This window comes from Pinus tabuliformis, chromosome 4_2, assembly GCF_031772625.1.
Source record: "Pinus tabuliformis cultivar Carrire ecotype Pingquan chromosome 4_2, CPIR1, whole genome shotgun sequence".
In the NCBI taxonomy this organism is placed as follows: Eukaryota; Viridiplantae; Streptophyta; class Pinopsida; order Pinales; family Pinaceae; genus Pinus; species Pinus tabuliformis.
The window spans coordinates 602,421,155-602,565,333 of record NC_142304.1 but is presented as its reverse complement, the minus strand read 5'-3'; the positions used below and the strand labels follow the sequence as shown (position 1 = coordinate 602,565,333).

Here is a 144,179-nt window from a genome sequence, read left to right as displayed (position 1 = left end):
GAGAGACACAGATATACGTGGTTCACCCAGTTTGGGCTACGTCCACCCCGAACAACCAGTCCTTCCTTTCTATTATCCATCAAAATGAAGAGACACAACCTACAGCAGATCCGCTGTAATATCCTTTGTTTTCTCTCACAATCTCACCTCTATGTTTCTTGCTCGGAGAATACACATCTATTACATAACCTCAATACAATACCCTCATACAAAGAGAGGGGTTGCCTTCTAAGGCAAAAAACCCTAAACTAAAGATAAATTCTACCGTCAGATCATCTGCCTAATGAATGGCCCAGATTGACTAGAAATTACTATACTTTTACAAGGCAATTTTACATCAATTTTTAGCTTCAGGGGCGTTGCCCCCGAAACCCCCGCCAGGGGACCGCTGGTCCCCGGACCCCCCAGCCGGGGGGGATTAGCCCCCTCGCATGGAGGGGTGTACAATCTTCCTTGGGTATACATCCGGCTAAAACAAAAACCTCTAAATAATCATGCTCCACACCCAACAATTATCTAGTGTGTGTGATATAACAATTTGAAATCTATGAAATGATTGTTGAAAATGAAAATCTATGGTTTTGCAGTTAAATCCTAGTAGTAACATTGTCTAGTATGAATTATAACAATCTGAGATCAATGTATTTAAGATTGTTGAGATTGTGAAAAATGGATTCTAGGGTTTTGGAGATGAACCTTACTCAAAGTAAAATCTCTGAAATATGATGATTTGAGATTTATGTAAGATTTTTGAAATTGTGAAAAATGAATTCTAGGGTTTTTGAGTTGAACCTTAGTCAAAGTAGAAATATATTATGAATGTTGACAATACGGTAATTTGAGATTTGTGAAAGGATTGTTGAAATTTGATTTTTGGATGGATTTGATAATTGATCAGAAATCTAGGGTTTGCAACTAACCCTAATGGAAGTTGGTCAAGTTAATGACTAAGTTGTGATTGACTTTGATTTTTGTATGAAATCTAGGATTTGTATGAATCCCTAGTGAGAAGTCTAACATATGAATTTTGAAAGGTTGTTAGATGCCTTGAAAATCTATATTTGTGGGAACTATTTCTAGGGTTTGCTATATGTTGAAGTAAGGTATGTCATACCATTGGTAGGAACATTTAAACCCTATATGGAATGAAAATTATTATGAAGTAATATAGGGTTTATGATAAAGTCCCTAGTAAGATGTTGAAGAGTATATGTCCCTTGTTTGTAATTAAGTTTGGGTATCTAATATGTATAAAGATGAAATTCTTTCGTAATTATGATATGGATAACATCCTGCTTCTGTAGATTTGGTTGTAATTATTATTTAAGTTGTGAGGTACTACAATATTCAATATGGTGAAGATTCTCTTTGATGTGATAAGCATGATGGGGATGATGATAACTCTGATATGGTTGGAAGCCATGAAATATTATCCAATGACAAAAAGAAGAAGTTGATCTCCCTAATAAATCATGAAGAGAAGAGAACTTCCTAAGATTAAGAGGGAGTCTGGATAAAGAGATGATTTTTGGTTGACAAGGAGGGCATAGCTTGATGTTAAATTAAGAACAAATTTAGGAGGATATGTTGTTGCATGGGAAGTAGGAAAGAAAACATATGATTAAGGAATATTTTGTTAAATATTTGGTTGATAATCCTACTATGGAAAGTTAAGAAGCAGCATCAAGTTGTCTGAAAGATCCCGAAGGTTTGTATTTGATTATGTACATGTGAAAGTATATTATTGATTGGGGTTATGTTTGTACAGATAAATATATCGAAGGTTTTGATAGCATGTTGGTAACCAATCAGGTTGATTGGGAGAGATTGGTCATTCTTGATCTTCTGGATCAATGGGTATTGAGGCTTTGTAAGTGAATCATTTTCTGGGAAGACATATGACTGACACTTTGTGTTGATGTCTGAGTCCTCGAAGTTGGAAATATGGTGTTGGTTATTGAGCTTTGTTTTGGACACACGCCTGTATTTTTGGGTTGATGGTTAGCAAGTAAGCTTGAGGGTACCTAAAGGGGCTAAAAGCTTGATTCCATCTTAGTCCCGCTTGGATAGATTTTCTTGGTCAGGAATCTAGTCCATGACATTGTGATGCCTAAATTGTTGAGTGACTATTTGGATAGATTTCCTTGGTCAAGGATCTAGCCCATGGAATTGTGGTGCCTAAAGTTATTCATGGTTCATATAGTTTGATGTCTTCCATTGTATTTGTACATTATGAATACCTCCCTAGTTAAGAGGAAGTGTTGGAAAATGTAACTATGTTCGGTATTCATTAATGTACTTGAGTCATCATGTACTGTACTTTTCAAAAGAATAAAGAAAAAAAATATTATTATTATTGTGACTTATTAAAGCATGGGTTTCATGCTTTGGTCACCATATTTTAGGTCAGAGTCCCGATTGATTATTTCTAGCATTTATTCTGAGTCTATAGAGTTATTGTACATTTAAAGAGACCCTTCTTAGTCTTTTGAATCATGTAAAGAGATTAATTATTGATTCAAATATTAATTTTGTAACCTCCACACCATGTCATCTTAAGGACCCTATTCAACCCCACATGAATCCTATAAAAGGAAGCTCATCGAATTCATTTGCAGCGTCATTATCTCACACAAGTTCAAATTCTCTTGTAGCTGGGAAAAAGTTTGAAATTCTCTTGTAGCTAGAAAGAAGTGTGAAGTTTCCTTATAGATGGGAAAAGGTGTGAAGTTTGTTTCCAGGGAGCCGAAGTGAATGTGAGTTTGGGGAAGTCTAAGGAGAAAGGAAAAAACAAAATTTTGGTGCCTCTCTCTCTCTATTTCGGGTCCTGGATTGGGAGATCGAAGTCTTCCAAGTTTTCACAGTTGTCAGAAGCTGTCAGTTGTCATAATCTGCTACCTATTCGAAGTTTTTGGAAGGGGTTGAAGATCTGGGAGGCTGACTTGGTGTGGAGGGAAAGTTTGGTCTTGGTCTAGGGTGAAGAATCACAAAGAATACTATCGAAAGGAATAATTATCTTAACTGGTTTTTCCCCTCGGGGGGGTTTTTCCCGAGCATGTGCCTACATCTGGTGTCTATTGTTTTATGTGTTGTTGTTTTTGGTAATTGCTTAATGAACTAAATAAAGAAGATATAAAGAATCATAATAATAAGAAACATCGCAAGTAATTATCAAGAACAAGAAAATCTTTCTGCCTTTCTGATTTTCTAACAGGGGGGGTCCCTAATTGTTCATGCACTAGGATTACCCTTTAGATCTGCATAATGGCTTAAAATATTACCAAAATGTAGGCATGATAAAACCTATAAAGTGTTGTACAAAGTGTAGAAATTCCTTGTAGATTCAAATTGCTTATGTGATTTGCTAAAACAAAATACTTGAATCTACTCTTCTCATCAATAGAAACAATTAATCAATCGAGAAATCACGAAGCATACAAGATCAATCAACACATTACACAATGATTTCCTAGGGAAAGCCATAGCTAAAAACCCCTACTATCTATATATTTCATTAGTCATAAAATATGAGAAGATTAAAATGCTTTGCTCAAGCCCGAGCAACCTTTGCACTATCTCTATCTGTCTCATGACTTCCTAGACAATCCTAGGCCAATACTTAACCAATTTTATGTTTTCTCAAGTCCCTATTTCCTTAGGAATTAGCCCCTATTAATTAGTGAAATTCCTCAATTGGAATTTCACAATCATCATAGGCCTTCCTTTGACTACATGCACCACATGTACAATTTGGATGATTATACAACTGATAGTACAATTCCCTTGAACTCCAATCTCAACTGGGTAACTCTCAAATCTGACATGCATGAGTTATTTATGATTGAATCATCAGTTAATTGGTTGAACACATGAAGCAACACCCCATTGTTAGACCTCATGCTAGTTCCTCTATCAACCTTAACTAGTTTAACTGACTTTAACTCAGTTAGACTAAATTAATTCATTACAACTCAAAAGAAACTCAACCAGGGCTCTTACAAAGTAGGAGACACCCTATATGACTCAAGTTAGACCCTCAACTTGAATTAACTGAGCTAACTAAGCAAAATTAATTTAGTTAACTCATACAAGTTATCTTGTGATGTGGAATTACAATTTTTCTCCTAATTTGATTCAAGGGAAAATTAAATCAGGATTTTTCTTCTTGCATTTTCAACGCTCCCTCTCAACAAGAAATGGATTATCAGATACTCCAATCCTGCCTCTATGGAACTCGAATTTTCCACTTGATAGTGCCTTAACCAGGATGTCTTCATCATGTTCCTCTGTTGGAATGTACTCCAACAACATGATTCTCCTCTGCACACAATCTCATAGATGGTGATATCGAATGTCAATATGCTTGGATAGATCATGAAAAACTGGATTCTCAGAGAGTTTGACACAACTTTGATTGTCACTATAAATCATTGTAGGATCCATCTACTGACCAAATAACCCAACAAGGATCTTCCTCATCCAGATAGCCTCACAAGTTGCTTGACTATCATCCATGTACTTTGCTTCTATTGAACTGAGTGCAACTGATCTCTACTTCTTGTTGTACCAAGAAATTGTTGTTGACCCAATACTGAAGATTCCCCCTGATGTCCTCTTCTTGACTAATGGACTCCCCCGTCCAATCTACATTTGTGAAGCCTTGCAACTTCACTCCCTCTGTCCGTCTGTACCAAAGACCAAACTAAGTGGTGCCTCTGAGGTATCTCAACACATGTTTAGCTACCTTACAATAGAGTTTGGTTGGCTTAACCATTGCTTGACTAAGCTGGTTAACTACAAAACACATGTTTAGTCATGTTTTCACCAAATACATAAGTGAACCCACAAGTTTCCTATAAATGGTAGCCTCTACCACTTCACCTAAAGTAGCATCTTCCTTCCTCCAATTCCCTACTAGAGGAGTCTCCATGGGTTTTCTACTCTCCATGTGGAACTTCTTCAGTATCTCGTTGGCATACTTTCCCTCAAAGACAAGCAGTTCCCCATCTCCTTGTAATACTTCCATACCAAGTAAATAATGCATGAGGCCCAGTTCCTTCATCTCGAATTCTCTTGTAAGATTTTACCAGCTTCTCATCACCTGTTAGAATTAAATCATCGACATATAATACTATAATCAATAATTTACCTTCAACCACAATATGGTAAAAGTTTGTATATGCTTCACTTTTGGTGAAACCCAACCTGGTGAAATAGTTGTCAATCTTGGTGTACCAAGCACATGGTTCTTGTTTCAATCCATACAGTGCTCGCTTGAGTATGCACACATGTGACTCTCTATTGAAGGTCTCAAATCCCTTTGGCTGCTCAATGTACACCTCTTCCTCAATCACTCCATTGAGGCATGTTGTCTTCACATCCATCTGATGTATATTGCATCCCATTTGCATTGAAAGTGCTAGAATAGATCTTATTGAAGAGTACCTTGCTACTTTAGCAAAGGTCTCCTCGTAATCAATTCCCTTCCCCTGAGAGAACCCCTTGGCTACAAATCTGGCCTTATGATTATCGACACTCCCATCTGTTGTTTGCTTCACCTTGTAGATCCACCTGGAACCTACCACTGACTTGTCCTCTGGACTTGGGAAAAATTCCCAAGCATTGTTCCTAATAATAGAGTCATACTCCTCTACCATGGAATCAACCCATACTAATTTTTGCACTTCTTCCTCGAATAAGGATGGCTAAGTCTCTACACTCTCACTCATCAGAGCCATGTATCGATCTGGTGGCTTCCTCTGCCTGCACTATGATGTGGGTACTCCCACATTCTCTCTAGCATCATGCATCAATCTGTCAACTTCTTTGGTGCACTTTATTCCATTTATGGGTGTCTCTGCATGAGTGGGTGCTTCCACTCTCTACTCCTCTCATGTGGCTTCTCCACATCATCCTGAGGTTCTTCCTTTGGAGCTAAAATCTCCTCATTTGCATGTAACTGAAGCTCCCTCTTAAGGGAACATCTTATGGCCTTCTCTTCATATAACTTCACATATCTATGAACAATTGTCATCATGTGATATGGAAGGTACACCCGATAGTTGTGAGGTGTATCAATGTACCCCACAAATATGCCCAACTCAACAGTCGACTATAGCTTTTTCCTTGCATCCTTGGTAACATGACAGTAAACTAATGAACCAAAGATCCTGAAGTGTGACACATTTGATTTCTTTCCTGAAAAAAAATTGTTCTTGTGTACTCATCCCGAGAATCCAATGAGGACTCTTAATCTGCACATATACAGTTGTGTTGCATGCTTCATCCCACAAGTACAACGGTAGGCCCTGATCATGTAACACCCCATAGCCAACCCATTTTGTTGTGGGTTATGGGGTGTTATTAACTCCCGTCGAATGCCTTATGATGCACAAAAGTTCTTGAATTCATTTGACACATATTCTCCACCGTTATTGCTCCTGAGAGCCTTCACTTTCCTACCAGTGTATTTCTCAACAAGTGCTTTAAATTCACAAAATTTAGAGAATGTCTGATCTTTCTTCTGCATGAATAAAATCCAACACTTACGTGAGAAATCATCTACAAATATCACATAATCACTGTGCTTGGTCGTGTTGGTTGTTGAGAATGGTCCACACACATCTAAATGAACTTTCAAAGATCACTTACACTCGAATGTCCTTATCATGAAAGGTGGCTTTGGTGTACTTCTCCAATGTACACCCTTTGCATGTATATCACTTCTCTAGTTCACCCTTGAGAAGTCTTGTTCGAATGTCCTTATCATGAAATGTGGCTTTGGTGTACTTCTCCAATGTACACCCTTTGCATGTATCTCGCTTCTCTAGTTCACCCTTGAGAAGTCTTGTATAAATCTGGTGCATGATCTTCAAGGCTCCATGGTGCAAATGTCCAAATCTCTTATGCCATAATTCACCAATGTCTCAGATCTACACCTTCTATGCTTTTGTGCTCAATGTTGCACAATATTCTACATCTAATTTGTAGAGGTTCTTGAACCGAACCCCGATCCGCTTTACTTGTCCTGTGGCTATGTGACTAAGGAAATCCTTCCCTTTTCTAAATATCACATCATAGCCACGGTCCTCCAACATAGAAACTAAAACTAAATTCTTCTTCAAATTCTTCTTCAACCCTGAAACATACATGACATCTTTTAATGTGATAGGAGAACGAGACTCCCTCTAAAAAGTAACAGTACCGATAATGGTTGTGCTATAATTTCCATCATCTCCCATCTCGATGTGCATCTATAGGTCCTTCTCCTCCAAGTCACTAAAAATTTATTTGTTGCCTGTCATATGAAATGAGGCTCCATTATCCAAATACCACACACTACCCATCATCGATGTCACCATTCATGCAATGAGGGTGAAATCCAACTCAAATTGTGAAGCAATAGCTTCACATGCTGCTCCTTCTTATGGATTCTTATTGGCCTTCTTGTGCAGACACTTTGTGGCATAGTGTCCCAGCTCATGATAGTGAAAACATTTAATCTTCGAAAAGTCCTTCTTTCTGCCCTGACTGGAATCCCCTTTGGATTGGGATTTCTTCCCTTTCCTTTTATTTACCTTTCCATCCAAGGCATAGTTATCCTCATTATCACGCTTAGATGAGGTTCCATCTCTAGTGCTTCGCCTTATCTCTTCTTGCACCAAGTCGAACCACAAACACTCCCACTTTGTTAGATGCTCCCTCCCATTTACAGAATCCTGGTAGTTGTGCCAGCTCTTGGGAAGGCCTAAAATTGCTAGGCTGGACAGATCATCTTCAGTAACTGTAATACCAATTCTCCCAAGATCATCCCATCATTTCGTGAACCTGCTCAAGTATTTTGGTATTATGTCGTCCTTCTCCATCTTGATCTTCTGAAGCTTGTCCTTCAGTGCCAGCTTCATGTGTATCCTTCTCGTGGATATTCGAGACAATATGATATCGAACTCTTTCTAGTATGATCCTCCACGCCTTTTCCACACATTTCGTCCACTCTTCTAGATCTTGAGCATCGATTGTTGGAGGTTTAGGAATATCATTGTCTATGAATTCCTTCAGTCTGTTGTATTCCAACACTAACTCCATCCTGTCCTTCCAAGTAATATAATTCGAACTACCCTCAAGGGCATATTCATGTCTCAATCCATAGAATGACATCCTGCTAGATCTAAAGAATGATCTTGCAAATTCGATTTCAATGCAATTTCAGCTCTGATACCATGTAGAAATTCCTTGTAGATTCAAACTACTTATGTGATTTGCTAAAAAAAAAAAAAAATACTTGAATCTACTCTACTCATCGGTGGAAACAATTAATCAATCGAGAAATCATGAAGCATATAAGAGAAAGAATTCAATCAACACATTACACAATGATTTCCTGGGGAAAGCCACAGCTAAAAACCCCTATTATCTATTAATTTCATTAGTTAGAAAAAATAAGAAGATAACAATGTTTTTCTCAAGCTTAAGCAACCTCTGCACTATCTCTATCTGTCTCACAGCTTCCTAGACAAGCCTAGGCTAATACTTAACCAATTTTCTACTTGCCCAAGTCCCTATTTCCTTGTGTTGTTTCCTTGGGAATTAGCCCCTATTAATTAGGGAAATTCCTCAATTGGAATTGTGTAATCATCATAGCCCTTCCTCTAACTGCATGCACCACCTGTACAATTTGGATGATTATACAACTAATAGTACACTGCCCTTGAACTCCAATCTCAACTGGGTAACTCTCAGATCTGACATGCATGAGTTATTTATGATTGAATCATCAGTTAACTGGTTGAACACATGAAGCAACACCCTACTGTTAGACCTCCTACTAGTTCCTCCATCAATTGGAACTAGTTTAACTGACTTTAACTTAGTTGGACTGAATTAATTAATTACAACTCAAAATAAACTCGACCAGGGCTCCTATAAAGTAGGAGACACTCTACATGACTCAAGTTAGACCCTCAACTCAAATTAACCAAGCCAACTAAGTCAAATTAACTTATTTAACTCATACAAGTTATCTTGTGAAGTGGTATTGCAATTTTTCTCCTAGTTTAATTCAATGGAAAATTAAATCGGGATTTTCTTGTTGCATTTTCAACACAAAGAACCACAAAGCACCAGTTTCAACATTTGCAGAAAAAGTCATTGTCAAACTTTATTTTGCATTAGCCAATAGGTTGAAAACACCATAGACACAAATACAAGATTGGTCCAATGATATCCCTTGCACAATTAGTATAGAAGATAAAATAGAAGAAGAATTATGCAAGAGAAATTTCGTTGCTCTAAATAAATTCCAAGTCCTAACCCATAGCACCTTCCTCTTAGCAACTCTCTAATGCACACTATCCATGCATAGAGTCTCCCTTAGCTCATGTGCATTGATGAGTTGAATGTGGTGAAGTGGTCATGCCTTGGCCTCAAGTGGAGACACTTGTTATTCAACTAATGACAAAGTATAGTGAAGTATACATGCATTCTACTCCAATTGTAGTCTTATCCCCATACACCTTGATGAACTTGATGATAAGCTAAGGTGAACTGAAGCATGTTCTTTAGTCCTCTATATATGCACTTAGTTGATCGGAAGACAAAGAGTAGTGACGTAGATATGTGCTCTAGTGTTAGTATAGTCTTTTTACCTATACACCATTTTCAGGTGGACTCTTTCCCCCATGCACGCAATGGAGGAGTGGACTGGAGATGGCCACACACTTTAGTCCATTGCAAACACCCTTAATTCACCGATGATGAACTAGGGTGAAGTGTCCCCACTCTTATCCACTGGATAAGGCACCTTAGTTTTCTCTTTACTACTCTCAAGTGGCTTTGTAGTTAACTCAAGCATGCACCTAGTTAACTCAAAGAAACTTCCTGACATGTCTCCTTAATACATGTCTTAGACAACTAAAGAAGTTACTTAGTCAACTAAAAACTAATCCTCAATTAACTCCTCCATGCACCACCTCACTTTCAAACCAATGAATTCATCCTAGTTGTCTCCAATTTAAGCCATGCACGTGCCTAGTTGACTCAAGAGTACACCCATTCAATGTCTCTCCAATACCATGCATGTGCACTACTCTTATTGTCACATGTCACACCCAGAAGTTGCCACATGTCATCACTAGAAGTGGCCATGTCACTCTACATGGTTGATTGCTAAAAGTAGAAAATGATTACATGTCAATGAAATCAGGGTCATCAAACTTGATTTTCTGGGAGGAATCTAAGTATGTAGTAAAAATTAACATGTGAGCCTTTGAACTAGAACTATTAAAAATAAAAAGTGCCATGCATGTCATTTAGAAAAATCTCGTTGGAACCACGAACTCGCAAGGACTATAACTATGTGATCACTACTACCATGCGGACCTTCGAACTTTGCCTTCTAAAATGTAGGAGAACTGATAAAAATAACAATCCTATCCAAAATTGATGAAAGACTTGTGCAATGTCTCTAACTTTGAACTAGAATCATATCACTAAACAATCCTACATCTAAACTTTTTCGGAACCACATTTGGATTGTGCAACGTTGTCTCTAGAAATAACTACAAACACTAGTTTGATGATGTATGTTGGCCTTTAACCCTCCAGTTAGCAAAGGAGAAAACCTAGGGGTTAACAATGGGGAAACCAACTTTATATGGTTTGGAGATTAAGTGTACTTTGGTATTTGGGAAAGCTATGTAATTCAATCCTAATATTACTAGGAACAAGAATGACTTAACAATTGGGCAATGGATATCTTTGTTGATAATAAGTTAATTAAGTTTGAGGCTCAAATTATGTTGAGACATTTTGATAATGGATCAATTCCAAATGTCAAAGACCACTACCATGATGTCACAGGAGTTTAGGATAATCCTTCTCACCTTGAGAAAAGTTATCCCAAATCATAACCTTCCAAACATACAAATATGTCCAAGATTTCAAATAAGTTGAAAGTCAAAAGAAAAGAAAATGAAGAATGAAAAATGTGAGAACTTGCACATTTCAAATGATATGAACCCAAGGTTCAACGAAAAGGTTGGCTAAGAAATTTTTTTAACTTAAAAACATGTATTTTTCAATGTACTATCTAAAGTATACTAATGATGTTGTCACATAATGCACACCTTTGGGTTACGTGGAAGAAATCTTTAATCCACCAAATGTGGCCTTGGGGGAAGTCTTGAATCGAGTTATTGTCACTCAATCTTGACTCCATCCAAGCTAACTCCTGGTAAAGCCAATAGGGGTAGTCCCTAAAAACAATTGACGTTAATTAAGTTATTGTAAAACAAGAAATTAAAGGAGTTAATTAGATTACACAAGAGTACATTAAACCAAAAACATACAATCTATATGAATGACAAGCATATAATCAAAACACATAAATTAAATAACAAGATAGACTAGTGCCAAAAGCAAATACTTGTTGCTCAAAAATAAATGTGTCGAATGAAATTGCAGCCCAATGTTGTATGTTGTAGAAATGTTTTGGAGAGTGCTCTTGGTAAATCTTATTAAATTGATTTCAGTTGGATTTATTAGTTAAGTGAGTGTGAAATGGAGAGGTATGACCTGTGTGATCGCAAGAAAATAAATCTGATCTTATGTGTGTTTCCTCTCTCACATTTATCCTTAGAATTGGGGTTCAGAAGGTTGCAAGGAGATCCAATGGGAGGAAGCTTTATGGACTCAACCATGGTTTTGGGCATGATGGTTTTTTCCCGTGGCATTTTGTAGATCTGGTTAAGGGAACTACAGTTATGTTATAACCTAGTTAATGGATTTGGGTTTATGAATTCGTCGACATGTGTATATGTATTGTAATATCGAATCAATTTGGTTTTCCCAATTTAGGTTCTAGGAGAAAATCTCTATGTATATTTTATGTTCTCGTCATTGTTTATTTTTTTGTTTTAAGAATTCGTTTGTAGGTAATTTATGTACAAAGTTAAAATCTACAGCTTCAATGAGTACTCCCCTAATTTCACAAGTCAACAATTTATTTTCCCCCAAACTTACAATAAATGGTTTTAGAGGTTTTCCCTAGTTGAACTATGCCACCAACGATGTCCTCACTAAATCATGCACAAGAGTCAAGCTTCACTTGCAATGGTCGAGAGCATATCAGGATTTGGAGGGGGATTTGGAGGGGGAATATGTGTTACTTTTGAAAAAAATGAAATCTAATCTAAAACATAAAGAAATTTTGACGCTTTAGTTCATTCCTTTTATTTTTAGTTATTCAATTTAATTTATTCTTTTTTTTGTATTTATATTCATCCATTTAACTTTGGTAATTTATAATATATTCTATGAATTCTTATTAATTAAGCTATGTAATAAAAATAATATTTCAACGTTATTCATAACATTTTTAATACTATACCTCGTATATTTGATCATAAAAGAAGAATCCAAGACCTCTTATTATGGATTGGGTAAAAAAATTATCATAATTCCAAGATTATATATATATCTGCATACATACATATATATATATATATATATATATATATATATATATAATTAGTTATTTATTTATATTTTTAATTTAAAAAGAAAATTTTTTTTTTCTTAACTTTTGGTCCAATCAAAAGTAACTTACATTTTAGCAATTGGAATGATCTGTCTCTCCTTCCAGTTTCTCTATTTAACCTATTGCCATGACCAGATTCTTCATCTTGTCTTGACAATGAACCACACTGGTTGGTTCGAAACGTGTCGACAAATGAATTTTGATGTGATTATCTCCAAAAAAATAAATAAATAAAAATAAAAATCTAAGAAATTTAATCTACTTAAATGAAATTAAAGTAATCTATTTGTTTTGCGGTGCAAGGTTAATTTTAATCCATTTAAAATCACAACATGAAAATAACAGAAAGACACAAAATTCCGCACCCGTCCCCCCCGGCGCCGGGTAGGGAGGAATGGGATGCCTAGGAGACTCCCTTAGTTCCATGAAGATCGCAATACTTATATGGTGATGGGTATCCCTTGTGAAAAAAGTGAGTAGTTTTTAATCAAATTTTACAGAGGTGATAGTTATTGGTTTCTTCAGCTGCTTGAATGGCCCAATTTTACGAAACTCGGGCATCAACTCCCCTTCTATTTTGTGGACCTGCAAAAAATCAGCAAGTAAAAATAGTGAATGATGCCTAAAAATGCTTTTGGAACATCCATAATTGTTAGTAGAAAAAATATGAAAAAAATCTAAATAAAAATTTTTAGAAAAAGATGTAAATTTCTACTCTAAAACCACTAAGAAATCCAAGGTGAATCAATCTCTCTTAGCTGATTTTTTACTGTTGTTAGTACAGCAGCTAATTTAGCCTTCAAAATGCTAGATTTGACAATAATAATTCATAAAATATAACCAAGAATTTTATGGAATGAGAATAAGAAGAGAAGAAAGAAGCTAATTTAGCCTTCCAAATGCTAGAGTTGACAATAATAATTCATAAAATATAACTAAGAATTTTATGGAATGAGAATAAGAAGAGAAGAAAGAGATATTGGAGGAATCTATTAGCAAATAGAGTCTAGACTTGGTGCTTGGTGGGAATGTAGTTTCATAAGAGTGTTGAAGGTGGATACTTCATCTAAGTAAACTTTGAAACGGGAATTGATACTGTTACCCGTTTTGTAGAGATAGCAAAAAAGTGACCCGATTTTGAAAATGGGTGATGCAAAGCACACATTTTTTTAGAGCATAGTTTTTGGCACTTTAATTTTCTTTATGTACATTGCGTTTTAGAATGGTAGTGATTTTCATGCTGATTTAAAAAATTGGTTATTATGCATCATACATATTTTTTAAAAGACCTATTTTTTGACTTTAAATTGTCTAATGTATGAAATGTAAATAATTATTTCGTAAATTTAATAATTTGGAAGTGGTTTTCTTCTTCATATTTTCTAATTTTTATTTTTATTTTTATTTTTTTTGTAGTGGGATTTTTATTGATTTGCATATTTAAAGAAAAAAGTCGATATTTTGCATTTTCGATATTCTACATATTTATACATCATTAATTAAATTTTCAATCCACATGAAATAATTGTCTCAAAAAAAAAACCATAAAAGAAATTTGAAAAAATAATATATATATATATATATATATATATATAAAAGTAAGTAAATATTGAGAAATTAAAATATAAAATAAAAAGTTAGCAAAAATTAAGAAAAAAAATAAATGAAATTAAATTAAAATTAAAAACAAACTAGTTTAAAATATTAAAAAAAAAAAAAAATAAGTAAAATTAATATTTAAAAAAAAAAAAAATTATCTCAAAAACCATAAAAGAATTTAGAAAAACAAAAAAAAAACAAAATTAATATATATATATATATATATGTAAGTTAAAAAAAAATAATAATAATAATAATAATTAGCTAAAAGGGGCCAAAAAAAAAAAAAAAATTTAAAAATTGGTTTAAAAAAAAATGCAATTATTTTTTATTAAACATACATATTTTATTTAAAAATAAATAAATAACTAAATAATTTTTTTTTCTTTAAACAATCTTTTTTTTTTATTAAAAAAAGTTTCATTTTTTTTTAACAATTTTTATTATTATTTTTTTAATTTAAAAATACAAATTATTAAACCTACATTTTATATTTAAAAATAAATAAATAAATTTACATATTTTTATTTAAAGAATCTTTTTTTATTAAAAAAAATTATTATAATTTTTTTGTAAACAATTTATTTATTTATTTAAAAATACAAATCATAAAAAATATTTTAATTTTCTTAAAACAAATTTAATTTTTTAATTTTAAATTTTAAAAATTATTAACAAAAAAATTGGTGTCCCTCTGCCCAAATTAAACAATTTTAATTTTTAATTATAAATATGTTTATTAAAAATGTTTTTATTAAATATTTATTAATAATTTAAAAAAAAAATTATTAAACAATTTTTTTATTAGACGAAAACTTTTTTTTAATTTGAAAAAAAAAATATATATATATATATATATTAAACAGGTCTAGTAAAAGTTATTAAATTTTAATAAAAATTAAATTTTAAACCATTTTAATAAAAATTAAATTATTAAAAAAATTTATTAAACCATTAAAAAAAAAAATTGTTTTTATTAAAAAAAAAAAGAAGTTTGGCCCCCGGCCGCGCCACCACCGGGCGTCGGGCGGGCCGTGGGGCGATTCTCGAAATTGCCCCACGGCCCTCCCGCCACCCAGTGGTGGCGGGGCCAAGGGCCGAGGGTTTGCACGCAGCCCTCGGCCCCTGGCCATGCCACTACCGGGCGGCGGGAGGGCGGTGGGGCGATTCCGGGAATCGCCCCATGGCCCTCCCGCCGCCCGGTGGTGGCGCAGCTGAGGGCCAGATTTTATTTATTTATTTATTTATTTTTATTAAAAAAGAAAGTTAATTTTTATTAAAATTGTTTAATGAATTTTTTTTTTTAAATCGTAAAAAAATCGTTTAAAAAAAAATAATAATAATTATATTTAAATTTTTTTTTTTTTAGTGAATAATGAAAATTTAATTAAAAAAAAATTATTTGTTTTTTTTAAATCAAAAACACAAATTTTTTTGTAAGTTTAATATGTTTTTAAATTTTTAATTTTTTTAATTGGAAAAGACGTATATTTTTAAAATTTTGATATTTTTTTTTTAATTTAAGCTTATTTTTTTCTTTTTAGTTTTTTTTAAATGTTTTTAATATTAATTTTACTAGTTTTTAATTTATTTATTTTTTGTTAATTTTCTATTTTTGTTTAATCTAGTTTGTTTTTATTTTTATTATTTTATTTTTTTTGCTAGTTTTTGTTAATGATTTTTTAATCTTTCTATTTTTACTTACTTAATTTTATATATATATAAAAAAAAAAATTATTTTATTTTTATTTTTTCCAAATTCTTTCATGGTTTATGAAACAATTTTTTTTTTACCATTTTTTATTTATTTTTTGTCATATATATGTATATGTATATGTATATGTATAAATATAGATATACATATACATATACATTTATTTTTTAAGTAATCATCATTTTAATCTTAATTTCACTAGTTTTTAATTTATTTTTTTTGTTAATTTTCCACTTTTTTTTTTAAATCTAGTTTGTTTTTAATTTTCAAAAAAAATTTAGTTTTTTGTTAATGTTTTTTTAATTTTTCTATTTTTACCTACTTAATTTTATAGTTTTTTTTAATGTGTGTTTTTTTTCTTTTCCCAAATTTTTTTATGGTTTACATATTTTTTTTTCCATTTTTTTAAAATATGTATTTTTTAATATTTATTTATAATTTATAATTTTTTTCTAGTTTTTTTATTCTTATTTTTATAGGTTTTTTTTTTTTAACATTTTTATGATTGATTTTTATTTTTGATGTTTGATTTTTTTTGTTTTTTATTTTTATTTTATGTTTTGTTTTTAGTATATATATATATATATATATATATATAGATATATATTCATTGTTTTAATTTTATTCTATTTTTTTTTAAATTTTAATGTTTTTCGAGGTCATGATAAAATATTTTACGCTATTATTTCGAAATGTTGAAATTCTACCCTGTAAAAAAAAAAAAAAAAAAAAAAAAGTGTTATTCGTTTTTAGCACTGTTTTTTATGTTTTTTCGGGGTTTTTTGGCCAGAGTTCCCGTTTTGAGTTTATAGTTCCCGTTTCAAAGTTTACATAGATCTTCAACCAAAGAGATTCCAAGTCTTCAAACTTAAGGCACCTACAACTTCTTAAGATCTTGCAAAGAGATTAGTTAAGATAGGTGAAGTGACACAGGAGGTTGATCAAACTAAAGTGGTAGTCTTACTTTTTAGATCGCATTCAGTCTAGTAGTGCTTATCACATATCGCATGCGAGAGGAGTCTTAGGAATGCGATGAAAAGTCACATGTTTGTGCGATCTGTGATATTTCGAAGGATTTCTACAAAGGGAACTTCAGCCATAGGAACGAGATCGTTGCACTATGATCAACGGCGGATAGCGAGATCGGGCAAGCTACTTGCGCAATGTTTAACCGCCCTTACGGAGCCAATAAGGAATATAATTCCTTGATCTATAAAATTTCTAGTCCGGTTTTGGAATTAAAGTTTGAGCACTTGATGACCCGATATCCGTTGGATAACAGAGGCCATCAATATTACGGCTTGCGGGTCTTCAACTAGCACACAGGTTAAAAACAGGCCTAACCCCCGCAGTTGACTAAGACCTAAAAGTTTGACATTGAGATCGACGGCTAGGAGTGAGTACAGGACTTCAGCGACAATCAAGAAAAGTCGTACTCTCCTACCCCTGCAGGTGCTGATTACCATCGATCTAACAGATCTATTGATCTGACGATCCAGATCTATTCCTCTGCCATTAATACTACCACAATTAACACATAAACACTGAGATTTACAATTAAAGTGTGAAAATAGAGAAAATACCCGATTAAGTTTCAGAACGCAGATTCACAAAGGTAAACGAGAGTCTTCATCAGGATTAACACACAGTTGCACACTAAATCAATTTCTTCAATATAATAATAGTTGCAGAGTTTGGCCCTCTCGGCTCAATTACAGTAATTGATCTGACCTCTGTCTCAATCTCAAAACCCTATCTATCACTCAACTCTCGCCTCTCACTCAATTCTCAATCATCTTAGCTAATCCCTTTCCATTACATTTTCTTCTCTTTTATGAGTCAAATCCTATTCTAACTGTACTAACAACTCGATCTCTATTTTAATCAATCTAACAATCAAATCTCTCTTTTTAAGCTCTATTACACACCTATGCTAACAACTTATCCCTTAGTCTAAAATAAGACAATTTTCTAATTATTACAATAATGAAGTAAAGATCATTTTCGAGAGATCCAACCCTCTCTACCAAAACTGACTTTTGACCACTCAGGTCAATGAAATTCAACTCATTTAGCCACAACATGTGAACAAACCATCACATTGCTGGCTAAGTCCAGATGCTCCTGCATCAGACTCCCGGGGAAGAAAAGAATCATCCCTCAGACTTTCAGGGTTTACTCCATACTTCTGCAACTCTGTTGTTGTCAACCAACTAGCATCCTCCACTGGTTGTCCTTTCCATTTGACTAGATATTGAAAATAAACTTGTCCTCTAGTTCTTTTGGATACTCTTTTCTCCAAAATAGCTTCCACCTCTTTCTTAACTGTCTTTGGCATTTTTTCTTCCCAGTTCAAAGTTTGAACTTCATCTTCTGTAGTTTCCTCCTGTAGCTCTGTCTCTGTCTCTTTGTATGGATACAAATCTGCAACATTGAAGATAGGTGATATTCCAATCCCTTCTGGCAATTCAATTTCATAAGCATTAGTTGAAAACTTTCTTACAATTCTACATGGTCCTATCTTTTTCATTTTTAGTTTATTGTAAGTCTTAGCAAGAAATCTTTATTTTCTCAAATACACCATCACTAAATCTCCCACTTGGAATTCTTTCTCTCTTCTTTTCATATCTACTCTTTGTTTGTATTTTCCACTGCTTTCCTGCAATCTGCCTTTGACATCTTCTTGTAGTCTCTACATCTGCTCTACAAACTCTTCAGCTTTTGCACTTCTTGTCTCCTGTTTACCCAAATTTTTGAGCTCATACACACCCCTTGGATTCATCCCAAAAACAATCTGAAATGGACTCATTCCAGTACTTCGGTTTGGAGTGTCATTATAAGAACTCAGCCTGAGCTAGTGCTAAATCCCACTGCTTAGGATTTTGATACACTAAACTTCTCAAGATGTTTCCCAAGCTTTTGTTTACCACTTCGTTCTATCCATATGTTTGAGGATGGTATGCTAAACTGAAATTGAGGTTAGCACCTAGTTTCTTCCAAAGAGTTCTCCATAAATTCCCTACAAACTTTGTATCTCTATCAGACACAATACTTACAGGCAATCCATGTAATCTTACAATTTCTGAATAAAAAAAAAAAAAAAGAAGAAGAAGAAGAAGAAGAAAAGAAAATAAAAGAAAAGAAAAAAGAAGAAGAAGAAAGAAATAAAAAGAAAAAGAAGAAGAAGAAAGAAAGAAAGAAAAAAAGAGATTAGCAATATGTGTTGCATCACTAGTCTTCTTACATGCAATGAAATGTGCCATCTTGGAAAATCTATCTATCACAACATAAATGGAATCATTCCCCCTTTGAGTTTTAGGTAACCCCAAAACAAAATCCATGCTAACTGCATCCCATGGTCGGTCTGGTATTAACAATGGCTGGTAAAATCCTGTATTCTAGCTTCTCCCTTTAGCATGCTGACATATCCTGCACTTCTCAACAAATCTCTTAACATTAGTCTACATCTTTAGCCAATAGTAAAAAGTATTTACCTGAGCAAAGGTTTTGTCTTGTCCAAAGTGACCAGATAATCCTCCATTGTGTTTCTCCTTTATTATGTTTTCCCTCATAGAACATTTGGAAATGCACAACTTGTTGCCTTTAAACAATAAACCTCCTTGGATAAGATAATCTAACCACTGACTTCTGTTATGAACTATTGGATTTTGTACTGTTGTATAAATATCTTTGAAATCTACATCATCTTTATACATTTCAACCATTTCTTCAAATCCTACAACACCAACTTTTAATTCTTGCACAATGAAATTTACCCTGCTTAAAGCATCAGCAACTTTGTTCAACTTACCACTTGTGTGTTTTATCACAAAAGTAAAGCTCTTCAAAAACACTACCCACTTGGCATGCTTCTCTTTCAATTTTGGTTGGTTGTTTATGAACTGTAATGCATGATTGTCATAATACAATATAAACTCCTTTGGTAGCAAATAATGTCTCAATTTTTTTAAGGCTTGTACATTAGCATAAAATTCTTTATCATAAGAACAATACTTCTTCTTAGCTTCATTTAATTTCTCACTGAAGTATGCTATTGGTCTCTGTTCCTGAGTCAAAACTGCTCCAATTGCAACTCCACTAGCATCTGTTTCAACTTCGAATACTTTTTCAAAATCAGGTAAAGCTAAAATTGGTTTCTCTGTGATTTTCCTCTTCGGTAACTTAAAATTCATGTCTGTTGCTTCTGTCTGCTTGAATGGTTGATTAGTCTCCTTGATTGTTTCAAGAATTGGTGCACAAATCTGACTAAAACCTCTGATAAATTTCCTATAAAAACTTGCAAGACCATGAAAACTTCTTACCTCAAATATATTCTTTGGGATAGGCCAGTTCCAAATTGCTTGGACTTTCTCTGGATCCATTTTCAACCCTTCTTTAGAAACTACAAATCCCAAGTAAAATAATTCTTCTTTCATGAAACTACATTTCTTCAGATTTATCAGTAATTTCTCTTTCTGCAGAGTTCTTAAAACCAATTTAATATGCTCTAGATGTTCTTCTTTACTTCTACTAAAAACTAGAATATCATCAAGATAAACAATAACAAACTTGCCTACATATTCCTTCAAGACTTCATTCATCAATCTCATGAACGTGCTAGGTGCATTAGTGAGTCCAAAAGGCATCACTAACCACTCATACAACCCACTGTTTGTTTTAAATGCAGTCTTCCATTCATCTCCTTCTCTAATTCTTATTTGATAATCTCCACTCTTCAGATCTATTTTAGTAAAATACTTTGACCCACTCAAACAATCCATCAAATCATCCATGCGTGGTAAAGGAAACCTATACCTGATAGTGATCTTGTTTATGGCTTTGGAATCTGTACACATACACCATTCACCTCCTTTATTTGGACTGAGTAATGTTGATACAACACATGGACTAAGACTCTCTCTGATTAGTCCCTTATCCATTAGTTCTTGCACTTGTTTTCCAACTTCTGCATTCTCTTGAGGAGTTAATCTGTATGCTGCTTTGTTTGGCAAACTTGCTCCTGGTATTAGATCAATATGATGACTAATACTCTTGATTGGTGGAAATGCGTTTGGCAACTCATCCACAATAATATCAGCAAAATCATTTAACAGATTTTTTATTTCTTCAGGTAAATCATCTAAGTTTGTGGAAGTCAAAATTACCTTAGGTCTCCCTATAACAGCAAAATGCATTTCTTCACCTTTTCCAACCTCTTGCAACAACTCCTTTCCACTCATCAGCATAACATTGTTTCCAAGTGCTCCTTTGTCAGCTTCATCCTTCAATGGCAGCAGTGTATGTTTATTTCCATCCTTCTCCAGAGTATAAGTATTTTTCCTCCCATCATGAATAGCTTTCCAATCAAACTGCCAAGGTCTTCCCAGCAATACATGGCATACATCCATTGGCATTACATCACACAATATCACATCTTTATAAGTACCAATCTGTATCTCTACCTTGCATTGTTATGTCGCAATAATCTGATATCCTTTCTGTAACCATGAAACTTTGTAAGGAGTAGGGTGTATTGTCTTCACTAATCCTAGCTTGTCCACCATCTCTATAGAAACAAGGTTATTAGTGCTTCCACTATCAATTATCACTTTACAACATTTACCTTTGGATTTTCATGTAGTTCTGAATAAACTCTTCCTCTGAGCTAGTTCTTCAGTCTCTTTCTCTGCCTTAAGCAATGCCCTTTTCAACAACAGGGATTCTCCTACTTCAGGGGATTCTTCCTTTTCTATAATTTGAGGTGTTTCTTGCTTTGCCTCAGCCACATTCACATTCCTCTAACTTGTTGTTCTATTATGAGGATAGTCCCACGATCCATGTCCCCATTCTCCACATGTGTAACATCGAATATCTCTTCCTCGACCTCTTGCTCTGGGTGCAAATATTCCTCTATTAAAATCTTCCCTTTGTGGTGGTCTGCTACTTGAGCTTCCTGCTTCATTCTGATGTTGATGAAACCTTGGTCTGGTAGTTCCCCTACCTCTTACTGAACTTTTCCCTCTATTCCTCTGATTTTGTTTTCTCAACATCTTCTCTTCTGCCTTCAAACCTACTTGATAGGCATCTTCAATGATCTTCAAACTCAGCAAGTTGATCTCATCATGTATGTCATATCGTAAGTCATTGATATATCTGGCTACCTTCTCCATGTCATCCTCTACATGTCCTGCTCTAATACTCAATCTATAAAACTCTTCTGTATATTCTTTAACAGACATTCCTTTTTGCCCTAAATTTTGTAACTGTTTGAAAAGATTTAACTGATAATCTTTTGGCATAAACTTAGCTTTCATTTTACTCACCTTTGTCCCATTGCTTTATCTTGGACTTTCATTTTCTTGTTCTGGATGTTTGTAGTTCATCCCACCAAATAGTTGCATGACCCTTCAATCTTGTAACTGCAAATTTCACCTTCTTTTTGTCATCAACCTCCTCATAGTCAAAATATTTGTTCAATGCACTGATCCAATCCATTAGCTCTTCTGCATTGAGACTCCCTTCATACGCAAGAATTTCCACCTACTTTAGCCAACATCTTGATAACTTTAGTAGTTTTATTTTCCTCCTCTTCTTCTTCCTTAGAAGATTCTTCTGCAGCACTGGCAACTCCTTCATCAGGTGTTCTCCTCTGATCAATCTCCATTGTGTCCATCCTTGTTCGCAGACTCCAGATCTCCTCCAGCAGAACTACATTTGCTTCAAGTCTTCCTCGACCTATGTCAGCTCCCCTCCTCGGAGGCATGTTTACTGCAATCAACTCAATCTTTGTGCTCTAATACAAAAATGACGCAAGAGGTTGATCAAACTAAGGTGGTAGTCTTACTTTTTAGATCGCATTCAGTCCAGTAGTGCTTATCGCGTATCGCATGCAAGAGGAGGAGTCTTAGGAATGTGATGAAAAGTCACATGTTTGTGCGATCTGCGATATTGCGAAGGATTTCCACAAAGGGAACTTCGGCCATAGGAACGAGATCGTTAAACTATGATCAACGGCGGATAGCGATATCGGGCAAGCTACTTGCGCAATGTTTAACCGCCCTTATGGAGCCAATAAGGAATATAATTCCTTGATCTATAAAAGTTCTAGTCCGGTTTTGGAATTAAAGTTTGAGCACTTGATGACCCGATATCCATTGGATAACAGAGGCCATCAATATTATTGCGGGTCTTCAACTAGCACACGGGTTAAAAACAGGCCTAACCCCCGCAGTTGACTAGGACCTAAAAGTTTGACATTGAGATCGACGGCTAGGAGTTAGTGTGAGACTTCAGCCACGATCAAGAAAAATCGTACTCTCCTACCCCCACAGGTGTTGATTACCATCAATCTAACAGCTCTATCAATCTGACGATCTAGATCTATTCCTCCACCATTAATACTAAATGACGGCAATTAACACATAAACACTGAGATTTACAATTAAAGTGTGAAAACAGAGGAAAATACCTGATTAAGTTTCCGAACGCAGATTCACAGAGGTAAACGAGAGTCTTCACCAGGATTAACACACAGTTGCACATTGAATCAATTTCCTCAATATAATAGTAGTTACAGAGTCTTGGCCCTCTTAGCTCAATTACAATAATTGATCTAACCTCTGTCTCAATCTCAAAACCCTATCTATCACTCAACTCTCGCCTCTCACTCAATTCTGAATCATCTCAGCTAATCCCTTTCCAGTACATTTTCTTCTCTTTTATGATTCAAATCATATTTTAACTGTACTAACAAATCGATCTCTATTTTAATCAATCTAATAATCAAATCTCTCTTTTTAAGCTCTATTACACACCTATGCTAACAACTTATCCCTTAGTCTAAAATAAGACAATTTTCTAATTATTACAATAATGAAGTAAAGATCATTTTCGATAGATCCAACCCTCTCTACCAAAACTGACTTTTGACCACTCAGGTCAATGAAATTCAACTCATTTAGCCACAACATCTGAACAAACCATCACATTGCTGGCTAAATCCAGATGCTCCTGCATCATGGAGTCTTGCATATGGAAATTGAATAAACATATCAATAAAACTAGAAGCATGTGTGAATTTCAAATCCAAAATAAAAAACAATCAACAAGGCAAACAAACAATCGAGTTTGTTTTGTCTTCTCCTATGGATAGAAATGCCCCTATCAAGGCCTATAATAACACAATTCAAATCGATGCAATTAAAAAAATACAATGTTACCTCATATAAAATCCAAGCAACCGCACAAATCTATACACCATGTGGCCTCCAAAGCTTTTTTTATTCAAAATAATATAGAGCAATTACAATAGCAGCAGAGCTTCCCCAATCTCTTCCACACTCCTAGACTCTAACAATGGAGGAGGATGTTCAATTTATAGAAAATGAGGGAGGAGATACCAAAGAGGAATTCATGGATGCCAAGGCAATTGAGAATCCCAAGAGAAATGACAATCCCAAGGCAGCAAGTTCGAGTCTCAAGAGGCATGCATAGGCTCAAGGAGGGCATGCGTAGCCTCCATGTGGATGTGTGTAGGCTCAAGGAGAAGCGAAGAGGGATTGAGTAGGCATGAAGGGGAAGTGAACTACCACTCACTCTAGCTAACTCCCCACACACTCACTTAACTTGTCTTCTCAATTTATGAACCCAACTCGGCCTCAAATCAGCATTTATGACATCACTTAACTCGACCTTTTAGAGAGATTAACTCGACCTACAAGACATAAGTTGACTCGGCCTCTAGCTTGGCCTTTTAACTTAGCCTCATTCATGAATTAACTTAGCCTCCAACTCAACGTAACTCAGTTTAACTAGAGACAAGAAAATCATGTTCCCGATGTGTTTTTGTTATTTAATACCTTAATTTTTTTGTCTTTTTCTCACTTATTTGGGTATATTGATTTTCATGAGGAAAAAACAATATTTTCCACCCAAAAATGGGTACTATTGTAATGTTGGTACCTTAAAGATGAAATTGAGTACCTAGATGCCATATGAAACTTCCTAGTACCACTTTTTTATTTGTTACATAAAGTTTAATTAAAAAATTCCTATCTGAATTAAGGCTTATGTGATCCATAAATTAAATAAAAAACTTTAAGTTAAAATCACATCATAAGAGTTATGTCAACGCGTTTCTAACCATCCAATGTGATTCATTGTCAGGGCATAGCTCTTATGATGTGATTTTCACCGAAAGTTTTTTATATAAAAATTCCTATTTTGCAGGAAAAAAAATAAATAAATAAATAAAAATTAATTAATTAATTAATTAATTATTAGAAAATCCTATGTAACGACTAAAATTCATATACGCAGCGGAAATATTAAAATACTTCATGGACAAATACATCCATTGTAAGACAGTAAATGTAAATTGTATATTATATAAAGAATTGATGTAGGATGAGTACAAATGAGAATGAAGGTCTTGTATATATAACTAGGTAAGTACCCTTTCACAAATAGACATGCCTTTTCATTATTAACTAACTAACCATTAGTTAATTTACTTTTATTTATTATTATATTTATATTATTGTGATTATTATTTATTATCTATTTTTATTTATTTTAACATCATTTGTGTTCATAACATTGCCTTCTCCTTCAAAAAGCTTTGTCCTCAAAGCTCACTAATGAAGAATCAAATCTCTTATGTCGTTAGGAATATCTTCTTATATCTGAGCTTTTATCTTTGTTGATACAAGACGATATGATGTTCTGAGCGATAAACAGAATTGTCGTATTGAAAATGGATCGGACCGTCCTAGATTAATCTTCTAGGGAATCTTTTGATCCATGGAGATGTGTGGTGAATAGTTATCGTATGACCAGATTGAGCTCATTTCAATATTCTTCGGAACATAAGTTTTTTTATGTTCTGCGTGATATAGATTTGTAGATTGATTAAGGTGTCTACTCTTGTGATTCGGTTGTAGATAAGGAATTTTTCTTGTTTGAACTTCCTTAAACGTTTTTATGGCAGTTCCTAATTTCCATCAGGAATTGTTGTTGTTGACTTAACTACTAAATCCTCATTTTTTGTCTCCTCTATTTGAATGACAACCTCTGAGTATGTTTTTACTTTAATAGGGTTTAGATTTGCCTAAACTACGAGATTAGTGGTATTGATGTTTATTTCTTCAGTTTGGACTGTTACATCTAAAGATTCTGATGCTTCCTTTGCGACAAGTTCTTTGAACCTATTTTTCAATGATTTATTTTCGTCCTTAAGTTTTTTACTCTGTTTGAGCATATTTGATTATGATTTTTGAGACGTAAGCATTCCTCATTCTCTGAGTCAACTTTATTTTGGCCTTCACGCTTCTCGTCTTTTAAACATTTTATTTCTTTTACTAATGTTTGGTTAAGGTTATTTAAATGTAAAATTTTCTTCTACTTGATCTAATAAATGCTCCTTGAGTTCCTTCTTTGATTCTTGAGTTTTCTTGACTTGTTCGAGTAGTTTTTCTAGGTGAACTCTGAGGCACGAAATTTCTTTCTCTTTGCTGCAAATGACTTCTTCAAACTCTTTTTGCTTCTTTGATATCGTTTTTTTGTTATCTTGAAACATCAAGTCTGAGATATCCTTAAGGTCTTCTAATGAAGATTTTATTGATTTTGATTTACTTGTTATGTCTCAAAACATGACCATCTTCCCTTTATAAGGAAATGTCAAAACTTGTTTTTTTATGTTTAACATGAATGTACCCAAATCCTTAAACCAGGGTTGACCAAGTATGTTGTCAGTGATTTTATCCATATTACAACATGAAATTGAGATATGTAGTCATAATGACCTATTGTCACTTGTAGATCACTAATTTTATACTCGTTTTGGTCAAAAATATTTTTCTTTACACCAATTCTTAGCTCTGGAATTAATAGTTGATTTGCCAAGTTGATGTTGATATAATTTTTATCATTGCTTAGGTTGATGGCAACATTAACTTCTCTTCCTTGGATACTTCCTTTTAATGTAATTACTCTGTGATCTGTAACTGAAAGACCATTATAAGAAAACCTTTCTTCCTTTGTCATTTTAGAATTGAGCTCCATCATTTTTTTCAATGATTGATCCTATTTGTTTTGTCGAGATGACTTATGGTATTATATTTAAAGTTCCTTTGGACTTTGTAGTTCAAACCTCCTTTAAACGTGTCTTTTCAATATATATATATATAATTCTTGAAATCTCCTTTAATCCAAATTCCTATTATCCTTAATATTTCAAAACTCCCTTGTATTCTTTTTATATAATTCTACTTACGTTTTTTTTTCTTTTGTATTTTAAAAAGAATAATTAAATATTATTTCAATTGGCTTCTTTTAAATATCTTATTGTCCTTTGTATTTATTTTTTAAGTTTTTTTTTTCCTTTTGTACTTTAAAAAGAATATTTACATATAGTTTCAATTGGCTTCTTTTAAATATCTTATTGTTCCTTGTATTTATTTTTTAAATTTCATATAACTTGTTAAACTCTAATTCAACTTCACTTTAACATAAACTCTTAATTGATATTTTCTCCTTATGTAACCTTTTGTAATAATACATGCTTTGTACTTATATATTTTTTCAATAATTTTATGTACTTATATATATTTTTAATAATTTTATGACTTGAACTTTTCTTTAAATACCCTTTTATAATATAATACTTTTATTTACATATCTTTTATTTATATATTTTCTTTTTCTTTTTGAAAAGTTACAACCCTAGTGAAATGTCGCTATTCACCTTTGGCGTATAATATAAAATATATGTTCACTTATGTACTTTTGACTTGGTTAATGTTCCCTATGTAAAAAGTAAAACTTACCATTCACATAAAGAGATTTTGTATTCATTTTTATTTTCGTTTACTTTTAAAATGCCACGGGCAATTACCATTGGTTTCTAAAACCACGGGCTTGTAAACCACTCAATGAAGAATCAAAATAATATTATCTACTCTTCACGTAAAAAGTATAATTTACCATTCACATACAGAGATTTTGTATTCCTTTTGTTTTTCTTTTACTTTTAAAATACCATGGGTTTCTAAAACCACGGGCTTCTCCACGTAAAAAGTAAAGCTTACATAAAGAGATTTTGTATTCGTTTTGTTTTTGTTTTACTTTTAAAATACCATGAACAATTACCATGGGTTTCTATAACCACGGGCTTGTAAACCACTTAATGAAGAATTAAGATAATATTATCTATTCTTCCTTCTCTTACTTATCGACTCTTACTTCTCTTACGTATAGTTTTAAATATATTTGGAAAGATTACCTCTTATCTTTATTATGCACATCTACTCTTCCTTCTCTTACTTCTCTTACGTATAGTTTTAAATATATTTGGAAAGATTACCTTTTATTTTTATTATGCACTTTTTATCAATAATGTATAACATTTTTTTATATATAAGAATGTTCTCCTTCAATATAGTTTTAAATATATTTGGAAAGATTACCTTTTATCTTTATTAAGCACTTTTCATCTATAATGTATAACATTTTATATATATATATATATATATGAATGTTCTCCTTCAAAATTTACATCGGACTATATTTATTTATTTATTTTTAAATATTTTTTTTAATCTTTATATGTGCTTTTTTTCTTTTTTTTCTTTTTTCTTTTTTGAATTTGATTTTTTTTAACTTTTTTTGTACTTTTTATTTTCTCTCCACATATATATATATATATATATATATATAGTAAAAAAAATTGAATGGCCAAATGCTTGATAGTGAAACGAAGAAACTCCAAATTCTTGTAGCCAAACGCTTCAACAACAACAATGTTGATGAATTTGGCAGTCAAAGACCTGGATCAAATAACACAACTCTGTGCAGCGGTTGAGCGACCAAAGGATCCTGTAAATAATAAAATACTTCGTAGACAAATACATCCATTGTAGGACAGTTAATGTAAATTGTATATTATATAAAGAATTGATGTAGGATGAGTACAAATGAGAATGAGAGTCCTATATATATATAGCGAGGTAAATACACTTTCACAAATAGGGATATATGTAAAACATGCATTTTCATTATTAACTAACTAACCATTAGTTAATTTTATTTTATTTATTATTATGATTATTACTTATTATCTATTTTTATTTATTTTTACATAATTTATGTTAATAACATCCTACAAAAATTTAATGCAATTCCACAAGACTCAAGATAATGCCTAGCACGGTAATATTGATTGACCCTAGACAAGGTCTACTTATTAAGATGCATTCCAACTTTGGAGGATGTGAGTGAAAAAACTCAGTTAATTATTTATCACTAAAAAGCAAAAATATTTTTTTTGTTTTTCAAGTTGTCTGCGATCCTCTAGGATTGACCTGTGGCTTGAGGAGTTGTGATCTCAAGGCATCTAATCTGTCAAAGGCACCTAGGGATCGCACTTGGCCTGGGCCACACCAGCGCTAAGTTGGCTAGATTTTTTAGCATGTCTCCTCCCCCTAGCACGGGGCACAACCACCCCCCATGAGTTTTGATCCTAGGTCGTCTTGCTAACGAGGTCCATCCTTAACCGGTTATGCTAGTGGGAATTGACTCAAACGCAAAAATAATTAATTACCCAAAAAAAAAACAAACTTTGGAGCAACTTCCTTAATAACCAAGACCCAAAAGGCTAAGTCTTTTACACAAGTTCATCCTGCGAGTAACATTTATTAAATTCCCCTATGGGTATGGAATTTGCATAGAGAAAGAAGAGAGAAGAAAGAGAAGAATTGCCCTGCATGACTTATGAACTTGAAAATTTGATTAGTATCTTGTCCAATTTTGATGTTTCACTTCCCGTATTTGCTAGGTACAATCTGGTAGGTAACACTATATATTACAAGAATAATTGGCATTCCCCAAAATTTCCAAGTAATGAAAAATTATATGTTGGTGTAATTTGTATACATATATGATTGTTGGTTCACACCATGGATAGCAAATAGTACTCCATTATATACAGTACTTTCGGCACAAGTAAACCCAAGCACATCTACAATCAAAAATCTACGCCCTATACAGAGATTTAATCCACCTCTTATCACTGATATATGTGCATCACTTCTCAAATAAAGAGAATATATTGACTAATGGAAGTATATCTTTGGTTATTATGTTGTTTGTCCTTGTATTAAGAATAAATACATTGATTAATGAAAGGGAACCACCATTTGCAAAAGCAATTTTGATTTCAATTATTTTCCCACTTTTATTAACCCAATGGATTAAGGCTTTCACCGTATCCTTGATTCGACCAAATTCGACCACCTAGTTTCAGGTCACCCAAAATAGGAAGTCATGCTAAAGCCACTATTGAAAAATATTTTTTCCGTGGCATTAAAGACACCAAGGTATTCACTAGTACTAATATACGAAGACCATAAGACACCGTAAAATCATCAATTCTTCTTCAAAAATGGTGTAGAAAAAGTTTTGCTTACTACATATTAAACTAAACCCGCATATTTTTATTAATATTGAATCACACTTTAAGCAAGAACATTTATAAGAGAATATAAATCAAATTTGTGGATTTCCATATTGTTTCAAGGTTTCCCACAATAAAAGATGGTGCCTAGTTTCACCCCCTAGGAATCTGTGCTTAAAACACTGAACATTGAGGGGTCAAAGGGCATCCCAAATCGTGAAGATAAATGTTGCTAAGTCAATTACTTTCTCATTTCAATACCCTTTTCAAAATCATTAATTAGAACTTTCTCAAAAGTAGTTTTACTTATTTCTCGATATTGTATTGACATTTTTTAAATGTAGTTTTACTTAGTGTTCCATATTGCAGTAACATCTCCTATTTTTCTTTAAATTAATCATTCATTTATTTGAGGGCAAAACTTTCATATGCGGATAAAGAAAGCCTCTTGTTTAGCAATGTGTATTAAGTCAAAGCTTAAGTAAAAAGCAATAAAATATGCTACATTAGACATTCTTAAAACAAGGTCTGGAATTCCATCAAGCTAAAGAAAACACAAATCTCTAGTGTTACTATATGTTAGAATGGTCTTTTTAAGATAAAAACAAGTCAAAATAGAAAGACCATAATATCCCTTAACAACTAACCAACTCCAAAAATGTAATGTCCCTATAACAAGGTCTGGACTTCTATCAAGCTAAAGAAAACACAAATCTCTAGTGTTACTATATGTTAGAATGGTCTTTTTAAGATAAAAACAAGTCAAAATAGAAAGATCATAATATCCTTTAACAACTAACCAACTCCAAAAATGTTATGTCCATACGTCCCCCACCACACACCACCTAGGTACAAAGTGTAAAAATGGACTACACTAATTCCAAATACTGATACCCTTCAGTGTAACTATTTCCATCAACATATAACAAAGAAAGATGCCACCACGCCCATCTAATTTAGTCAATATTGTTTTGAAACTAAATGACTTGGTACTGCGATTTATTTGAGAAGAGAATGTCTTTCTCAAAAAGAATTCTTAACCTCTCTGCCCATCTAATTTAGTCTATACTGTAATGAGACTAAATGACTTGGTACAGCTATTTATTTGAGAAGAGAATGTCCTCCTCAAAAAAAAAGTTCTTAACCTCTCTATTGGTAATGGCGCTTCCTCGTCCTTTGCTCCAATAATTGGGCATCTCCTCATTTTATAATTGAATGTGAGTTTGATCTATTTTGTAAGTATAAATTAATATGATATTATAACTCATATCCTCAACTAAATATGAAAAATAGTCACAATCTACTATTACAAGTCATTTTTATTTTTATATGCTTGAAATATTAACAATTTGAATCCTCATACAAGATATATAGCTCATCAATGAGTATTTTTATATGCTTATATGCTTGAAATATTAACAATTTGAATCCTCATACAAGATATAGCTCATCAATGAGTAGAAAATCTCAATCAAGCCCAACTATCACAGCAGTATGCTTGTGAAAAAAAAAATTATAAATGCATAGTAACTTCCAAAACCTAACATAAAGACCCAACATAAAAATCACTCCAAACTCAACAGTAATTTATGATTTATCTGACCAGACACACTTCCATACTTCATAGGCACGAACAAACTTCAAATGGTATCATGACCATAATAGCAATAGAAGTTCTGCCACCAAGATTATTAAATGCCTCTTTTGGAGAAAGTTTTAAATGAAGATTAATTTCATTTCATATAAAATAGGATCTCCGAAACATGAAATTATATTGAATGGGCTTGGCGGTTAAGAGCGTGTTTCATCCTTGCATCTTATAGGTTCAAATCCACTACACTAAATAGTCACATCACTAAGCGGAAGGAATCCATCCAACAATGGAATCCCATCCCATTCATCAATTTGACATCCATCTAAACTGTGACGTTAAATTAAATTCCCATCAAAGAAATAGATTGGTAACACGTACCTGATTAGAAGCAGTAACATGAGTCTGCAACTTTTTAACTGGTACTCTAATAAATGGACCAATCATAAATTCCTCAGCTAGGCATATAATTGTTATTGCAGTGCACCAGAAATGCTTGTATGTTACGTGGCAAGAGTAGGGACTAATAAGAACCAAGTACTTCCATAAATAGACAACTGAACTGAATGACAGCTGCATAATTTTCATTTTATCTCGATAAATATTTCTATCAGAATTTCCTCAGCTAGGCATATAATTGTTATTGTAGTGCACCAGAAATGCTTGTATGTTACGTGGCAAGAGTAGGGACTATAATAAGAAACAAGTACTTCCATAAATAGACATCTGAACTGAATGACAGCTGCATGATTTTCATTTTATCTCGATAAATATTTCTATCAGACTGAACTTTTTTTATCTTCAAAATCCGTTTCGGATAGATCAATCATCAATTTAACAGCTTGAACAACTAATGTTTGTTTGATCAAAAATTGTATCTAAATGTTTCCCAGCATGGTTATTTTCTAGAATATTAATCAAAGAAGCATCCAGCACTCTACTTCGATCACAAGACTATTGCACTTGCCTGAAGATTGTTGGAAATGTAACTAGTTTCACTCTTCATAATTGTTGTTGTACTCATTCCAATATGTATCTTATGTAACAAACAAGAGAAGAAAATAAAAAGTTATCATTATAAAGCATGGGTTTCATCTGCTCATTATTGATGGTCTTTTAGCTAAAAGCATGCTCTTCATGCTTCTAAGGTTTGTCAGATCATAGGATTTATTTTCATGAGTCAAAGGAGTCAATGTCTTTGTTTATAAGACCCTTCTGGGCGAAATGTAGTTGGAAAAAGAATTATTTTTTAGTCTAGAAAGCCCTAGAAACTCCAAAAGTACAAGTCGGCCTTGGCAGCTTCAAGTCGGCCTGAAGAAGGGCATTCAACCCCTTAGAAAGGCTATATAAAGGAGCAATTCGACCTCATTTGGTATTCACTCACCAACAAGTTTGATCTAAAGAAGGAAGTTTGATCTATAGTTGGGAAGCAAGAGAAAAGGATAGTGAAAGTCTAAAGGAAGAGAGGACGGACAAAAATCTTGTTTTGGGGCTCTCTCTTTCTCACACATGCAAAGGTCTAGAGTTATTGTAGCTACAAAGGAGACCGAAATTGCAGATCCGAGTTGTAGTAGGACAAAGTGCAATCTCTTGTTGTTGGAAGGAAGAATACTCTGTCTTGACCTCGTTGACCTTAGAAAGAGTTGTCTTGCTCAAGGAAGGCCTCAAGAGGAAGCTGGAATAGGGTTTTTGCAGCAGCTACAAGGCCGGAGTTGCAAGTTGAAGTTGCAGTTTGTCGTTGGATGGTACAAGATCAAGGAAAGACTTGTTGGAAGGGCTGACTTGGTACTTGGAGGAGGCCTTGGTCTAGGGTTTGGGTCTTGGTTGTCTCATTTGAAGCAGATTCTATAAGAGGAGTTTTCCAGGTTTTCCCCTTGGAGGGGTTTTTCCCTCGCTGAGAGCCTAATTTTAGTGCCCTCTCTTGTTATTGTTTTTGTTCATGATATTTGTTTGATGAAAATATCTAAATGAAAAACACAAGCAGACTAACTAAGTTCAAAAGCAAATATTAAGGGGAAAATTGATATAATAAGCCACCACTTTGAATTTTCCAACAAAGATGATGCCAAGTGTTATTGATAAAATTCTAGCCATGGCCAGTCCTTGAGAATAGCATTTTGTATAATCCATGTGCACTTGAATTAATATTTGCGAAGCACAACCATTTCAAGGGAAGTACCTCACTGATATGAAAGAACATAACATTTTTTGTGCACCAAGTTCCGGATCGATACTCTCACAATTTCACTCGCTTTGAAGAACAAACAATAACGTCTCTCATGTTCGATTTAAAAGAATAATAAACCCGTTTAATCGGTGATATGAAACAGCATCCTCTTCTCAAATGTAGCGAGAGGAAAATACAGGTTCTTACCTTGGGAAATGCTATGGGTTGTCTATCTTTACTGATTGGTTAGACAGATTTTTATCTTTTTATCTACAGCTAGTAAGGCTGGGGGCTCAAATCAAAGACAACCCCCTTGCATATTAGGGGATGTTTATCACACAATATGTAAATCCGATCTTTGCATCATTTTGGAAAATATGTAAATTTTTAAACCATGAACTGACAGCAACATGCAAGGATAAATGATGAACTCCGTTATCAGTGCATTTAAACATACATCTCATAAAACAAGTCAATCCTTTCACTTGTCTTGAGTAGATTTTCCACATTCATCGCCAAGAGCAAGAATGCAGATAGCAAGAGGTGCATATCTGTGCAGATCTTACAAGATAAAGACATGGCTAAAACTAAACAAAGCCACGTAATGACTTCTGAAACATGGAAATAAAGAGGACCTTTCGGAAGGCCTGTCATTTTGAAACTCCTTAAAGAAACGGTTTCTTCTCCAATAAAAAACTGTCCCATCAGTTGGATCATGTGTTATATTCAAAAGGTTGTGGTGGTTGAGGTTCTCCATCCTCAACAGATACAGCCGATGCAGGTGCTTGGGGGATTGATGAATTTCCAGATGATGCTAATGATGAAGGTGCATCAGTCAAAACAAACACTTCTGGTTCTGATGGCTTGGTGTCCCTTAGCAAAACAAACCCCGAAGGCATTAATTTAGTGGGCACATATCTACTCTCTTCAAAAAACTTAATATACTTTTCCTGCGCTGGAACAACTCGAGCAGGATTTGAGAGAATTTCACAAGATGGCTCAGCTTCAGCTTTCTTTTCAGATGCATTATCCACCTGCAAAAATGAAATTAACCTGAATAAGAATTAAGGCAGAGCTTATGTAGACAGACAAATACAGAAGAAGCCCAAGATCAAAAAGTTAAGCAGCAAAAAGCATTAAATAAGTGTTAAATTGACCCTGATTTTCTCATTACAACCATGACCATAAACAACAGTGGTGTGATACACTACATCCTAGATTTCAACTACAATATCCCCTACAGAACCTTTGTACCCATTTTCACTGGACAAAAAATTCATTACATATAATTAGGTGGCAATAAGACACAGATATCATAGATATGAAATGGGAAATAACCAACAAGTGGTGACAAGACCAAAATAGCTATGATATGAAATTTGACAAATAACCTTCTAAGTTCTAACTATAATAACAGTTCACTGAATGGAAAGAGATGTTGACTTCTGGACTGCCATTTAATAAATACCCATTTACGTTAAGAACTTGTAGAAGTATGGAATCAAGTTGCAGGTGGCAATTACCTGCATTGCTTCCCCCTCCTTATCACTAGATTTTGGGCCTTTCATGGGTCCTGCTTCACCAGAAATGTTTCCCTCATCCATAGCAGTTTTCTGATCTGTTTCTTTCTTTGCTCTAGCTTTAGCCTTTGCTGATGTAGACAAAACAACAGTTGGTAATTTTACTGCAGAAGTTGTTGTTGGAGGTGTTGTAGGACGAGGGTACTCAAATAATGAGGGCTTGGCATGTGAAAGAAACTCAAATTTTGGGACCTTCAGTTCATAATTGAGCCCAATCAAAGCAGTAGGTGCAAAAGAGAGGCTCAGAAAATATACAAGTGGATACCAATACCAAAATTGACTAAATACTGCCATACCAACAACAACAGTAATTCTGTCATGCTTAGTCCTGGATGACAACTTAATTGAGACATTCCGACCACCTGCATCTAAAATACCAGAAGCTAAAATTGCACCCATCTTGCTCATGGTGTCTTCATGCTTGTCAAGAATGATCTTCTCAAGTTGACGCCTGAAGTAAGAAATAAAAACAATGTCAGGCTGATAAAAAGATCTGTTGCAGCAAAACCAGGAGTTTGAATGCAATATAATAGCACCATCAGTCTCTATAGGATATAATTCTACCTTGAAATGCCAAAATTTAGAAGTTATTATTTCAACTGGAAACTTTGCATTAAAAATTGACAATATAAGTGCAACTACAATGGCAACAATGAACATTTGTTTTCTAAATAAAAGCTTACAGCATTGTATAATAGCATACCTGAAGCTACCTACACGAGGTTCACGTGCCTCATTTGTTTGCACAAGAACCATAGCCATGGCTATAAGAGCACCTTGACGAACAAAATCTACCACATCTGATGTTAACGGTTCCAGCAGTGAAATGGCCTCACTTAATGCTGTGCCTGCACAAGAGATACCCACTGCCAAGGCTGCTCCATATCTGACATGTGGATTATATGACTCGGACAACAAAGAAACTATTCGTGGGGTCTGTAAAATTTGCAAAGTTTGATTTAGCACCAGTGTAAAGAATCAAGACAGAATATACTGACCCTTTGATATTATTCTTGAAATATTGAGCCAAATTCAAGATGTAGCACAAAAGTTATAACAAATCAAGTCTAAATTGATCAAATAATAAAAACATGGTACACTGTAGGATAGCGTATAAACCTGCTCAGGTTCAGAGTATAAAACAAATCCAAGTGCCAGCACCGCAGTTCTTCTCACATCATCACTAACATCGGAAACAGCAAAGTGCAACAGATGACGAATGGCTTTGTTATTGGATGTGCCTCTGTATGCGAGGGCCAGAGCATACATCCCACCATAGCATAGAATTGGATCCTGATCACGAGTCATTTGCTCTATAAGTGTATCAGCCTCTTCTTCTCTTCCATAGACAGTTAGTGCGATTCCAAGAGCCAGACCTCTGTACAAAATTATTTACAAATAGACATTAAAATCTGGGGGAAAGTTTAGACTCGAGTAGAATTAGTGAAGGAAAAACAAATCTTCAAATGGTATTTTCACATGAAATACTTCTGAAAAGTTCAAACATAAGTAACCGACAACACCTGATAATCTTTTCATGTTGGGTATCATGTGCATATGCAAGCATCTCACTGGCCTTTTCACTTGCAGTTCCAACCATAAGCAATCCCATACTTATGCCTGCAGCCTCTCCAGCAACTGCACTATCTAAGTAAAGAACATTCTTGACATCCTCATAAATCTCTTCATCAGCAGTTCCCAAAGCAGCCAAACCCAGTCCCAAACATGCACCATGTTGAATTATCTTTTGCAATCACCACAAATTTGTAATAAGTGCTTTGAAAACAAATATTTGATTTGAAAAACACATTTTTCATTAACAGTTCTATACATCAAATGATACCAATAGCTGAAAGTTAGGTGGACACTCACTTCAACATTTGTACTGCGCAAGCTTTCACGAAGAAACTCCTTAATGCCTTCTCCATGGTTTGCATGGATAAGCCCTAAAGCATACAAGGCTCCACCTTCTGAATATGGGCTTCCACCCCCAGATGAACCATTCTGAGGAAGATAAGGAGCCATCAAAGATCGACCTTGTTGAAGGTGACCCCTGTGAATAACACCTAGACCAGCAGTAGCACTGAACTTTGCCCAATTTGTGGCTCTGCTAAGCCATTCCTGGTAAGAGAATGTGCTAAAAGTTAGAATTCTAGCTGATTAAAATAATATCCCAAAAAATGCAATAAGTAGGTGAGCCAAACAGCCTGAAAAAGAAAGGCATATGACCAGATTTTCTCTCAGGAATGTGTCTACAGTGGTTCCAGCATGCATGAGTGCATTTGCATATATGGTAGCACTGTGGCAGACACTGTTCCGCATCTCAACAGATTGCTTTATTGTCTTCAGTATCAGAAGATCTGCCCTGCAACATTAAAAATACTGTTATAAGTCATAATCACTCCGACTGTCAGGTTACTAATTCTGATGGTGTTCAAAGTAGTTGGACAGATCTAAAAATTCATATATAAATGTCGCAATGTTATGTTTGGAATGAAAAGAACATGAGATATTGTTGACTGAATGATCCGATGAATAAATATATAATCTTAGACATTGAAACTAAGCCACAGGATACTCTCCTTGTAGGCCACATGTGCTATGTCCACATGTCCAACACTTGGACACCCAGCACTGCTCACTTAATCATCAGACAATGAGACATTAATGGGATATGTGTCTTGTGCATGTTAAACAATCATGTCACATGTATCGTGACATTGGCCAATGGCCAAATCCTGTGTTATGACTTGCATATCAGACACTCATGGGACACACGTATCGTGCATATTTGACAATCAGGTTACATGTGTCCCCATGTTGGCCAGTGGCTAAGTCCTGTGTTGGCACAGGCCAATTATGTTCAACATACCAATAATTAAATCTTAATGAGCCAGTCCTAGAACTGAACACTTTGGATGATGGTGATCCTCTTCAAGGGTCATCTACCACACCAACAGATGCAGCACTTGCACTGCATACCTAGGAGGGAGGAGAACAACCACAGTTTTAGCAGTAGTGATATTGATGATTTTGATTAGAAGATCGAAGTGGACAAGCTATGAGATTCTTCTACCCTATTTCGTATTTGCAAACAGCTAGACCAATATTCTTGCCCGACAACTCTTTTCTGAGTGATTGCTTTTCTCTCTTGCTTGGACTTTGTCTTCACCTGGGCTCTGAAACCATGTTAAATTTAGTTAACAATGGTATGTTTTATGCTTAGCACAATTACTTCAATGTTTCTTAAGTAGCCCAATAGCAATTTCCAATTTAGATTTTGAGTCGTAATCACATTAACCATTAATCACATTGAAAGTAAAGTAGATAGAACATAAAACAATATGCAAAAGACAAGCCCAGACAAGACGACACTAGATTTGGCAGATGCCAAGGAAAAACCCCAAGATGGGGAAAACCCTTTGATCAATTCTTCATATGATTATTATCAAAATGGTGCGAAAAGAGAGAGAGTACAAAAGTCAAATTGACTTGCCCAATTCAAAGTCAAAACAACCCTGTCAATTTCTGCAGTCAAACTTCAGCCCTAACCAAAAAGTCAACGTTGGTCAAAGCAGCAATAGAATGTTCTCAAAACAGTTCGGTCTTCCCCAGTGAAACTCGGCCTAATCAGGTGGTCAAAGTTAGCCCAAAACAGTGACAAAGTCAACAGTCAAACTTGATCAAACTGTTGTCCTGAAATCTGCAGTCAACCTACAATTTGGTTTGCGGTCAAAGTGCTCAGAAAACCTTGGTTTCTGTGCCAAAAGTTGTGTCCTGCTGAGACAAATATCCCCAAAAGATCGAAGTCAAATGATGCCCAAAAGGTGTTGGTCAACGTTGGTCAAACTGCAGTCAACTCTGTAATTTCGGCCCTGTAATTCAGCTTCTGAAATTCATCCTTCTTGATCCACACGTGTGAGAGAGAAGAATGCCCAATGTAGTACGAACCAATGAGACAAAGAGAATGTGTGAGTGAAGAAGATGCCAAATGAGGTGAAATGTCACTTGTATTTATACAAGTAGTTGAGGGTGAAGTGACACATCCATTGGGCTTTCTGAGCCTACATGATGATGTGGCTGACCTTGACAATTTGCACATGTGTGGGCATAAATTCAAAATCACACTTTTGCTTGTCCAAATGAGATGATCTTTATATCAATTTTGGTCCTCTCAAAAAGAGGAATTTAATGCAATCATCATCTCCATCAAATGAGTTGTCCTAAGGTGGAATTTGGCCCTAGTTGCCAATTTTAACAAAGATCCAATGCTATGGTTGTCAAGAATATGGGCACTACAAGAGAGATTGTCCAAAATTCAAGGACAACAAAAAGAAAGGAGAAGTGGGAGGTGAAGGACCTCCACCATGGCAATCAAGATGAGAAACATTATGATGAGATACATCTTAGTAGGAGATGGCATCATACTAGAAGCATATCGTTGAAGCAAGAGCTCATGATATCATTAGAAAAGCTTGAAAGAATAGCGAAAATAGAAGTCTACATGGATGTAACAAACATCATATAAAGGAAGTAGCTCTTTGTAACTTAGCACAACATTGTGTAAAGCCATATGGCTTAGAAAGTTTCTTGTGAATCTATTCAAAAGAAGGATGGAAGCGACTAACATTTTGTGTGATAATCAAAGTTGCATCAAGCTCTCTGAGAATCCAATTTTTCATGATTAGTCCAAGCACATTGACATCAGGTGTCACTTTATCATAGACTGTGTCCAGCGAGGTGCAGCACAGTTATAGTATGCTCCGACAGGAGAACAGGTGGCAGACATTCTCACCAAGGCTCTAGGAAGAACAGAGTTTGTTTATTTCAAGGAGATGATAGGGATGATTGGGAGAAGATGGGGATGATTGAGAATCCATTTCAGTAGCATAAACGGATAGTGCAATTCTTAAGAGGGAGCTGCAATACAGATGCAGTAGTGATAGTGGCAGTGTCATGGGCAGCAGTACAAGTTGCAGCAGTGCAATGGATGAAGGGCAGTGGGCCGAGCATCAGCACCACAAAGGACCGATGTCGTAGATCAATGTGATACTTATGGTGAGAAGTATTGCTAGAGCACATTCCTCGCTAAGAGGGAGTGTTGATTTTTGGGTAGCATCGTATGTGCTCTAGCTCCAAAATTTTGTGGAGTGGCTAGAACACATGAGATCTCCAAGACCCAAAAATCGTTTGGTGAAATTCCACCCAAATTGTATTTTATTAAAATAATTAATATTTTTAATGGGGTTCTTAAGTCCAAACTTAGGAAAATTAAAATATGAATGGGTATTAATGAAAATATGGGTGAGAAGCTTCTAAGAGACGAGGATCAAGTCTAATTTAATCTTAGTCGTTGATAAGAGATTAGATCACGGCCGTTGATATCTCAACAGGAAAAGTATAAATGAAGACTTGAGAGGGCAAATACTCAGTAACCCGAGGGAAATCGATTTTCAAGAAGTAAGAGTTCGATTTCAGAGGGAGAGTTGCAGGGTGAAGGAAGAGGAGGGTATCAGCATCAGTCGAAGACTGAGGAGGGGATGCAGTGCATCAAAGGAACAGCACAGAGGGGCAGCTCAGAGAGGCAACGCAGCAAGGGACACAGTCCTCACGTAGAGATGATGAAGAGGTGACACAGTGAAGGTTGGAGGGTCTCTTGGGTGTCAGAATTTCTCCAAAGAGTGGAGGAAAATTATCTCGGGTGTTTTCAGAAAGGTTTTTCTATGTACTGCAAATCATTCCTTGTAAAGAGATTGTTGCTGAAGAATAAGATATAAACCTTCATCTTCTGCACCAGTTTTCCCGCATTGGGTTTTTCTAGGGACTATTGTCCAAAAACAACTATGTTGATGTAATTGATTCTTGTGCTCGCATTTCACTGTTCTTTTCTCTATGCTATTATGTGACAACTGCAGTAGAATTTACTTTGATGTTTACTGAGGGGTTTTGTAAATAACTTATTGTGGAAAATAAGTAGGAGAAATAAATCAATTATTGCAGTAGCATTTCATGTTAGAAATTTTCACCCAAAGAATAGATAGTTGCTACTGGAAACAAGTCCCTGGTTAAGAGGGTGCTTGGACAAGTCGCAGGATGAGAGGGAACTTGGGCACATTCCTTTTGTAGGAATGGGTACATTCCTTTATAGGAATGGGTATATCCTCCCTAGTTGAGAGGGAGAGATAGACACATCATTCTTGTCTTCATTTTGGGAAGAAAGAATGGAGGATTGAGTAAGCATCTAACATTTGATACTCTTTGAGGATGTGATAGGGCATCCAAGATATGAGTAGTCTCAGAGGAACGATATTCTTTGAGGACTGGGAATCCAAGGTAAGAATAGTACCGGAAAGATATACCCCGTGAACACCCAAGTGGGGTATTGATCCGTATTTAAACAGGAATGCAACAAATTACAGAGATAACCATAAATACAGAGATGCAGCAGAAATAATACTTCATTTCATTAATGTAAAATACTGAAATATGCTTACAAACAGAAATGGAAATAAACTAGCTCGGGCGATGGTAGCTTATCTCTGAGGAGAGATGTGGCAGCTACATGCCTTTGAACTATCTTACAATGAGGCTCGAAGGCCTATTTATTGTTGAGAAACAATGGAAAACCCTAAACATCCAAAAACTTAACCCTAGGTGATGAAGCGCCAAACTATGGGCCCTGTTTTGGGTAAATTGGTACATCAAATTCTCGGGGTCGTAACTTTGGCATACAATCTTCGTTTGACGCGCACCATACCTCGTTAGAAAGATCTATCCGATGACTACAACTTTGGGATGAGCAACATCGGTCCGTGGAACCATGTTGCTCCCAGTTTTCCCAAAAGTGTCGTTTAGGGCCTCAAAATGGCTCCGGAAGTTCAGGACCAGAAAAACTGCTAAAAATAGTAAATTGTGCTACCATTAAAGAAACTGAAAAACTGAAAGAAACAATGGTGACGGTCCAAGTGGGATTGGCAGGTGGCCACCAATATCCACCTAGATCATTCCTCCCCCCTTAGGAAGCAATGGTCCCCATTGCGTTGAGTTCCTCCATGAGATGAGGAAACTTCTGCTGAACCTGGTCCCTGGTGAGCCACTTGCCCTCGTGAAGGAGTTGGCCTGCTTTGACAACTAAATACAGTTGGATCTTCTTCTGGCGAGTGTGCTTGATCTGCGTGTCCATGATCCGATCAGTTGCAACTTGCAGCTTGTTCCATGCAATCTGGATTTAACTCTGTTGGTGTGAATTGTTCTGCAATGTCGGATGTGTTTAGTAATGGTGGAAAGTATGGCCAAAGGCGGTCCACTTTGAACATTAGGTGCAGACCAAAGAATGGGGGAATGCTGAGCTCAAATGCATTGTCTCCCACAGCCTTAGTAATGGTGTAAGGACCATATCGAAGTGGTCTAAGTTTCTAATAGGCTCTGGTAAGGCATTCCTTTTGCAAATGCAACCAAACTTTGTCGCCCACTTGAAACTTGTGTGGCACCCGATGTTGATCATGTCCCTGCTTGTACTTGGCATTTGATTTCTCCAAAATGTCGTGGACCTGTTGGCGGATATGTTGGATGTGCTCAATGAAGTTGTTTGCCTTATTTGTTTCGGACTGGACATGAGCCAAATCTGCCTGAGTCGCTGCAAATGGCATGGCCACATCAATGGAACATAATGGCTGGAATCCCAAACCCACCTGAAAAGGGTTGTGGCCAATCGAGCTGTGGAGATCTCAGTTATAGATGTGTTGAACATAAGGGAGGTTCTCATCCCATGTGCGTGGATGCTTTGAGTTGTACATGTGCAGAATGTGTACGATCACCTGTTGACAACCTTTGTCAAGCCATTAGTTTGGGGATGGAAGGTTGTGGACTTAGAGAGTTTGGTGTCCAGCATCGACCAAAGACTAGACCAAAATGTACTGAGGAACCTACTGTCCCGATTTGAGATGATAGACTGTGGGATCCCAAACTGTACCCACACTCGTTCAAGAAGAGTTTAGCAGTGGCTTCTGCTGTGATATTCTTCTTGCAAGCCGCCATAATGGCCATCTTCGAGAACCTGTTGACGACCACAAAAACACAGTCATTTCCATGCTTAGTAGAAGGAAGGCCCAACATGTAATCCATGGAGATGGATTCCCAAGGTCGACTAGGGGTAGGCAGCAGAGTATAGAGGCCTTGCTTCTTGATGGTTGGTTTGGCAATGGCGCAGACAGTGCAGGATCTGATGTACTTCCCGACATCCTATCAAAGATTCGGCCAATAGAAATACTTTTGCAGTACTGCCACCATTTTCTCGACCCCGAAATGCCCAGCAGCACGACTGTAGTGTGCTTCCCAAATCATCTTGGCACACTCGCTTGAAGGAACACAAAGGTGACCCAGGTGGCATAACAGGGCATCCTGGAGGTGAAAATCTGGAACATGCTGACTCTCAAGAGTGTTTGGTATGTGTGGCCGAATTCTGGGTCACTTTTGTAGAGAAATGGCCAATCAGAAGTCTCGTGCCCACAAAAGTTGAGCACGGGGGTTAACGCCATGATCGGTGGTCGAATGAGGCAATCTGCAACATTATTGGTGCTACCCTTCTTATACTTGATATTCAAATGGAACTGTTGCAGGTATGTGGACCACTTCTGATGGCGATCATTTTGCAACTTCCCTTGGGTCTATATGAACTGCAAGGGTCGATGGTCTGTGCGGATGACCGTTTCCTTCCCCAAAATGTAATGCTTCCATTGTCGACAGGCCTGCACAATGGAATACATCTCTTTGTCATAAGTGGGATACTTTCGGACTGTGTCTGAAAGTGTCTCACTGTGATATGCCACTGGATGCCCGTGTTGAGTAAGGGTTGCCCCAATAGCATAGTCAAAGGCATCTGTCTCGATCTCAAATGGTTGTTGCAAGTATGGTAATGCGAGCATTGGTGCCGAGCAGAGGCGATGTTTCAACTCTGTGAATGCCTTTTGTTGAGATTCAAACCAAAAGAATTTTGCCTTCGCTCCTCCCTTGGTGACTTGACTCAAGGGCCAAGTGATATGAGAAAATCCCAACACAGACCTACGGTAGAAGTTGGCAAGACCCAGAAAGTTGCGAAGCTATGTCAGAGTGGTTGGAGATGGCCAATCCCGAATGACTTGGATCTTGGCTGGATCCACATGCACCCCCCGTTCATCAATAATGTATCCCAGATACTGAACTTGGGTCATGCCAAAAGTGCATTTCTCCATTGCCGTAGTGTTTGGAGAACCTGTCGGATGTGGTGGAGGTGCTCTTCCCAACTCCGACTGAAAATCAGGATGTCATCCAAGTATACCACTACAAATGAGTTGGTGAATGGCCGCAAGATGTCATCCATTAGCCTCATGAAGGTTACAAGAGCATTCGTCAACCCGAAAGGCATAACCAACCATTCGAAGGCTTGAAGGCAGTCTTCCACACATGGGAGGAGTCGCTTGGTACCTGGTGATATCCTGACTTCAAATCGATCTTGCTGAAATATTTTGCCCCCCTTTAGTTGGTCCAGAAGGTCATCAATCTGTGGGATCGGGTACCTATTCCGGACAGTGATCTTGTTCAGTGCCCCATAGTCAATACAGAGTCTCCAAGTCCCATCCTTCTTCTGTACCAACACGATCAAGCTCCCACAGCGCGATGAACTCGGTCGGATGTGACCTTTCTGCAGCAACTCCTGAATCTGCCTCTTGATTTCATCGTTCTCTAGAACGGAGTGCCGATAGATTGGTCCGTTGGGCAGCGGTGCACCTGGGGTCAGATCAATGGAGTTCTTAACTTGACAATGCAGAGGAACCCCTGCGGGGGAGGTGAAGACTTCCTCGTACTCCTCCACGACCTTGTCCATCTGTAGTTGTCGTGTCGAGGGGCCCTATCTAAAGGTCATGGCCACCATCTTCTTCTTTCCTTGAGGGCGTATCATCAAGAAAACAAATTTCCCGGTTTTGGAAATGAGCTTACTGCATTGTTTTGCAGTCACCAAAGAGATGGTTGTAGGCGGTGCTAACTCTAGTATCCTGTACAACTTATTTCCCAAAGTAATAATAACAGCACGAGGCCTTGACTCATACACAGCATGTCGCTTCCACAAATATGGTTGGCCTAATAATACATCACAAACATCAAGGGGAGCAACGTCACACAATACCTCATCCGTGAAGGGCTTGATGTTGTGTGGAAGGCGACACAACTGGCTCACGCGAAGATCCCGTCCTTGGTGAAGCCACCCGATAGTGTACAGTTGTGGATGTGTTGTGGTCGGTAAGCCCAGCCGCTTCACGACCTCTGTTGAAATGAGGTTCTTTTGGCCCCCGTTGTCGACAATGAACTATAGTAGGAAGCCCTTTACCCACATCTGGGAGTGGAAGAGGTGCTCCTCCTCCTCTGGATCTTCGGGTTCCTCCTTCTAGATCTTCGTGGAGGCAACAGTGGCATTGGGCTCTGCATCGATAATCTGCTTCCCTTTGTCATTCCCCTTATTGAGTTTTGCCTGAAAGTTGAAACATGCATCTGATTCCGAAAACTTTAGCTCGGCCACCAGTGACTGTTTGGCCCAACACTCACTTGTGTTGTGAGTGGAGCTCTTATGGAACTCACACCACTTTTCCGTGTCCTTCTTCGGCTTCGCAGTGTTGTTCTTTGGTCGCCGCTTTGGCGGGTTGTCCTGGGCCACCACGCCTTGGCTTTGTCCGTTGTTTAGCAGTTTGGGACGCCTTTCCCTTGCTTCGGATTGGCAGATCCAAAATCTCGCTTCTTTTGTTTAAACTTCTACTTGATCTTGACAGCATATCAGTACGTTGTGCCGAGAGAGGAAATGTCCAGGAACTCCATCTCGTCCTGGATGTACCTGTGTAGGCAGCCGCGGTATTTGAGTACCAAATGCAGCTCAGAATCCTTTATACCCAACTTTGTGTGAAGAGTATGAAAAATATTGGTAAACTTCGGCACGTCTTGGTCCCTTCCCTGCCGCAGCGTGGTCCACTTTATGTATTTATCCTCATAGCTTCTGACAGGGTAGTATTGCTCCTTGATGGCATTTCGGAATGAATTTCAAGTGGGTGCGGCTGAAAACAGTGAGGTCGTACTTTCATCTTTCTGCTCGCATTATGTTTCCCACCAGTCCTTAACGTGTGGGGCAGCTTTGAGAAGAGCGAAAGTAATCTTTTCCCGGCCGGAAAAATCATGAACAGAAAAATACCCTTCTAGCAGATTTAACCATTTATCTACAGTGTCTGCATCTATCTGACCCTCAAATATGGGAATGTCAAAGTTAACTTGTACCTTAAAGGGTGTGGCACTTCCAGAGTAGCTGTTGGAAGTAGATGTGTCGCCCCTGGGCAGCCGCTGAAGGATCTGGACAAAGTTGTCCATCATTGCGTTCCTTTGTCGCTTGAAAGCCTCTTCGAGCAAGATTTTGATAGGATCTCCCACCCCCTCGTCTTTCTTTTCATCCGCCATGGGAGGCCGTCGAGATTTGCGAGGCTGGTCTTGCAAAGATTCGACCAGTTCAAGCCCCAACTCCTTATATCCCGACCTCGTTGGGGTCATGCAAAGAAAAACAGAGAAAGAGCAGACCGCTTTGATACCACTGATCCGGATTTAAACAGAAATGCAACAAATTACAGAGATAACCATAAATACAAAGATGCAGCAAAAATTATTTTTCATTTCATAAATGTAAAATATTGAAATATGCTTATAAACAAAAATGTAAATAAACTAGCTCAGGTGATGGTAGCTTATCTCTGAGGAGAGATGTGGCGGCTACATGCCTCTACTGTGTTACAATGAGGCTCGAAAGCCTATTTATTGTTGAGAAACAATGGAAAACTCTAGACATCCAAAAACCTAACCCTAGGAAACGAAGCGCCAAACTATGTGCCCCGCTTTGGGTAAATTGGTACATCAACTTCTCGGCCTCGTAAATTTGGCATACGATCTCTGTTTGACGCACACAATACCTCGTTAGAAAGATCTATCCAAGGACTACAACTTTGGGATGAGCAACATCAGTCCATGGACCCATGTTGCTCCTAGTTTTCCCAAAAAGGAGTCATTTAGGGCCTCAAAACGGCTCCGAAAGTTCAAGACCCGAAAAACCGCTAAAAATAGTAAATTGTGCTACACTTAAGGAAATTGAAAAACTGAAAGAAACAATGGTGGGGGTCCAAGTGGAATTGGCAAGCGGCCACCAATATCCACCTGGATCAGGTATGTTCCTTGAGAGACAATGATGGTGGTGTCTATAGATCATTGGTCTCGCCAACATTCTGCTATGATCTTGTGGAGAGATAGAGTTGTTAGTCAAGTCCTTGAAATGTGGCAATGTTAGATGATATGATGCTAAACAGATGGGTTACCAATCCGACTCTTCTTATGAGAATTCTTTAGATTCAGAATGTCCAAGTACCTTGTGTGGATTATGAATACCTCCCTAATTAAGAGGGAGTGTTGAAATATGTAATTAGGTTCGGTCTTCATAAGGACATATGTAATCATGATTTTATCTATTTAATGAAAAAGAGAAATAAAATTATTATTGTTATTCTTGAGGCATGGATTTCATGCTCAAAGGAGATTTATTTTTAGGTCAAGGACCCATTGAGTGCTTTTAGGGCTTGTCATTGAGTTTACAAGTCACTTGAGTCATTGTCATGTATGAGAGACCCGTTTGGGCATGTTACATATTGTAAGGAAAAATTATTTGAGTCAACAAACCCTCCAAGACCTTGTCATGGTGCAAAGATCAATTCGGCCTAAAGATAGTAATTCGTACCCCTCAAAACCCTATAAATAAGAAGAAACTCGATCTCATTTGAAAACACTCTCAAGCAAGTTCGATCTCCACAAGATAGAAGCTAGAAAAGGACGAAAAAGGAGAAGAAGAGCAAGATCAAAGTTTTGGGCCTCTCTATATCTCTCTCTCTCGTGTTAGGCTTTTTACAATTACTGGACAAGACAAAATTTTGAAGTTGCATCAAATTTGTGACGTTGCATCGAAGTTATGAAGTTGCAGCTAGGTCGAAGCATTGAAGTTGTTGGGCCGAAGTCGCTGAAGAATCTGCTAGTCGAAGTTGTAAAAGAATTTGTTGAGGATCGAAATTGCAGAAGTTGTTGGAAAGCAGAAAAGTTTTGACTTGGTCTTGGAGGGTCTTGGTCAAGGATCATAGGTCTTCGAATTCGTCGATTGAAGATCTATAAGAATATAAGAATTTTTGCAGGTTTTCCTCTCAGTTGGAGAGGTTTTGGCCTTGGTTGATTGCCTATATCTTGTGTCCTCTTATCTCATTGTTCTTTATTGTTTAGTAGTTGTTTGATTATAAGAACACTAATTATAATCAAGTGAAAGAAGAAGCTAATCAAGTTAAGTAAAAATACATCACCAGCAGTTATCAAAGTAAGAGAAATCAACTAATCTAGCTGCTCTAGATTTCTCAACACAACTGAGTCACATAGATAGCTTGTTGTTGGCAGTTCAATGGCTCCCCATCTAGATAATACGGGGAAGAGGGGGTGATCATAATGAGCTTTTCCCTGGAGAAAAAAGGGGGGGGAGTATATGTCCCATGACAGCCCCTTCTTGTAGAGTCCTTTAGGGTTACCAATGACCTCTGTGGTTGGAGGTTGATCTGCCATCCATCCAAAAATTCTAAGGAAAAGATTGGGGGGTGGGGGAAGCCAATTCTTTAGAAAGTATGTTCCCATCTCAACTCTAAAGTGACTTAGATTACAAACTACTCATATTGTTTTGTAAAACGATATTAAAAGTGGAATTGTGATTCTGCCATGCTTCTTGATTACCACATTTGTAGAGAATAATAATATAATATTATTTATATCAATCAGTTCAATCCACTTTGACTCTTCCTCTTTAAAAGCACTACCCTCATTGCTCCCTTAGGCTTATCAGTTCTTGAATGCATTCTGCTATGTCCAAGCTCAATCATTGTGTACAGCAACATAGTTGACAAACTACCAAATCAATTGAATTATATGAAATTGACATGTTTTGACTCAACAACCTCTTCATAGATTTTTGTTAAAGTATGCACCAATGTTCCACGGGACGCGTCCCCCGGGGTCGGGTGTGTGCACCCCCTCACACCTTATCGTTGCACAAAGTGTCTAGGCACCGCGACAACGCTTAGATTGAGGGCTGTCACCTTGATCCCCAATCTCTCTGTTTAAGCTGTCTCCCTACAGCAAGCTAAGGGGGGTAGACCCTATGGAAAAAATGGAATGAAGGAGAACTAGCCGGGAACCAACCAGTTCGGAGAGACACCATGAAGTGACCAAGTACTTGATTAAGATTTAGCAAGATTTATAGGATTTGATTATATATTTAAACGATTGATACCAGTGCCTTATGGAGTCAAGGATCTTGCTAGGAAAATGAAGACCAAGTAATCGATTAGCAACTGCTGCTTAGATGAGTGACTATCTTATATGAAATGCAGATCCTAAAACTAATGTGAGATGCAAGAATCTTAGTTAATTTTAATTAAATGCCTATTTAAATGTGAATCTTTCAATCCTTTCTGTGTTGACGTTGATTTCGTAGTAATTAGCAGAGAAAAGATAAGGAGAAGCACACTAAAGTGTGTGATTAACGATACCTCTCCTCAAAATTCTAGCATACCCGGTGCCTCTAACGCTGCAGAGACCTGTGGTTCTGACGACTGCAAGATCACCGTTTTAAGTACTATTAAAACAGGTTTCTCAAGCAAAGATTGATCGATACCTATCTCTCTATCGACCAAGCTTATGCTTGGAAGTAAATTTTATTATGCAAAGTTATGCAATAGATGATGGGATGAAGTTAGACTCGAAGATCAGAAACACTTGTGTCGCAAAGGCTCTCAATCACCAAAATGTTTTGTTCGCTTTATGGATGAAGACGTAAAAGATAAACCCCTGAAGATATTACAATTAAAACACAAGCTTACTTCAAATCTTTCTGATACAATTATAGCTCAAAGAAAACAAAAAAAAACTTCTTTGCAATCAATGTCAACAAACGCTCAAAAAATACTCGGTTTATGAAACAAAAGATATGCATTTTATCACAATTCCATGACAAAATACTTAATTTTCAGAAATTAGTTTTTAGGACAGCAGTAAGAAAAACTTTATGACAGCAGCAATATGACAATGCAAATAGTAAGCTATCAATGATATCTTTATGCCAAAAAATTACCGAAATTTTTCCAAACTTGCCCACATGAATTATCAAAAATTTTCAGCCTGTTATTATGTGATTTCCATAATTATATCAGATCTGATATACTTATTACAGCTAGCAATTAAAACATGAAATAAGTCTAATAATGAATGCCCAACTCAAGAAATTAATTCCTTAATGTATTAGAGAACTTAGAAACTGATTATAGGCTAACCCACATGAAATTTTTCCACTGTTATATTTCAAACTTTAGAAACAGAATTATTTAGAGATAACAGTCACCCAAAATGTAGATCTAGGCCAAAATTTTTATACACATCAAACATAAATGACTTATTAATGTATTTAGCAATTTTTTTAGTTAATTTCAAACTAAGTTGCAAGAAACGTTGGAGAAGGGTCCATTTCCAGCCGGAAACGAGGAAACTCGTACCATACAGCCTAGAAACTCGTTTCCGGCCGACTGGCCCATTTCTCGAGGAGGAAACGTGGTCAGTACGGCCGAAAACGCGTTTCCAGGCCATACGGTGGAGTTTCCTCCTTTAATTTGACTTTTCTTGTATTTTTTTTTTTATTTTTTGGCTTATAATTTTTTATTGGGTGACTAAAATATCTTTTGGATGCTTCTAGATGCCTCTCAAGTTATAAAAAAGAGGACCTTTTGAGTGGGACAGCCTAATGTTCAAGCTTATGGCCCTAGTGTTGATATGCAGTTCATGGTAACATTAAATTCTTAAAGTAAAAGTGACATTCTCCTTTATTTTTCATTTTCATCCTTTTACTTAAATTTTTAACATTACCAAAAAATGACTCAGGATGTTTGAGAGTGGTTTCGCCCTCATTGGATTTCATACGGAGAAAATAGAATTTTAGATCTCACTCAAAATCCAGCAGACTTATCTGTTATTCAAGATTCCAGGATTGGGGGGATTGCAATGTTTCCATTGGATTTTGTCATGTACTAGGGTATGGAATTTGTATTTAATCAAGAGAACCAAGCCCTCTAGACTCCCAATAATCAAGAGCACATAAGGTACTAGGGTATGGAACTTGTATTTAATCAAGAGCATTAAGGTCGTTCGACTATGTAGCAGGAGACTCCCAATCAAGCACGAGACAAAAAATTAGAAATTTCTCGTGGCTAATTTTGGATATTGCTATTTTCATTATGTGATCATTCATGAATAAATGTGATATAAATTTAAAGACTTATAGTTTATGCACTGACAATTGACAATTTAATCATAATGTAATAAATTTGAATGTATCATATATGCTTTATGATTGCACATATTTCTTAAATTTCCTAATATATATATATATATATATATATTGTGTTTCCCCGTTTCCAAAAGTTGGGGGGGTCACGTTTCGTACCCGCGCCCGTTTCGGAAACTCGTACCCATTTCCCCGTTTCATGCAACTTAGATTTCAAACCACTTAGATGTGTTTTTCACCACTATTAGAAAGGTATATAACTGTTGTAGCAAACAGTGAAGAAAAAGATGGTTTAAGATCAAACTCTTAGGCCCTAGGCCTTGAAGATCACTTGCCCAAGTTGCCAAAAAAAATTCAATACCTGAAACACAAATTTTTACCAAATTTTCTGCAAAACCCACCAATGATTAGCTTCAGAAAATTAAATATTCAAATCAGAAATGGAGCAAGAGAAATCTAGGGCCAATGAGAGCTAGCACAGGGTTAAGAAAAGGCAGATCTGGGCTTAGGATCCCCAAAACTTGAAACCCTTGTTTTGAAAATAAATATTTTGCTTAAGATCTTCATATCTATCGCAAAATCTTTAATGGTTGGCCTTGCAAAAATATTTGAGACAAGATATTTCCCTCAAAGGCCTAGATCTGTCTCAAAACCCCCAAATCTGCTTGAAAAAAATCTTAGATCTGAAGATTTACTTGGCTGATTTCCCAGATCTATTCGTGCAAACAGTCTGTGAGCCCAAATCTTGCCCTCCAGGGTCTAGATCTAGCTCAGATCTGAAAATTTTCTTGGTTGATTTCTCAGATCTATTCCTGCAAACAATCTTGGAGCCTAGATCTTGCCCTCCAGGGTCTAAATCTAATTCAGATCTGAAGATTTTCTTCGCTGATTTCTCAGATCTATTCCTTCACAACTGAAAAGAGAGCTAATTTTGGATATTGCTATTTTCATTATGTGATCATTCATGAGTAAATGTGATGTAAATTTAAAGACTTATAGTTTATGCACTGACAATTGACAATTTAATCATAATGTAATAAATTTGAATGTATCATATATGCTTTATGATTGCACATATTTCTTAAATTTCCATATATATATATATATATATATATATATATATATATTGTGTTTCCCCGTTTCCAAAATTTGGGGGGAGGGGGGGGGTCACGTTTCGTACCCGCGCCCGTTTCAGAAACTCGTACCCATTTCCCCGTTTCGTGCAACTTAGATTTCAAACCACTTAGATGTGTTTTTCACCAATATTAGAAAGGTATATAACTGTTGTAGCAAACAGTGAGGAAAAAGATGGTTTAGAGATCAAACCCTTAGACCCTAGGCCTTGAAGATCACTTGCCCAAGTTGCCAAAAAAATTTCAATACCTGAAACACAAATTTTCTCCAAAACCCACCAATGATTAACTTCAGAAAATTAAATATTCAAATCAGAAATTGAGCAAGAGAAATCTAGGGCCAATGAGAGCTAGCACAGGGTTAGGAGAAGGCAGATCTGGGCTTTAGAGCCCCAAAACTTGAAACCCTTGTTTTGAAAAAAATTATTTTGCTTAAGATCTTCATATCTATCGCAAAATCTTTAATGGTTGGCCTTGCAAAAATATTTGGGACAAGATATTTCCCTCCAAGGCCTAGATCTGTCTCAAAACCCCCAAATCTGCTTAAAAAAATCTTAGATCTGAAGATTTACTTCACTGATTTCCCATATCTATTTATGCAAACAATCTGTGAGCCCAAATCTTGCCCTCCAGGGTCTAGATCTAGCTCAGATCTGAAGATTTTCTTGGTTGATTTCTCAGATCTATTCCTGCAAACAATCTTTGAGCCCAGATCTTGCCCTCCAAGGTCTAAATCTAGTTTAGATCTGAAGATTTTCTTCGCTGATTTCTCAGATCTATTCCTGCACAAGTGAAAAGAGAAAAAACCCAATACCCAATATGTACAAAGATAGAGAAAATCCCAAAAACCCAAATGTTAAAATTCAAAATTATGTTACAAAATTTCAAATCTACACTAGTAAATAACAGATCTATACAAATAATTTACCAATCTATCAGATCTAAGGAGTATGAGTCCAACTCCACTCCCAGATCTGATAATCTAAGGCTCTTAATAGCCAAATCTATCAAAATTTCCACAAAATATTTAAAATATTTTGAAATTTTAGAGAGATACTAGCCCAAAAACACTCTACGAAATTAAAAAATTAAAAAAATAAAATAAAATAAAATTATTGTTAGATAAATTGTGAGGCTTATATGAAGTAGGCTCTTTAGAAAATGTGTTGAGAGTTGGCTGGTCCAACCGAAGACTATCCCCAAATGCTCAGTGAGAACCTAAGAGATCTTCTGCAAACACTAGATCAACCATCAAATCAAGTAGAGAAATAAAACAACAATATAATTCTGAAGAAATAGAGATACCTGCTACTTTAATCAAAATTAAAAATGTTACCCTAGATCCAACAAACGGAATAAGATACCTATATTTAGATTATTTTAAAAGAGCTATTGATTGATAGTTTTCACATAATATTAAGCAAAAATTAAAACAATGTTACAATAAATTCATGAAGAGAAACACTACAATACGTTGAAACCCAAAGACTTTTGCATTAATTCAAAAAAGTATACAATAGAGCTTGAGAGCTTAGCACACGATCCAGAGATCAGATGATCCTGACTGAAAAAATGAACTCTTATTTAAAGATAAATCCTCCAACGGCTAGTTCGAGTGATCCACGTCAAAGCAATCTCGACTGTTGATAAGGATCAAAATTTATTTTGATCTCATCCGTCAAAATTTTAAATTCTAGAGGAAATTCGAATTTTCCAATTAAATGAATTTTAATTCATTCAAAAATTAAATTTTTGAATTGATTTCCTCAAGATTTTGACTTTGACTTAACCCCAAGAACCAAGGGCTTAAAATTTAGCACAATAATTAATTTACCTTAGTCCCTAGACCTCTTAAAATTTACTTTTTTAAGGACCAACGAATTTTGCCTTCGGAGAATTTAAGTTTACCTAGGACGATGGATTCAGTAACTCACTTGAATATCTGAAGAGTAATTAGAATTCCTGAATCCTCACACCATCCACCACGGACACGAGAAATACGAGAACACTCACGACTCCTTCGGTCTTCAACTCACTTTACAATCTCGACTTAAGGCGATCTTGGAACAAACTGTCCTCAAACAGGCGGCCCAGCAGGCTTCAGAATTAATTCAAATAATTATGTTACATACCAAGTAATGCCTCAGAGTAAAGCCTTTTGGTCTCTGATCTCTTAAAGCACAGAATACAAACACTCTTTCACGCTTGCACACCCTAAACATCTACACACACTTATTTATAAATCTAAAAGCATATGAGAATTATTGAAGGTCCTGTCAGACATTTCTAGTCCAATGCGCCATAGAACGCTCTATCAGCATGTTTCAAATTTTCAAGTGGGAGTTATTATATATATATATATATATATATATATATATATATATATATATATATATATTTCCTTTTCTTCTTTTCTTTTTAATATATAGCCAGAAGCCCGTTATTTATTTTTCCTTTTCTTCTTTTCTTTTTAAAATATCCAGAAGCCCGTTATTTATTTTTTATGGCCAAGGGCCTAATTTTCTTTTCTTGCTTCATCACAAACATCTACACAGGATAAACTCCGAAAATTTTGAGTGTTGGCTAAAGTCTGACCAATGTTGACATTTGGATAGCTTGAAAGGTGTTTCCGAGTAGAGAAAACCAACAAAAAGGAGTTTCATGGGCAAAGTAGCAAGGTTTAGGGTTTTGGACCCAAAGGGGTGGGCTTGGAACCCAAGGTAATTGATGTTTTAATCTAATTTGTTGTTAGGTGGTTAAGTCAGAGTCTTGAAGGACAAAGAAGACCCCCAAGACACTCACACAAAAGTATAAATAGAAGGCCAAGGAGAGGCTAACCACAAGGATAAGACGAAATTCGTCTAGAGGAGAAAGGAGGCTAATGTGACCTAGCCGCAGCAAGCCTAATGAGGGCCAAGTTTCTCCATGATCTAGTCACCTAAAGGATCATTGCCAAAAGGGAGAAGAAGGCCAAGTTCTATGACTAGTTACGACTTGGATTAGAGGCTGGTATGTGGTAAAAGGAGCTCGAGTTAGGGAAGCCTAGCCACAAGGCAGAGGACTGCAAGCCTAGTCGCAGAGCTGCAAGTTGGCCACAGTTAAAGTAGCAAGGCAAAAGGGAAAGCTAAGAAGGTTGAGGGCCTCAGAAACAAAGAAAGGCTAGCCGAGGGTTATTGCAGGTTGGTTGGATTGGAGGTTGTTGCGACAAACCATCGAGAAAATAGAGCAAACTGAGTTGAAGAGGAGGCAACTCTGAGATCTATTTATGTAATTTGAGGCCTACAGTGATGGATAGTAAGCAAAGGGGTTGTGTATTATGCGATGTAAGTGATATTGGAGCAGTGAACAAGGCATCAAGCCATCCACAGGAAAAATTAAGGGTTATAAGTAGTTGGTCAAAGTTTGTATAAGCAGCAGAAGAAGGTGGTCATGGGTTTGAAGGACCAGTTCGCAACAGAAGAACCTCAAAGATTGCTGACATAGCAGACAGAGGTTGGATAAGTAGGACTGTGGACAAAAGGAGTTTGTAGCATCCAAAGGACATAGGCTACAGCAAGGACAGCAAGTGGTATTGAAGACTGAGACTAAAGGAACAGCAAAGTGAATACCTTATTGGTTGTATTTTGTATTTGTGTTTGGGAAACTGAGGACCTGATGGACTAGGCCTAAACCCTAGTTGTATTGGTCGAAGAGAAGACTTGTTTATTTTGTATTATAGCTTTGTATCAGGGTTTGTAAAGGGCCATGATCCTGGTACAGGAGCCCTATGATTTTCTTATTAATGGACAATTAAGAAACATGATTTTGGGCCAAAATATTGTGTACTATTGTTGATCTCATTGTTGTTATTTTATGTTGTGCAAAGTGCTTAATATTGAGCATCTCTAGTGTGTTTATGTGCTTAGCTAAGTCATAGACCAGACTTAGGGTGCAAGGGAATTTCAACATGGGCTCAAAGCTACTTTGAAGGGCAACTAGATCAGTGTTTGCACAAGGTCAGCTCTAGGACGGAGCTGTTAAATTGTTACAGGAAGTAGCAGTGTTCCCTAGACATGGAGTAGAAGGTTTAGCTAAGAACATGGAGAAGTGGTCTTGATTGGTTTGGTGACGAGGCAATAAGGGAGTCCTATTGGATTGGTGGAGAACTCGATGCACAGCAGTATGTTGTGTGGCAGGTTTCTGACACTCTTGATGGACTTCTGTTTTCTTGTCAAAATAGGCTGAGACAGTTCCAGTGCCTTGGAAAGGAGTGCTTTGGCATGGATGAGGTAGCTCCATGTGGATGCCAGGTTGCTCTTGAGTTAGTATCTTCATTGGGTCGCAAACTTGCACATCCAGCAATGGAGCCATGTGCATATCACGTATTTGACCCAGGAGGATGAGAACACTTACAAAGTTGAGTTGTAGTGGTATAGAGTGGCTAGGCCCAGTGTTCAACCGCAGCTCGAAATTGACCTTGAAAGGACACAAGTTCAGTTGCAGCACTTTCTGGGAGGCAAAGCAAAGTGACCCAAGAGGAGGTTGTGTAAGCTCAGAGGGAGTCTGGCTTTAGAGAGAGACTGCGAAGGAAAGTCAATCGCGCAATGGAAGTCTAACCTTCAGGTTCAAGCAAGAAAGTGGAGTTTTCAGTGCATGCAAGGACAATCATGGTGACGCAAGGAAATTCGAACCATGCAAGGACAATCACATTGGTGCAAGGAAAGTTGTAGACAATGCAAAGATAGTCATGGATCACGCAAGGAAAAGTCATGGTACATGTGAGGATAGTCATGCACCATGCAAGATAAGTCTTGATCAAGCACAAAAAAGACATGGCACATGCAAGGATAGTCATGGCCATGCAAGGGAATGTCATGGTTCATGCAAGGAAGTCATGGGCGTGCAAGGAAAGTCATGGAGATGGAGATTTTGTGCGAGGACATGGAAATACCTTTCTCACTAAGAGGGAGTGTTGAAATTTGGGTAGCTGAAAAGCTATTTCTGAGTAGAAAAACCCACAAAAAAGGGTTTGTTAAGCAAAGTACCAACTTTTGGGTTTTGGAACCAGAGGGGTGGGCTTGGAACCCAAGGTAATTAATATTTTATTCTAATTTGTTGTTGAGTGGTTAAGTGTACTATACTAGGGAAATTTCTGCCTAAGGTTTCTTAACCAACTAGAAAAGTTCATTTATGTTTAGGAAAAAACACAGGTTGTTCAACTATAACTTTCAAAAATTGATACTATTCTTTTATCAACACAGTAAGCCATATAGTTCAGTCATCCAACAATTCACAGTATTAATGTGGTCCAATTCCATCAGTCCAATATAGAGCAACAAATTCCAGAATAGTCCCGAACAATGCAAATCTAATCCAAAACTTGATTTACTGATTAACTCAATTGATCTAAGCTACACTCTACTAGTTTGGGCAGTCCTGACTTCAGTACAAAACCCTTATCCTGCTACAGGATTGCCCACAATGTGATTTTAATCTTATAAAAGCGAGGTGACTAAAAGGATAAACGACTTCTAGTTTGTCCTTAAATTGCTCGGAACTCCTTCACAAATCTATCAACAGGTTTCTTGTATTTGCTTCAAGGACGCAGGCCTGTTCCAAGTCTCGCTCTATCCTTGATGAGGGCTCAGACTAGCCTAAAAGGACTGTTCATACACAAACGCTTGCGGATCATCGCAGAAATGGCTGTCAACAAATTTGTCCACAATTTCAACCTCAGAACTGTCTAGGAGAATTTCAGCCCACTTCAAAAGGGTTTGTCTTCTGCCACAGGGAGACTTCACATGGTTTTGGACCTCAGAAACTTCGATTTGATCAGGAGTTTGCCTCAAGAGTCAAAAATTATCGACCAGCTTCGAGATTCTTCGTTGTCTCAGGTACTTCAAAATTGATCATGAATTAGTCTCATAGGTTCTGCAGCTACCTCAGAAATTTCGGCCGGGTGGCTTCAGAGATTTCGGCTGCCTCAAGTATGTCGTTCCCCTGCTTAAAGGAGTTTCATCCTACCTCAAAGGATCCATCCAGCCTCGGATCTTCCCACCATATAGTTCATTGCTCCTTAGTTAAATAATTTCTTGTTTCTAGAACAAACAAAAATATCAAATCCATTGACCAAACCAGAGTTGTTCCAATACTCTATGCCAGAACAAGAAAGGTGACTAGATAGGGTGGGATCACCTCCACCGAAACTAGTCCAAGGAGAAATGTGATCTTAAAACCCTCAGAGCCTCATGCTCAAAGAAAATAGAGACAAATAATCCAATCCAATAAATATCAAATGAATCTAACTCTCTTGTATTTATCGATTTCCTTAAAAAGATTTTTCTCCTTAATTAATTAAGCGGGATTCACAACAAACCCTAATTTGAGCTTTTTTCCCAATCTGCCCCAAAACTTGCCCTCTGCTGCCCAAACATTGGATATTTTGGTTTTTTCCCCTTTATTAAAGACTATAGCATATAGATAGCCTACTTCGTCTCTTGGGTCAATTAATCCCCTGGAGGCATTACATTAAGCGAGTGTTTCTTGAAGGGCAAAGAAGACACCCAAGACACTCACACAAAAGTATAAATAGAAGGCCAAAGGAGAGGCTAATCACAAGGTTGAGGAGGAATTCGTCTTGTGGAAAACAAAGGCTAATGTGACCTAGCTGCAACCAAGCAAGAGGAGCTGCAGCAAGGCTAAGGTTGGTCTGTGGTGAAAGAAGGCCGAGTTGTGGAAACCTGGCCGCAAGCTTAGCTGCAGGGATGGCCACAACAGGGAAAGCTAGGAAGGTCGAGGGCCACAAGAACAAAGGAAGGTTGGCCAAGGGATATTGCAAGAAGGCTGAGTGCCCTTAAGCTTGAGTGAAGGCTGGTCTGGTTGGATTGGAGGTTGTTGTAGCAGATCCTTGAGAAAACAGAGCAGACCGAGTTGAGGAGGAGGCAGCTCGAAGGTCTTGTTATGTAGGCTGAGGCCTACAGCAATTGACAGTAAGCAAAAAGGTTGTGCATTAAGGGCTACAAGTGATACTGGAGCAGCAAGCAAGGCATCAAGCCATCCGCATAAAGATTAAGGGATGTAAGTAGTTTGTCGAAATCTATATAAGCAGCAGATGAAAGTAGTAGTGGGTCTGAAGGACCAGACCACAGCAGAAGAACCTCATATCTTTGTCCTGAGAATGAGCCACGCTTGCTGGCTCCAAACGTCGACAATAAAAAAAATTCTAAGGTGAGTAATCCAGAAATTCTTAAACATAACCTAAGGGAATGCTGACAGAGCAGACAGAGGCTGGTTGAGTAGGCTTGTGGTCAAAAGAAGTCTGTAGCAGCCAAAGGGCAGGGGCTACAGCAAGGACTGCAAGTGGTACTGAAGACTGGGGGCTAAAGGAATAGCCCAGGTAAGTCAGTATCTTGCTGGTTGTATTTTGTATTTGTGTTTGGACAGAGGAGGACCTGATGGACTAGACCTCAAACCTAGTTGTACTGGTTTTTATGTGTTTGTTTCCAATAGATGAAGGTGCAGTTTTTGGGCTGGTGAGGGCACCACCTTGAAAGATACTTTGATCTGTGTTAACTGTTGAACTTATCCAGCATGAGGGTGCATCATTTGAGATTTGTTTCTGAGATTATCTTCTGCTATTTCGAGGCAAGTTGAGCACCCCATATGCAGAAAACTTGGGTGATTTATTCGGCATTGACAGTTAGAATGAGTGTATTATTCGGCATTTGTGGGAGAATCTTTCATTGTGAAAGGAGCTCCATGCAAAGCAATCAGGATCAGCTATTCTTCAGTCATCATTTTTTCCCACCATTCGCTTCTACTTTCTTCTTTCATATTGAACTCTCTACACAGTATCCTTGTGTACTTGTAGAACAAATCCAAGTAGCATCCTTATGTGATTATACATCAGACTTAGTGTAATTCTACTGCAGACTTCCTTCTTATCTCCAAGAGTTACACAGGACAGGGATGATGCTACTTATCCGGTGAATGGGTTGGGTGTTCGATGCATTTTCTGCTGCATGGAGTCCAAATCACCATTCCTTTTGGTGAGTTTACTTGGCTCAGTTACAATGTCACATCAACCCAGCTGGGCCCACTAACTGTCAACAACTATAAAAGATGTGGCCTTGTGAATCTGCATATTTCTGTCATTTGCACCCATTGAGTCCTAGACAAGTCAGATCTGCAGATTTAATAGCTTTTATTCTGTTTCCAAAGATGTATCACGTCCTCCATTTTAATGGTTGTCGAATCTTACCCAGAAAAGTTAAGACAACCCCAGGTAGTAATAGTCATGTACATTTTAAAGAGTATTTGTCAATTGAGTCTAACCTGGGCAGTTGTGAGTTAAGTCACATGGTTGAAGTGCAAGTTTGGGTTCAGCAACAATTAGGTTCAGTTAGAATTTGAATTTTATGATGAGGTTTGCCATTAGGTTTGTCTATAAAAAAAATTATTATTTTTAAAATGAAATAACATAAAATAGTAAAATATCAACAGCAATAAACATAAAAATTGTGAGCTGTGACATGAGGATACAAGCTTGAGCTGCAGATTGGTCAATGCCAATGAGGTTCGACAAACTTCAACAAAACTCAATTTTTTAGGTTCACTGAATTTCAAACCTCTAAGTCGATGTTCAGCGAACCTTGTGGCATAGGTTGTGAAAAGGAGTGTTATCCTCTCAATCCAGGTTCAATTCATGCTAAGTGACATGTTGAGATCTGAGTGAGCATGTTGTTGTAATGGCCTTCATCCCCCCTGTGTTGAAAGAGCCTTAAGCTTCTGCAGAATCCAGTTTACCCTAGGTACCATCTTCGGAATGAGGGGAAGTGCTCACTGGGTTTCCCCAAAAATAAACAATAAGAGTATTGCTCATTGGGTTCCCCAAAAATAAAAATAAGAGTATGCTTTAAAGAGTAATAGAGAACTCCTTGATGTGCACAGCTCCCCCAGTTTCCCCTGTTGTTTTTCTTTGTTAATATATTTTTTATATTTTTTAATATATACTATTGTTTCAGCGCACAGGGCACAGGTCAATTGTAGATGGCCATGTTATGAAGTATTATGTTAACCATGAGATTCAATGTTCAAATCCCCATGGGTCAAACCAACAAAACACACACACAATTGTTTCTCCCAACTTGTCATTTCCTGGAAAGTTACACAAAACTTCTAGGCATTTCAGGCACTCATACCCATCTTCCAGAAATTTGTGTAACATAGCTTTGAAGGTTTGAGGTTACAAATGTGTCCTTAAGGAGCAACCTTGGATCTGGATACTCACTGAAATGAAATACTGGACAATTCACCATTAAAGAAAAGAGGGTTATTTAAATTTTGGGCTCGCATGTTGAGGTGTACTTTTCTTGGCACGCCCTTCTCCAAATTCCAGTTACTGGCAATACTATGGAAAACTCTAGCCAACCTACAGCATCAGAAAATAAACCACATACTGTCCAAAACAAACTGCATCAAAAGAGTTCTCGAAAACCAAAAGGACATTTCAAGCTTGGTTGTGGGTGGCTGTTAAATCAAAATGTAATCATTCACATAGTGGAAAAGCAGGTGGATCCACTAAATCAAAGTTTTGGTATTGCCCTCATTGCAACCTTAAAATCTAGATTAATGACAAGAGTGAGTTGGCATTTATGCCTGACTGGGAAAATAGAACAAATAAATCCTGTTAAAATTCCCCAAATCAGAAATAGCAACATAAATAAAACATTTCAACAAACATGACAAAATAAGGTATGCTAATTTTCCTAACCAAACTGAAAATGAATTAGACCCAACTAGTACTTGAAGTCAGCCATGCCATCTCTACTATTCCTTCACACCAGTGTTGTGGGGGAGCTCACCCCCCCCTCACTCCCACTCCCAATTCGCGCTCCCTAAAAAAACGCTCCCTGCCTTTTCAGGAGCATTTAGCCTTTTTTGCAAAAAAAAATTTGCAGTAATGTTCCAAATATAATTTTTTTTCAAAGAAAAAAATAAGTTTTGAGTGGGGCAGGCAGCTTAATGATCAAGCCTATGGCCCTAGTATTGATATGCAATTCATGGTAATGTTTTAAGTAAAAGTGACATTCTCCTTAAGCTTCATTTTCATCCTTTTACTTAAATTTTTAACATTACCATGAAATGACTCGGGATGTTTGAGAGTGGTTCCGACCTCATTGGATTTCATATGGAAAAAGTAGAATTTTAGATTTCATTCAAAATCCAACAGACTTATCAGTTTTTCAGGATTTCAGGATTGGGGGATTGCAATGTTTCCATCGAATTTTGTCATGTATTAGGGTATGGAACTCGTATTTAATCAAGAGCACCAATCCCTCTATGTACCTTGATGTTAGTGACATTGGTTGTCCAACACCTCTATCATGACCCTCCTAAAAATGTACGAATCACTCAAACAAAATCTTGACTTGACATGCTATGCTTTTTCTATCTTATGTTAATGCTTAGAGGGTGATATTAATGACAAAGATCCCTATACAGATACAGAGGTAATGACAAAGATACCTCTGGATATTAATGCTTAAAGGGTGATATTAATGACAAAGATCCTGATTTTCCAACAAGACTAAAAATTAGACATTTCTCGCGATGGCAAGATGCCCAAGCATAAGCAATAGATAATAGATTTACTTGTCTTTTCTAGTTTCTAGTAGTTTTTATAACTATTGACTCTTTCATATTTATTATGATATTTTTTTAAACAATATATGACAATTTAAGTTTGAAGTTGTCAATTATAACTCATTATTAATGAATTATGAATATGATGCTTCATGAAAGTTGAAAGTTGTTTCATCCATTTCATTTTATAACATTTCATTTCATGTTAGATATTATTTGTTGTAATGGTTACAGTTAGCTTACAAGTACAATTTTGGTGATCAATGATGATAAATGTTATATATTGAATTTTGAAAGCTTGAAACTTTAAGATTGATGAATCATGAGACTCAATATGTTGTATATTACTATGTTACTAACTTGTGGACATGGTTGATGAAGACTATAACTTCTAGATGATTGTTGTTATATGGTTCAATCTATGTTTTTTAATGTTTTTCATATCTAATTCATCATTCTACATGCTTTTGTTGACATATATGTATCAAAATATAAAAAATATATATATTATATAAAAAAACGCTCCGGGATTTGCTCCCAAACCAGGAGCTTTTGAAAATGTCGCCCCCGCACCCGTTTTCGCTCCCACCCCCCGCTTTCGCTCCCTCTCCCAAGTAACACTGCTTCACCCCAATTGAACACCTACAGAATGCACCAGGTAGGCATAAAATAAATGCATCAGTTGGCACTTTTTCTTTGCAAATGGTGCTTGCATTCAATCAGGTCTCACTACAGGAAGGGGATAGCCAATAGTTCTGTAACCCATGCACCAAAGGACAAACCTCTTTGTTATGAGAAAATGAGAATACTTGTATTATTTGAAGGCCAGCAAAAGTAAGATTGCATCACAACAGAAAAAGATGGAGTGGTTTTGGGGTCTCCATTGTAGCATATGGTTGCACCAGCTTTGCCAAATTGCAGAGCAAACCGGGGAGGAAAAAGTACAGGAGCAGTACTTAGCTAAAAGAATGCCAGGAGAAAATCATTCCAGAGAGTAATCAATATATATGTATATATAAAAGAGGTGTCAGATGCCAAATTAGATGCATTAAACATAGACTTGAGAGCTACTAATAGACAAATACTACATTATTAAGAAGTTAGGAATGTGATCCACAATATATTAGAGCATGAATCATTTGAAACAAGTCTCAAGGCCTTGTAGCCAGCAGTTAACCATTAGAAGTTAACAAATTGAAAATCAGAAAGAGTGAAGTAGAATAGAAAATGAAGTTGAACTAAATAACATCAACCATCTAGCAGTCACAAAGTTGTGAACATCAAGAAGTAAAAGCAATTCTATCAAGCCCAAGGGGTTAGCTCAACCAGTTGTCAATACCAGTGGGCATTTGGCTAGTTCCGTCTCAGAAAGTGCCCAGTTCGAATCCCCTTGCGTGAGGCACACTAGTCTACACTTACCCCATAGATGCCACGCACAAATATGGGGAAGCATCACTTGAGAAAGGAAACAATTCTATGACATGTAAAGAAATTAAAAAAGTGAAGTAACAACCAACTCAACAACCTATTGTGTTTTCTATTGACATGAGCAATTCTCAAAACCCTAATCAGTGATGAATGAAATGAATCAACAACAAATGGAACGAGAAAGGAAGAGGGATTAGACTTTCAATAAGTTCTAAATCGTCTTCCATAAGAGTGGGGCCTATTGGTGCCTTCCCATAGGCCCCATTTAAAAAGAAAACGTTTATTGTGCTCATAAGGGGAATACTCTTGGGAGCATTCTCTTATTCAGAAAAATCAGGAGCAGGTCTTCCTATGTCAAGAAAACAAAAGTTAAGCATTGACCACTTGTTAAAACAATCAGTTTCTATCCTAAGTGAGGTGATGTTATTTTTTTGTGAATCAAAGTTTTTCTATTATTTCAAAAGATTACATCTCCTCATAGCATTTCTCAAAAACCTGTTGGCCTCACTCTTACTAGATTTTTTGGCCAACAGATGCATACCCGGATACATAGCAAATTTCCGAAATTACAACGATTTACATAAACTGTTAGGCAAAAAGTGCCAAAACGCCCATAAGACCAAAAGACAACCAATTATCATTATACATCATCAGAATTTAAAATGCAGGATGATCTAGACCCGAGCCAAGGGATGGCAAGGGCTTGAATTCAAAGAGAACATGCCCCTCCATGTGAGCCAGTCGGGTTTCCAAACGGTCGAGTTGCTCTAGGATGCACCGCTGCCCTGTCCATAGACTGACCATTCTATCATGCATCTCCCACAAGTTTCATTGAATGTAATTCATGAAAGCTGTAACGTCATTGTGATCATCTTGTCGATCTCGATTGAGTTGGTCCAAGGAACTACTCAACTACAGAATAATACTAACGTTGTCTTTTAACGAGGAGGCATTCACCGCTAAGGGAAAAGACTAAGAGAGCAGTGGATCTACAGTTTCTCCATGAACTTACCCACCTTTGACCTTCTTGTCCCAGATAGAAAGTGTCTTTGTTGCACCAACTAGTCCAACTAAACAGTCAGGGATGCCCCTTCTTCACTTTAGGGAGCGCAAACAACCACGTCCCCCAATGAAAATGCCTCTTGCCCAAGAGACGCCCGCAAGCCACCACCCAAACTTACAAAATAATTGCCACTTTGCCACTACCCAACCCGACTCTTGTGTAACTTTTACTTTTGTGGTATCACTCCCCTTAAGACATTTGTGTCTGGGGTCCCATTTTTCACCACAACGTTTGCATCTACCTTCTTTTATTCTTCGCACCTCAATATTAGATTTTCCTCCTTCTTGTAGATGTGGTGGAACATACTTTGTATTATCCATGTGAGAAGTTTGGGGAGACCTTCATTTTGAGTATACTCTTTCAACTTTTGGCAACGATATTCTTTCGAATTATTTTTCTACAACTTTTGCTTTCTTTCTTGCTTCTTCTATAGATGTAACATCATGAAGCTTAAGTTCATTCTGGAGATATGGTTTAAGTCCAGTGATGTATGATTGAATAAGGCGTTTTTTTGATAATCTGGGTACTCGTGTAGCTAGTGTTTCCCATTCTCTAGTATACTCATCCACACTTCCCTTTTGTTGTAGTCTGGTGAGTTCTATGAAGACTATTCTTTCTTGACACCTTGGAACCATTTAAAGAAAGCATCTTTGAATTTACTCCAACTGGTTGCATATGCTGACTTCTTCCACCACATGTACCAGTTATATGCATCACCTTCAAGCTGCATGGACGCATGCTTGATTTTTCATCGTCGTTGTCAATATTGTAAATCTCAAAATACTCCTTTGCCTTATTGAACCATGCTACATTGTGTTTCTCATTACCATCAAATTTCGACAACTCAAGTTTTGCTCTTCGTTGGTATGTGACAATTGGTGGATTGAATGAAGGAATTTGGTTTGAAATCAGCATATTTTGAAAATTCAGTATATTGTTTTGTGGATCAGGTATGGTAGATGAATGTGAAGATTCGAGAATGTGATGTGAACCTAATGGGTTTGACATATTTGAAGAGCCTTGTTGAGTGGTTGCATTATTCTTTGATTGAAAGATCAAGCTCAACATACTCATCACTTGGTGATTACAATCAACCAAGTTTGCAGGTCTGCTTGGTCCTTCTGCATGGAATTATAAATTTGTTGGAGCTAATTCTCTAAACTCTCTATTTTATCCTGGAGCTTCGCAATTTTTTAGTCATTCTAGTTGCATCTCTTCTCAAAATCATCCAAATTTTTACTCAATTCGGTCATCGTCATTGTCGAGTCACTGGTGGTGTATTTTGTTCCAGTTTGACTTGCCCTTTTTTTAAATTAATTAACTTACTTATATAATAATATTAAATAATAATAGTTTTATTTATACATATTTATAAATTATATAAGTATTAATTAAAACTATATAACTATAATTATATAACAAAATTATATATTTATTAATTAACTATATAAATTATAGAATATAATGACTTATATAATTAAACTATGAACGAGAGCGAGCAATCGGTCGTTAGTCGCTCAGTGTGATTTTCAAGGCGTTGATGGCGTTTTGTTAGAATATGTCAGGCGGCAGGAATGGAACTGAGAAGTGTAATGACGTCGATGTAGGGAAATCGAACGGCAGCGGAATATAGAAAAGTGGGAGAGCAAGGTTTGGAACAACACGATTGTCGAAGGTTAGGGAGGCGGTTAATGACAGCGGATTGCAAGGGAGGGCAGTGTTACCACTCAAACTAGCAAAGGACCTAAAGGGGATCCCTAAAGGGCAAATGCTAGGCCAAGTGCAACAAATGGAGACTTAGCAGACGACCTAAAGGGAAAATTCTAGGGCAAGGGAAACAAATGGAGACTTAGCCCACTGTCACCTCAGCTAAGGCTCCCTACTATTTACAGACTTTCACCGATGGAAGGAGACCAAGTATATTATGGAATCACTAATGAAGGATAAATCAATGAGTGGATGTGGATTGACCCAAATGATTCCCTTTCCAGAAGAAGTTGAACGATAGAGCTTGCTTGCTTTCTAAGCAAGGTACAATGTCTTCTAGGAGAGGAATGCGAGACTTTGAGGGTTAGGTTTAGGAGATGTGAGTCGTAAAAGAATTTCCCATTCCCTAAAATCCTTATTGAAATTGGTATCTCGGATGATTCCTGAAGAAATGTCTTTCCAAAGGAACGGGACCACACAAGACCAAGTCGACCCAGTCTAGGTCAAGAGGAAGGGGTTTAGCAACCAATGGTGTCCCTAACCTACACAAGGTAGGGGAAAGGAGCAAAGAAAGAATACTCACTTAAAGGTGTTGAATTGATCCAATAAGGTACTAGGCTTCGGGGATGTTAGGGCAAAGTTTGATCTCGGAGATAGGGCTTGGCTTTTCTCACAACTACACCATCGAAATGGGCTCAAATTTGGCAGAGGTCTAGAGAAAACACCAGTGCAGGAGGGGCTAGGAGATCGACCTTTTTGGAGGGCTAGTTCATCGGGAAAATGATGCCCTAGGTGACACAACTTGGCTAGACTTAGGAAAAGGTGAAAAAGGTATGATTTTAGGTGACCACCTCTTGGTAGATTAGTGCCTTAGTCTTGCGAGAATGGAGTCTATGATGAATATGAGTGAGGACCTTTGGTTCTTGGTCAAGGAGGCCTTCAAGATTACTTAGCTAGCCTTCTAAGTCAAAGAGAAGCAATCTTGTAGCTTTTATACTTCGATGTGCAAAAGGTGATGTCTTATCAAGGTCAATTCGTTAATAGAATTACCCCTAGGAGATTTCGTTCACATTACATGGCCCATACATTAAGAGATGCTATATTAGAGACAAAATTCCACACTTTAAAGCAGTAAGTGCATGCAGCGATTAGCCCTAAAAATAGTGAAAATCCCAATCCAATGTATATGACCAAGTGGACCATGGTCTAAGTCAAGAGGAAGGGGTTTAGCAACCAATGGTGTCCCTAACCTAGACAAGGTAGGGGAAAGGATCAAAGAAAGAATATTCACTTAAAGGTGTTGAATTGATCCAATAAGGCACTAGCTTTTGGGGATGCTAGGGCAAATTTTGATCTTGCAGCTAGGGCTTGGCTTTTCTCACAACTCCACCGCTGTAATGGCCTCAAATTTGGATGAGGTCTAGAGGAAACACTAGCGTAGGAAGGGCTAGGAGATCGAACTTTTTGGATGGCTAGTTCATCAGGGCAATGATGCCCTAGGTGACCCAATTTGGCTAGACTCAGAAAAAGGTGAAAAGGTATGATTTTAAGTGACCACCTCTTGGTAGATCAATGCTTTAGTCTTGGGAGAATGGAGTCTATGATGAATATGAGTGAGGAACTTTGGTTCTTGGTCAAGGAGGCCTTCAAGACTACTTTGCTAGCCTTCTACGTCAAAGAGAAGCAATCTTGCAACTTTTATACTTCGATGTGCAAAAGGTGATGGCTTATCAAGGTCAATTGTTAATAGAATTACCCCTACGAGATTTCGTTCACATTACAAGGCCCATACATTGAGAGATCCTATATTAGAGACAAAATTCCACAATTTAAAGCAGCAAGTGCATACAGCAATTAGCCCTAAAAATAGTGAAAGTCCCAGTGCAGTGTATATGACAAAGTAAAACAAGAATACCATTAAAAGCATCTACTTACATGTAATAGAATATATTCAACCATCCACAATTTGATAAGAGAGAAAAGAGATCCAATCCAAAGTGATGATGAGCAAATGATCATATCACTTGTATTTATACACTAATGAGGAGTTCGATTAGCCTCCTTGGCCTACATAAGCCCCAAAAAAAAAAAAATATTCTAATAATCCAACTTTTGGTGACAAGCCAACCAAGCTAGCTCATAAATGAAAGAATAAGCCTTTCAAAAGGTCAAATAATAATCTATGCATGTCATAGGGGCCTTCTAAGAGGCCTAATGAGATCCACTGGTGCCATAATGAAGAGTAAGACCCTCAAAAGCAGTGGTCAAGGGGGTGGCCCCTTGTAATAACCCATGGTGCTAAAAATGTCATGTGGGGGCACACAAGTGTCCTCATGGGTCTCCAAACAAATCCAAGATGCCTGTAGATCGCCTGCAAGAGCTAGGATGATGGTGTAAGTGATGTCACATTATCATGCAGGTCCTAGATCATCTGCCATGTATGGTGCAAATTTGGGGCCAGTTGGCATGATGGATCAGGTGCATCTTCCTCGTCCAATAAGAGAACCATGAGCAATCCCTGAATGGTTGTGAGGATCCATGAAGTGTTGTCTGCTATTGTGGATGCCCATGGCTCTCAACGCACACCCTGCATGTACCAATGTAGCCCTCTGGAGAATTAGGACCCCATATAGGGAGACCAAACCCAAGATGAAGACCATCTGCAATCCTTCATAAGATCCAATGCATCCCCTAGCCTTCCAGTACAACAAGTCATTAGAGAAATCGAGTAAATGAGCTTACCAATCATGGACCATAGGTGGGGACTTCATAATGGCCTGTCCTTCCATAATGGGCCCCGGGATGGGCCAATGTCTCCTAAACTCCAAATGGGGTTAACCAAGAATCCTATCAAGTGGTTTCTACTTCTAAAGGGGGTAATATATTCAAGGTACATCCTTCCAAAGGTGGTGGCATGTGACAAATAGATGAATGAAGTAGGGGATGAGGAGGGGCAGCCCTGGGTCACATGCTGGGGCACAACAATTGCTAATAAGAGGGAAGCCCACACTGGGATTTATAACGTATAGGAGGGAGCAATCTTGTTACATGAGGTGCCCCAGCCTTGATTTTTCCACCCTTCTTTATATTCCTTTTGCCTTTTTATGATTTTCTTTGATTAACTGCTCAAAGCTCAAGGGGTAAGAGCATGATGTATAAGATATAGTAGTGAATACCCCCTTTTAAGGTAAGGCAGTTCATTGCCCACCAGAGCTTGGGACAATCATGTGTTCCTATATGATGAAGGAGGCTCATAGAATCTGTAGGAACCAGGGTGATGGCCACGACGATGGGGTAGAGCTCATGCATTGCCTTTTGCCCACATGCTAAATGTGTTTGTCTCGGCCATCTTTTGCATTTTGTGGTACATTTTCTTGTTGAATGTGGCCAAATATGCTTTTATATTCTTTTTTAGCTACATCAACCTTCGAGATTCATTCCAGGCCATGGCCCATGGTGTAGGCAAGGGAAAGGGTTAAGCTAACCCTATGTGGACCCAGTGGAGGAATGTGGACTCAAGTGGGAGAAATGATAAATGGGGTAATAATGAGTAGAAAGGGGTTAATATAAGCGGATAAGGGAGCGGGACCACACAACCAAAATCAGAATTTCCCATGAAATACCATCCCTCAAGCCAAATGGTCGATAAAAGAGATCCCACAGGACTAGAATGCAAGGTTAATATCCAGAAGGGGTCTAGGGGACAAAGGCACATACCTAACCCATTCTTTCCTTCGAATCCCCCCATTAATCCATGCCCAAAAGCGTGCCTTCAAATAATCCATGCCCAAAGGATATTAATCCATAGCCTCGGGTGCCTTCACACGAAGGATCGCGATCTTTGATCATGCCCCCTCTGCATAATTCTACATAATTAATATTCATTAATTTTGTATACATAACAAAGAACCTCTAATATTGTGCACTTTGTTACAAGAGTAAAGTCCATTTCACCTCACACATAATGATAATTCACTAGTTCATCAACATGGGGCCAATAGTCAATTGAATATGCACTCATTCCACTTTTCAAACAGAATCAACTTATTTCACAAAAAGCAAAAGATTTGATGTTTGTATGTTTAGATATTCACCTTCTATGCCAACAATAGCAAGAGTATCACGTTAGACCTACTAACTTTGTGGGATTACAATGGCTCCTTAATGATGATAACAATTACCTCCCTTTGCAAGTTTCACAAGAGGGGACGTGGAAAAATTTCTAGGTGACCTCACCCACAATGGTCACAATCAATCTAGTTGCTCTAGCTCAATAAACACACCACTCGCAACAACATAGGTGTAAAATGGCATGGATCATGGTGACTTTAATTACTAGCCTAGACTCTACTATGAGCATATTATCATTGAGTTTGACATATGGCCATCATCACTATCATCTTTTCGTTCAAGGTCTTTGCTAGCCACCAAATTCCTCAATAAGGTATGGTGACCCCAAAAACTATGGGGGTCTTAAGTTGCGGGGGGTGGGGGGTAGGTGAAATAGATAATGCCACTAATCGAGGAAGAGGGGTGGGAAAGTCAGTGTTTGGCTTGTGCCAAATGAGCTTAGTTAATTACTTTAAATACTAGTGTATACTTTGTTATGAGCACATTATCATTGACTTTGTCATATGGCCATCATCACTATAAGTTTTTGATTCGAAGTCTCTGCGTGCCACCAAATTCCTCGATAAAGTATGGTGGCCCCGAAAAATATGGAGTCTTGGGGTCGGTGGGGGATGGGAGGAGGTGAAAACAATATCATGGCTTGACCAAAATAAGCTTAGTTAATTTGTATTACAGGAAAATTGTTATTTCCCAACCCTAGGTACAAATTCCCCCTAAGACATGTTTGCCCCTCATGCACCATCTTGTTCATGCAAGTTAGTCATTTCATGTGGTTCGTGTCATGAGTTAGTCTATAATATCCATAGGGAATTTTTTTCCCTTAGGGTTATAAGAACACAAGATAAATTGTATCGATTTTCACAGTATATCTTTCAATTCGAGACATAGATGATATGGAGTACAAAACAATGTAATCAACAAGTAGATTTCACAATGCGCTAATAGTTCACATCAGGTTTCAATTTTACAACTGCTCCTAGTGCTATTACACCAGCAGGCTTCGTTGTATAGCATCCAAACAGTGGCATCCCCTCTACTATAAGCACTAGCAATTTATATATGATTACAACAACAGTCAAGTACTCCTAACAACAAATTTGACTCATTAACCAACTTAAAGGATTGTTTGTATCCTTGTCTCAGGAGACGGCTTGCAGTGACCTTTACAACTATGCTAGTGAAGTCTTAACAATTCTTTTTATCTTGTTGTTGCTTTCAGTTGCATGCCTGGCTACTCCAAACCTTTGACTGGACGCTCTGGATGGTACTAATCAGGACCTTTGTTACTCCATTGAACTCATTGTTCAAGGGTTGGTGCTATACCCTAAAACTTCTGTGTTGCCTTGGGAGTGTTCTGCTATCCAAACAAGCCTCAAGAGGGAGGCTACAACTCCCTTCAATCCCCCAAAGTCAATCCACTGCTACAGGTGGACTCCTGAAACTCTGCTGCTACAGAAGGGTGTCCTGCTATCCCAATCTACCCTCGAAACCCTGTGTTTCCCCAATGTTAATGCTTGGAAAGTGACATTGTTTCAGATGGTGGACTTGGGAAGGTATTCGCTGCTTCCTAAGACTGGTCCACAGCCCTAGAAGAAGCCTCAGGAATCCTTGCTGCCACAGTTAATCTTGAAGACCTTGCGCTGATACATACAAACCCCAGAAGGGTCTTCGTTGCTCCCAAATTTGCCTCAGCTGCCTCACTGCCCTAGATATTAGCCACAAAAATCACAGAGAGTCTCTTCAAGCTAATAACCCACAAAATTATCCCTTGCCTGCCAAATGCCTCAGAGAATTATGCCAAACAGTTTAGAGAAAGAGAGGGGATTCGCGAGGGTGGGATCTTTCACCACCGAAACCAATCAAAAGAAAAAGGAGTCTTAAAACCCACAGCTCACAAAACAGAAATATCCAACAACCGTGATGAGAATAATGATTCTCTTTTCTCTTATTTATAGACTCCCTTTGGAGTCTCTTCTCCTTATTTTAATTTGAGGGGTTACAACTTCCCTTCGCTAAGCCCCAATTCTAGCTTCCTTCAAAAGTACTGCCCCAATTACCCCAATTTACCTAATGTTGCCCCAAAAGCATTGGATAATGGATTTCTCCCTTTATCATTTACTATAGCCTAAGGAGTTGGATAGGCTACTTCGTCCTCCCTTGGCAATTAATTAGTAGGGGATATTACATAGTCCTAGACGTATATGGCAGAAAAGTACCCCCCCATTCATAGCATCTTAGACAAAGGATTTACTATTAGTTATTAGACGTACTTCATTTCAATAAATCCCCACATAAGGGGTTCCACTTTGTGTTGACCAGGAGCACCTATTAAGAAAATGCACGTAATTGTGAATCTATTTTTTTATATTGTAAAATGGATCGATTGGGTCTTTAAGGAAATGGAATTTTCCTTGCATATGCATAACATGCCATTGTAGGGGATTGCTAATCTCAAAACCCACTAGTCCCTGTTTTTAGTTTAGGTTTCCCACTTTCCATTACAGGTAACATGGGGTATGTCCATAATAGCTATTAGGCAGGAATGATTATCGCTGTACTTGGACAGGATCAGAATCTTAGGCATTCCAACTACCATGCATGATCAAAAAAAATCATTAAACTTGAGCAGTTGTGGAATCAACAAATAAAAGACTTTATAGCTTGATGTCTTAGAAATTATTCATATTATTTTATATATCAATTCCAAAGGCATTTTTGTGAAGAAATCCAAAGTTAAAGTGTGCTTCTTAAGTAACACAACTCAGTTAACTACTATCAGTTAAATCATTTAATTTTCTTTCAGATTTTGAGCAAAATAAAGTAAGCAAGTGCAATGCAATAATTGTGAAATGAAATATTTTGAGAAAGATACGAAGCATAAAAAAAGGGGTGAAAAGGAAAAACAAGAATCATAAAGATACCATTAAAGCAGTAATTTGAGAACTTAGGTCATGCAAGCTCACTTTATTTGATAAAGAGCGACTCTAAGATTTCATACCTGTTGTGACTATACAAAAACTGTAAAGTCAATTGTATGGGTGTTTCTCCAGATAGAATTCTTTTTATCTTTGCTAATCTTTCTGTGTAAGCTGCCTCTTTTATGTCTGTTACATTGGTTTTCCCATTGCTAGTATGAACAGTATCCACCATGCTTTTATCTTCCATGTGGACATCCTCAGATGTGTCCATTGCAACAGAGGTGTCAGAAGAAGCAACGGTACCAATTTCAGGAGCATTTAAGCCATCAGATTCAACATGTGTTGGTAATGATGACTGACTAGAACTTGGGTTATTGGATGACTGAGTTTTGGACTCTGGTAGTTGATCTCTAACTTTCAGAAGGAAAGCCTGATACTCATTCTCAAACAGATCAAAAGCTACTTGAAAAGCCATCAAAGCCCCATCCTGCGAAAAAACATTCTAGGTAAGTGATATCTAAACAAAAGCTACACCATAGGTAAAACTGTTGAAAGAAGTTCAATTGGAGAAATATACCTTATCCTTGGACTCCAACAAGTTTTCCAAAATACTTGCAACACTTCCAGGCTCATCTAAGAACATAAGACACTGGCAGATACTCAGATAGTCAGGCGAAGGCAAACTTTGATAAATTTTAACGAGGAGACGAAGAACCTGCACATAAAAAGCATATCCTCTGTGAGGCTAGATAGAAACAGGTTTTGTTACTTGTATACAGTCGAAACTCTGGAAAGACTAAAATGCAGATGAGAATGCAATCTGAAAACCAAAAGCTCAAAAATTAAAATTCTGGAGTCCAATAAGGAATTAAATATGTAAATTGGCCCAAGGGGCAAAGTAGCCTATTGATCCCCGTAGGCTATAGTCCTTGATAATGGGGAAAACCCCAAAATACCCAATGTTTGGGCATGTTTGGGGCAGCCAGAGCAAGAAAGCCCAAAGTTGGGGTTTGATGTGAACCTCACTCAATTAATTAAGGAGAAAAATCCCCTCAAGGAAATCTATAAATACAAGAGGGTTGGATTCATTTAAATCATCATTGGATTGGATCATTATCTATATTTCTCTTTGAGCCTGAGGCTTTGAGAGTTTTAAGACCCCATTTACTCCTTGGACAAGTTTTGGGGGAAGTGATCCCACCCTACCTAGTCACTCTTCTTTATCTATTCTATTTGTTTCTTTGTTCTGGCCACAGGGACTTAATTATCTGAAGGAGCAGCGAAGTAATTCGAAAAAGATCTGAGGCAAATGCAATATCTAGTCACCCTAGAATTGGACGAGTTTCTCGGAGGGCAATTTCTGGGCAGACAAAAATTTTCTAGCCTTAATCATTGCGGGTTCTCTCTGTGGCAGAAGGAAAAGACCCTCTGAAGCAGGTCTAGACTCCCCTGGAGCTGAAGATCATCTTTCTGAGGCCGGAATTGAAGAACATCCTCAAGGTTAAGCAGTCTTATGACCATCCAAAACTGAACACAGGCTTTTTCTAGCCACCCTGAGTTCCCACTGAGATTAGATAGTGGTCGGGAGAAGACCCGGAGTCCATGAAGCAACACGCACTTCATCTCTTGAGCTCGAACTGTTGTAGACCGAGGTATCTCTGCAGCTAAACATCCACATTAAAGCCCCTTTCTATTTCATCCTGGGACCATTCAGGTCAAGACCCGGATCAATCTGAAGCAAAGTGTGGAAGGGTTTCCTGAGGCCGTTCTGCCATAACAGACTCAAAGATTGTGAGACAAATGGTGCTCCTGTAGCAGAGCTGAGGAGGGGTCATCTGAAGCAGACAGAAGATTGTGTTTCCTGAACTAAGTCAAAGGCTGGGACGAGTTTTCCTGAAGAAACACGGCAGAAGTATCCAGCCTGGGCAAGAAGTCTCCTTCAGTCTGTTAATTAGTCTAGGATAATTCAAACCCTGGCTAGGATACTGTAGATCTGTTAAATTCAGAATCAATCTGGACTGGAACTCTTGAATTTGAATCATACTGGTTTTGTTGGAATTGCTGGTTGGTAGCATTATACTGTATGGCATTTGTGTTAATGAGAAACAATACTGTTTACTGAAGATTTGCATTATTTATTGGTTAAAATGTTTGTCATTTTCTGTTTAAGAAGCAGGAATTTTGCTGAAACCCTAGGGCAAAATTTCCTTGGGTTATTACAAAAATCCTAAAACAACGAAATTGTTAAATATAAAAGCCTAAATGTAATAAATATAAGCAATGATCAATAATCATATTTATTGAACAATTCCACATGAAACATATACTAATACCAGGGTAGGGATGCATCCCTGGTGCAACAATGGCAAATTGCAACAAGTACACCTACAAAAAATTCATTGCAAGAGCCCCTCAATAAACGTGTCAGTTCACCACAACTTATAAATCCCCTAGCAAATTGTTGGAATTTCTAAGTCTAACTGTTAGAAATCCTTCATGTACTTTCTGATTTATTTTTGCCTACTTGTTCCGTTTAATTAACAAGTTATTTACCATGTAAATACTGAAAATAAATACAAGTACATGCTCAACACATTACAGATCATCAACTGAAGGAAAAACAAGAACACAAGTGACGCCGTTATTTTTGGACTAATGTCCCCGAAAAAACCGGTGCAGCTATCTGAGGGTTTTATTATTAAGCAGTTTCAGAATACAATCTAGGTGCCAAACCGGCTCACCCAACAAAGAATGATCTCGGCAGTAGTACCTCTCAGTCGGAGACAGATATTCTGGCTAAAACCCCGGATGAACAATCCCATAGCTCTCAACTCCAATCTGCCCCACGAAATCTCCAGCGTCTACCTCTAGGGACTGCGTCAGCCTCTCTAGCCCAGCATCAGCGTAGCATCACCCCAACTCACCTAGCATCAGCCTCTAGAGCCTCTGTGTCACCCACGCTGGCGCTCTCTAACACTGCGCAACTCTTAGCTGTCTCTGCATGTAAGAATTTACAAGGTAAGTTCCTCAGACAGAACACCAAAGGACACCGCTCACAAATAGATCACAGGTCAATACACCGGTATTCTTGACGTGGTTAAAACCCTCAAAGAGGGAAACAGTCCACGGCCTTGGCCAACGCGGCCACTTCAAGCAATTTATTAATAAAATAATGAAAATTTACATAAGCTTCTCTCATGAACGGTCACCCTACAAATGACCCTCCATGCTCTTTAAATAGAGATCATGAACCAATTGGGTGTTAAGCCATGGATCAAGTGTCAGTAATACTGAGGAGAGAATGAACCGTCGGATCACTTCATGTCTAGAATATATTATGACCGTCGGCTTATAAATTACAAATGTACATAGTAAAGAAACACACTTTACCTAACTCTACACTAGACCAAGTTATACTTAACCATTTCCTATGTGTCGGAATATCCTAACATCCCCCCTTAAGAACAACTTGGGATAGGATTGAAGGATGTACAAATATCACACAATAGGAGAAGGAAGGAGGCATTAGAGCCTATCCCCCCTTTGTGACAACTTCCTAAACTCCAACCATAAATCGAAGTTCAGTAAACTTCGCCTCTATGAGAGCCTTTGTAAAGATGTCTGCAACTTGATCATCAGTTGAACAATAGCGCACTTCAAGAACATGGTCATGAATGAGCTTTCTGATGAAGTGCATGTGTAGTTCAATGTGTTTGCTGCACTGATGTTGGACTGGATCTTTGCATAGTTGAATGGCACTTTGATTATCACACCAAAGTGTAGTTGGATGCTTCTGTTGAAAGCCAAACTCTGACAAGATCTGACGAAGCCACAAGGCTTCCTTACTAGCTTCTACGCCGCCACGATACTCTACTTCTACTGAAGAAAGAGAAATGGCACTTTGTTTCTTACAAACCCATGTAATAGGTCTAGAACCAAAAGTGAAGACATAACCTGCAGTAGACTTCCGATCATCAGGGTCACCAGCTCAATCGGAATCAGTGAAACCAACCAATAGAGGAGATGCTTCATCCCAAACTGAACTATACCTCGAACATAATGAAGTATTCTTTTAGCTGCTTTCCAATGACTTTCATGTGGGTTTTCATAAACCGAGCAATAAGGCCAACAGCAAAGGAAAGGTCAAGACGAGTATGGGTTAGATACAAAAGTTTTCCTACAAGCTAAACGATATAAAGTAGCATCAACTTCAAGGGAAGTACAAGTGATTGAAAGTTTGCCTCCAGACTAAAAGGGAGAAGGGTCTGGCTTACAGTCTTCCATGTGAAAGTGGCGTAGAAGATCACAGGCATACTTGGACTGGGAAAGGGAAATACCTTCCTTGGATTCAAGACTTGAAGACCAAGAAAATAATGCAAGTGTCCTAAGTCTGTCATTTCAAACTTCTTTTTAAGGTTGGACTTCACATGGTTTATAAGGTTGGGATCACTACCAGTAAGGATAAGATCATCAACATAAAGAACAAGAATGATAAGAGACTTGCCCACTTTCTTGGTGTAGAAAGTATTGTCAAAATGACACCTAGAAAGCTAGTATCTAAAAGAAAGCTATCCATTTTGGCATACCAAGCTCGAGGGGCTTGCTTGAGACCATAAAGGGATTTCTAGAGCCGACATACAAGGGTGGAGTTTGTTTGTATAAAGCCAGGAGGTTGTTCCATATAGATTTCTTCATGCAAGTCCCCATGCAAGAAGGCAGATTTAACATCCATTTAATGGACTTCCCATTTGAAAGAGGCAGCAAGGGAAAGAACAAGGCGGATAGAGTTCATTTTGGCAACAGGGGAGAAGGTTTCAGTATAGTCAATGCCTTCAACTTGTGAAAAGCCCTTAGCAACAAGACGAGCTTTATGTTTATCAACTTTTCCATCTGGTCCAAACTTGGTTCTGTAAACCCATTTACATCTAACAAGTTTTCTTCCCTTTGGAAGAGGAACAAGATCCCATGTATCATTTGCCAATAATGAACGATATTCTTCATTCATAGTTGCGTCCCAATCTGGATGGCCTGAAGCTTCTACAAAGGTGTCAGGATCATAATTCGCTAAAGCTTGAGCCAGTAAAGAAGAGGCTCTATCGAACTGAGAACGTGTACGTCGTTGATCTGTAGGATCACCTGCAAGAGAACCTACTGCATCTCGAGTAGCACGGACCCATTTTGGAAGCTGAGGAGCTGAAGGAGGATCCTGAGAAGGAGGGGGAGGATTGTCATCCTCGCTGTCATCATCTGAAGAAGAAATAGAAGGGATAGAGAGAGGTGGCACATCTGCCGAACTAGGCTCGTAGGCCGATATATTTTCAGCAAACTTTACATCTCTTCTAATGATAACATTTTTGGTCTTAGGCGAAAGAAGTCTATATCCTTTGACATCTTCAGAATATCCAACAAAAATACATTTTTCACTCTTAGGTTCTAAATCTTTTTATGTTTCTCATCTGGAATATGGGCCCACGCTTCACTTCCAAAAACACGAAAGTGACTTACATCTGGTTTAATTGAGCTCCATGCTTCTTCTGGAGTGATATTCTTTAAAACCTTAGTAGGAGTGCGATTTACTATGTAATTTGCAGAGTTAATTGCTTCTGCCCAAAAAGTAAGACTAAGTCCTTTAGATTGAAGCATACAATTAGCCATTTCCTTTAAGGTGCGATTCTTCCTTTCAGCTACACCATTTTGTTGTGGAGTATATGGAACAGTATGTTGCATTTGAATTCCATTCTCAGTGCAAAAGTTGATGAATTTCTTGTTAACATTTTCTCTGCCATTATCAGATCTTCGCTTCAGAATTTGATGTCCAGATTGTTTTTCAACAAAGGCCTTAAAGGCCAAGAACATGTTAAATACTTCATTCTTGAGTTTTAAGAAGTATACCCAAGTGCGTATCAGCAAGCCCCACCACAGAAAATCGAATTCTTGATCAACTCGGTGTGTTCTCCAAGTGACCCTCAAGCCTCCTCTTATACTTTTCTCGTTGGCAATTCAACGACCGAGATTAAGTCCCTAATCAATGACTAAGATTAACTCTAGCTTGATCCATGACTTTGGACCCTTTTAACACAGTTTTAGATTTAATTTACATTAATATTTTATTTTCCCTAAGTTTTCCCATTAATATTTTATTTTCCCTAAGTTTAGACTTAGGGACTTCATTAAAAATATTAATTATTTTAATATCTCCCAAACTGTTTAGAATTTGCCCAAACCATTTCTGGGTATTGGAGATCTCATGTGCTTTAGCCTCTCCACCAATTTTTGTGGCTATAGCACATCCGATGCTACCCCAAATCAAGACTCCCTCTTAGCGAGCACTGTGCTCTAGTAATATTCTTCGCTGAGCATCACCCTGATCATCCGACATCGGTCCTGGTGTTGATGCTAAGCCTGTTGCCCAACATCCTCTGTATTGTTGCATCATGTATTGCTACCCATGGCCCTGCCACTGCCACTGTCGCATCCGTACGGCAGCCCCTCTCATCATGCTGGATCGTGGATCCCATAGCACTGCCACTGCTAACTACTGCACTGCAACTCAGTTACTGAGAAGTAAGTAACTGATCTCCCAACTCTAACATCTCTGTCAGGCTAGAGACACCCTCGATGCTGAAACTCCCTCTGTCGCTAACAAGTGCCCCTTCTCTGACCTCTGCGCTACTGCAACAACTCCATGCATCTCGCACTGCTGCCTCATGCTGTCCTGGAAATCCTGCACTGTAGCTCCCTCTGTCACTCCATCTGCATCTGTCTCTACTGACATCCGCTAGTACTGCTACTCCTCTTGGGGGCTCCTGTAGCAAGGTATAATCCAAGAGGTTGGTACCTCCAAGATCCTTCCCCTCATCGCCTGTAGTCCATCTGACTACAGCTCGATGTCTCCCCACCTCTTCTCTTGAGGTGCATGAGCACTCATGGCACAATCATCATCTGTCTCCATTTCTTTCTCCGCCCTTGCTGGCGCAGCCTTGGTCTCAGGAGCCTCTCCATTGCTCTTCTTCCTCATACACTGGCTCGCATAGTGACCCAGTTCCCCAGAGTGGAAGCATTTGACCTTGGAGAGGTCCTTCTTCTTTTGTTTCTCCTGCTTTCCCTCAGATGCTAGGGCAGCATCCTCCTCTTCCTCCTCCTTCACTCTGACCCCCTTGCCATTGCTTCCCGCCTTGGTTAGCCTTCTGATCTCTTCTTGGTGAAGAGTCGCCCACAATTCCTCCCAATCTGGAAGGGTCAACTTGCCCAGTATGCTCTGGACAAACACCTCCCAGTCTTCTGAAACTGCGTTCAGGGTTGTCCTCACCATCAATTCTTGATCCGGCGTGGCCCCTATGGAAGTCAACTGATCCTGGATCTCCTTCAATTGACCGAGGAAGATGTCGATCTGTTCTCCCTTCTGCATCTGGTATGACCGCAGCTGATTTTCTAGTAGCATCTTCCTCTGCATGGAAGTATGTTGATACAATTTCATCAGGGCCTCCCATGTCGCATTTGTCGTTTCCTTTTCGGCAATATGTGGTACTACTACATGGTCCTTGACCCGTCAAGGACGATGCTCTTAGCCCTCGCCATTGCTTCTTCGTACTTATCGTTCTCAACTGGGTCAATTGGGATCGCTATCGTTTTCAAGGCAATGTCCTTGAGACGATTCCTGTCTAAAACGGACAAGATTTTGGCCTTCCAGACTACGAAGTTTGAGGCTCCGTCCAATCTGTCCTGGTCTCTTACCCTGTTCACTGCCATTTCGTTGCTCCTCTACTTCCCTCCTGGAAGTTCTCGGTGTGACTCCCTCTGAGCCTCGATTTCCCTCTTGGAAACCCCTCTGCCAATGTCGAGATGCCCCCACTCCGATCGTTAGTGCAGCTACACCACTGATCTGGATTTCTTGGCTAGAAATCCTGGGTAGCAACTACCTCCTCGGTCTTGCCCTGTTAGGTAATGTTCTGACCACAGTACCCCACCAGCTTCACTCCGCAACTTACCCACAGCCTCCTATGCCTCAACAAACTGAAGGTTAGAGCTTCTAGGCTCTGTGCAATCCCGGCACCAGCAAAATCCGCACCTCTTGGCCACGGGCGTCAATCCTTCCTGACTGAGAAAGATGACTGGGCACTGCGTAGGTCAGGTCTGCTCCCTTCTGCCACTGTGTTGATCCTCCTCCCGGCTCAAACTTGATGACGCAAGCACTGCGTCACCCCTTGCTACTTCTCCGCTAGGAACAGCTTCTGTCACTCGGGACCGTTGTTTCCTTTGTTGTTGCTCTACTCGCCTACTGCCCTCAGTTCTCCTGTGATCTGCAACCTCCCTCTGATACCATGTTAGAATTTCTAAGTCTAACTGTTAGAAATTCTTCATGTACTTTCTAATTTATTTATGCCTACTTGTTCACATGCTCAACACATTATAGATCATCAACTGAAGGAAAAACAAGAACACAAGTGACACTGTTATTTTTCGACTAATGTCCCCGAAAAACCCAATGCGGAAAAACCGGTGCAGCTATCTGAGGGTTTTATTATTAAGCAATTTCATAATACAATCTGGGTGCCAAACCGGCTCACCCAATATAGAATGATCTCGACAGTAGTACCTCTCAGTCGAAGACAGATATTCCGGCTAAAACCCCGAATGAACAATCCCACAACTCTTAGCTCCAATATGCCCCACAAAATCTCTAGCGTCTGTCTCTAGGGACTGTGTCAGCCTCTCTGGCCCAGCGTCACCCCAACTCGCCCTGCATCAACCTCTGGAGGCACTGCGTCATCCTCTAGAGCCTCTGCGTCACCCACGCTGGCTCTCTCTGGCACTGCACAGCTCCTAGTTGCCTCTGCGTGGGCCCTAACTGGCTCTGCGTGGCCTCTAGCTGGCTCTGCGTCCCTCTCTCTCGGCTTCTGCGTTGATGCTCCTGGTACCCTCTCTGTCTCTATGCTTCTGTATTCACTGCCCCTCAGCTGCAACTCTGATCACTCCTTCAACTTCCTCAACAAGCCCTGCCCCAGAAAATTGAATTCTTGATCAACTCGGTGTGTTCTCCAAGTGACCCTCAAGCCTCCTCTTATACTTTTCTCGTTGACAATTCAACAGTCAAGATTAAGTCCCTAACCAACGGCTAAGATTAACTCTGGCTTGATCCATGACTTTTAACCCTTCTAACACAGTTTTATATTAATTCACATTAATACTTTATTTTCCCTAAGTTTAAACTTAGTGACTCCATTAAAAAATATTACTTATTTTAATATCTCCCAAACCGTTTAGAATCTGCCCAAACCATTTATGGGTATTGGAAATCTCATGTGCTTTAGCCTCTCCACCAATTTTCGTGGCTAGAACACATCCGATGCTACCCCAAAACAACACAATGAATCGATTCTAGCCAAACTAGAAACATCTCAATGGAACTCGCAAGAAACATCCCCACAAAAATTTCCAGTCAAAAACATGAATGTTGACAAGAGGTTGGGTACATCCCCCCATACATATCCTAAACGGTTAAAAAATCCCCCATATTAAAGGGATGTTTCCAGGAAAAAAAAAAATCAACGTCCCATAAACAGGAACAAACATCTTTGATGTGAGAGGGATGTCCACAGAAAAACAGGTATATTTCCTGCTGTCCCCCAGCACCTAGGGACAGGAAAACACTAGTTAAGTATCTCCCCTATGGTGGATAATGGAGATACATCCCCAATATTCGTGTACCATACTTTGTTCTGTACTATAAATATTTATTATTATTCAGAGTGAATGTCTATCAAGTGGAATTAAAGCAATCCTTCATGCAAAACTTTTCCCCAAAGAACATTAAGGCTTAAAATTTTTGATTCAAATTACTTTGATAATAAAATTGACCTATCCTGGCTTGAACCCGAGACCACTTTTATAAAAACAATTGCAACCCCTCTACTTACCAATGTTTCCTTATATCCACGGATAATCAAAGGAGCCAATATTTTTTTAATCCATAGCATGCAGCATAGCACATAGAAGTGATTTCAGCAAGACGACAAATATTCAAGACATGAATTCATCTAGCATTGAAGAAAGGTTAAATGAACAAGCAAACAAAACTTTGGTAATTTCCATTTCCTTCACCAAAAATAGGCATCAATTGACAATATCAAAGTATAGAAGAGGTTAGGTGCAAGTCCTGGGGAACTTTGGCAGAATAGATACCCCTCATGACCAAATATTGGCAATGTGATTTTTTCCGAAAATCTTCGTAAATTAATAAGACACCCCTCAATTGTGGCTCTTAACCAAAGGTAGCCTGCTTATAAAGCACAAATAGGATAGATTTTCAAACCTCCTCTAATCAAAAATAACGGTTTGACTACCAAAAAAAGAGCATAAGGCTAAGAAAGAGGAAATATGACCTGTTGATACTTGTTGTCAAAATCAACCCTAAGCTTAAATAATCAAACAAGAACCCAAGAAATGGTTTTATAGAATAGCCTGACATTTCTGTATTAATCTATGTTGCAGAAGTTTCTGGAATCTGGGGGTGTTGGGAGGCCAGATACAATTATCTAGAAAAGGTAAAAGTTTTGCCAAATTTACAGGAAATGGTAGGTTGGCAAGGGCAAGAATATACATTAAAAAATATTCAAAATTTTGAAAAAAAATAATAATATAATATAACAACGATAAACCTTTAGCATTGTTGCACATATAGCGATCATATCGGAATTATCATGATATTATCGCTAAAACCAGACTCGCCGATACTGTCGTGATTATTTGCCCAGACGAAATTGTTTCGATAATTTCAAAATTATCACGAGTCGAATGGATATTATCGCCCACTGCTGGAAAAGGCGATGTAAAGTTCCGATTTGGTTTTTTTTTTTAGTCATTTTCATTTTTCCTTGTGCCGATATTGGGATCTGAGGATTGTGTGAGCCTTGTAACCATTTTTCATCAAACAAACAAGGGAAAATCCATGGTTTTATTTGCCATCAGCTGAGCATTTTTTGAGTGCATATCTACTCCAATATACCATATCCATATTTCCAGGTAAGAAAAAAAAATTGTCTTCCTTTTCTTTGTCTTCCAAGACAAGTATAAATTTAGAGTCTACCTCTTCTTACCCTTTTTTGAATTTCCACATTTTTTTGTGTCATAGGTCCAAAATTTAAAAATTTAATCAGAGCTCCACAAAATGGCAAAGCCATTGGGCCAAATGTGTGAGTTTGGTGAACCATGTGAGGGTGATAATAGAACAAAGCTGAGTTGCAACCCATGTGGAATGGAAATGTTTGGCGGATTCACCCGCTTGAAATACCACCTTGCCAAAATCCCCTAAGGCATGAAGTGGATATTTGCCCTATAGCTGCTTCAGAGTCCAAACACTGTCCTTACTGCAAAGAACTCAATTCTTGATACTGCTAGAAAGAGAGATTAGAGGGAGGAACTAGAAAATTGCTACTGCTAGAAAGAGAGATTAGAGCGAGGAACTAAGGAATTGCATGGAAACCACAAGCTTCTTCTCAAGGGCAAGGGAAACCTAATCCTTGGCCACACCTACTTAGTACATTAAGATTTGACTTTCATCTTACGGATCCATCACATTAAGAATTTTGATGCATCCGAAAGATGAAACTAAAATCAATTCTCATCACAGAAGCCTTAGTTCTGCATTATAATTTATGATTATCAAATTCTTGTTATAGTATCTATATGCCTCATGATGATCATCTCATGAGATACATTTATTTTTGTTTTAATGTGATTTTGTATTATCTTGTCAGAACTTATGACTAAGGACAGAAATCATATTTCAGTAATCTACTACCAATAATTGATGTGCCACTTAACATCTTATACATTTTATATTGTAGTTTTATTTTCATATTTGTGTGACAATGTGTTTGTTTGATGTTGATGTTGCTTTGAAAGAATAAAAACTTGAAAGAAAATGATTATTTATGTACTTTTTAATTTTTCCAATAATTTCCCTGATATTGCTGATAACTTAAATTTATTGTAACATTGATCTTTAGTATAAGCTCTTAAGTTATATATAATTTATATCTCCGAGGGTTAGGTCAAGTGGTTATGGAACAGATGCGAGAGCTCTTATCTCTCCCCCAAAGATGGGGAGGTCTCAGGTTCAACTCTCTTGACCCTCTCGCGGTTAGGCTCCATAATCAGGGCCAACAGTTTACCCAATTTACCATCCATGGATCATGGAAAAGTACTCAATGGATTTTCCACAAGGGTTTCCTGGAGAAACTATAAAAAAGGCTATATCTAGGTTGCACAATAGGGGGAAATAGGTACGAAACGTGACCCCCAAAGATGGGGAGGTCTCAGGTTCAACTCTCTTGACCCTCTCGCGGTTAGGCTCCATAATGAGGGCCGACAGTTTACCCAATTTACCATCCATGGATCATGCAAAAGTACTCAATGGATTTTCCACAAGGGTTTCCTGGAGAAACTATAAAAAAGGCTATATCTAAGTTGCACGATATGGGGAAACAGATACGAAACGTGACCCCCCCCCCCGGGGGAAAATTTTGGAAACAGGGAAACTCGATATATATATATATATATATATTAGGACATTTAAGAAATGTTATGTGCAATCATAAAGCATACATGATACATTATAATTTATTACATTATGATTAAATTGTCCAATGTCAATGCATAAACTATAAGTCTCTATATTTACATCACATTTACTCATTAATGATCACATCATAAAAATATCAATATCCAAAATCAGATTTTATTATATATCCAAATTTCAAAATCAGTGTTTATTATATATATGAGGTTGCAAGTACAATAAAGACTATGAGGCTGCAAGTACTATAAAGACTAAAGACTAATCTCATCATTATAATCTCATCAAAAATAGAAACAGAAGCATGTTCAACAGTGGATGGTGGCGCTGAAGAATATGATTGGCCAATTCCATTTCTAGGCTCCCAGTCCTCAATATTCAGGGCAGCAAAAGAGAGCTCCAAATCAGGCACTTTAACACTGAAACGTGGTCATACAACCTTGAAACGCGTTTCAGGCCGTACTGGGCCACATTTCAACCTCGTGAAGTGTGCCACATTTCAGCCTCGTGAAACGTGCCAGTACGGCCTGAAACACGTTTCAAGGCCCTGCAAAACGCGTTTCAGTGTTTCCGTATGTTTTTTGCTAGAAACGCCCTTTGGCCCAGCATTTCCTGCAACATAGGTTTCTATATAATTTATATATTGATAATATAATGTCTATGGACATGATGTAACATGTACAACATTAAATATGTTAAAATCTGTGTTTCGAAAAGTGGTCCAAGTCAACTTGGACTCAGTCAACTTGACCAAGTTGACTAGGGACTGTTTCTACTTGTCCTTCAGCTCAGTTGGGTGGGCCAGTTTTGGTATCAAATCATCCCTACTCAGCCAAGTCCATGCGTAACTCAACCGAGTGGACCCAGGTACCCCCCTATGCGTCCTCTGCCCTGAAATTTTCAACTTTAAACACTAGAAAATTGTTATAAAGAGAAACCCCCTCCCAACCCTTTTTATTTTCCTCACACCGCTGTCATTGAACGTTTGTGATCATTTGTAATTTTGGAGCAGTGCTAATATCTTGAACAGCAGCTGTAAGGCTTGAGCTTGGAGCTGATTTAGCAACTGTCCCACACCTCACGCCTCTCTTATTGAGCATATTTGAAGTTTTGGAGCAGCCTTTTAGCTCAGTGATCTGTCCCAGCCAAATATACCATGTCTTTAAAGTTTTGTACTTTTAGCAGTTTGAAAGTGTGAACTTTGCATAATAAGAATTTAAGATAAGGTTTTCAATGTTGCATATTTGAAATTGCAGATTGAAATTAAGTAAAGATGCTGCACGGATCCATGTTGATCTTGTTGATAAGCAGATTTATTGCAAATATTGCAAGAAATGCACTTGGGGAGGGAGGGGGGGAGGGGGGCGTTGCTGGATTCATAGGTTGAAAGAACACTTGGCTTGTATAACAGGCCAAGTTGGCCTATGCATAGCCCCATTAAAGGAGATTGGACAGATTAGAATTGGGATTGCAAAATTTGAAGACAACTCTAGGCAAAAGGAGAAGATTGTAGCATATTTTTTAGACTTTACAGCCTACAGCCGATTTGGAGCCTCATTGAATGATAATTATGTATTTTGTTCTTAATATGTATTGCACTTGATGCCATTTTCAAAATTTTCGCATATGGAATATGCATGAGCAGACTTGACATGTTTTGTCTCTAATGGTTTGGAATCTTTAAAATATGAATTTTTAATCAAATGTAAGTATCTTATGTATTTTTAAGTACACCAAGTAATTGAAATCACATCAGTCCAAGTTGCAATCCGAGTTGACCTCAACCAATTCCAAGTCATATTCTGAGTTTAAAAACTACGGTTCAAATATAGCTATAAATCAATATATAATAATAAATTAAACAGATACGTTTAGAAACAAATTAGATGTCATTGTGTCTTTACTGATCATAGATTAGGGGTTTCTAGGTTCCCAATTCCAAGTCTGATTCTGAGTTTAGAAACTATGGTTCAAATATAGCTATAAATCAATATATAATAATAAATTAAACAGATACGTTTAGAAACAAATTAGATGTCATTGTGTCTTTACTGATCATAGATTGGGGGTTTCTATGTTCCCTATGGATTACATCCCTCTCACGGCAGTTGGTTAGGCCCAGAAAATTAAATAGGTAGGCTTAGAAACAAATTAGATGTTATTTAGTATTCATTAATCATAGATTAGGGGATTTTTAGGTTCCCTATGAGTCCCACATCATATATTCTGTAGTGATATAGGGCAATTTTTTGCACTTAGGGTTCTCATGAACTAGGCATCTCTTAAACAGACCACCTTTATTCATCCAATAGTGAAATAAACAGTGCTTTCGTTCATAATAGGATTAATACATGACTGAATAGTCCCACAGTAAATAATGCTGATCAATAAGAACCCCAAACTCAATTTGTCTTCAACAATAGTTCTATCCTTAAGCAACGATCCCAGTCTAAACAAATTTAATTAATTCTGTTGCGCTCTCATTACAGCTGTACTAGTTCTCTGAAGTTACAAAAAACACAGGAAGAGACCCCCACATCTCACTGATCATGAAGATCACCTTGCATACAGTTCCAGCGTTCATATGATTAACAATGTTTTTACTTGCCCTATAAGTCGAGCTGGTGCTTTGTAGTGGACATTGAACTGCCTTCAAACCTCTTCGATCAGTTCTGGACGTCCTCCAAACTCCGCTTCAGGAGCTCGTCCTTCTCTTTAATGCCACGGAGCGGACAGAGAGGAATTAACCCCCTGCGTGAACTCAGAAACCAAACCATATCCACCTCAGCGCTTGATCGAGTTTGCCTCAGATCCGAACTCGTTATCTGTCTTGGTCCTCCTCAACAGTACCACGTGATTCCTCAGAAACCCTTCTTTACTCTGCTACAGGATCTGCACTTCAGCTCTGTAGTACTGACTTCAGAAACCTATTGTTTGTCACAGCAACTGGCCTGATCTACTACAGTGTTGGAAATATGGTAGCCATGGTCAGTATTTTCATCGTGAAAAAATTGGAAATTTTTGAATTTATTTTATGCCTCCCAAAATATTACTCAAGTCAACCTCCCTTTTGTTCAAGTCAGCTGGGCCCCTAAGAGGCGCCCATTTGACCCCCTTTGAAGGAGTAAAGGAGACCGCCTTTCCTGATTCGGCACATCAATTTCTCTCATGATGATATCTCTTGCAGCGCAGAAGAAAGGATGAGGGGGGCCGAAAATCAGAAGAAAGGAAGGAGGTCTTGGCACTTGACCTTGGTTGAAAGGATGAAGGGGGCCGAAAATCAGAAGAAAGGAAGGAGGGCTTGGCACTTTATCTTGGTTACTGGTTTGGTTGTTTTCTTGATGTTGTTACTTCTGATGTATTGATGAACACTGAACTCTCTCTCTCGCATAAGGAAAGATTTTTGGGTTTTCCCCTTGTGGGTTTTGCCCTACCATCGAGCCTAAATCTCTCTGTTTTTTGTCTCCTTGTCTCATGGTTACTTTACCGCTCTTTCATGTTTAAAATTTAAATGGTTGAAATTTTCTTTTGTATAACTGCTTAATGATATTGAATGAATGCTATGTGGAATTAATAGTAACTTATCATTGGAAATAGTTATCTGTTGAAGAAAATTGCTTCTAGTTTGTTTGCCCTAGAATTATCGAAGTACAGGACTCCGCAAAAACAATCACAGAGGAACTCGCTCCACCTCAGTGGGCTCGGATCACCAACCAAGTCACTACAAGAGTCCCAGATTATTACAATGATTCTACAACAATTTCGGTCTATCACAACCTACAGGGACCCTAAATTTGTTCCTCACTTGATCCCAGTATACACGGTCTGCCACAGGAGAAATTACAAAGCAAATTTGTATGCCTCAGTATTAGTTTGTCCCAGAATTTCATTTGACCTCTAGATCAACTCGCATGGGCCACAAACAGTGTTATCGGAACTGGGCCTACAAACCGGAATAGGCCTGTTCAGTTCCGAACCGGAATAGGCCAGTTCAGTTCCGAATCGGAATAGGCCGGTTCAGTACCGAACTGGTCAATTCTGTAACAGAACCGGCCAGTTCAGAACCGGTTCCGTGCAGAAAAATTTTGCCTTTTTTAAGAGTTGGTTGGCCCACTTCTTACTCTCCCCTAGGCTAGCCCAATATTCAAGCTTATGGCCCTCAGCCTAATAATCAAGCCTATGGCCCTAGTATTGCTATGCAATTCATGGTAATGTTAAATTCTTACAGTAAAAGTGTCATTTTCCTTAAATTTTCACTTTCATCATTTTCCTTAAATTTTCATTTTCATCATTTTACTTAAATTTTTAACATTACCATGAAATGACTCAAGATGTTTGAGAGTGGTTCCAACCTCATTGGATTTCATATGGAGAAAGTAGAATTTTATATTTCACTCAAAATCCAACAAACTTAACAATTTTTCAGGATTTTAAGATTGGGGGGATTGCAGCGTTTCCATTGTATTTTGTCATGTACAAGGGTATGGAACTAGCATATAATAAAGAGCACCAAGCCCTCTATGTACTTTGATGTTAGTGACATTGGTTGTTGAACTCCTCTACCATGACTCTAATAAAAATGTACCCATCACTCAAACAAAATCTTGATATGACATGCTACGTTTTTTCTATCTTATTTTAATGCCTAAATGGTTATATTGATGGCGAAGTCCCCATTATAGGCAATGGTTTTGATGATATGTTGGTATTTGTTGTAACATGATTTTTTTTTTATGCTAAAGGCCATCTAGAGCCTATTTGTTGATGTATTTTCGATTCATAGATGTTGCACTTGATGCTATTTCGGTTATGTGCACCCTTACATGCTATGTAAATGAGAACTTTTGCATATTTGTGTATAAATGGTTTTGACTCATATGGGATGCACATGAATATATATGTTCTTCTTTAAAATAGGAATATTTTATTTTTTTTGGTAAACCAGTTTTTCCCCGGTTTTTTACCAGTTCCGACTGGTCCTCAGTCCACAAGGTTTTTCGGTTTGATCACCATTTCGGTTCTGATAACATTGGCCACAAATGTACTTGAATTGTCTTGTTGCTTTGCCTGTCTTGATCAACATCCTCAGACCGGAAACTTCCTTTAATAATCTTACGCCAGAACAAGTCGACAATAGGAAAATAAAGAGTAAATAAGTTTATCAACTAGGGTGGAATCTTTCACCACCGAAATTGATAGGAGAAAAGGGGTCTTAAAACCTTCAAAGCCTCAGGAAAGAAAAACAGAGATAAATGATCCAATCAATGATACCCCAAATGAATTTCAACCCTCTTGTATTTATAGATTTCCTGAGGGGATTTTTTCTGCTTAACTGATTGGGTGAAGTTCACACCAAACCCCAACTTTGGGTTTCTTTGCCCAGCTGCCCCAAAACTTGCTCAAACATGGGTATTTTGGGGTTTTCCCCTTTATTGAGGACAATAGCATAGGGGGTCAATAGGCTACTTCGTCCCTTGGCTAATTAATCCCTTGGGGACTTTACATGTTTTGTTTCTGATGGTTTGGAATCTTTAAAATATGATTTTTTAATAAACTGTAAGTATCTTATGTATTTTCAAGTACACCAAGTCATTGAAATCACGTCAGTCCAAATCAGAATCCGAGCTGACCCTCAACCAATTCTGAGTCTGATTTTGAGTTTAAAAACTATGGTTCAAATATAGCTATAAATCAATATATAATAATAAATTAAATAGTTACGTTTAGAAACAAATTAGATGCCATTGTATCTTTACTGATCATAGATTAGGGGTTTTTAGGTTCCCTATGGATTCCAAGTCTTTCATGGCAGTTGGGTGGGCCCAGAAAATTAAATAGGTAGGCTTAAAAACAAATTATAAGTTATTGTCTAAGTCACAGGACACATCCTCCAAGGTGTCGTGTCCCGTATTTTACGTGTCAGACACGAAAACAGCCCTAAAATGTGCCGAAAACGTTTTTCATCGTGTCCTATAAAATGTAAAACGTATTCGCCGGTTTTCGTCCTGTCCTGCATCTAGAAAACGCGTATTCCGTTGATAGAAAACGTTGCCTGCATAAGCTGCAATTTTTTTTGAAAGAAACAAATAATTTTTGAGTGGGGCAGCTTAATGATCAAGTCTAGGCCCTAGTATTGATATGCTATTCATGGTAATGTTAAATTCTTAAAGTAAAAGTGACATTCTCCTTGATCATCATTTTCATCCTTTTACTTAAATTTTTAACATTACCATGAAATGACTCAGGATGTTTGAGAGTGGTTCCGCCCTCATTGGATTTCATATGGAGAAAGTAGAATTTTAGATTTCATTCAAAATGCAGCAAACTTATCAGTTTTTCAGGATTTCAGGATTGGGAGATTGTAATGTTTCCAGGTGATACCACCTGCCTGGGCTACCCCTGCCACCAGTAGAGGACGTGGTCTACCTCCTATAGCTCCTACTTCTATTTCTTCAGCTTCTAGAGCATAGCAAACTCCACTGCCAACTCCACCAGCACCAACATCTACATCTAGAGGGAAAGGGAAAGCTGTGGCATTTTCTCGCAAGAGGGGCAGAGGAAATCAATAGGATTAGACTTTAGTTATTTTCTTATGTGTTTGTAAGTTGTACATGAACAATGAACATTGAATATTCAAGAATCAAGACCAAGCATATCACATTCTAATTTCTAAATAGTAAATTTTGATTCTATTTATTTTTTTAAAGTGAACTATGAACTTTGAGAAGTAATTATATTTTAATTTGATTAGATAAGCTGCAACTTGCAATTTAATATGGATAAAAAACTATATTTCGGTATATATATATATATATATATATTTTATTAAATATATATAAAACGTCTACCCCGTGTCCTGTTTCTAGGTCGCTATGTTTCGTATTGAATACTCGTATTTACGTGTCCTCCGTGTCTCGTGTCCTCGTGTCATGTGACTTAGGTTATTGTGTATTCATTAATCATAGATTTGGGGGGTTTTAGGTTCCCTATGAGTCCCACATCATATATTCAGTATGGCTCAGGGTGTTGAAATGGCCTGAACCATACTGTACAGCATTTCCAAATTGTGAAATACAGTACAGTACGGCTCAGGGCATTTCTAAGCCATATCACACCTATTTGCCATTTCTGTGTGTATCAGATACTGGAATGCAGCCTTGGTAGGCATTTACTGCGACTTAAATTTGTAGTTACACCCAACATTATTTGTAGTCACAATATAGGCCCCACATAGTTGGGCATTGGTTCATATACCACAAATGCAGAGTCATTTTATACTTTTGACACCTTGATATACTAAGAGTCTACTTTTATCCATTTTCTATGTCCTTAGAAGATTATGTGTTGCTTAAAAGTTACATGTGCCTTGGGAGATTCTTCAGATGACCCTTCACTGGTGCCCTATATGCTGATATGTGTTTCAGTCAAGTTAACCACACTTTTGGTCATTTGCAGACATTAATAAATTTTCAATTTTGATTTTTTCTCTATTTTGATTTTTTCCCTTAAAAGCATTGTCGTCTATTACAGAAACACAATCAACTATGGAACTTCTGGTGACCATCTACTTTATATTTTGGATCGGCGAATTCAGTGGTGTACCAATTATGCTCTTAAACAACCCTGAAAATTATATTAGCTCAAACATATAGTAAAGTTAATGCACAGAAGCAAATACGCAGATGCCTACAACACATCATATATATTACCTCAGATCTGTACTTTCTTCTATGAACAAATGTTTGAGAGACATTGATGCAATAAGACAGCATTCCAGAAACATTATCACTCTTCACAATTGCCTCTTCCAACTTATCAAGCCTTCTGCATTCAAGTGCAATGCCCACCGCCTGCTGAAATTTGCTTTCCAAAATGCATCTGACAATATTATATCCCAAGATGTATCAGATATCAAGATTATTGATGCACTAGGAACACTTCCAGAGAAGTAGATGATATAAAGCTGAAATCATAAGAAATGTGATGATAAGTTAATCATGGGCTTCAATAAGGCATACTTCTCTAGCATTCTTTCTACAATTGTCTCTAGTCTAGGGTCCATCTGAAGTGTCCCTTCATTTGATTCTACTGCTTTGGTTCGGAAAGCTGCATACTCATCTATGGCTTTGGCTGAAAATTCAGACATATAAAAATCAGAGCATGTTAGCTGTAAAGGATCCAACATTGGCATACTGACGCTGATGGATTGCAAAATGAAGCACCCTAGGAATGCTGAATATCTGTAGGTAGCCTCTTCAAGCATCAGTTTCTTAGTATTTACCTATAGAGCATAGGGCTCTTGGTACTTACCAAGTAAAGTGTGCACATAATCTGAATCCTCTGAAACATTGAACAAGCTTCCAGCACCTAATGCATAGGATAAGGAATCATTTAATTCCCCGAGGTAATAGAAAACCTGGATTGGATAGCAAAAACGCATTAAGTTATACCATAACTCAAAAAGGAGGTGACAAAATCAAGTACACATATGCCAAAAGGCCTATGAATCAGGTATCCATAGTATCTAAAATTATGAAATCAAAAACATCGCTGCGAAAGTTATATCTTAAAAGTAAGTCAACTGCACATGCAAAAAGAAAAGTACAAGAATACAGTTTGCAGTTGTTCTCCACCTTTGAAACGACCAATGCAGCAAGTTGCCTTTGATCAAAGGCTTCATCTTCATATAAGCTTTCTCTGCATCATCAGAAATAAGTATAATTCAATACAGCATGGTATGAAGTATCTCTGCTCAAAGCCTCAATTAATAGTTTAACAAATTTTCTAATGTCACTCTGAAACCAAATCTTGGCAGCTTCTAAATATGATACAATTCAGGAAAAAGGCAAAGCAATTTTACAGTAATCAAACTGTAATTCTGCACTTAGCTAAGCACTAAACCCCAAACCCTGCAAAATTAAATATACAAACGCTGCATTCGTAAACGATATAGAATTTTAAAATTTTATCTATTTCATCATATTCCCCTCATGTAAATGGTGGAGAAATGTATTTCGATCAAAACATGGCATAAACTACAAATTTACAAAGAAAAAGATATTCTGAAATCAAAAGTACTAATCAAAATGGCAATCCACACTTTGAGGCTTATCAATAACAAAGAAAGTTGATAGTGTGAAGCTAATACAGGATATGAGATGAAAAACCTCAGATTGAACCCATCTTCCAACAATGCCTTTAGCAAATGAATCTCTCCTCTATTTATACATTTCCTCCCATATACATCCCAAATTAGGGTTTAAAAAGGTGAATGATAATTAGTAACTAAATCCTGTCCTCCTACCTAATGTGCACCCTCCTAGGCCTTCTTCTTAGGTGTTTAGCGCCTCTTTAACACTAGTGTACCTCTCGGAGAGCTCTATGTAGTATGACCCTCTCTTAGGTGATATAATCTTCCAATTGACCTTCCCTTAGCTTGGAGGTTCAAATTTGACATGGGACTTCTTTCCACTTTACGTAGATCCATTTGCCATGGGACTTCTTTCCACTTTACGTAGATCCATTTGCCATTTATCATCCTTCTATTTCTTCGAAGTATGCATTGGTTTTTTGTTTGAGGGGTTGGACCATGTCAACCATACCACATGTCATCTCCTCATGCAAAGAGCTCTCTTCCAAATACATAGAAAATGCTTCAAACAAAGTACCTTTGTCCCAAAACCCTCAAGGAGGAAATATGCCTCCACATATGTGGACTATACCTCAAAAAATATGTAATGCCTATAAATACACTTTTAGCATGCTAATGCTTTCTTGACATCACTCTTAAAAGGGGGTGGATAAGCAACAAAAACATGTTTTTAAAGCTTGGAGTGGATGCTCGTTTTTTTAACAGGAACAGGAATTTATGGAGAATCGGCAACTTCAAAAGATCAGCTGCCACTATCACACTAGATACAACTAATTCATAAATGCCACAAACGGACTGGATACAACATGTCTCTGTAGACTTGAACCCACACAGCTAGGGAAACGAATTGTTCACAAAATCGCTCGAGCTAAGATCCTTTGACTGAGTGGACACTACTCATTAAGTGACCTTTCATTGACCTTAAAAATACCATTAAACACCACACGACACCATTTCAAGCAAGGTGTTCCTCCATTAGCTTCTCCCCTTGCCACTTCTCATACTCCAATCCTTCCCCGAGTTAGGGTGTGTGCTCTCCCTGCCACGTGTCATGCTATGGATCTCTCTACAAGGCAAAGTGTTTCAGTTTCCCCCTGTGCTAGGTGAAGTGTTCGCCCAGTGCTATGTTGAAGCTTTACCTCGCCATAAGTCATCCCTTGAACACCTCTTGAGGTAGGGGCATTCATCATTCAGGTTTTGCTGCTTGCTCACATCCTCCATCTACAAGATCAACGGCACTAGGATCAACCGATAAACAAGGCTCCTCATCAATGATATAACAATAGATAATGTATGCCATGTAGCCATGCCTCCAAATAGGTGTCCAGTGTGCCCAAAGGGAATCTGCAACTGGAATGCATCTATGGACCATCATCTAATAAATCAACGATACTCCTTCCACATCCTTGTTCTTCCCAAGATGATGAAAAGTGCTTGGGCAAGATAGAACAAGATGCATAGCCTCCAAATCTCTCCCTACAACCTGTGGCTACCACTGAACTCCAAGGTACTTCCACCATTGTGCTGGTGACAGAAGAATGCCCAAAAACATGTGGATTAGGACATGCATTTTCAAGCAATTACAGGTCTCAAATCATTAGGCTATTGGCTAAGGATCCAACCATCCCATATTGATCATTGCAAGACCCTGTTCACACCCTTATTCTACAACTTTCTTATCTATCACTTTAGGGGGTGATTGAAGTCAATATTATATAACTCATTTCTGTGCACAGATAATTATCTGCCCAGATGAGAGGGCCTGCTTTCAAGGACCCCCTTACTACCTCTCTTAGGAGGGAGTGGTTGGCCCATGTAGCAACAAATGAAGTTTTCTACTTGGTCAAGCCCACCATAGGAAACAATCAAAATACCAAAGAAATAATTAGCGGGTTGTACCCTGGCTATCTAATGGTATTGTAAAAGTCCCGAGTCTGCAGTTAGGCCCTTCAGCAAGTAAGGCAGATTTGCACTAGAGTTGGGTGGCCATCAAGAATCAGAGAAGACCCACTCTTATAACTAAGGTAGACCATTTGGCATTCAACCTCAGGAGAATACCGTAAAAAACAGCATCACACCACACAGAAGTTGTTGGAATTCTACCAACTTTGCTTGTAAAAGGTTCAGTCAACTATAGGGATCCAGTTTAATTGTCCTAGTCTAATAGTCAGTATTACAGAGTTTGCATGTCTACTGCGGGGTTTTTCTTCTCGTTTGGCACAGCTGTAAACCGCCTATAGGTATGGCTGGGAGATTGTAAAATTTGCTACTTAACATAAATTTTAAAATGAAAAAATAAAATTTAAAATAAGGGACATGGGAAGGAACAAGAACGAAGCGGACATATGCATGAAGCTATTAGACTAGAGCGTATCTGGAGACCAAAAGTAGCTGAAAGAAAAATCAGATAAACTGAAGAGGACTGTCCATTTACAAGTGCATTAACAAGGATACGAGTAAACATTTTCAAGGAAAAGAACATCAAATGGGTATTGGAGAGATCTTAGCTATTTGTTTGAATATTTAATCGTGCTGCAACCTCGTCATATTAGTGTATATGTATGAAATTAATGACAAATTATTACTTAAATGTTAAAGCTTAGGTGGATGGTTCATATCTACCAAGCATGGTAACCAGAACCGGCCAGTGCAGACCAGTTATGGCTGGTTCAAGTATAAAATTATCTAACAGGACAGTTTTGTACTGCCTAGAACGGTGTACTCCAAGTAAAGGCAAGCTTATAATAACTGAAGAGAATCAGAACAGAAGTCACCAGCTTTGAAAATGTTGATTATTTAATTGTGCCGTAAAGCCATTGTATTAGTGTATATGTATGAAACTAAAGACAAATTATTACTTAAATGTTAGAGCATTAATAATGAATTAGTTGGGTAGTTCATTATCTACCAAACATGGTAATCAGAAACAGCCAGTGCAGACCAGTTCTGGCTGGTTCAAGTATAAACTTGTCCAACAGGACAGTTTTCTACTACCCAGACCAGCATACTTTGAGTAATGGAAAGCTTATAATAACTGTCAAAAGAATCAGAACAGAAGTCACCAGGTTTGTAAGTGTTGAATCATTTGGCCAACAAAGCAATTCTTCTGGTCTGTGGCAATTTAGAACCTAAATTGGGAAGCTTTCTACCCCATCACTTAAGCATTAATCCAAAGTTATGAAGCACTTTTGCATGAAAGATAAATTGCATGGTAATTCACATGGGAAGGTTAAATCTGATTCACACTGACCAAGAAACAATCAGTCTGCAGTACCCTCATGCACTCGGAAATTAAAGTGGGAGTAGGCTCATCAGTTGCTCCAGCGATTGAGTTTTATTACAGATGGGATAATGGATTTCATTTCAGGATTGAAGTTTGGGGATTTTTGGTGATTTCTAGGCCTGTAGCTCTTGGTTCTAATCTGTCCTGAATTGAATTGGGGCTCTGGATTGGACTCTAATTCTCTTGGACTGCCTTTGTGGGACACTAGCCCTGGTGGTTCACAGAATTGAGAATTTATGCTCTATTGGCTCTGATCTGAGTGGACCCCTGTGGCTCATTGCTTGGCTTGGGTGCTGTTGGTTTACATGCCTCAGGCCTTGATGAGCAGCGTGGCACAGGTTGTCTTGGCTCTGGTTTGTGTGGCTTGGAATGGTGGTCTGGTTGATCTGATACGTTCTGCTTCATTTCTCTTGTTCGGTGGTATGAAATTTGTCTGCTTACCTGAAAGCCCTATGGTTCCATCTGTGCGTATGTGCAAAAGGATAGTTCTTGGCTTACTGCTCTTCTTTCTCTATCTGAGGAAACTTTGGAGAGCAATCATACTGCAAGGCATTCTAGACTGTTAGCTGTGCATTGGGATAAGGGGTTATTTCAGGTGTTATGCAGAGTCTCCAATATCGATCACGGGCATCCTTGGAGATGACCATTGTATGAAACCACAAATATCCACAGAATTTTAAGAAGGAGGAAGAATTATATCACCGACAATAGGAAGTCAATTTCCTCAAGAGGTCAGAAATTCTGAATCTGCCTTCATACTGAAAACCACGCACAATGAAAAGAGACAAATTGAAGAACTACAAGCTCAGTCTGCTGGTCTATACTAGTAGTGGTCATCTAACTTCCTCTTCAAAGGACTGTCTGGTCTCTATAGATAGTAAACAGAAAGTGTTTTCGACAATTATCATATCTTTGTATTATTACATGACTAGTACAGCCGCAGCAACTTTCTAATACAAAATATACCCGTTCTTGTTAAAAATAAAGCAAATGGAAATCATGTCAAGCAAGCTGTGGTCAAGAAGTTAAATCAAAGCAACACTTGCAGTAATCAAACACAGGTCCAAAACCCCACACAGACATGCTGCTGCATTGAAGTAGCCAATAGAGTTACTAAATTGGTGACATGGCGGAAATATCAGCGACTGTGATGACCAATGAATGCTACGTATCTCAATAGGCAAGATCTGGTGCAGGTCTTGGGTAAATTCGGCAGAAGAGATTCCCCTCAATCGCGGCACATAAACCAAAGGTAGAACTCGAGCCAATATTGTTATTGAAAGGCCACTTAACAGGAAAATAAAACAGTAAATGTAGTTCAATTTTTCAAAACGTATTAGGAGATCAATTAAAATATTATAAATTAGGACTTTCAGCATTAGGTTTTCCTGTGTCATTTCAGCAGAGTTTGCCACCACTTTTTGCGGTCGGGTGACTGATTATATCTTTGTAATGTGATCATTATTCTGATCAGCAGAAGCATCATTTTCAAAAAAAATAAAAATTAAGAAATTAAATTATATTAAATAATTCAAATACCCGTAACATTTAGCCCTTGTTAACCTGTTAAACTTCCTGATGTAACAGAAGAGACCGTAACTTCATACCACTGTACTGAACTCCCTGAAACCCCAGGATTGTTCACCACATAAACAAGAGACAAGCAGACTAGCATTGTATTAAAACGCCATAATTCTATAACCCGCAAATGTCAAAATGCAATATAATAAGTTATTCATTTATGACAAAATAACTATAATGTAAACAACGATGGAATTAAGCCCTAGAAACATAACATACATTGTAGGGACGCTGGTAGAAATCTCGGGCCAGAAATTGTCGACGAGCCTGTTGAGATTTGTGAGCGCATGGAGTTTGAGAATAGGATGGTGTTCGTTTAGCATGGCCAGCAGCCCGCTGGCCGAGCTCACTGCAACCGTCGCCATAATCGATTCGAGTCGCTATTAAGCACGCCTGCCTCTTTCTGCGGCTTGATCAAACCCTCGCACTGAAAATTCCCGTACCACTGCAGATCTGAGCCCCCTGCTTGGGTTGCTGTGAAATATCGGAGGAACGATGCACTGAACTAACCTTGGACACTTGTGTCGGATTGTTTATGTTGCCAATCTCTCAGCCGGACGATCGACCGACCGAATGAGAACTAAACCAACGATCCAAGAATAACTTGGCGATGAAATAAAGGCCAAATTTTGAAAGGCGAATAAAGTGGACTTGTAACTTTGAGGGGTTATGAAAATGATGGTAACCCCATGGTGAGGTTTTCTTTCCTTTTTGCTTAATTTTTATTACGAGGGAATAGATTTTATAGTCACAAAGATGGTTTCACAGATAGATATATTTTCTAAAGATGGTTTCATAGATAGATATATTTTCTAGAAATAGAAATAGATTTAGATTATTTTAACGTCTATGAGGTTAAAGATAGTTTATGGGACAGATTGTTTCTTCATGTGCTTAATGTATTCGACCATTTTTCTGTGAAGCTTTAAAATAAATATTCTCAGCTTCTCGACAAACCCCTCACTAAATAGATTAGCCGAAGAGCTAGTTGTGAGCATATTTGCATAACTTTCCTTGTTGTCTTTGAAGGCCTCACATTCTAAAATAAAATGTTTTTCTATTTCCACTTTTCCGGAACAAAAAATGCATACTCTTTCCTCCCACACTTCTTTTGGCCTTTTACAGTGCCCTGTTCCACAACGGAGTTGATGAGAATTAGTCCTTAACTGAGCATTAAGAATTTTGGCTCTGCAAGAGATATTGGCCTCTATGTATGTTTTTGGTTGATGATTATGAGTGGGATTAAACACTTAAATATAGTACTTTTTCTTTCTTCCTAACTCCTTATCCCAAGTACGCTTATGGAACTTTCCCATAACAAAAGTTTTTATCTCTTTGTTGTTTATGGGACATGCGTTCAAGCAAATACCCCATTTACTAAACCATTCATTATTTTGTTGCATCCAAGTTTTTTTTCTCTTGCACAATCTATTATTAAAGACAACCTTAGGCCATCTACCCTCTTCCATTTGCTCAACTTTTTTTTAAATGCCTTATGACTCACACCATAGCAATTGCTTCAATAGGACCAGTCTCTGTTTCACTTAACAAGATAACATAAGGAACTACACTTTTAATCTTGAATTTGTTTGTAATCAAATGTTTCTGAACTTTCTCAATTTGTCTCCACTGCATGTCAAATGTACTGTTGGCCCATAGTTCACAACCATAGAGAATCATCGGAATCACTAGAAGCCCAAAAAGTAAATGGAGAAATAAGGAAACGGAGAAAAGTGAAGTTGAGTGCTAGTCAATTCATAGTTAATGAGTATATATCTAAATTTTTTTCAGATTTATTAAATTTTAAGAGTGAGCAAAAAAAAATTATTGTAAGAGTGTTTTTCATGTAGTTGGGAGGGTTTAATGATAACCTCCTCACCTCAATACAAGTCTTATTGTGACATAATGTTTATTAAGAGCTTTTATATTGATTATCTTGACTATGATGTTTTATTAGGAGTCTTTGTAAGGATTATCTTGGCTAAGTTGACTTTTTCTTGATTCTTGAGAAGAGGAAAAAATATTCAAAAAAAAAAAAAAAAAAGTGACCAAAATTTTTAAGATATAATTTTTTTAATGTAAAACTATAAAAATTAAAGCTTTTATGATGTAAATATTTTTGTTGAGTATAAAATTTTTAAAAAGTTTATATTGGGATAAATTTGATTTATTTAGATCTTTGATGTAGAGTTAATCTATATTAATTCTAAATAATATTATTTATATTTTCCTTGATGGGGGTGTTCATGTGTTTAAAGAGGGGACTTTGGGGGTTGTGCCTGCCACCTTCGGACGTGATGTGCATTAATGAAGGGGAGATACAGCCAACGCCTTAAATGCATTCGCATGCAAAATACCAGATGGTTATGACTCATTATATATATGCCCAAATGAAGTTTCAAGAAGTTGCTTACGATGGTTTGAGTGGAGGCGAGGGTAGGTCCTCGTCCTCCCTATTCAGCTGGTAGTGAAGGGAGCTTTGTGTTCGAGCTTTGGGTTCGTGATTGTGACGGTGAAGATAGAGTTCACTAGCCTGCGAAGGTGTTGGCGGTAGCAGTGGAGTTTCCTTGGAGTTGTGGTTTGTGTCTAGATGCTTGAAACCTTGGTGTAGGGTGGGCTAGTGTGGGTGTCACTTGTAACCCCTTGCGTTGGAACTCATGTTGAATACTTCCTTTGTATATCAATTTGTTTTAAATTTGGTTCTGTGGTAGGGTCTGAGGTGATAGGTCTAATTTCTTTGGGCCTAGGGACTTTGTTTTAGTCTTCTTATTGGGGTCGGGATGGTTTGGCAGCCTATACATTTGGGCTAGTTACTATAGTTTGTGTTAATTATGGTGGTTGTCGTCATACGAAATGTAAGTAGTGGGTTGAAGGGCTCTTATGGGTTGGTTTGCTTGGGTGTCTAAGAGTTTTATGTGATCATGGTTCATTGTTCTATGTGAGTTTGAGTATTTGCTTAATGGTGTTGGGGAATGGGCCCTCTGCAAAGGTTGTTATGACCTATGCTCAACACTTTGGTGCTTCATTCGAGTTTGAGGTATGTGTCCTGAGGTTTGGGGACGATTAAGTGGGTTGGAACTCTAATTTTGTGGTGGATGTGTCTCACTTTATATCTTGTTTTTTCAGAGGCAAAGATATTTGTAGTAATTACTCCAGGTGTGCCCACCCGGTCTCAGTCATGCCACCAAGACAGCGAATGCATTGTAGGCGGGGGGTAGGGGGTAGTGGTCCACAAAGGAAAAGAGGAGTGAGACTCTTCACTCATGACTCGACTGCCACATACTTCAATGTAGTTCCGCCAGAAACAAGAAAGGAGATACAAAAATTTGAGACTCGAGTTGGGGTGGAGTGACAATCCCACTCTAATTCAGAAAGCTTGGAGGATATGTTGACTTGGTTCTTGACCCTAGGCACACCAGAGGAAGGAAGAAGCAATATCTAAATTTTGTGACCTTACATTGGCAAATGAAGACTTTGTTGGGATTGGTCCTGAAAAACAAGCAAGTGGAGTTGTATAACATCTTCCCCTCCCTGAAAGACATAAAAAGGATGCATAGAAATCAATGCTTCTACTTGGACAAGATTGATTCTCGCCTTGTTCATGTGGAGGGGCATATTGCATGTGAATCTAATAGTGGGGATTCGCCAAATCCACTAGGTTTGAGCATATGGATGCCAACAACAATTATGTCCTCAAATAATGATTAAATTTCATATTTATCTATTTTGTAGTTCTATGACCTCAAAGTTTTGGTTTCACCGAGCCATAAGGGTTTTCAAATTTATGATGCATTCAAGCTATAGTAATCTATTGCAGATATGGCGTAGTGCTAGGTTTTGTGAATTTTGTAACCAATGTTATATGGAGAAATGCAAACCTGCTAGTGTTAGGAGTAATGGTTTGAGGAAGATTATAATTCTCATATTGCAATCTAGCAAAATTATGTAATCATATTTCTTTTTGGCATACAAAGTATCAATTTACAACAAATAAATAAATTATTGTTATTTATATTTATATAAATTTCTCACACACACAGACACACATATATATATTTTTAATTCTCGTAATATATATCATTACATATATTTGTGTTTCACAATTTTCTTGCACACATTTTATATCGTTTTTAATTTAATTTTTTAACGTGATATATATATATATAACTTAGAGAAAAAAGTTTGTTGTAAGTATTAAGTGCTTATATACTTATTAATAAATTTCAATATGAAATTTCAAAATGTAATAGTTATGAACATGATCATTATTTTAATTTACATAATAAATGGTTTTTTATATCAAAATTTTTTTACTTTTAATGATATGTTTAGTAATTAAATTTCTTAAATTTTTATGTTTTTTCTTAGGAAAATTTGTAATTTTATTAATGAAAACAAAATTATATGTTGTAGATGCTTGTAAAGCATTCATCAAGCTAGTCAAGACTTGTGATCACATAGCCAAAACAAACAAACTATCTTATTAGAAACAAGTTACCTTTTTCTCCACTTCTTCTTTTCTACTTTATGTCATTCTCCTTTAGATGGAGTGGTTGATACAAGAGCTAGCTGGATCTCTTTGTCCATTTTCGGAATTTCCTTATCTAAATCCGAGCTTTCTGAGATGTGTTGATGTTTGTATCCTCCCATTTCCTTTGACTCAGGTCTCCCCTTCTGGTGTGTTATGGGAACTGGTATTGATGAGGCTTCATGATTTGTTTCCTCCTTTTCTACATTTTCTTGTGGATTATGGACTTCTTCATTAGTAAAGGGACCCATTTCTTCTTCGTCTTGGTCATCTTTGGGCGAATGCTCAGGAAATTGCCATCCTTTGGGTTGTTTTCTGATTTCTTCTTCCTTTATGGCTCTTTCTTGGCCTCGGGACATTTATTTTGTAGATGTCATGTCTATCGGCATATTCAGCATCTAAATGTCGTGTTTTCAAAATCGAGAAATTGTGTCCAACGCTGCTTGTTGTGAGTCAAGAGGAGGCGATCTGGCAATCCTTTGCTGAGATCCACCTCCACACAGATTCTGGTGAAAGTGAAAATTAATTCTTCAACTCTTTCTGTATCTGTCTTTATGTATTGCCCTAAGAGATTCCCAATGTCTTCTAGTATTTTATGATGCCAGAAATGTATGGGAAGATTATGCAGCTTAACCCAAACCGACATTTTTTTGTATTTGTGTCAAATTTTGGGGACCATGGAGTAACAAAAAGTCTCGTAGTTCCCCAAAACCATGGGCCTTCTTGCATAATATATTCTCGTTCCTCCAATGATACAAACTTTACTATGAAGAAGTCTTTGGAGCAGAGGTGGATCTCAAAGTTTATTATCCAATTTGCGAATGTCCATGAAAAAGATTCATTGGTTTTGGAAAAAAATTGTTGAATCTACATATCATGGATTGGGCTTCATATGTTGAGCATAAATCTTTTGTTTCTGATAGATCTACAGTGAATGTTGGGACTTGATTCAGTGGTTCCACTATATAGGGGTTGGGAATATTATGTGTATGTTCTGGATTTGTGGAAGCAATCAGTTTTCCATTTAGAATGTCTTTGAAAGACAAGCCTCCTTGATTCAACGTTGGTCCTTTGGGAAGACTAGATCTAGACTCACCCCTTGCACCCTTTGATTTTCTCGATTCGGAGGATCCTCCCTAAAGTCTCAAATTTAAAAATATGGTGGAGGATGGAGTGACATTATAATCTTGTATCTCCAACTCATCCTGCATTGATTTGCCTTCGCAAATCAGGCTTTGAAGCATTATCGAATAACCTAGGGTATGTAGGATATTTTGCTTCAGATTGTTAACCCTTTCAGAAGCCCGAACCCAAAAAATAATTGATTTTCCAACATGAGTTTTGATAAATACTTGGAATGATGTATGTGATTCCAGATCCAAAGTCCTTTCTTGACAATCATGTGTGTCAATATCTCGATTTGTGTCAAAGTACAAATTTGAGAGACTTTGAGGAGGTTGTGGCGAGAAGAATAATCTCATAAGCGAGATCCAATCCTCAAGAAACCTCATACCAATTAAAAAGAATATTTGATCTGTCGAGTTGCACCGCAGATCCAACTCCAATCCTCCTTTTTGACTGCTCAGTGTCCACAGTGAGATGATAATCTCTCGATCCAACTGATTTGGTTATGGATCTACTATTGGGGCCATTCCAAAAGAATAATTCACTACTGCACTCGCGGCTAAATGACTATTTGATTAGTTTAATGCCTCACCTGAGGGAAGAGATAATTCGGGCTATGACTTCTAATCGAGGTGCGAGTCTGTCAAAAGTGGTTCCAGATCTGGCACAGATCTGCATCTCTCTTGACCTTCGTTTAACCCATCCTACAATGTGATGGCCCTTTGCGTGCACAGTGAATCCACTACCATCGTTCCTCCACTCCAATCTAATCTTCGGATCCACCCAACACACTCTTTTTGGTTCCATGATGGCGCTGCTGCGACCTGACCCAGAGAAAAACTTGCTGAAATGAAAGCCATTGCTCTTGGTCCTAAATTTTGATGTTATTAATCAAATGTTTTGAAATATCATGATTACTAATATGAATTATTATTAAAATATATTTTAATGTGATATGCATATATTTTTTTAATGAAATGGGTAGAGATTTGTATTATTAAAAAAATATGGATTACAAGGCCAGAACCTTTACATATTCCAATATTCCTTGCATGTTTGAGATTTGAGCATAGAGGCTCAATCCAAACCCTCAAACAAGTTCCCCATGAAACAAAAACTTTAGTTCCTTCAGAACTAATTTTTTTCCAAAAAACCTCGAAAATTATAATAGCCTCGATTAAAAGTCCATGTAATAAAGTTAATAAAGGCAAAATAAGACCAAGGTCATGGGACACATATTCCAAGTTGAATGTTGGGCAAAATATCATTGTGGGTGTTCATTTGGTTTATTATGGCTAAGGAAATTGACAAAGGCAATGGCAAAGGCATTGAAAAGGCAAAGAGACATTAATTGGAATTTGTTTATGAAAATAATGGAAAATAGGAGAAAAGGAAGATGAAAGGTCACATGTTGCATGTGAGGAGGAAAATGAAGGAAAAATAGAGGAAATTGAAGAAAATAGAGACCTTAATGATAAAAAGGCTTATGAGGATCAGTTCACAACCTTTTTTCAGTTCAGTTTTGGAGCTCTCTCTCTATTCTCTCTCTCTCATACTCTTGCACACTTAGAGCATTATTGGAGCACTCTATCATTGGGGAAAGGAAGGCAAAGGAAGGACAAGAAAGCAAAGGAAAGCAAGGATCAAGCAAGGAAGAGTAGAATCAAGTGGCTACAGTGGGATTACTTTGCAGTTATCGAGTTGCGTGTATGGTTTCCTTACTAGTTTTGGCATGCATGTGTATATTTGGTTCTCGTGTTGTCATTGGCATGGTTTTTTCCAAGTGTGACAGTGGTTTCAGCTTTGCCATACCATTTTTGTATGGCCATGATGTGATGGGGTTCTTTCATTTGGTTGAGCTTGGATTGTCATATGGTTTTTGGAACTGGGTGAGGTGGTCTTAGGAAAAATTCCCCAAGGGCCTAGAAATCCCTTGACCAGTAATGGCGAGATATGCCGTAAAGCCTGAGGGTGGAGACAAGAAAATTCCTCAAGGTATTAGTGAAGAAACCCGAAGGTATCCATGCTTTTTTAGGGCTTAGTGATCCCTTGATTGGTTTTAGTGGGATTGCGGTAAAGCCTAGTAGTGTATGTTTTTGTTTGGGCCTAGGAATCCCTTGGTCGGTAATGGCGAGATTGCGGTAAATCTTGGTTGTATAGGTGAGGATTTCGGGCCTAGAAATCCCTTGACCGGTAACAACGGGATATGCAATAAAGCTTGAGGAAGCCCTGGTTTTTTTGTTGTGAGTCCCACATTCATGCTTGGAATATGGCACGGGGGTGATTGACTGAAAGAAATATTTGGTTCAACCCAATCTACGGTCTGGTGGTGTGTGGAAGTCCCTGAATTGGTTGGATTTTGCATATGTTAATAAGAAATCTTTTCCTCTTGCATTTTGAGTATTTATACTTGTTATTACGTGGCTTTGGTGGTTGTTCTATCACTGTTATTATTCTGGTTATATGTTGGTTATAAGCATGGTATGACATAATTTAGTTATGGTTGTCATCATGTTTTGATTGGTAAATGAATGGTTAATGAATGTATGACCTAATAGATGATAATGATATTATTATGAGAGGGCATAAGACATTCTTGACGATTTTCAAATAAGTATGAGACCCCTATGTTCATATATGTAATTATGACTTATAGGCTACATGTTCACTATGTGTTTGGCAGAATGGTTGTCTTAATTGGGCCTTATTAGGCCTGGTTCTTGTCTAAGTTTTGCATTAATGGTTTTGTCCTTCTATCATTCATCATTATGGAAAGTTTTATCAAGTTTTGGGTAGAGAGTTGGATCCTAGCCCTGAAAAAGTGGCTCAGATCTCGAGGTTGCATGCACAGAACTTGGTAATTTAGACTATAGTTGCTAGGAGGTAGGGTTATCCATGTGACTAGAGGCTTACATTCGCTAGCTTGCCTTGTTGTGCAAGCGACTAGGAGTCCAAATCCATGAAAAAGCAGTCTAGCTCAAGGTCTGGGCACCTGGAGTGGTTGTTTAGCTTATGGGGGTCTTGTAGCTCCTGAGGGGGGTTGGTAAAGTTTTAGTTCGACAATTCCACTTCATTAACTGTACCTAGGAGGTGAGTCATATCATAGTAACTCTTCATCACATATACCGGTGAACTTGGTTAAGTGTGTGAGGAGGGTGTTACAGGGTGGTATAAGAGCTCACAAGTTCAACACTTTGACTGAATGGGCGAAATGTGTTTGTCATGCATGCATGGCGGTTGTATATGCATTTGTTATGCATGTTAGTGTTTATATGTTTTTTATGCATGCATTGTTATGGTCGTGGTTGTCGTGCAAGAGGTCATGATATGCAATTGGTATTGTCATGCATGAGGTCGATATATTGTTATGATTATACATGTATCGTGCTAATCTGGTTGATCTTTCAATGAGATAGCCTCCCCTGAACTTCATTGAGGTATGTTGGGTATGTTTATATTTTGTTTTAGGTGACATGGTATACTTGTAGGAGAAGAAGATCAATGATGACTAGCAAATTAGTGGATTACAATTCACGAGATTCTCCCTATAGATTAGATGAGCAACATGGTGATGAGTACTCCCCTCACATAGCAGACGCATTAAGGAGTTTGAAAGTAGAGATAAGAAGTTGTAAAGCAGATAATGATAGGATCATTCAGTCATAAGAGAGGCTTGCCAGGGCATAGGAGAAACAAGTAGAGGTTAATGCAGTTATCCTTTAGAGTTTGGTAGACTTACAAATATATGGACCACTTAGGATCAGTCATGGATAGGAGGACAAGACTAATAGAGCATATGGTAGCAAGTCTCATGGTGGGCACAGGTCGGATAGAGACGACATTGTCAGAGATGGCAGGTTCTTGAATACACCTGATAGGAGAGGCAATGGACATAGGCTTTACTCTAGTTCTGGTTCAGACAAGCATCATGGTCATCATCCTTACAGGAGGAGTGACAGGGGATATTTGCAGAATGAGTTCAAAAAATCCAAGCCACCTACATTTGATGGAGATTTAAAGGAGCAAGAAGATGCAGAGGCATGGTTACTTGGGATGAAAAAGTTCTTTGAGTTACATGATTACACTAAGAACATGAAGGTCGGGATAGCTATTTTTAGCCTCAAAGGGAAAGCAAACATCTGGTGGGAAGATGTGAAGCAGGTCAGAGACATCAATACAGAGGAGTTGAGTTAGCATGAATTTTAGAGACTCTTCAAGAAGAAGTAATTGTCAAAGAGGTATTATGACAGTAACGCCAAGGAGTTATATGAGATAAATATGGGATCAATGATAGATGAGGAGTACATGACTAAGTTCTTGGAGTTATTGAGGTATGTGCTGTGTGAAGCATATTGTCACGAGTATATTATTGGTTACATGTTGTGATATGTCACTTACATGTGTCATTTTGTATGCTTGGTTACATTCTCATATGTTTGGTTACATTGTTGCATGCTTGATTACATGTATCATTCTTGTAGGTTTGATTACAAGTATTGTCGTTCATGCTTGATCCTATGCATTCATGCATGTGTGTGGTCGATTACGCATTGCTTATGCATGTTAATGTTTGCATGTGGTCAAGTATACAATGGTGTTATGGTTGTTATTGTCATGCATGTAGTCATGGTATGTGTGTAGTTGATATGGTCATGCATTGATGACTAGACTTTAGCTAGACCGATGGTTACATGGTTATGTGCTTATGTATCATATGTCTATATGATGTTATGATTATGTTATACATGTATCACGTCGATTTGATGATCTTGCACATGATATATCCTCCCCGAATTATGTTAAGGTACATTGGTTTATTGTGATTTGGTTTCGTTGACACAGTATGCCTTGCAAGAAGGAGATCAAATAGCTAGCAAGATGGTAGACTACAAAGACTCTCCCTGTGAATCAAATGAGAAGTGTGGTGTTGGGCTCTCTTCTGATTTGGAAGATACTTTGAAAATCTTGAAGGAAGGAATAAGGAGTTGTAAGGCAGACAATGACAAAATCATGCAGGCACAAGAGAAGCAAGTAGAGGTTTGCAATACTACTTCAGACTTTGTCATAATTGCAACAACAGGGACCACTTCGGATCAACCATGAGCAGGAGGACAGAACTAATGGGGCATATGGCAGCAAGTCTTATGGTGGTCACAGGTCAGACAAAGATGACACGATCAGAGATGGCAGGTTGTTGGACACTCCGGATAGGAGAGGTGATAGACACAGGTACTATTCTAGTTCTGGTTCAGACATGCATCATGATCGTCATCGTTATCATCCTTACAGGAGGAGTGATAGGGGATACTTGTCGGATGAGTTTAAGAAAGCAAAGCCACCTACCTTTGATGGAGAGATGAAGAAATCATAGGATGCAGAGGCATGGTTGCTTGGTATGAGGAAGTTCTTCAAATTGCATGATTATTTAGAAAACATGAAAGCAAAGATAGCCACTTTTAGTCTCAAAGGTAAAGTAGATATTTGGTGGGAAGATGTGAAGAATGTTAAAGGTATACATGAAGACGATTTGACTTTGCATGAGTTTGAGAAGCTCTTAAAGAAGAAGCTCTTATAGAGCATACGGTAGCAAGTCTCATGGTGGGCACAGGTCAGATAGAGACGACATTGTCAGAGATGGCAGGTTCTTGGATACACCTGATAGGAGAGGCAATGGACATAGGCTTTACTCTAGTTCTGGTTCAGACAAGCATCATGTTCATCATCCTTACAGGAGGAGTGACAGGGGATATTTGCAGAATGAGTTCAAAAAATCCAAGCCACCTACATTTGATGGAGAGTTAAAGGAGCGAGAAGATGCAGAGGCATGGTTACTTGGGATGAAAAAGTTCTTTGAGTTACATGATTACACTAAGAACATGAAGGTCGGGATAGCTATTTTTAGCCTCAAGGGGAAAGCAAACATCTGGTGGGAAGATGTGAAGCAGGTCAGAGACATCAATACAGAGGAGTTGAGTTAGCATGAATTTTAGAGACTCTTTAAGAAGAAGTAATTGTCAAAGAGGTATTATGACAGTAACGCCAAGGAGTTATATGAGATAAATATGGGATCAATGATAGATGAGGAGTACATGACTAAGTTCTTGGAGTAATTGAGGTATGTGTTGTGTGAAGAATATTGTCACAAGTATATTATTGGTTACATGTTGTGATATGTCACTTACATGTGTCATTTTGTATGCTTGGTTACATTCTCATATGTTTGGTTACATTGTTGCATGCTTGATTACATGTATCATTCTTGTAGGTTTGATTACAAGTATTGTCGTTCATGCTTGATCCTATGCATTCATGCATGTGTGTGGTCGATTACGCATTGCTTATGCATGTTAATGTTTGCATGTGGTCAAGTATACAATGGTGTTATGGTTGTTATTGTCATGCATGTAGTCATGGTATGTGTGTAGTTGATATGGTCATGCATTGATGACTAGACTTTAGCTAGACCGATGGTTACATGGTTATGTGCTTATGTATCATATGTCTATATGATGTTATGATTATGTTATACATGTATCACATCGATTTGATGATCTTGCACATGATATATCCTCCCCAAATTATGTTAAGGTACATTGGTTTATTGTGATTTGGTTTCACTAACACAGTACGCCTTGCAAGAAGGAGATCAAATAGCTAGCAAGATAGTAGACTACAAAGACTCTCCCTGTGAATCAAATGAGAAGTGTGGTGTTGGGCTCTCTTCTGATTTGGAAGATACTTTGAAAATCTTGAAGGAAGGAATAAGGAGTTGTAAGGCAGACAATGAAAAAATCATGCAGGCACAAGAGAAGCAAGTAGAGGTTTGCAATACTACTTCAGACTTTGTCAGAATTGCAACAACAGGTACCACTTCAGATCAGCCATGAGCAGGAGGATGGAACTAATGGGGCATATGGCAGCAAGTCTTATGGTGGTCACAGGTCAGAAAAAGATGACACGATCATAGATGGCAGGTTGTTGGACACTCCGGATAGGAGAGGTGATAGATACAGGTACTATTCTAGTTCTGGTTCAGACATGCATCATGATCGTCATCGTTATCATCCTTACAGGAGGAGTGATAGGGGATACTTGTCGGATGAGTTTAAGAAAGCAAAGCCACCTACCTTTGATGGAGAGATGAAGAAATCATAGGATGCAGAGGCATGGTTGCTTGGTATGAGGAAGTTCTTCAAATTGCATGATTATTTAGAAAACATGAAAGCAAAGATAGCCACTTTCAGTCTCAAAGGTAAAGTAGATATTTGGTGGGAAGATGTGAAGAATGTTAAAGGTATACATGAGGACGATTTGACTTGGCATGAGTTTGAGAGGCTCTTCAAGAAGAAGTATTTGTCGGAAAGATACTTTGATGACAGAGCTAAGGATTTTTATGAGTTGCGGATGGGTTCCATGACATATGATGAGTATACTAGCAGGTTCTTCGACCTGTTGAGATATATGCCTTACCTCAAGGAGGAGAAGGCCAAGGTTCAGAGATTCATCAATGGAAGTAGCATATAGAGACCAAATTGAGTTAAATGAGCCTAAATCGTTGGAGGAGGCCATCTGAAAGTTGAAACATTGTTATGAGCAATCGAAGCACAAAGTTGAGCCTAAGTGTGACTTGAAAAGAACTGAGAAAGCTAAAGGAAAATGGCCACCAAAGCGAGGAAGACCTCAAGATACAAGTGAGAAAGAAAACGTAGTTTCTTACAATAAGTTCAATACAAGTGAGAAAGGACATGGAGAGCAGTAGGTTAGAGGCGGTGGCAGGGAACCATTGCAGTGTTGGATATGTGATAAGGATCATTGTAAGAGGGATTGTCCGCAGTATCAAAGTGATGGTAGACCTCAGATCTATAGTGCTCAAGAGGTGCATATAGTTGGTGATGTTGGTTATATCATTCCTTGTATCTATGCAGTTGTGGAGAACAGGCAGGCGGATCATCAATCATCTATCGTTGAGATGGACAAAAAGCTTTGTGATCAAGTTGTTTCTGTTTTTATTGATCCTGGATCTAACTATAGTTATATTAATCTTGAACTGGTGGATAAGTGTGGTTTGAGAAAAGAAGTGCATGTAGAATCTTGGTTGGTTTAGTTGGCTATAGGTACAAATAAGAGAGTTTACCATTGGGTAAGAGCTTGTGCATTTGAGTTAAATGGTATGCCTACATCAACACATTTGGATGTACTGCCATTGGGTTCATATAGTATGTTTTTGGGTATGGATTGGTTGTACCTTCACAAAACCAAAGTGGATTTCTTCGACAAGGCCATTGAGTGTGTGGATGATAGTGGGGAAAAGAGAACTTTGCCGGGGAATAAGAAGCCTACATTAGTGAGGATGGTTATCGATATGCAATCTAAGCATAGTTGCAGAAAAGATTGTGTGATGGTTGCAGTGCACATTTCTAGTGACAAAGGTAAGGAAGTTTGTGATGCAGATGTTTTGAGCAGATACCCAGTTCTACAATGGTTTCAAGATGTATTCCTTAAGGACATTACAGAGTTGCCACCTCTCAGGGAGGTATACTTTTCTATTGAGTTAGTGCTAGGGGTAGCTCCGACATCAAAGGCACCTTACCGGATGAGCACACCTAAGTTGGTAGAGTTGAAGTTGTAGTTAAAGGAGACGCTTGATAAGGGATACATTAGGCCAAGTGTATCGCCTTGGGGTGCACTAGTGTTGCTCGTAAAGAAGAAAGATGGCACTCTCATATTGCGCATTGACTATAAGCAACTGAAAAAGGTAACGATTAAGAACATGTACTCATTGCCAATGAATGATGATTTGTTTGATCAGTTGAGCAACAGTGTTCTCTGAGATCAGCTTGAGATCGAGATACGATTAGGTACGCATCAAGGAAGAAGATATCTTCAAGACTACGTTCAGGACCAGGTATCTGCATTATGAGTTTGTTGTAGTTCCATTCGGTTTGACTAATGCTCCAGCCACATTTATGGGTTTAATGAATAGTGTGTTGCATACTTATCTCAACAAGTTTGTTATTATGTTCATTGATGACATATTGGTATATTCAAAAAATGAGGAAGAACATGTCGAGCATTTAGTAGCAGTGTTGAGATTGCTAAGAGAGCATCAGTTGTATGCTAAGCTTAGCAAGTGAAGCTTCTTTCAGACTGAGGTACATTACTTGGGGTATGTCATTTCCAAGGAAGGCATAGCAGTAGATCCAAAAAATATAAGGGCCATCATGGAGTGGGCAACTTCTAAGAATGTGGATGAGGTGAGATTATTTATGGGGTTGGCAGGTTACTATAGGAGGTTCATCAGGAACTTCTCACGCATTGCATATCCTATCACATCATTGCAGGGGAAAGGTAAGAAGTTTGAATAGATAGAAGAATGTGAAGCTAGTTTTGAGCAACTCAAGCAATTGTGACACGTGCACCAACATTAAAGATTGTAGATTTGGACAAGTAGTTTGTAGTTTGTAGTGTGTACATATGCTTTCAAGAGAGGACTTGATGGAGTTCTCATGAAAGAAGGACAAGTAGTGTGCAATGAGTCATGTAAATTGAATGAGCACGAGCAGAACTATCTGACGCATGATCTTGAGCTAGCAACGATAATACATGCATTGAAGATGTGGAGGCACTATCTTCTTGGCAGGAGGTTTGTACTGATGAGCGACCACAGTGGGTTGAGGTATTTGTTTGACCAACCAAATCTAAATGCTAGGCAAGCTAGATGGTTGGCCACCCTTAGTGAGTTCGACTTCGAGATCAGATACATCAAAGGGAAGGAGAACCGGGTTGCAAATGCTCTTAGCAGGAAGGTACAGGTAAATCATATAGTAGCTATGAGCTCTTATGGGACAGAGTTACAAGATAGGATCTTGCAGGCAGGACAACGAGATGACAAGTACATGGAGATCATGCACATGTTACAATAAAGTACAGGTACAAGCACAAGTGTGGGTGTAGGTATAGGTGTAGGTACATGTACATGCAGATGTATAGGTGCAAGTATAGGTACATGTGATTAGGATGTAGACTATCATCTTACGACAGATGGTTTGGTGAGATTCAGGGACATGATCTATGTGTTGAATTGGAGTGAGCTCAAGAAGCTTATCTTGAGGGAGTTTCATGTCAAGCCATACTCACCCAGGATATTAGAAGACGTTAAAACAATGAAGAAGTTATACTATTGGCCGAATCTAAAGAAGTAAGTGGCATAGTTCATAGCTAGATGTTTATATTGTCAACAGGTAATCCAGGTGGTCTACTATAACCTATAGTGATTCCAGAATGGAAATGGGAGGTCATTTCCATGGATTTCATTATAGATCTTCTGAGGAAAATAAGACAACATGATTCTATTATGGTCGTGGTCGACAGTTTGAGCAAGGTAGCTCACTTTATTCCAGTGAAGACTACATATTTAGCTAGTGAGGTAGCACAGGTTTTCATCAGAGAGATAGTGAGATTACGTGGTGTTTCGAAGAAGATTGTGTCGGACATGGATGCAAATTTCACTTCCAAATTATGGAAGGAGTTATTTGCGGGTTTGGGTATAGATTTGGCCTTCAATACAGCTTATCATCCACAGACAGAGAGGGTCAATATAATCTTAGAGGATATGTTAAGGATGTATGTGATGCACCAACAAAGGAGATGGGAGGAGTATCTTCCATTGGTTGAGTTTGCATACAACAATGGTTATTAGGAGTCACCGAGGATGAGTCATGTTGAGGCATTGTATGGGTGGATTTGTAATACTCCCATTAGCTGGAGTGATCCATTGAACAGGGCACTTATTGGACTGGATATGTTGGCATACATGGAACAATAAATGTAGGTTATAGAGAAGAATCTGAAGGAAACACATGATAGACAAAAGAGTTATGAGGATCAGCACGGGGTATTCAAGGAGTTTCAGGTTGGGGAGAATGTGTATTTGCACATCAAGCCCAAGAAGAGCTCTTTGAGGATTGATTCATGTGCCAAGTTGGCACCATGGTGTTACGGGCCTTTTGAGATACTTGAGAGGATTGGACCAATGGCCTATCAACTTGCACTGCCTCCAACAGTGAAATTCCATGATGTTTTCCATATTTCATTACTTAAGAGTTACGTAAAGGATGTTGATCATGTTACTGATTGGTCTGTATTGTAGGTGGAGCAAGAAGGAGAGTTCCAGCCAGAGCCTTAGTGCATATTGCAGCGGAAGCATCTCATGCTCAGGAACAGAGTCATAGAGCAAGTTAAAGTGTAGTGGAAGCACTTTGGGCCTGAAGAAGCTACATGGGAGATGGCGGATTAGATGCGGGCCTTGTATACTTCGTTGTTTTCTGGTTTGAAGAAAAACAATTTTGATTTGATGTTTAGTGTATGTTTGGCATATGTTTCGTTGATGTTTCGGTATATGTATATATGTATATGGATGTAAGTACCGCCATGAGCTAAGTTATAAAGCTCCAATAAGTGGTATGGTTATCATGTTGTCATGATGTTTTTCTTTTGAGTAGGTCTTTCATTGTAAATACTGCAACCAGCTAAGTTATAAAGCTCCATGGGCGGTAGGTTTGCTTTTTAGCGGTTTTGCTGAGGTCTTGGTGTGGTTTAACACCAAGGACGGTGCTCCCCAAGGGGGAGGGTTCTATAACCGCCTTGGTGAAAATTTCATGTAATAAAATTTAATAAAGGAAAAATAAGACCACAGTTAAGGGACACTTATTCCAAGTTGAATGTTGGGCAAAGATATCCTAGTGGGCATCACTTGATGTTTTTTTGGCTAAGGAAATTGGCAAAGGCATTAAAAAGGAAAAAAGGCATTTTTGGCACATCTATTTATGAAAATAAAGAAAATTAGGAGAAAATTAAGGTGAAAGGTCACAGGTTGCATGTGAAGAGGAAAATGAAGAAAATAGAGGCCTCATTAATAAAAAGGCTTCTGAGGATCAGCTGGTAACCTTTTGTCAGTTCAAGTTTTGGAGCTCTCTCATTATTCTCTCTCTCTCTTTCACTCTTGGTCACTTAGAGTTTTCTTGGAGCACTCTAGCTTTTAATCAAGGAAGGAAAAACAAGAAAAGGAAAAGGAAGGAAAGCAAAGATCAAGGAAGGAATAGTAGGACTAGGCAGCTTCAGCAGGAACAATTGCAGGTAACATATTGCATGTGAGATTTCCTCACTAGTTTTGACATGCCTGGCCTTGCATGTTGGTGTATGGTTCTCTTGTTGTCAGTGGCATGCTGTTGTCGGGTTATGACAGTGGTTTTCAGGCTAGCTTTTCCTTTTTTTGGATGCCATGGTATGTTGGGATGTTTATCTATGTTTTTGAGCTTTGGTTTACCGGATGGATTTCAGAATCTGGGGCGGAGGTGGTCTCAAGGTTCATTCCCAAAGGCCTAGGAATCCCTTGATCGATTTTGGCGGGATACATGGTAAAGCCTGAGGGAGGAGTCTCAGTTTAGGGCCTAATGATCCGGGTTTGGATTATAGTAAAGTCCGAGAGACTGGTCTCAGTTTAGTTCCTAATGATCCGAGTTTGGATTGCAGGTAAATCCTGAGAGACAAGGAGACGAAAAATTCCTCAAGGATAGTGATGGATTTCGGATGGCATTCCAAGCTCAGTTCGGTTGTGATCAGAGCACCAGTTTTGATGTGATCACGGTTTGGTGAGGGTGGAGGTGGTTTAACCTCTGGATTCCCTTGGTTGTTTTTGGATTGGTTTATCCACGAGATCCCACATTCATGCTTGGAATATGGCATGGGGATGACTGGTTGAAAGAAATATTTGGTTCAGCCATGTCTATGGTCAGGTGGTACGTGGAAGTCCCAAACCTGGTCGGATTTGCCTATGATTAATGAAAGCTAAGTTCTCTTGCTTTTGCACTTGTTTATATGTGTATTTAATGGCTATTATATCTTTGTTATTTACATGGTTTTATGCTAGTTATAAGCATGGTTAATTGACTGGTTGATGTCATGGTTATCTCATGTATTTACTTGTAGTTGTTAAATTGATGGATGTAAGACCTAATTAATGTTATATCAGTCCAATGGAGAAGGTGGTGATCCTTCTTGTCATGTTTCATAAGATTTTTCAGTCATTCATGCTTTGTCTTGTATCTTAGACCTGTAGGTTGCATTGATGCCAAGTGTTTGACAAAATGTTCATCTCGGTTGGGGATGTTCAAGCCTATTCCCGAGGTTGATTTTTGGTTTAGTAGCCTTGTCATAATATATTTGATGAGTTCTAAAAGTTATAACAAGTTTTGGGTAGTGGCCGAAATTATGGGCTAGAAAAATGCTTGACACTGGCACAGGTCTACTGGGAAAGGTCCCTAGATGCTGGCTTGCAGGCTTGTGAGAGCGTCCAAAGGTCCCTAGATGTTAGCATGCCTATAGCATGACAACATACAAAGGTCAAGAGGTCTAAAAGATCAGTGGGACTCGGGGGCATGATGCCTGAATGGCTACGATGTCTCCTGTGGGTGTTCTTGTTGATGTGGAAGGTATGGTTGATGTGTTACTTCAATTCCATTTCCTTAAGGTCACCAAGGAGGCTGAATCCCTTCATAGTGGCCTCTCTCATTGCATGTTTACCCCGGTTGGATGGTTACTTGGGTATATGTGGGAGGAGGGTGGTTAGAGTTGTGTCCTTATCTGGTCAAGTTTGTTATTGTATCCATTGATGATATATTGATATATTCTAAGAATGAGGAAGATCATGTTGAACACTTAACAACGATATTGAGATTGCTAAGAGAGCATCAGTTATATGCTAAGCTTAGCAAATGTATTTTCTTTTAGATAGAGGTACATTACTTGGGGCATGTTGTTTCCAAGGAAGGCATAATAGTGGATCTAGAAAAGATAAAAGTTATCATGGAATGGGTAGCTCCTATAAATGTGGAGGAGGTTAGATCATTAATGGGGTTAGTAAGTTACTACAGGAGTTTCATTAGGAACATTTCATGGATTTCTTATCCTATTACATCGTTGTAGAGGAAAGGAAATAAATTTGAATGGACAGAGCAATGTGCAACGAGTTTTGAGCAGTTGTTGACAAATGCTCCAGTTCTTAAGATTGTAGATCTGGATAAAGTTTGTGGTATGTACAAATGCTTGTAAGAGAGGACTTGGTGGAGTCTTGATTCAAGAGGCACAGGTGGTATGCTACGAATTAAGGAAATTAAATGAGCATGAGTAGAACTATGTGACACATGACCTTGAGTTGGCAACGATCGTTCATGCATTGAAGATGTGGAGACACTATCTTCTTGGTAGGAGTTTTGTGTTGATAAGTGATCACAATGGGTTGAGATATTTATTTCACAAACCTAATATGAATTCCAGGCAAGCTAGATGGTTGGCCATGATTAGTGAGTTTGAATTCGAGATCAGGTACATCAAAGGAAAAGAGAACAAGGTTGCAGATGCTCTTAGCAGAATAGTTCATGTAAATCACATAACAATTATGAGTTCTTATGGGACATATTTACATGATCAGATCTTACAGGCAGGACAACAAGATGACAGGTACCAATAGCTTAAGCACATTTATAGCAGCAGGGTACATGTGAACAGGATGTGGACTATCATCTCACGACAAATGGTTTGGTCAGATTTAGGGACAAGATATATGTGTTGGACAATAGTGAGCTCAAGAAGCTTATCTTGCGGGAATTTCATGTTAAGCCATACTCAGGTCATCCGGGATATTAGAAGACTATAAAAACTATGAAAAAATTCTACTATTGGCTGAATTTGAAGAAGGAGGTAGTTGAATTTTTAGCTAGGTGCTTGGATTGTCAGCAGGTAAAAGCATAATGTAGGCATCCAAGTGGATTATTGTAGTCGATTTTGATTCCAAAGTGGAAATGGGAGGTCATTTCCATGGATTTCATTACATTTTTTTAAGGACATCTAAACAACATGATTCCATCATGGTTGTGGTTGACAAGTTGACAAAGGTAGCTCACTTAATAGCGGTTAAGTCTACTTATTCAATCAGTGAAGTAGCATAGGTCTTCATCAAAGATATAATGAGGTTGCATGGTGTTCCAAAGAATATTGTGTCAAACAAATATGTCAAGTTCACTTCTAGGTTCTAGAAGGAGTTATTTGAATGTTTGGGTACATAATTGGCCTTTAGTACAACTTATCATCTACAGATAGATGGACATACAGAGAGGGTCAATAGGATTTTGGAGGACATGTTGATAATATATGTTATGCATCAACAACAAAAGTGGGAAGAGTATCATCCACTATTAGAGTTTGCTTACAATAATGGGTATTAGGAGTCACTGAGGATGAGTCTGTTTGAGGCACTTTATGGGCGGAGTTGAAATACTTCCATAAGTTGGAGTGATCCTGTGAATAGTGTGTTGATAGGATCATACATGTTGTTAGAGATGGAATAAGAAATGCAGGTTATGAAGAAGAAGCTAAAGGTAGCACAAGACAGCCATAAAATTTATGCAGATTAACACAGGCATTTAAGGAGTTCTAGGCTAGGGAGCATGTGTACTTGCACATCAAGCCCAAGAAGAGTTCCTCGAGGATTGGGTCATGTGTGAAGCTGGCACATCGGTATTGTGGGCCTTTCAAGATTCTTGAGAGGATTGGACCAATGGACTACAAACTTGCATTTCCTTCGACAGTGAAAGTCCATGATGTTTTCCATGTGTCATTGCTTAACAAGTATGTGAAAGATGTTGATCATTCGATTGAATGGTCTGTATTGCAGGGGGAACCAAAAGGAGAATTCAAGTTGGAACCTCAATGCATTTTGCAACAAAAACAACTCATGCTCCAAAATCGAGTAATCGAGCAAGTTAAAGTGCAGTGGAAGCACTTTGGGCCTGATGAAGCTACATGGGAGATAGCTCATCAAATGCAACCTATGTATCCTTCTCTATTCGCTAGTTGAGAAGATGTGATTTGATGTATGTTTTGATGTTGTGTTTTGGTTATGTTTATATATGAATATTTTGTAAATACTGCATCGAGTTGTGTTATAAAGCTCCAATAAGCAATATGGTATTCATAGTATGTTGGTTATGTTTTCAACAGATGGATATGATGTAAATGCTACATCAAGATGTGTTATAAAGATCCATAGGCAGCATGTGCTTACTAGCTTATAAGTGTCATTAAACGCCGAAGACGATGTCCCCCCCCCAAGGGAAGAGTTATGTAACAATCCCAGTTAAAAATCCATGTAATAAAGTTAATAAAAGCAAAATAAGACCAAGGTCATAGGACATGTATTCCAAGTTGAATGTTAGGCAAAACATCCTAGTGGTTGTTCATTTGTTTTATTATGGCTAAGGCAATGGCAAAGGCATTTAAAAGGCAAAGAGACATTAATTGGCATTTATTTATGAAAATAATGGAAAATAGGAGAAAATGAAGGTGAAAGGTCACATGTTGCATGTGAGGAGTAAAATGAAGGAAACATAGAGGAAATTGAAGAAAATAGAGGCCTCATTGATAAAAATGATTATGAGGATTAGTTCACAACCTTTTTTCATTTCAGTTTTGCAGCTCTGTCTCTCTATTCTCTCTCTCTCTCGTACTCTTGCACACTTAGAGCATCCTTGGAGCACTCTAGAATTGGATAAAGGAAGGCAAAGGAAGGAAAAGAAAGCAAAGGAAAGCAAGGATAAAGCAAGGAAGAGTTGGATAAAGCAATTACAGTGAGATTACTTTGCGGGTATTGAGTTACATGTATGGTTTCCTTGCTAGTTTTGGAATGCATGGTATATGCATGAGTATATTTGGTTCTCTTGCTGTCATTAGCACAGGCTTTCTTAGGTATGACAATGATTTCATCTTTGCCTTTCAATTTCCAGATAACCATGGTGTGATGGGATTCTTTCATTTGGTTGAGATTGGATTGTGAGAGAATTTTTTGAACTAGGTGAGGTGGTCTCAGGAAAAATTCCCAAGGGCCTTGAAATCCCTTGATCGGTAATGACAATATATGTCATAAAGCCTGAGGGTGGAAATGAGAAAATTCCTCAAGGTATCAGTGAAGAAACCCGAAGGAATCCATGCTTGTTTAGGGTCTAGTGATCCCTTGATCGGTTTTGGCGGGATTGTTGTAAATCCTGGTAGTGTATGTTTTTGTTTGGGCATAGGAATCCCTTGACCGGTAATAGTGGGACTACGGTAAAGTTTGGTCGTATAGGTGAGGTTTCAAGCCTAGGAATGCCTTGACCAATAATGGCGGAATATGTGGTAAAGTTTGAGGAAGCCTTGGTTATTTTGTTGTGAGTCACACATTAATGCTTGGAATATGGCATGGGGTGATTGGCTAAAAGAAATATTTGGTTTAGCCCATTCTATGATCGGGTGGTACATGGAAGTCCCTAACTTGGTTGCCTTTTGAATATTTTAATAAGAGGTATTTTCCTCTTGCATTTCATGAGTATTTATACTTGTTATTATGTGGATTTGGTGGTTGTTCTATCACTGTTATTATTCTGGTTATATGTTGGTTATAAGCATGGTTTTATGACAGACTTTAGTTATGGCTCTCATCATGTTTTGATTAGTAAATGAATGGTTAATGAATGTATGATCTAATGGATGATAATTCAGTTATTGTGAGAGGGCATCAAACCTTCTTGACGATTTTCATATAAGTATGAGACCCTTATGTTTAGATATGTACTTATGACCTGTAGACTACATGTTCACTATGTGTTTGATGAAATGTCTGTCTTGGTTAGGCCTTGTTAGGCCAAGTTCTTATCTAAGTTTTGCATTAATGACATTTTCCTTGTGTCAGTCATCATTCTGGAAAGTTTTATCAAATTCTAGTCAGAGGGTTAGATCTTAACCCTAAAAAAATGGATCAGATATCGAGGTCGCATGCACAAAATTGGGTAATTTAGACTGTAGTCATTGGGAGGCAGGGTTATACAAGTGACTTGAGGCTTACATTCGTTGACTTGCCTTGTTGTGCAAGCGATTAGGAGTCTAGGTTAGTGAAAAAGAAGTCTAGCTCAGGGTCTGGGCACCTGGAGTGGTTGTTTAACTTCTGGGGGTCCTATAGCTCCTGAGGGAGGTCAGTAAAGTTTTTCTTGGACGGTTGCACTTCCTTAATTGTAATTATGATCCAAGAGGATCCTAAAAGGCCAAATTTTAAAAGTCCTCGAAATGTAGCGAAACCATTCTCAAATCAAAGAGCTTTTCGTTCTGAATCCAACGACGTGGACGACTCCTCAATCTGACATCGTATGAAGAATTTCTAACACGCTCAAGTTTTTTCGAAACAACTAAATTTCTTGCAGGCAAGACCCACATGGACACTTCGCATGTTGACGTCAACAGTACAAATGTTGACGTCAGTCATACGAACGATGACGTCGATAAGGTGACGTGGCCATATGTATGAAGGAGAGCCAACTAGAGCATGACATGTGGTAGGTGATGTCAGCATGATGTTAGCATGCTAGTTAGTCATATTAATCAATCAGAGCGTGACACATGGCAACCCAGTCAAAATCGTTGGATTCTACTAAGGAGGCGACAAATTGCACTGTTCCGACCACTAACAATGACCAAATTGTTGCCTATTTAAAATGCACAATGACCCCTAAAAATGGGAGGGGAAATGACTAGGTCTATTTTATATAATAAAATATATAAAAAAATATCGGTCACTAACCGGCGGGTGGTTAAACCCCGTTGACTAGCCGGCTAGCCAACCAAACCCTGCCAACCGGTCAGCCAGGTGCCCAACGACCAATGAGTTTATATATATATATATATATATTGTTAACCAGTGGCGGTGTTGTCTAGGCAATCCTCTTTGCAGACAGAGACGATCCCTCTATCCTAATGAGTGGGACTAGCAACTTATGTGAAAATCTACTAGACACTTTCCTAAGTTACAATCAAAATAGAAGAAGAGGAAGATGGCCTACCTCGTTCTGATGCTATAATGTCCTCCTTTGTTGAAGACCTCGAATTGCTTGCGCCACGGTCCTATTGCTCACAGTGTTTAAATGCCTGCACAAGAGATCAAGACACAACAAAGCATACAAGTACAGATAGCATAATCAAAAGTAACCTACTTAATAGATCAAGGAGAATTAAGATAAATGATGCATTAACATACACATTTATGGAAAATGAACCAACAGTTGTATATATTAATAGAATAAAGGAGGAAGCATACAACCAAGCCTTGATGTGAATAAACTCTCCTTGAGTGAATGTCCAAGTCCAAGCTCAAGCTCTCGAAGCACTCCTTCTCCAAGCCAAATTAGTAGCATGTAGGCACAATCTTAGTATAAGGGTGTAAATAGCCAAAGACCAACCATTTGGGAATGGGAGAGGATGAATATATAGGCATGGAAAGGGAGTTAGGATCCTTCCGAAGATAGGAGAAGGCCCTCATCTCAAGGAGGTAGCTCATAGGGATAAGACCAAAAGGTCAAGTTGAGAGAACTCGACCTCATCCACACTGAACAACCTCCAACTCGTCATTCTAAAAGCCTTTAGATCATGAATCTTCTTGTCCTCTTAGGGAAATTTGCCTTTTAGGGATCATCGCTGGTATCCAACCCAAAAGCGTGATGGCATCGCTGGGCTAGTATAGTGCAACTAGTGACCATCACGATTTTCAGTGTTAAGGGAGCGATGAGGCTAGAATTAGGGTTTTAGAGCCATTTCCTTCAGGGGAAGCTCAAGGCATTTTTCCATCATTGTTTTGGGGAGGATCTGAGCTACATATCTAGATGAGTACACTGCATGATGGTCATGTTTCAGGTACTTCGGGGTATGTCACGGGGAAGTGCAAGAGATGTGACAAAATATTGTGTAACAGATGCCTCCTAAAGCATGAATTCAGAACAAAGAGTGATGGCTAAGATGTTTTACAAGATTTTGCAAGGACGAGAACAAACACTGTCAGGAGACCTGCAAATGAAGGACGCATATACATATACATATCTGATATCAAAACATGAATCCACGACATGGACACAACCATCCAGATAGTAAGGACTATGTGAAAGGATCCATGGTATGGGTGCAAACATCCAATATAGAAGGATCATAATAAATGTAAAGTCCCACGGTATGGTCACAGCCATCCGTATAGTAGAAACATGTATATAATCATGAATAATACATAACTCCACGCAACTTGAGTCATATCAGACAAGACTCACGGTCTTGGACTCCATCCCAACCTGATCAAAGTACGATTTCTAACATGAGAATGAATGTGTCGATGTCAAAGATGCTAGAAAACCACCCGATTACCGGCCAATGATGTGGACCATTAATAGGCACGAGAGAAACCACCAGTAATGACAATGGTTCTCAAGGTACGATAGTACAATCCATGAATGCGAAAATGAAGCTGAAGTCGAACACTCGTGGAATCATCTAATCGAAGGCCAATAATGAAAACTTTTCGTCGAATGTGAAGAACTTGCCATTAAGGCATGCAAGCTCTAAGGTACTGAAAGGGAGTCTCTAAGTCATCTTCCCGGATAATGAGCTGAAGTCGATAGGAAGTGACTAGTCGAAGGAGGGCCATGATGTTTCCCCCATCATCGACATGAGATGAGGAATAAAGTGGAATGAAAGGAATAGGATCTGTTAGAGCCTAGATTGACCTCAGGCTGAAGGAACGCAATCCTAGGATAACCACAAACTAAGCTTAACATGGTAGCTAGCCCTACCAGGTCAGGAGAGGGCTCTCTCCTTTATAGATATCAGTCAAAGTGACTGGATCAAATGGGATTTTAGGCTAGGTATAGTAGCTCATGGGATTTTGATTGAATTTGTTGGTTTTTTGTGCTGGACCAGATGGAGCTAGGCAATTTGGGTCTGGGGAATTAGGTCAAAGTACAAGGTGTTCTATGGGGCAAGGTAGGTATAGGCTTTTACACTTGAAATTCAGTGAGGTGAGATGTCTAAGACTGGTGAGGAGCTAAGGAGGGCATGTGAAGATCATGTATCCTTTTCAAACAGTAGAAAACATAGAATACTGAATGACTTCCCAAGGCAGAGCATTGTAAACGATGAATTCTACCTATCTATCTTGATATCATTCAGCTAGAAGCAATGAATTAGATTGTGGCATACATAAAACATGTGAAAAACTGATAACAGAAGAAAAAACTACGCAAAAACATCATACCACAAGTATCCCATAAAATTAGCTGCAAATCCTAGTTTATTTCCTTGCCAAACTGCTGATAATGGTGTACAATGTAGCTCAGAGCATCCAAGAGAGTCCAACCTTTGCTAATGATAGAAAAAATACATAATATAGACATCAAACCACCTATGCTAGCCATCAGGGGTCAAAACCAAGAGAAAAGGAGTTGTTACAACCATTTCCAAACAGGGACCAGGAATATAGGCAGTGGAACAACTTGCCTCTATAAGCATGGAAACTGATTCATTGACCCCAAAACCACCTCAAACTGATGAATCTACCCTCTAAGATCATTTCACTATTACATTTACATGCCAAGTCATTAATTACAATCATAAAATCATCCATGAAGAGAGAGAAAGTCAACTTGCAGTGAAAGTAGGCGAAAATTTGATTTTCTAGCAAACTAGTCAAAAGCGCAGCGCCATTAGCCAAAAGCGCAGTGCCACTTTCCACCCACTTTTGGAGGCCTTCCCCTTAGCCAAATTTAGCCCAAGATGGCTCATTGGAAAGGTCTTCCAGTATAGTTTCTGGAACAACTTGAATTTTTTCATTTGGAGGTCATTTTCCCTCTCAAAACTTGAATCTCCCAAGGCTGCTTCTATGTGTCCAAAAAGAGGCAGAGAGGTCATTTTTTGGACCTTTTGGTGACCTAGTTTTGCTCCAAAAATTCTGAAATTTTCTGGGATGAATGCTCTCGTCATGCTAAATCCAAATGTATAGAATTTTCCTCTAACAAGTTCTCTAGGCTAGGTCAATTTCCTGTGTTGGAAATTTCAAAATTTGAAAAAAACAAAAAATATTCAAAATTTGCCCAGATTTGGCATGGGACACCACCATCAGCTGCTTTGATGGGCTAGTGAGGCTTTAGCTAATATCTTCAACTTATCTTGCTCCTTTTTTCTCTTTAAAGCCTTCCTCAACCTAGCTTTAAGTTTCTTGATCCTTATGTTATAGATTTTGTTGCGGGTCATGTAATGGTAGGCCATGTGCCGAAGCATCTTATTATCCCTATTGGCCTTCTCAATCAACCTTTCAACGTGTATGTTGACCCTCTCAAGCCATGTTTCTCTATCATTCTCAATCTCTTGCTCAATTGAAGTCAACTTGACATGAGCCTCCTTGGCCTTTTGCCTGTTTTCTTTGATCATTTGCAACTCCATGAGGACTTGCTTGTCACTCAATTGTTTGTTTTCTTGCTCTAAATATCTGATGATGAACTTAGCTCTCTCTAAGTTATCTGCCAAGGATTGTATTTCAGCTTCTTGTTCTTTTATGATAATGTCTTTGATAGTCTTCGGATCCTGAGGTTCCAAATCAATATTGTCAAATCCATAATGAGTAAAGTGTTGTTGTGGCTCCTCACGCTCAACAAGATTGAAATCTCTTTCCTTCTCATCACTAAGATCCTCTTCTTACACCTTTTCCTTGCCCTTGCTTTTGCCCTTGCTTTGCTGCTCAACCTGTACCTGTTTTGCTGAAGAAGAAGGCAAAGCCCCTTCCACACCTTGTGGAGATAGCATTTGCATGTGGCCTGATGACTAAGGCAAGACCCCTTCCACACCTTGTGGAGATAATACTTGCTTAGCAGTTGCAAAAAGTTTCCTAGTACCCCTCTTATATGTCACAAACACTGGCACTCCAAGAGTTTCAGTCTCTTTGACTTTTTCATGGCTTGAAATTCCACCTTCTTCATGATGTACTGATGAAAAGATTTGTGGGCCTTTGAACATCTCATGAGAAATGAAAGTCTCCCATGGCATGTTAAGGAGGCTCAGGTGGTGAAGAATAATGATTTTGATCAAAGAGTAATGGTAAATATTATTCAATTGCTGGGGGTATTGCTTCCTCTGTACAATATGTGCCATCTTCTCAATGTTTCTAAACATGAAATAAGGGAGATTCATCATCTTTACTCTAGTGAAATGCATGAGAAGTCTACTGTGATAAGCATACAACCGGGAGAACCTACCTTCACAAGTGAAGTCCTTGATAATGATTTTCATCAATGGGGCATACCTGTCTTCCAAAAACTTGAAGGGGAATACTCTCTTCATTTGGTCTCTGTATCTAACCTTGATGTAAGGCTCATTGTATTCCTCATCGATATCCTGACCTTTGTACCAATTTTCACCCACATCTGGAATTCCTGTAGCCTCTAAGATGACAGCTGGTGATATGGTGAAGGTTATTCCAGCAAGCGTTACTTCATTATTGTGCAAATGAATCACAAATAGCCTAGCCAACTCATGATGAAATCTGACTCTTTCTATCATTTCACAAAAATCAAAGCATGCCTAGTGTTTAAAGCAAGAAATGGCAAGTGGATAGGCTTGTAACTCCCTCAAACTAGTAGGCTCTTCTCTGATAATTCTTCCTCCTTTATGAGGCTTCCTCTGCTGCTTATGTCTCTCCATGGAACTATCACTGAGTGTCTCTTCCTCATAGTAATATTCATTGTCTCTTTCCATTGTTTCTCTGTGACTGTGAACACTTATGGTTTTATATGGACAATGATGGGATAGGGTGGAGGAATTAAATGAACATAGTGAAGATGAAGGAATATGTGAGATTATGATGTGTGAATAGGTTTTTAGGGATGAGTAGGGTTTTAGGGAGAGTGGGTAGGGTTTATAGGGTTGATGGAGAGTGTAAGTAGGAATTTTGGGAAAATGTATGAGGGGAATTGGATTTAGGAAATATGGTATGTAAGAATGAGGTTTAGGAAATAATGGCAAGTAGATAGGGTAAATAAAATACTAGTGAGATGAGGAAAAACTAGGGTTTCACCCTAGAAGCTAGGGTTTTAGATTTAAAAAATGCAAAACACCAAACTTGGCAACAAAACCCTAAAACATAAGATGTGATAGATGTGCTTACTCGTTAGAGAGAGAAACTGAAAGTTTTGAGGTGAATTGGTATTTTGGAAACAATTTGGGCTTGGCTAGGCAAAAAAGCAGTGCCTCACACAGGTGCGCAACACCACCCTGAAAGCGCAACGCCTGTGTAAAATTGCACGGGGAAATGCTGTCAGGTGCACAACGCCGCTCAATTTTTTCCAAAAACGCAACGACTAACTTGCATTTGCCCAATAACTCTTGAAATCTATCCTTGGCTCTCCTTTTGGCACTTTGAACTTCAACACTAGCATAATGAAATGATAAATAGAAGGATGGCTTTATATAGCTTTCACTTTTTGATTTTTGTTGGTGAAAACTGACTTTTCTAATGTCTATCTGCTTTTTCCAATACTCTGTTTTTTGATGCTTGGTTTCTTTGCTTTGATAGGTGGATTGATGCTCAAATTCTTTTGACTTTTTGTAGTGGCAGTACTTTGGCAACATAACCAGATGTCTAGGAGTAGCATGGAACCATTATTGCATATGAGAACAATAAAATTACATGAGATTTAAAAAAATAAAATACAAATGCTCTGTTTTCACCTCAAAACTAATTTTGAGGTGAGAACTTCAGTAAGCTTACAAATTAACAAATTATGACTTTATGATCATTATTTGACCTCCTCATGTCTTTGCTGACCATTATTAGCAATAATCACTGAATTTTGACCATGGTGGAAACCCTAAGACCTAATGAGACTGAAACCCTATGTAATTGATGAAATGAACTGAAAATGAGCATGAATCATGACTGAAAGGTATGAAAGGAGGTCAGAAAGTACATATCATGAGGGAAAAACTGAAATAAACCCTACCATCAGTAGATCCATGACCTAATGGAATGCAACCTCTTTAGAATGGGACTCCTAGTATGAAATGCAAAAGAATAAATTTTGATCACTGATGGCAGTGTGAAGACACTGGCACTAACATTGCCTCCAATGGGGATGGTATATCCTTGGATGTGCCAAGAACCATAGATCTCTGGGAACATGCAGACTTGTGCCTCATCCATTGAGCAATAGGGTCAAGACACTTCAAAGACTGAAACTGACACTATGTAAACTGACTCAAGACTTACTTAACTAAAACAAGTACTTACAAAGCTTTTTAATGGCAGCAGACCATCGAGATTTGAGGGCTTCAAATCATGATGACAACCACTTGCCTATTGAAGAAATACGTACAATCATGTGAAGTGAACCTTCCAATATAACCAATCCAGCAGATGGCTACTCACTAAAATCCTGCTCTCACTTTCCCCGAGCAGGCATAACAATGTACATGTAGGCAAATCACAATAACAACTAAAACCAAGGCTCATGCTAACAAACCAGACAACATTCATCTTCTCCAATGCTTGCAAAAGAATGCTGAAGGGATCTTGAAAATCCTTAAGCACTAGCTTATCTCTAGATCCAACAACAAAAATACAAGTACTCCCTTCATTATGATCTGAAAGAACAGTTGGTTGCTGATTGATAGGAAGGCATAGAGAAGTATAAGCTTTTGTTATCCGAGTGTTGGCTGTAAATTCCTTGACCATGAGAAAGCCTGACTCGATTTCTGGCATACTATCTCTCTCAGGCTCATATTCCTCAATTTCATAGTCTAAGCCTTTCTTAAACATAAAACATTCTTCAAGATTATCAATCATGATAGCACTATCATCTTCATGAAAGAAAACAATATCTGTTCGTTGATCTATAAATCTAATTTCAAGACTGTCATCATTTTCAAAAGTGGAAGAAGCTTCACTAACACCTTCTTGACTATGTGAACACTGCAAACCTGCATTAGCTTGGGTTGTAACATGACCTTTCAAGAGTTGATCTATCTCATCTTCAGATAGAGGAGAGAGTACTTTTTGTTTTCTTTTGCTAAAACAATAATTGTCTTCTTTCCCTCCTAAAGATTCACAAGGTCGTTGAATATATTCATTAATTTCAAGCAAAGGAGTATACAATTTTTCCTCAAACTGTTGATCCATTTCATGTGATTCGTGTTGACTATCAAGATGAGAAATTCCTTCATATTCAAGCAAAGGAGAAGCTATTGTATGTTGATTATGATCTTGTGTAACGAAGTGACTGGATTTTTGAGACTGTTGTTGAAGGGAAAAATCAAAGAAAGCTTCAATGATTTCTTCATCATCATGATCTGAATCTAGATCTGGAATAGCCAACTTGACTTTATCACAATCTGAAATTGGAACTTGATTTTCTTGTGTACCGTCTTCTGCTATGATCAGATCTGAAATAAGACCTTGTCTTCCATCATTTTCAATTGTACTAAGATCTTGAACCTGCTGCAAATTTTCCTGAGCATCTTGACAAGTATCCTCTAAGCTCTCTTTATGCTGCTGAAATGGATTTTCATACAGGATTTCCATGATCTCATTGTCCATGAAGTCATCATCTTCATAAATTTTCTCAAGATTTTCAATAAAACTATAAACATGTTTACAACAGTTCTAAACTAATATTAAGGATGGACAAGATTCTTTATATCTTTCAAAGAACAAGGTATGAAAATGCTTCAAACAGTAAATACTAGCAGGCAGCAAACTTTCATACCAAGATTGGGCTTCACCTTCCAGAGTGGCCATGAATACCTTCATCAAGCAGTCTTCAGGAAAATCAACCTTCAACTTGCAAATAGGCATGTGAAATCTAACCAGATGTAAAGCAGCATCATTCCTATCATCATCTTTAAACATAGGCAAATTCCTTTGCCAATCTACCTTAGGGATTTTTTTTGGGAAACCTGGAATGTGATCTCGGCTCATGGGAGCATACCTTCAAGAAAACAAATCCATTTTGATAACAATGAATTCACCAAGAAATTCTTCAGGCTACTAGTTCTTGAAGAGTAGAGTTGCCATACAAATTCTGAACCTTGGGATTTTTCCCCAGTGGAGTCGCCAGGTGAATGATTTCAGCCTTCCGGTGTCTGATCATTGTCCAACATCAACAATCAGATCTAAAATTGATACATTTTGCTGAGGAACATAAAACTACGTTCCCCAGTATGGTCGCCACTATGTTAGAGCCTAGATTGACCTCAGGCTGAAGGAAGGCAATCCTAGGATAACCACAAACCAAGCTTAACCTGGTAGCTAGCCCTACCAGGTCAGGAGAGGGCTCTCTCTTTTATAGATCTTAGTCAAAGTGACTGGATCAGATGGGATTTTAGGCTAGGTATAGTAACTCAGGGGATTTTGATTGAATTTGTTGGTTTTTTGTGCTGGACCACATGGAGCCAAGCAATGTGGGTCTGGGGAATTAGGTCAGAGTACAAGGTGTTCTATGGGGCAAGGTAGGTATAGGCTTTTACACTTGAAATTCAGTGAGGTGAGATGTCTAAGATTGGTGAGGAGCTGAGGAGGGCATGTGAAGATCATGTATCCTTTTCAAACAGTAGAAAACATAGAATACCGAATGACTTCCCAAGGCAGAGCACTGTAAACAATGAATTCTACCTATCTATCTTGATATCATTCAGCTAGAAGCAATGAATTAGATTGTGGCATACATAAAACATGTGAAAAACTGATAACAAAAAAAGAAACTATGCAAAAACACCATACCACAAGCATCCCATAAAAATAGCTGCAAATCCTAGTTTATTTCCTTGCCAGACAGTTGATAATTGTGTATAATGTATCTCAGAGCATCCAAGAGAGTCCAACCTTTTCCAATGACAGAAAAAGTACATAATATAGACATCAAACCACCTATCCTAGCCATTAGGGGTCGAAACCAAGAGAAAAGGAGTTGTTACAACACAGGGACCAGGAATATAGGCAGTGGAACAACTTGCCTCTATAAGCATGGAAACTAGTTCATTAACCCCAAAACTACCTCAAACTGATGAATCTACCCTCTAAGATCATTTCACTATTACATTTACATGCCAAGTGATTAATTACAATCATAAAATCATCCATGAAGAGGGAGAAAATCAACTTGCAGTGAATGTAGGCAAAAATTTGATTTTCTGGCAAACTGGTCAAAAGCGCAACGCCATTAACCAAAAGCGAAACACCGATTTCTACCCACTTTTTGAGGCCTTAACCTTAGCCAAATTTAGCCCAAGATGGCTCATTATAAAGGTCTTCCAGTCTAGTTTCTGGAACAACTTGAATTTTTCATTCGAAGGTCATTTGCCCACTCAAAACTTGAATCTCCCAAGGCTGCTTCTATGTGTCCAAAAAGAGGCAGAGAGATCATTTTTTGGTAGTCTCAGTCTCTTGCTCAATTGAAGTCAACTTGACATAATCCTCCTTGGCCTTTTGCCTGTTTTCTTTTATCATTTGCAGCTCCATGAGGACTTGCTTGTCACTCAATTATTTGTTTTCCTGCTCTAAATATCTGATGATGAACTTAGCTCTCTCTAAGTTATCTGCTAAGGATTGTATTTCAGCTTCTTGTTCTTTTATGATAATGTCTTTGACAGTCTTCGGATCCTGAGCTTCTAAATCAATAATGTCAACTCCATGATGAGTAAAGTGTTGCTGTGGCTCCTCATGCTCAACAAGATTGAAATCTCTTTCCTGCTCATCACTAAGATCCTCTTCTTGCACCTTTTCCTTGCCCTTGCTTTGTTGCTCAACCTGTACCTGTTTTGCTGAAGAAGAAGGCAAAGCCCCTTCCACACCTTGTGGAGATAGCATTTTCCTGTGGCCTGATGACAAAGGCAAGACCCCTTCCACACCTTGTGGAGATAATACTTTCCTAGCAGCTGCAAAAAGTTTCCTAGTACCCCTCTTATATGTCACAAACACTGGCACTCCAACAATTTTAGTCTCTTTGACTTTTTCATGGCTTGAAGGTCCACCTTCTTCATGATGTACTGATGAAAAGATTTGTGGGCCTTTGAACATCTCATGAGAAATGAAAGTCTCCCATGGCATGTTAAGGAGGCTCAGGTGGTGAAGAACAATGATTTTGATCAAAGAGTAATGGTAAATGCTATTCAACTGCTGGGGGTATGGCTTCCTCTGTACAATATGTGCCATCTTCTCAATGTTTCTAAACATGAAGTAAGGGAGATTCATCATCTTTACTCTAGTGAAATGCATGAGAAGTCTAATGTGATAGGCATACAACCGAGAGAACCTACCTTGACAAGTGAAGTTCTTAATAATGATTTTCATCAATGGGGCATACCTGTCTTCCAAAAACTTGAAGGGGAATACTCTCTTCATTTGGTCTTTGTATCTAGCCTTGATGTAAGGCTCATAGTACTCTTCATCGATATCCTGACCTTTGTACCAATTTTCACCCACATCTGGAATTCCTGTAGCCTTTGAGATGACAGCTGGTGATATGGTGAAGGTTATTTCGGCAAGGGTTACTTCATTATTGTGCAAATGAATCATAAATAGCCTAGCCAACTCATGATGAAATCTAACTCTTTCTATCATTTCACAAAAATCAAAACATGCCTGGTGTTTAAAGCAAGAAATGGCAAGTGGACAGGCTTGTAACTCCCTCAAACTAGTAGGCTCTTCTCTGATAATTCTTCTTCCTTTATGAGGCTTCCTCTACTACTTATGTCTCTCCATGGAACTATCACTGAATGTCTCTTCCTCATAGTCATATTCACTGTCTCTTTCCATTGTTTTTCTGTGACTGTGAACACTTATGGTTTTATATGGACAATGATGGGATAGGGTGGAGGAATGAAATGAACAGAGTGAAGATGAAGGAATATGTGAGATTATGATGTGTGAACAGGTTTTTAAGGATGAGTAGGGTTTTAGGGAGAGTGGGTAGGGTTTATAGGGTTGATGGAGAGTGTAAGTAGGAATTTTGGGAAAATGTATGAGGGGAATGGGATTTAGGAAATATGGTATGTAAGAATGAGGTTTAGGGAATAATGGCAAGTAGATAGGGTAAATAAAATACTAGTGAGATGAGGAAAAACTAGGGTTTCACCCTAGAATCTAGGGCTTTAGATTTGAAAAATGAAAAACACCAAACTTGGCAACAAAACCCTAAAACATAAGATGTGATAGATGTGCTTACTTGTTCGAGAGAGAAGCTAAAATTTTTGAGGTGAATTGGCAGTTTGGGAACAATTTGGGCTTGGCTGGGAAAAAACGCAACGCCTCACACAGGTGCACAGCGCCACTCTGAAAGCGCAGCGCCTGTGTAAAATTGCATAGGGAAATGCTACCAGGTGTGCAGCGCCCTCCTCAAAAGCGCAGCGCCGCTCAATTTTTTCCAAAAACGCAACGACTGACTTGCATTTGCCCAATAACACTTGAAATCGATCCTTGGCTCTCCTTTTGGCACTTTGAACTTCAACACTAGCATGATGAAATGATAAATAGAAGGATGGCTTTATATAGCTTTCACTTTTTGATTTTTGTTTGTGAAAACCAACTTTTCTAATGTGTATCTGCTTTTTCCAATACTCTGTTTTTTGATGCTTGGTTTCTTTGCTTTGATAGGTGGACTGATGCTCAAATTCTTTTGACTTTTTGCAGTGGCAGTACTTTGGCAACATCACCAGATGTCCAAGAGTAGCATGGAACCATTATTACATATGAGAACAATAAAATTACATGAAATTTAAAAAATAAAATACAAATGCTCTGTTTTCACCTCAAAACTAGTTTTGAGGTGAGAACTTCATTAAGCTTACAAATTAACAAATTATGACTTTTTGATCATTATTTGACCTCCTCATGTCTTTGCTGACCATTATTAGCAATAATCACTGAATTTTGACCATGGTGGAAACCCTAAGACTGTTAGGATATTCCGACACATAGGAAATAGTTAAGTACAACTTGGTCTAGTTTAGAGTTAGGTATAGAGTTAGGTAAAGTGTGTTTCTTTACCGTTGTACATTTTGTAACTTACAATCCGACGGTCACGATATGTAGTGATCCAACGGTTCATTCTCTCCTCGGTATTACCGACACTTGATCCGTGGCTTGACACCCGATTGGTCCATGAGTTCTATTTAAAGCGCATGGAGGGTCATTGTTCGGGTAATCCGTGCATGAGAGAAGCTTATGTAAATTTTCATTCTTTGATTAATAAATTGCCTGTAGTAGCCACGTTGGCGTAGGCCGTGGACTGTTTCCCTCTTTGAGGGTTTTAACCACGTCAAAAATACTGGTGTATTGATCTGTGATCTGGTTGTGAGCGGTGTCCTTTTGGTGTTCTTTCTGAGGAACTTACCCTGTAAATTCCTACATGGTATCAGAGCTATTTGAGGGCCGCGTCCGTTGGTGATCCAAATCTGAAGCCGGTAGAACTGCATGCGACTGTCGTTTCCTAGATCTGCTGTTTCTGACTGCTTTCGGGCTGAGAGGACTGCTCTGTTGCGTTCGGAGCATCTGTTCCAGTGAGGAACCCCTTTCGTTTCACGCGAAAAGGTTTCTGGTAGCCCTAGCTGCGTCATTTTTCAGATCGGGAGGTATACAGTGTTTTTTTGCAGTTTACTGTTATTTTCTCTCTGCTTATTTCGGTTTCGGTTTATTTAGCTTTTTTTTAACCGGATCTATACCTTTCATTTCTGCGTATGCTCTTTGCCCTGCGACTCTGTGCGATCTGGGCAAATCAGAAACAGAAAGGAAGGATTTTTCTCATGCGTATGCTCTTTTCCCTGCACCTTAGTGTGATCTCGGAAAATCAGAAACATTGAGAAAAATATTTAGTTTTTCGGCTAAAGCTAACTTTGAGTCGCAAGGTTCATTTTTTTAAAATATCTAGTTTTTTTGGCTAAAGCTAACTTCGAGCCGCAAGGTTCGTTTTTCTTTGCATATTCGTGTTGGGTTTTGTGTTTTGTAGGGAAAAAGAGCTTTCTCAAGGCAAGCACGCAAACCAAGGCCCCCCCCCCCTCTCTCTCTCTCTCTCTAATTTTTTGTATAGATCAATTGGTTCAAAGCTATTTTAAGAGAGTAGAGGTCTTGGGTTCAAGTCTCCATTTTGTGGGGGCGGATTTTTTCATTCCCGCACATTCGCGCACTTTGCCGGCAACTTCAACAATTTTTTTCAAAAAGCCATAACTTCTTCATCCGGAAGCCTTTTTCAGAGCCGTTTTTTTTAAAACAGCCTAATTTTTCGAGATCTATCCATTGGAACACTTACTTTCAGCATCTTCAGCTTCAGTTTAAAAAAAATAAATGGAAAGTCCATGCCAAGTCATTCTTGACAGCACTAACTACTTCCAATGGATAGCCTACATGGAAGATTTACTTAGAAGTAAAGGTCTCTACAGAATAGCCACAGACCAAGAGAAGAAACCAAAAGATGAAGACAAGGCTGCAAAATGGGAAAATAGACAAGATCAAGCACGTGGTTTGATAGGGATGTCTATTTCTCCTGATCTTAGATTCCATATTGCAGAACTTGAGACTCCTCATGAAGCATTGGAAAAACTCACTAAAGTTTTTGGGATTAAAAATGAAATTAGAGCCCATCAACTTGAAAATGAGTTGCTTACATTGGATCCTAATAATTTTTCTTGCATTGAAGATTTCTTGTCCAAATTCAAGACCCTTAGATATCTCTTGGAAGGTGTTAAGGTTAAGAAAGAAGATAGTAACCTTATTTATTCCATCCTTACTAAGTTGGGACCAGCCTACTCTGTATTTGTTTCCACCTTCCATTCTACAAGGGAAGCTTTCATTTGTCAAGGAAAAGACTACAAGGCCCCTTCCTTTGACTCTTTTTGTGATTCTTTAATAAGAGAACAAGAAAAACTCTTACACCTTGGTCTTCTTAATCTTGGAAACTCTTTCACGAAAGCGTTAGCCGCCCAGCAGCAACCAAATTCAAAGAATCCTAAGAAGTCATATCCTCAAAAGAATGGTCCTAAACCAACTCAGCCTCAAAATGAAAGATCATTTCAGCAAAATGATAAGACCAATAAAAACAAATGGAAGAAGACTGATAGACATTGTAACTTTTGTAATCGAGATGGCCACTTAGAATCTAAATGCTTTAAGAAGATGGAAGCCTTGGAAGCCGCAATGAAGAAACATAACATCCATGTGGAGCCTACTTCAACTTCAACTTCCGGAATGGCACTTTCTGCATGTCATTGTCAATCATCTCAGTCTGGTTATGCATTAAATGTATTTTCTTCTCTCTTCTCATGAGTGGCTCATTGATTCTGGAGCCTCTTATCACATGGCCAAAAACCAAGCCATGTTTTCTTCTTTAAATGATTGTAACACCAAAAATATATATGTTGGTGATGATAGATCTCTTAATGTTGTAGGGACTGGAACTGTTCATCTAGACAATGGTCAGTTTAATGATGTATTATGTGTTCCAACCTTATCCTGCAACCTTCTATCTGTATATCAGATAACTCATTCAGGTGAAGGTAAAATTGTTGAATTTTCACCTCATGATGTTGTAATCAAGGATCTAAGAGATCCTAAACAGATTCTAGCTACTGGTATTGCTGATGATTCCACAAGGTTGTATAAGTTTCACAACTTTGGGTCATCAAATCTTCCCTCAGTATTTGTTGCTCATAATGATGAAGTGAGCAAACTTTGGCATGAGCGATTTGGTCACTTAAACTATCGCTCCCTTCAGCATCTATGTAAAGAAAATATGGTGACAGGTCTTCCTATGGTATCTTGCAGAGATGGTGTTTGTTCCGGATGTGTACTCGGAAAACATCATCGGGACAGTTTTGACAAACGTGCCTCTTGGCACGCCTCAGCCCCTTTACAGCTTGTGCACAGTGATTTATGTGGTCCACTTCCTGTTGCTTCATTCTCTGGCTGCAAGTATTTCTTAACTTTCATTGATGATTTCTCCAGACGCACTTGGGTATACTTCTTAAAACTCAAGAGCGAAGTATTTAACACATTTTTGGCCTTCAAAGCCTTTGTTGAAAAACAATCTGGACATCAAATTCTTAAGCTAAGAACTGATAATGGTGGAGAATATGTTAAAAACACATTCATCAACTTTTGCACCGAAAATGGAATTCAAATGCAACATACTGTTCCATACACTCCACAACAAAATGGTGTAGCTGAAAGGAAAAATCGCACCTTAAAGGAAATGGCTAATTGTATGCTGCAATCTAAAGGACTCAGTCTTAGTTTTTGGGCCGAAGCAATTAATTGTGCAAATTATATAATCAATCGCACTCCTACTAAGGTTCTAGAGAATATCACTCCAGAAGAAGCTTGGAGTTCCATTAAACCAGATGTAAGTCACTTTCGTGTTTTTGGAAGTGAAGCATGGGCCCATATTCCAGATGAAAAGCATAAAGCTTTAGAACCTAAGAGTGAGAAATGTACTTTTGTTGGATATTCTGAAGATGTAAAAGGTTATAGACTTATTCCATTTAAGTCCAAAAATGTTATCATTAGAAGAGATGTAAAATTTGATGAAAATAAATCGGCCTGCGAGCCTAGTCCGGCGGATGTGCCACCTCTTCCTATCTCTTCTACTTTTGAAAACATTTCTTCTTCAGATGATGAAAGTGAGGATGATAATCCTCCCCCACCTTCTCAGGATCCTCAACTTCCAAGATGGGTCCGTGCTACTCGGGATGCAGCAGGTGATCTTGCCGGTGATCCTACAGATCAGCGACGTACACGTTCTCAGTTTGAAAGAGCCTCTTCTTTACTGGCTCAAGCTCCAGTAAATCATGATCCTGACACTTTTGCAGAAGCTTCAGGCCATCCACATTGGGAAGCAGCTATGAATGAAGAATATCATTCATTGTTGGCAAATGATACATGGGATCTTGTTCCTCTACCAAAGGGACGCAAACTTGTTAGATGTAAATGGGTTTACAGAACCAAGTATGGACCAGATGGGAAAGTTGATAAACATAAAGCTCGTCTTGTTGCTAAGGGCTTTTCACAGGTTGAAGGCATTGACTACACTGAAACCTTCTCCCCTGTTGCCAAAATGAACTCTATCCGCCTTGTTCTTTCCCTTGCTGCCTCTTTAAAATGGGAAGTCCATCAGATGGATGTTAAATCTGCCTTCTTGCATGGGGACTTGCAGGAAGAAATCTATATGGAACAACCCATTGGCTTCATACAAACAGACTCCAGCCTTGTTTGTCGACTTAAGAAATCCCTTTATGGTCTCAAGCAAGCTCCTCGGGCTTGGTATGCCAAAATGGATAGCTTTCTTTTAGAATCTGGCTTTTCTAGGTGTCATTCTGACAATACTGTCTACACCAAGAAAGTGGGCAACTCTCTTATCATCCTTGTTCTTTATGTTGATGATCTTATTCTTACTGGTAGTGATCCCAACCTTATAAACCATGTGAAGTCCAGCCTTAAAAAGAAATTTGAAATGACAGACTTAGGACACTTACACTATTTTCTCGGTCTTCAAGTCTTGCAATCCAAGGAGGGTATTTTCCTTTCCCAGTCCAAGTATGCTTGTGATATTCTTCGTCATTTTCACATGGAAGACTGTAAGCCAGCCCCTTCTCCCTTTCAGTCTGGAGTCAAACTTTCAGTCTCTTGTACTTCTCCTGAAGTTGATGCTACCTTATACCGTCAACTTGTAGGAAAACTCTTGTATTTAACCCATACTCGTCCTGACCTTTCCTTTGCTGTTGGCCTTGTTGCTCGTTTTATGCAAAACCCCCGTGAAAGTCATTGGAAAGCAGCTAAAAGAATACTTCGTTATGTTCGAGGTACAGTACAGTTTGGGATTCATTACAGTGCCAAAGCAGCTCCTCTATTAGTTGGTTTCACTGATTCTGATTGGGCTGGTGACCCTGATGATCGGAAGTCTACTGCCGGTTATGTCTTCACTCTTGGTTCAGGACCTATTACATGGGCTTGTAAGAAACAGGCTGCCATTTCTCTTTCGTCAGCAGAAGCAGAGTATCGTGGTGCCGTGGAAGCTAGTAAGGAAGCCTTGTGGCTTCGTCAGATCCTATCAGAGTTTGGCTTTGAGCAGCAGCATCCAACCACACTTTGGTGTGATAATCAAAGTGCCATTCAGCTATGCAAAGATCCAGTCCAGCATCAGCGCAGCAAACACATTGAACTACACATGCACTTCATCAGAAAGCTCATTCATGACCATGTTCTTGAAGTGCAATATTGTTCAACAGATGATCAGGTTGCAGACATCTTCACAAAGGCTCTCACAGAGGCGAAGTTCACTAAACTTCGATATATGCTTGGAGTTCAGGAAGTTGTCACTAAGGGGGGATAGGCTCTAGTGCCTCCTTCCTTCTCCTATTGTGTCATATTTGTAAATCCTTCAATCCTATCCCAAGTTGTTCTTAAGGGGGGATGTTAGGATATTCCGACACATAGGAAATAGTTAAGTATAACTTGGTCTAGTTTAGAGTTAGGTATAGAGTTAGGTAAAGTGTGTTTCTTTACCGTTGTACATTTTGTAACTTACAATCCGACGGTCACGATATGTAGTGATCCGACGGTTCATTCTCTCCTCGGTATTACCGACACTTGATCCGTGGCTTGACACCCGATTGGTCCATGAGTTCTATTTAAAGCGCATGGAGGGTCATTGTTTGGGTAATCCGTGCATGAGAGAAGCTTATGTAAATTTTCATTCTTTGATTAATAAATTGCCTGTAGTAGCCACGTTGGCGCAGGCCGTGGACTGTTTCCCTCTTTGAGGGTTTTAACCACGTCAAAAACACTGGTGTATTGATCTGTGATTTGGTTGTGAGCGGTGTCCTTTTGGTGTTCTTTCTGAGGAACGTACCCTGTAAATTCCTACAAAGACCTAATGAGACTGAAACCCTATGTAATTGATGAAATGAACTGAAAATGAGCATGAATCATGACTGAAAGGTATGAAATGAGGTCAG

General features: G+C 38.1%; 1 protein-coding gene across 1 annotated transcript; it reads right to left on the bottom strand.

Annotated features, from left to right (window-relative positions):
* Positions 1 to 34,466: 34,466 nt before the first annotated feature.
* Positions 34,467 to 102,257, bottom strand: LOC149170727 (26S proteasome non-ATPase regulatory subunit 1 homolog A-like). Its single transcript, XM_089423999.1, has 14 exons — positions 101,864 to 102,257; positions 96,263 to 96,326; positions 95,940 to 96,045; positions 95,648 to 95,759; positions 95,339 to 95,507; positions 75,630 to 75,767; positions 75,133 to 75,539; positions 37,865 to 38,000; positions 37,508 to 37,756; positions 37,159 to 37,379; positions 36,755 to 37,013; positions 36,339 to 36,571; positions 35,579 to 36,086; positions 34,467 to 35,089 (listed from the first exon to the last, which is right to left on the bottom strand). The coding sequence occupies exons 1-14, from the start codon at positions 102,007 to 102,009 to the stop codon at positions 34,769 to 34,771; spliced, it is 3,069 nt and encodes a 1,022-aa protein (XP_089280125.1). The 5' UTR covers positions 102,010 to 102,257; the 3' UTR covers positions 34,467 to 34,768.
* Between the last annotated feature and the right edge of the window lie 41,922 nt (positions 102,258 to 144,179).

Bases quoted from the DNA above. Each gene is read 5' to 3' on its own strand.
- LOC149170727 (XM_089423999.1), bottom strand. From the start codon at position 102,009: ATGGCGACGGTTGCAGTGAGCTCGGCCAGCGGGCTGCTGGCCATGCTA. The intron at 36,572-36,754 runs GTTTATACGCTA...CAAATTTTACAG, and splicing joins TATACTCTGAACCTGAGCAG to ACCCCACGAATAGTTTCTTT. The intron at 36,087-36,338 runs GTATGCTATTAT...TTCTTACTTCAG, and splicing joins CCTCGTGTAGGTAGCTTCAG to GCGTCAACTTGAGAAGATCA.